This window comes from Lepus europaeus, chromosome 22 (assembly GCF_033115175.1).
Source record: "Lepus europaeus isolate LE1 chromosome 22, mLepTim1.pri, whole genome shotgun sequence".
NCBI lineage: Eukaryota > Metazoa > Chordata > Mammalia > Lagomorpha > Leporidae > Lepus > Lepus europaeus.
Genome location: NC_084848.1, coordinates 10,458,847 through 10,601,458, shown reverse-complemented (window position 1 = coordinate 10,601,458; position 142,612 = coordinate 10,458,847). Strand labels below are relative to the sequence as shown.

At 52.1% G+C, this 142,612-nt stretch overlaps 2 protein-coding genes across 3 annotated transcripts in view; both read right to left on the bottom strand.

Annotated features, from left to right (window-relative positions):
• TC2N (tandem C2 domains, nuclear) overlaps positions 1–13,362 on the bottom strand; it is a 24,093-nt gene extending 10,731 nt beyond the window's left edge. The window contains exons 1-8 of one of the 2 annotated variants that reach the window (XM_062181498.1): positions 13,296–13,362; positions 11,738–11,971; positions 8,640–8,804; positions 7,321–7,412; positions 6,107–6,182; positions 5,469–5,569; positions 4,961–5,077; positions 1,397–1,588 (exon numbers count right to left, since the gene is read on the bottom strand). In XM_062181498.1, coding sequence (XP_062037482.1) covers positions 1,397–1,588; positions 4,961–5,077; positions 5,469–5,569; positions 6,107–6,182; positions 7,321–7,412; positions 8,640–8,804; positions 11,738–11,971; positions 13,296–13,362 — 1,044 coding nt within the window. The remainder of the gene's footprint in view (positions 1–1,396; positions 1,589–4,960; positions 5,078–5,468; positions 5,570–6,106; positions 6,183–7,320; positions 7,413–8,639; positions 8,805–11,737; positions 11,972–13,295) is intronic. The other variant, XM_062181499.1, reaches the window with a different exon arrangement.
• Positions 13,363–55,132: 41,770 nt separating this feature from the next.
• Positions 55,133–135,429, bottom strand: FBLN5 (fibulin 5). The gene is made up of 11 exons (XM_062181563.1): positions 135,309–135,429; positions 132,020–132,074; positions 130,209–130,260; positions 127,365–127,619; positions 80,923–81,045; positions 77,306–77,422; positions 71,896–72,015; positions 67,678–67,800; positions 66,590–66,716; positions 63,068–63,263; positions 55,133–56,099 (listed from the first exon to the last, which is right to left on the bottom strand). Exons 1-11 carry the CDS (start codon positions 135,323–135,325, stop codon positions 55,938–55,940), a joined length of 1,347 nt encoding a protein of 448 aa, XP_062037547.1. The 5' UTR covers positions 135,326–135,429; the 3' UTR covers positions 55,133–55,937.
• Positions 135,430–142,612: the final 7,183 nt, after the last annotated feature.

Here is a 142,612-nt window from a genome sequence, read left to right as displayed (position 1 = left end):
CAATAGCTGACAGAAAGATTTACCTTACCACTTGCTCAACACTGAGTGATCTACTGCTCACACCAGGCTTGGGAACCTGCGTTCTTTCCATGCCTGTTGTGGAGATAAGAGACTGAAGCACCTGTCTAAGTTCACACAGTCTAGTAGTCAGGGAATTAGGATTTGGGCAAAAATATCCTAGTTCCAGAGTCAGCTGTCTTACCCTACCACATATTGACTCCCCAAGAAGATACTCTTTTTAAAAAAATCATTAGAAATATATTTGATAGACACATAAAAATTATACATTTATAGGATACTATGTGATGTTTCAATACATGCATACATTGTGTAATGTACAGAATGAATATATCTCCTAAAACATTTAACATTTCTCTAGCTGAAAACTTTCAAGATCATATCTTCTGGTTTTTGTTTAATCACATTTTAATTAATTAGATAGAGTTCCCTATCATCCACCTGTTCAATTCCCAATTGCTCTTCTGACCAGGGCTGGGTCACACAGGAGCCAGGACTCCCACATGGATGGCAGGAACCCAAGTACCTGAGCTATCATTCTGCCCCTCAGGGTCTGCCCTAGCAGCAGAAAGCTGGACTCAGAGCCAAAGGCAGGCAACAAACCAGGCATTCTGACATGAGACAGCAGCCTCCTAACCGGCAGTTTAGTCATTAAAACAGCTTTCCTCATCTATTGCTGAACAATCTCTGAGTTTGGAATTTATGATTCTTTCTTGTTTTTCCTAAGTTATCAGTTACCAAAAAATACTGAAAAAGAAAATAATTTAATAATGTAAAGATACTCATACTTCAGGATTACCAAAAACCAAAAAATGTGTTAGGAGAAGGTAACTCTGAGGTTATCTTCCAATGAAGAAACGAAGATTGTTCAATTATCTTTTAATCAATTATTTCTAAATTACCATTTTAAATGGAATTATTATTGACTTTTTAAAAAATATTTTCTTTAGTCATTTGAGAGGTAGTTACAGACAGTGAGAGGGAGGCAGAGAGAAAGGTCTTCCATTCGCTGGTTCACTCCACAAATGGCCACAACGGGCACTGGAGCTGAACTGACCCGAAGCCAGGAGCCAGAAGCTTCTTCCAGGTCTCCCAGCTGGGTGCAGGGGCCCAAGCACATGGACCATCTTCTACTGCTTTCCCAGGCCATAGTAGAGAGCTGGATCGGAAGAGGAGCAGCCAGGACTAGAACTGGCGCCACAGATGGAGGATTAACCTACTGCGCCACAGTGCCAGCCCCTACTACTGCCTTTTGAGAGTCTTCCTAAGTCTTTAAAACTCTGCAGTATTCAAGTTATCCTCCAACAAACAAAAACTCATCCATTAGATAATTCTACAAGTATTAAACACTTTTAACATTACATACTACATCACTTACAGAAACTTTTGAAGGTGGTATTATATCCAATGAGTAATCCATTTCCTGTGTATTAAGAGTTCTGAGTGACAGTGAGCATTCTCCAATGGTTTTCTTCCTAGGAGTCTGAGTCTGAATCTTAAATACAAGTCTTACAGTTTGGAGACTTTGGAGTTTAATAGCAAATACAAAAGTTTCCATAAATTCAATAGCCTTAAAAAAAAAAAAAGCCAAGAAAACAGAAAATATATAAAGAACGGACAGAAGGCTGATTTTAATTTTATTACAACATTTTAAAATGAAAATTAAAATGGCAATGACCATGACTTGTTTTTCCAGAGTTTATTCTGAATATCAGCTTTCTTAATTCCACAAATCACTCTTCTCATTAGGAACCCTGGTTGATATTAACAAGCTTATCAGACTAAAACATTTTCCCTTTTTGAAAATTAGATGTTTTTTCATCTGTGATTCTAGGGCATCTTTCATACTATTCATAATTCTTCAACAGTTAATGACAGTGGTTCAAGAATCAAGATTCTCAGTACCCAAAATCCAACTTGTTTAAGTGACGTGAATTATTTCCTAAAAGGGACTATTTTGTCTAACGTTCTTCCTCCACCCAAGACTTCATTTTGTCTTTTGATGATGTGTGTTCCATATTTTCCAGTCTGAAAATCAAATTTCCTGATAGAGGGCACAGGAAAGAGTTTTACTTACTTAGTATACCACAGGCTAATACCACCTTGACACTAGACTGTTCTTTGTTATTCACTCCCTTCTTTTTTTATTTTCTAAAGAATTATTTGAAAAAGTGACAGAGAAGGAAAGATCTTACATCCAGGAGTTCAGTCCCCAAATGGCCACAACGGCCAGAGCTATGTCAAGCCAGAGCAAGGAGCCAGGAACTCCATCCAGGCCTCCCATATAGGTGGTAGTGGCCCATGCACTTGGGCCATCTTTTGCTGCATTCCCAGGTACCTGAGCAGGGAGCTGGATCTGAAGTGGAGCACACAGGACTCAAACCAGCACCCATATGGGATGCCAGCATCCCAGGTGGAAGCTTGACCCATTACGCCACAACACTGGCCCCTCAATCCCTTCATCTTTCATGCATCCTTTTGCAAAGGAATTTTCCCTTCGAAAAGGTTAGATATCTGGACAACTAACAAATATTTTGAATACTGTGAACAAATTTTCATGTTATTGTAATTGCAAACGCTTATACAGTCAAAATTGTGTTTCTGAGAGTCTGCCAAACATTGAGGTTTTTCTTTTAGAGTTTCAAGCCATAGGATAAAATAAGTAATATATTACACATAAAATCTTTAATGATTTTCCATGTGTACTAGGGGCCAGCACTGTGGTGTAGTAGGCCAAGCCTCCACTTGCAGTGCTAGCATTCCATATGTAATTTTCCTAAGTTCAGTTTTATTTGAAAAATCAAAAAGTAAGGGTGGACATTGTGGTGAAGTGGGTTAAGCTGCTGCTTGGGACATCTGTATCCCATGTGGGGCTGCCTGGCTCAGAACCTGGCTACCCAGCACTTATGATCCAGCTTCCTACAAATGTGTCTGCAAGGTACCAGATGACAACCCAAGAACCTGGGTTCCTATCACCCATGCAGGAGACCCAGATTGAGTTCTGGTCTTGGCTTTGGCCTGGCCCAGACTCAAGCTGTTGGCAGGCATTTATGGAGTGAACCAGTAGAGGGAAGAATCTGTCTCTCCCTCTCTCTGTCACTCCGCTTTTCAAATACATATTAAAGTAAAATTGTTTAAATCAGAAAGCATTCATCTTCTAGTGTCAGGATTACAACTAGAGTGAAAACATATTTCCAAACACATGTATTTTCATAAAATGAGATCATGATACACACACATACCAATTTTTATTTCTGCCTTCTTCACTTATTAAGAAGCTTTTCCCATGTCCTTCTAAACTCTTCCTAAACATTATTTTTTCATAACTGCCTAGGATTTTATCATACAGTGTTATGGGTTGAACTGCAGTCCTCAAAAAAACATATTCCAAAGTACTAACCCATAGTACCTCAGAATGTGACCTCATATGGCAACAGGGCCATTACACATGTGACTAGTGAAGTTAGAAAACACAATGCTAGAATAGAGGGGACCCCACTTCAGTGTAACCTGTGTCCTTGTGGGAAGACACAGAGACATAGGAGAATGCCCTGAAGACAAAAACACAGACCAGAGTGATATGTGCCTACAAGCTGAGGATTATTCAAGGATTGCTGGCCTTCACGGAGGCTGGGACGGGGACACGGAACAGTCAGTCTCTCTGAGAAGTAACCAAGAGTTCTGACATCTTGATTTCAGACTTCCTTCAGATCTATGAAAAATAAATTTCTGTTGTTTTAAGCCCCCAACTTGTAGTACTTCATTATGGAAGCCCATAATACTTATGGGTACACCATCAGGTTTCTCATATTCTGTGAGACATTTAGATCACTTTCAACTTTTCTACTATAAACAAAACAGTCAAGGATACTTTTAACTATTTTTATTAATTTGAGAGAGAGAGAGGGAGGGAGAGAGACAGAGATAGAGATTTTCCATCCGTTGGTCCATTCCCCAAATGCCCACAACAGCCAGGGCTTTGTCAGGCTGAGCCAGGAACTCAACCTGGGTCTCCCATGCAAGTGAAAGGACCAAGTACTTCAGCCATCACCTGCTGTCTCCAAGGACGCACGATGGTAGTAAGCTGGAAACAGCAGCAGAGCTATGACTCAAGCTCAGGCTCTCTGACAGGGGATGCAGGCATTCCAACCAGTGTCTCAGTCACTGCACTAAATGCCCACCCTGTCAAGAATATGTACTTCATTTACTTGCATGTTTTGGCTTTTGTTTGTATTTTGATTATTTCCATTGGACAGATGAGTAGAATTACTCTTTAAAAAGTATAAATATTTTCAAGTTTTGCTGTCTATTGTCAAAGCAATTTCCAGAAAGTTGTATGTTCTAGAGTACTTGTAAAATTTTTTCCTAATTGTAATGAACAAAAAGAGAGAGAAAAGAGAAAGGGAAAGCAATACGTAATTTCAAGTTACATTTCAATGATTAATAGTGAGAGGAAACTTTTTCATGTTTATTAGTCATCTGAATTATCTTGAAATGATATGTTCCTTCAGAAGATACTCTCTCATTTCTGTAGGAAAACACTAACCTTTTAACCATATCAAAAGATAAAAATGAACAAATACTTAGTATGAAAACTAGAATCTATAAAACCAAACTCATTAGAACTATTTAAAATAAATTAATTGTAATTGTGAAACTATTTTTCAAAATCAAAGTGGGTTGTGGGCATGAGAAGTCAAAAATATAGAAATTTACTTTCCTTTCATATAAATAAGAAGTTTCTTAGGTATTATTAATGTATATACTTTAGTGTTTAAGATTTTTTTACACAAAAATATCACTCCTTCAAAACTGTCTTTAAGAAACAAGGATACAAACTTCATAATTTCCCCAAAATAAAACACTTTCTTATTCTACTTCTTTTCATGGATATGAGATGAGTGTGAGAAAAACAGAAATTTCAACAGAAACAGCCACTTACATGTGACCCTTGCTTGACTGAAGACTTGAAATGCACTGGTTTGGGTAATGTTAGTGTTCCTTTTACAGAAACAGTCGGGGCATCTCCACAACTAGAAGGCCAACTTAAATCTCTGCACTAAAAGAATCAAAAATATAGTTTGCATTTTACTAAGGACTGACAACACAAATGTTTGCTGGATTTCTTGAGTTAGCGGATTTAGATAAAAACTATAAAAATAAACTTTAGTATACTGAGATTTTCATGTTTAATCTACATTAAAATAAATTTGATACTTAATACTCTAGGCTAAGAGGACACATCAATTTCCTTCCTGATATTAAAAATACACACCCTTCCATTTATTGTCTGTTTTGTTAGATGCTTTATTGAATATTATTTTCTGCGAAATAACATAGAATCTTAAAGCCTAAAGATGGTATTGGCCCATTCCTAAGAGGGCAACAGTAGACATTTACAATATCTAAATATCCAATTATGTAATAAAAGTTGATATTAACCAATTTACCTGTAACACTGTGATCCATATCTGCTCCACTGAAGAATTATAAAACAATCTCACACTCAGTCTCCCCAGATCTCTTTCATCTCCTGACAGAGTAATTGTATCTGAATTGTAAAGGGACAAAGAGGTGAGAAATGTCCTGCAATGGTTTTAACTCAATGAAGCTTTGCTACAATCTAACAGTACAACTGAAAAATGCTACAATTATTTTTCAAAGTTCCTGATTTAATAAGACAAAGACTACAAAGTTTTAATTAAAGTACTAGGAGGAAGACATATTATAAAAACCATATGGTTTAAAATTTTAATCCAATTGCTATGTGAGGGATTTAGGATAAAACTAAGAAAAACCTTCCCAAAAAACATTCATATGGCCCCTTAGTACTGTAAACTTAACTAATATAGTTTAAAACAAATAAAAGTTACTTAACTGCTTCACTGTTTTAAAAATATGCATTTATGTCTCTCACTGAAAAAGAACTATCTGAACTAAGTATCCAGTGCTGACGACACTGCTCACATGGATATGAGAGCCTGGAGTTTTGATTTTTTTTTCTACTTTTATCATATATGCTTTCAAATTACTATCAACTAGAAATAATTCCCTTGAGAATATAAAAATAGGATATTTTATTCCTTACCTAGGCTTCTGTTACTGCCTTGAGAATTCTTCCTTGAAGAAGAACTACTGGGTACACTGGATAATGAATCATGTCTCTACAAATAAAATTCTTTAGTCAGAAGTTGCAAATCAAACTTAAAGGATTCTTACACTTAAGCCCCAGTACCCACCCTTGTAACACACTGCATGCTAACCATTTTGACAGCTAGTGGTAGGAATCACTCAAGGGGGAAAAAAAAGCTTTTTGTGTGTATTATCAGAAAAATCTTAAATATATTACTAGATAATATACCAGGAAATTTTTGTTATTTTTTGTTTGGTCTTGTAATAAGGAGAAAGAAATCACTGCTTTAAGTTTCATACTTAGAACTATTCATGAAAACCAGAAATATCTGGATGTGCCCTGTTTATTACTCAAACACCCATGAAGCAGCACGGTTTACCTGGAAATGTGGCAGAAAAACATAAACTCAGGCCTACCACAGGCAACTGGATCAGAAACTCTGGGGGTAAAGCCTACTACCTGTGTTTTAAAAAACTCTTTAAATAATCCTGATGTGCATTAAAGAGTTGTTATAAAGAATTAAGTCTGCAAAAATATCTCTGGATTACTAAGGATTATTTACAGTACATTTCCATTTTATAAAGCATTCGTATATACATTCACATGGAAAAAAACACACAAGTATAACAATCCACAAGTATTATAAAACATTTTCACAGTGCTTTCACTCTCACTATAGAAATACAAGTAATTTGCATCTTAATTTGCTTTCCTCTATGTACTCATTTTAAATAGTTTATTTGAGCTAAAAAATAAACATTTTTAAACAATCAAAAAATTCTCACTTCCATTTCAAAAATAGGACACTGTTTTAATATTAGTGAATAATTAAAGTCCTTCATCACCATGGAAACATTAATTTTAATAACTAGCTAATTACGTTCACTAAGGAAGTTAAATTAATACACACTTATAACTATACTATTTTCAATTCCAACTGCCTCAAGAGTCCTGAGTGCATACCAACAAAGAAATGTAAAAGTCATAAAAACCAAACATAGCTAGAGTTTCCTAAAATACTACTAAAAGAAAAGGATGCGTATTGCTTTCCAGATATTAGAAGAGATACTTCCATTAAAAAAATGCTCCTAATGTAATTCACACATTTCTGAATTTTTAATTTGAAAGTACATTATCACATATAATTAAATTTATAAAACAAAACTTACCTGAAGAAATCGTTGAGAAGAACTTGTAAGATCAAACATAGATCTGCTTAGCCCAGAGGGACTAGGAAGTTTGTTGGCCCTTAAATCACAAACTACAAAGGGAAATAAAAGTACTTATTTTATAGTTCAAGAAAACAAAAACAAAAAACCAACTGAATTCTATTTGATTCCCATGAACCAAACCTCTATAGAAATATATTATATGTTAGGGGCTGGCACTGTGGCATAGCAGATAAAGCACCGTCTGCAATGCTGGCATCCCATATGGCCGCCAGTTTGAGTCCTGGCTGCTCCACTTCTGATCCATCTCTCTGCTATGGCCTGAGAAAGCAGTAGAGGATGGCCCAAGTGCTTGGGCCCCTGTGCCCGGGTGGGAGACCCTGAAGAAGCTCTTGGCTCCTGGTTTCAGATAGGCCCAGCTCCTGCTGTTGAGCCCATCTGGGGAATAAACCAGTGGATAGAAGACCTCTCTCTCTCTCTGCCTCTGCCTCTCTGTAACTCTGACTTTCAAGTAAATAAATAAATCTTTAAAAACAAAAGCAGCTAATTTCAAAAGCTTATCTTCCATTTAAAAAAAAGAAGTATGGGCAAGCCTAAGTAAGAGAAAAGTCTTCTGATGAAATTTTTAAATGTTTTTCAATTACTATTGATTGAAATGATCAGCACAAATCAAACATCTTCATATTGACATCAAATACATGGGCACTTCAAAAAGTTCATGAAAACGTGCATTATGAAAAAAACAGCATAGATGTCAAATTTTTTACACCTATATAAATGTATCTTTTAATTTCATAAACACTTTTGGCATCAAAATAAACATATCTTTTAACTCCATTTTCCCACAAACTTTATGAAGTATTCTGACAAATGGTAGACTATCTACAGTATATGCAGTCTCAAATATGAAACAAAAGTATTCTATAATAAAATAATTTGTTTTCTTTGTTCATACTTCTAGTCGCCATGGGTTTCTAATTCATTTTCACTGAATTCAGCAGAAAACAAGCTTGCAAACATATCTGTTGTAGAAGTTACAAATAGATGATATATAAACAATGTGAAAACAAAATTCATTCAAAAATGAAAAAATGGAATTTGAAACTACCAGACACAACTCATTAATCTTTCAATTTTTATATTAAATATAATACAGAGAAGTCACAATGTTTTTCACAACATCTACAAAGCTTGCTTTGCTCTTATTTTAAATTGTTTTTAATAAGAATCATTTTTTCCAGGGTCTTAAATTTATCTGATATCGAAATTTTTTAAAGAAAAACACAAGAGGAAAAGCACATCCACGTAATTTTTCGCACCTGATCCATACATTCTCTTGGCTTCTGAGTGGGGAGGAAAGCGCCGACTCAGATCTGGTGACACGTGCTGATACATGTAGAATGGGTTGTATACATCATAAGTGCCATGCTGACACGAACTGGAAAGCTCTACCTTTCGGTCTCCAAAGGACGCCCTGGCAGATCCTGAAAGCAAGTATTTCTAAAGTTTCACACTGTCCTTTTCTTGGGATTATTAGCCAACAGCTGGCACACTCAAGGCAAAGGGAAAAATTTTTTGTCTTCAAGTAATATTAAATCACATATCTTTGATACCTAAAAAATAATCAGCACACATTTGTGGAATTCGGCTTGGTAATAAATCACTGAGCTGCGTATTTCTGTTTTGTGCATTTCTCTCTATGCTTATTATATCTTACAACTTAAAAAGAGCAAAACAATGAATCAAATTCCACTCAAGGTTAATAATCATATTGGGAAAATTATATACATATAAGATAGCATTTTTCAAAAGTATAAATTACTATCACCTTTTAATTATTTTTTTCCTACTTAAATCCACAATATAAAGTGACATTATCTGAATCATGCTAAGCAGTAAAAGTCAGTTTTACACTGAGTTCAGAAAATAAAAATAAGATAAAGGGTATGAGATAAATTTTATTCTTGCCTTGGTTCAAATAACTACACATATAATCTAAGTTCAGTACATAGGCAGAAGGGTGCCAAGAATAAATCGTCTTTGTGGTAATAAGATAGTACCAATTGCTAGTAAGAAATCTTTCATGAGTAGTAGCATCAGAGATAACTCATTACTTTTATAAGCTTTACTTAAAAAGAACATTCTTGTTTCATTTTTCTTTTATATAAATAAGCCATTTAGAGAATTCCCTTCCCCTCAGGCAGTATATGGTGATATCATTTTTCAAGTTCCGGAGCAATTTCTCTCAATAACTGAACCACAGTTAATGCAAAATTGCATGATTGCTTATGTTTCAAAAGCCAGACTCAAAATGCACACCCTCAGTGGAGCTGTAGGTAACTATGTGGTAAAGTACAATAAAAAGCTAATGGTAAAATGCGTCTGTTACCAAAGCACCAAAATGAAGCTGTAATCACACTCATCAGCAGGAAAAGCAGCAAAACAAATTCCAAATACTTGAAGCACAACTTCAGTCCTTATAAATAACGGTCAGTCCTATCTTCTCAAAATCTCCTCCCTCTCAGCCCCTCACTCACATATACATACAGGCACACAAAGAAATGCAGATTTGACTCTTCTGTTTATATTCAGAGTTCTTTCTTGGCTCTAAATGTTCTGACACATGAAACTCAGATGCTTTCACTACATCCTCAGTAAGCCTATGATGATGAAACACTATAGAACAATTAAAAAGCAATTATGGGGTGGGGTTTGGCAGATTGGTTAGGAGACCAATTGGGAAACCTGCACCCCATATCAAAGTGCTAGGTTTGAGTCCTGGTTCTGCTCCTGATTCCAACTTCCTGCTAATTGCTCACATGCATCCTGGGAAGCAGCAAATGATGGCTTAAGTAGTTGGGTTCCCGCTACCTACCTGGGAGACCCGGATTAGGTTCTTGGCTTTGGCCTGACCCAGCCCCAGCTGAAGGAGGCACTGAGGGAGTGAACTCAGGAGTGATGAAAATGCTTCTTATAGGAATGTAACTGAACCTAGAGTCTTGAACATTATATCTCCAGAACACAATCTAAAACTACTCCAAAAATAAAACAAAATAAAAAAGGGGGGGCTGGTGCTGTAGCTTAGCAGGTTAACACCCTGGCCTGAAGCACCGGCCTCCCATATGGGTGCCGGTTCTAGTCCCGGCTGCTCCTCTTCCGATGCAGCTCTCTGCTGTGGCCTGGGAAAGCAGTAGAAAATGGCCTAAGCCCTTGGGTCCCTGTACCCGCGTGGGAGACCCAGAAGAAGTTCCTGGCTCCTGGCTTTGGATCAGCGCAGCTCTGGCCATTGCGGCCATCTGGAGAGTGAACCATCGGATGGAAGACCTTTCTCTCTCTCTCTTTCTGCCTCTCCTCTCTCTGTGTAACTCTGACTTTGGAATAAATAAATCTTAAAAAAAAAAAAAAAAAACACAAACCAGGAAAATATGATCCATTATCAAGAAAAACAATTCACAGAATCTAGATGACCTAGATGATGAAATCAGAAAATACTTTAAAAAATTCAAAGATAGGGACCAGCACTGTGGCATAGCAAGTAAAGCAGCCACCTACAGTGCTGGAGTATCAGCTGCTCCACTTCCGATCCAGCGCTCTGCTATGGCCTGGGAAAGCAGAAGATGGCCCAAATCCTTGGGCCCCTGCACCCGTGTGGGAGACCCAGAAGAAGCTCCTGGTTTCAGATTGGTGCAGTTCCAGCCATTGTGGCCATCTGGGAAATGAACCAGCAGATGGAAAACCTCTCTTTCTCTCTGCTTCTGCCTCTCTGTGGCTCTGCCTTTCAAATAAATAAATAAATCTTTAAAAAAAAAGTTCAAAGATACAAAAGAAAATATGCTTTCAATAATAAATAAAAACAGGAAATTACATACTTTCAATAATCTAAAAAGAACTAAATGTAAATTCAAGAACTGAAAAATGTAATGTCTAAAATTAGTTTATTGGTCTCTACAACACTTGCCAAACTTCAGCCAATGAATCTACTACCTTATTCAAGTAGCTATCTGGATTGGGGAATATAGACTGGAAAAGACAGAAAGAAAGGGGGATTACTTGTTTTCTTATTTCTCATTGCACCAGATTTTAGAAAACAGCAGATAAGAAACTATATATTTTCTGTTTATGATCAAGTATAGAATAATTCCTTTATTATTTTCTTTCTAGATATGTGAAGGATACCCGAGATATCACATTATTCCTTTTAACAAGGTTAAATCTATACAGAAATGTGTTGCATCATGATCTGATTTCATAATGGGGCATTTCAAAAATACTGTACATTAAGTTCTCTATTGGAAAAAAATGAAACATAAAAAGCTAAGTACATAATTTTTATATAAATTCTGTATTAAAGATACAAAGGAGCAAAATAACGTGTAAATGCTTTATGTTGACTTGTAATTCTTGGAACTTTGTTTACCTTCAAGGCCTTCTAGATGTGAAAGAGTTCCTTGTGTCCTGGGTTGAATGTAAGATAACTTAAACTTAGGCACTACAAAGGGTACTTCTTTGCCATCAGACGGTAATTTGGAAAGCAAATAATCTTCAGTACAGCCAATCTGAGGCTTTACAGACACAGAAGTCAACGGAGGTGTACAGATGGTAGTTCTTTGACTGTCTGAAACTGCGGCTTTCAAGTCTCTTTCTCCAGAAACTGTAAATAAAAAAGAAACGAAGATGACACCACAAAGTATATATATAATAATCTAAGCCGAGAATTCTGTGGCACTTATTTAATCATTTTATAAGAAATTCCTGGAATATGAACTACTCTTTGGTTCTATCAAGCACTCCTAGAATCTACACTTTGTCCAGTTAATGTTTGAGCAATTAATATGTTACTGCCAAAGTACATTAACTTATCATAGTGATTAAAGTAGCTTTTAAGGAGTCTTGTTCCCACACAAGTTACAGACGGAAAATAAATTTATTTTGTAGTTAATTCCACATGCTGTCAAGTAAAATCTAGTTATTTAAAGATACTACCTATAAGGCAATTCTTGTTGTTAGTACTACTGGTTCACACTGAGTTTTAAACATAAAAAACAATTCTGTAAAGAAGATAAAATTCTCCAAGTCTACAAAAATCTCTACCAAATCACAAAATAAAATGCACACTGACCCTAGATATGCAATAGCAACTCACTCTGTCCTGGCTTCTATGACCCATTTTATCCATTCTCTGGAATTATATGTGATTTCTAAGTTGCATTACTTTTGATGGGGAGTTAAGGGACACCTGGAATTAATCTTTAAGTACATTTAGTATTATCTGTATTGAATGAAGTAACTACCAATGTGTAGGAATCTATGAAATGCTTTTATATAAAAAAGAAATTTTCATATTTATATATACTAGAAACTCTATAAGCTCTGCTCTACACTAAGAAATACAAAAAAGGGTCAGAGAAAAATCATTCCAGTCATAGCCTTAAAAGCTAAGGAAACCATGCATTAGACAGAGACATCTCAGGAGTTCTGGATAAATGTGGGTTTAATAAAGTTATGGGTCTCTTCTCCTTTGGTCATTCATTCATAAAAGACATTTTAAAATGTATTACACATAAATTGGAAATTCTTTATTTTAATCAAAACACTTGTCAGTTACATTCTCACCAAACACACTTCTCTTCTCTTCCTGCCTTTGCTGATACTACGCCATCCATAGGTAATACTCATGTCCAACTCTCACATTTTCTTGCTTTCTTCTTTCCATCCACCTTACTAAAACCTTGTCCAGACTCCCATAGCCATATTTTTATATTTTTATCATTATATCCCTGAGGCATATTTTTTATCATGTTATCCCTGAGTTGAATTCATCCCTCCCCCATCTCCAGGGTACATGGAGTTCTGGATACTTACCTAGTTTGCCTACATTTCCACCTTCCTTATAAAGTTAGAAAACATACCTAATTTATTTTTCTTTTGCAAAAAGATTCTAAATAAATGTTTTTTAAAATCAAAACAAAACTCACAGCTGTGCTTTTCTGGTTCACCATAGAAACATCCTCTACAACAACTCTTTATAAATTCTGTTGCCATTACATTCAATTTCCAATATCCAGCAGAAAGTAAAAACTTCCAGTTTTATTATTAACCTATTGACAGAACAGAAAACAAGTTAAACTAATCATGCTTAATGCCCTTAGCGAGATTCAATAAATAAATTATAGCACTGGGGCCAGAGTTGTGGTATAATGGGTTAAGCCATTGCTTGTGATGCCACAATCCCATACAGGCACTGATTCAAGTCCCAGATGTTCCACCCCCAATCCTGTTCCCTGCTAATGTACCTGGAAAAGCAATGAAAGATGGCCCAAATGCTTGGGCCCTTTCTGGAAGACCTGGATGAAGCTCCTGGCTCCTGGCTTCAGCCTTGCCCATCCCTGGCTGTTACGGCCATTTGGGGAGTGAACCAGTAGATGGAAGATCTCTCTGTTTCTCCTCCTAACTCTGCCTTATGAATAAATAAGTAAATCTTAAAAACAAGTCATAGTGTCCATCTTTCTAAGACATCATGAAGGCCCTAAGGCAAAAATATTTCTGGGGAAGATAGATCTTTGGTCCCATATATAATTTTCTATAACCTAGGATCACTATAAATTATTAAAATGATATTCTTAAAAATTATAAAACAACCTTAATGTGAAAATCTGAAAAAATAAAAAACCCATTATTAAATTTTTTCTTTCACCTGATAGGTCTAAAATCTATGTCTAAGCAAGATGGGAGAGAAAATACAGCACTCATAGAAAGTGTAAGAAAAATTTCACTTCAAGATCAATTATTTTGGTAATCCAAAGTTCTTATAACAGGAGGCAATAAATAACTGAATATTATTTTAATCCTTAGAATTATATTAGCAGAAAGATACATATTTAACCCTGTAACATACACACACAGAGAGAGACACTACAAATAAGATAAATACAAATAAAAGGAGTCTTATATTTACCAGGACCATAAAATTCTAAGAACTTCACATCCAGTTTCCCACCTTAACATCAATGCCTTCATTCCAAATGTACTCTTCATTTATGCTTAAACGCCATACATTTTTTGGGAAAATTTAAACATATGCAAAAGAAAGTAGGACAACAAAATCCAAATCTTTCAGATTAAATCATTATCAAGCTCACAGCGAGTTTGATTTCATCTCTACTTCCCCAATTACCCTGTTCTTTGGATTATTTTGAAATAAATTCCAATCACATAGTTTCATCCATAAATAGTTGAATAATAATCTCTAAAAGACATGGCAGAGAACACAGGAGTTGACTCTGAAAGGCTCTCAATGGCTGAAGATCACTTAGAGCATTATACATATCTGTACAAAGGAAAATATTTTGCCAGCTTCAAAGCATATAACAGCTCTATTTTTTTTTATATGTGAGTAACTGACATATTTTCAAAATATGTTGCTTTGGGGCACAGAGAAGAGCTTTATGAGAGATATTAGCGTGAGTGGTACTGAAGAAGAGTGGACAGGTTTTAAATGAGACACATGATGTACACAACCATCCAATTCACTACCTTCCTGAAGATATTGTCCGCCCATCTAAAGTTAGTGGTCTGGCCATTCATGGTCTAACTGGTTCACAAATGATTCACCAACATTCGATACACATCAAAAGTGGAAGGTCTGGTCATTTCCTATCATATGAAAAATAATTCAAGTTTTCCTTTGTACAGCACTTCTATTTTCCTCTAATTATGTGTTTAGGAATAGTGTTCATGGGATATCACTGCCATAATGCAGGTAACAGCTCCTGAGTAGTTCTTGTACCCTGCAAAGAAAGCTTTCTTTTTAGGTGTGACTCTATCAATCAAATCTGGTTTGGCAAGTCCACTCACGTCATGATCTGTGTTTAAGAAGCATGGGGCCGGTGCTGTGGCGCAGTGGGTTAACTGCCTGGCTTGAAGCGCCGGCATCCCATGTGGGCGCTGGTTCAAGTCTCAGCTGCTCCACTTCCAATCCAGCTCTCTTCTATGGCCTGGGAAAGCAGTGGAGGATGGCCCAAGTCCTTAGGCCCCTGTACCCTAGTGGGAGACCCGGAGGAAGCTCCTGGCTCCTGGCTTCAGATCGGCGCAGCTCTGGCCATTGTAGCCAACTGGAGAATGAACCATCAGATGGAAGACCTCTCTCTCTCCCTCTCCTCTGTGTAACTCTTTCAAATAAATAAATATTTTTTAAAAAGCATGCAAGTATATTTACTTATTTGTATCATTTAATAACCATAAATGTGTACATATCAATAATCAATTGGGCAACAGAATTCTAAGTCAGAAATTCTGATGGCAAAGATATTTTAAAACATTTTTAGAGGGGAATGAAAAATATTGATGCCTTGTCTAGCATTGTTCATAAAATACTCATATCTCCTTTCTGTAAACGATGTCAGCCTCAAATAATTTTAAGCTCTTGTGCTCAAACCAATCATTAATTGACAGTTGGACCAGCAGTTAATAAGTCTCTGGTACTGATAATATAGCTTGGAAGAAGATTCTGAAAGACTACTCTATAGTGAAACAAAGAAAAAACATAGTTCTATTTCTGAATGTATTGACTAGCTTCCTGATAACAACTTGAGGACATTCAGAGCTGTAAAGCTAAATGTCTAAAAGCAGTAAATAACTGCTATGTGTTATGCTGGTTTTGGAGAAATAGTTCTAACCATATATGATATGGGGTTGAATTCTGTCCTGAGTTAATACAAACTTGTACAAGATATACAGAACATGTTGGCATGCCCAAGACTGAATCACATCTCTTCTATATGTTCATTTATACACTGCTTTTTCTTAATATTTAGATTTCTTTGGTTACCATGTTTATGTATTTTGGATAAGAAAAATTTCTTAGATGTATGACTGGGTAGACCTTAAAACAACTAAGAGAAGCATAAAACGTGGTTAGCTATCTGTGTTCACTATTAAAATCTGAGTTAACCTTATGGTGCTGAACTGCTCTCTAAAGAAATGCTGTTAAGTAGCCCCACCTTACTTCTTAGAGCTTGCTTATTTTGCTTTTTCATATTTAATAAAAATTGTCTCAAGTGTTAAAAAATACAAAATATCTGTAAATACATTACAACATATCAAATATTTCTAAAAGGTATACATATGAACATAATCATAATAGTACTATCACATATAAAAACGTTACCAACTTTCCAGCTGGTGTTCAAATTTCCCCTATTGTCCTAACATTTTTTAATCATTGTTTCATTGAAATCAAGACCAAAATCTGGTTTTGTGGTTTTTGTTTTGTTTTTGCTGTTAAAAATAGTAACTCTTAGAAACCATAGCTCTGGGGCCAGCACTGTGGTGGAGCGGGTAAAGCTGCTGCCTGCAGTGCCAGCATCCCATGGGAGCACCAGTTCAAGACCCAGTTGCTCCACTTCTGATCCAGCTCTCTGCTATGGCCTGGGAAAGCAGTAGATGATGACCCAAGTGCTTGGGCCCTTGCACCTGTGTGGGAGACCCAGAATAAGCTCCTGGCTCCTGGCTCCTGATCAGCGCTGTTGCAGCCAACTGAGGAGTAAACCAGTGGATGGAAACCCCCGTCCCCGCCTCTGCCTCTCCTCTCTCTGTGTAACTCTGATGTTCAAGTAAATAAATAAATCTTTAAAAAGAAAATACAAATCAAAACCACAATGAGCTTTACAGAGACCAATCAAAAAGACTAGATGTTGGTGAGGATGCAGAGAGAGTGGAACCCTCACATGTTGCTGTTGGGAATGTGAAATGGTGCAGCTGCTTTGGAAGACACTAGCAGTTCCTCAAAAACTTCCCACAGTTACCTTATAACTCAGAAGCCAGTGCTAACTAAATATATCTGAGACTGGGAAACATACTTCCACACAAAAACTTGTACATAAATGTTCATAGCTATATTATTCATAATAGCAAAAATGAAAACAACCCAAATGTCCATCAAGTGATGATTGGAAAAATAAATATGGTATATATCCATACAGTGGGTTACTACTCAACCACAAAAAGGAATGAAGTACTGACATGGATAAATCTTGAAAGAATTATGCTAACAGGTACATATTGTGTGCTCCATTCATATACAATATCCAGAATGGGCAAAGTCACGCATAAACAGTAAGTAGATTGGGGATGTCAGGAGCTAAGCAGGGAGGGAGAAATGAGGGATGGGGCCAGAGGGTTGGGCCACTGCCTTCAACACTGGCATCCCACGTGGGCACTGGTTTGAGTTCTGGCTGTTCTACTTCTGATCCAGGTCCCTGCAGATGCACCTGGGAGGGCATCGGAGGATGGCCCAAGTACTTGGGCCCCTACACCCACATGGAGATCCAGATGGAGTTCCAGACTCCTGGCTTCAGCCTAGCCCAGTCCTGGCCTTCATGGCCATTTAAGGAGTGAGCTAGTGGATAGAAGATCTCTGTTAACTCCGCCTTTAAATCTTTAAAAAAGAGAGAGAGAGAAAGAGAGAGAGAAAGAGAGAGAGAGAGAGAGAGAGAGAGAGAGAGGGAGAGGGAGGGAGGGAGGGAGGGAGGGAGGGAAAGAGGAAAGGGAAGGGACTGCCAAGAGGTACCAAGTTTCTTTTGGAAGTGTGTGTATATGTGTGACAAGAATGTTCTTGAATTAGTGATGATGGTAGCACAACTTCATGAATATATTTGAAGAGCCACTGAATTAAATACATTAAAGAGGTATTATGGTATGTGAATTATATGTAAAAATTATATCTAAAAATTTATATGTAAAAATTATATCTAAAAAATTTGCTTTGCTCTTTCCTTTTTAAAAAATTTATTTTCATTCATTTGATAGGCAGAGCAAAAGAGAGGGAGACAGAGATCTTCCATCTGCTGATTCACTTCCCAAATGTCCTCAACAACTGGGGTTGAGGCAGGTGGAAGTCAGGAGCCAGGAATTCCGTTTGTGTCTCCCACGTGGTTGCCAGAATACAAGCACCTGAGACATCATTTGCTGCCTCTCTTGGTGTGCATTACCAGGAAGTTGAACCAGAAGTGGGGGCATGACTTCAACCCAGGCAATCAGAGTCCCAGGTGGCAGCTTCATCAGGTGCACCACAATGGCTGCCTCCCCACTATCCCTAGGTTGCTACAAATTCACCAAATATCTAGTCAATAATCCATCAAGTCTCCCTGTTTCATAAATACCCTTGAAGCAAATAAGACTTAAGAATTCTTTTCTCGTATTTTCAGCTTTCTCTTAGGTTTTGGCATGTTAATTCCTAACTTTTTAATTGTTTCTGAAATTCTTGGCTTTTTCAATGTAAGCTGTTTTCAGTGTAACTTATTATATTCCTCAAATGAAAATTCCGTATTTACTTTTTAAGTTAAAAAGAACTTTAGTGAGTTAGGACAAGAAACTAGTCAAGACAGATAGAGTTACATCAGAGTAGCTTCAGTATTATTTGCGACCTCAGGTAATTATAGCACATATCAAAGAATTGAATAACATACTCCAAGTAAAGGTTCTTTAAAAAACATATTTGTTTATTTAAGAGGCAGAGTTACAGAGCACGAAGAGACAGAGGGGTCCTCCACCTGCTGGTTCACTCCCAAAATGGCTGGGCTGATCTGGAGCCAGGAGCTTCTTCTGGGTCTCTCACCTGGGTACAAGGGCCCAAGCACTAGGGCCACCTTCCACTGCTTTCCCAGACCATTAGCAGGGAACTGGATCTGAAGTGGTGCAGCTGGGACTTGAACCAGCACTCATATGGAATGCCAGTGCCACAGGCAGAGGTTTAACCTACTATGCCAAAGCACCAGCCTCTCAAGGTTCTTTATACATTAGACTGTGATAATGATAAACAGGTTAAAAAAAAAAAATAACCCTGAAACGTATCCAGTTACATAGACACTTGATATATGATACTTACAGATTTATGGAATGGAAAACAGAATATTCAATAAATTTGCTGGGAAAATTTTATTACTCATGTGGAAAAAAGAAACAAAGCTAGATCCTAACATCACACCAAAAATTTTTACAAACACTTCTTCATGGATTAAAGATATAAATATGAAAGACACACTACTCACTGAGAAAAAGATATCTGCTACCTGCATAAGTGACAAGGGATTAATATCCATAATATATGAAGAACATCTAGAAATCAATGTTTGAAAGACAAAAATTATAGGAAAAAGAGATTTTTCACAGAAAAAGAACTATAAAAGATTCAACATCATCAGTTAAGGAAATATAAATTAAATCCTCAATGGGATAAAATTTCTCACCCACCAAATTGTCAAGATGAAACAATTCAAGCATTCATACATGTACAAATGTCCTGTTGTTGAAAAAAGGAACAAAATGAGCACCTGTACACTGCTTGTGAAGGTACAAGCCAGTATAATCGCTTCACAAAGCAATTCAGTATTATTTAAAAAAAAATTGATTAACGAAAGGCCTAGGAAATCCTAGCACACAGACACAAAGAGACATGGATTAGAATGATAAAAACCAAACAGCTTTTAATAGCAAAAAGCAAAAAAAAAATTTTTAAAAGACTGAAAATACCCTAAGTATCCATCAAAACAATAGACAAACAATAGGAAAGTCACAGAATGGAAAAACAAATTCTAACACATCAACATGGGGAAATATGGGGCTGGTGTTGTGGTGTAGCAGGTAGTGGGTGCCAGTTTGATTCCTGTCTGCTCCACTTGCGATTCAGTTCCCTGCTAGTGTGTCTAGGAAAGCAGAAGATGGCCTAAGTGCTTGGGTCCCTGCACCCACAGGGGAGACCTGGATGAAGCTCCTGGCTCCAAGCCTGGCCCAGTCCTGACTGTTACAGCTCTCTGGGGAGTGAACCAGTGGATAGAAAATGTCTCCCCCTGTCTCTTCCATCTCTCTCTGTAACTCTTTCAAATAGATATTTTTTTTTAAAGGAGAAATATCATAAATTAGTAATGTGCAAAAAAGTCACAGAAGTCATATACTTACATTTACACAGCATTCCAAAATAGATAAAACTAAACAATACATTGTTTAGGAGTGTTTATGTATGTGGTAATAAACAGAAAATCAAGAAAGTGGAAAGAGAAATATAGAATCAAGGAGAATATATACAGGGAAGCTTCAAAAATGTTATGTATTATTTCTCAAACATGAGCTGGGCACAGAGATTTTTTTTTTTTGTATTCTGTAAATCTGTAGATATATCAGAAGCACTGTCTTGCACATAAAAATTAAGGAAACACATGGTTGAGGTAGAAAAGATGAAAAACAAAGAAAACTACATGAAGAAAATTAAATTACCCATAATCTCATTACATTAACTATAGAATTTAAAGGGGTTAAATATACTTAAATGTTGAGTTTTCTCCCAATAAGTACATCCTTAAAATGTACAATTAAATGAGTCTGACATCCGCATGCACTGGTGAAAGCATCCATCACAACGAAGGACATGAACATGTCCGTCCGCCTCAAAATCTTCTCCTGCTCCTTTTAAATTCATTCCTCTCTAAATTTCCTCACTCCATCCCTAAGCAACCACTAATGAGGTTTTTGTCACATGTGTTTGCATTTTCTGTAATTCTATTGAGTATATATTTGGACATAGTTTATGCATGTTTCATCTTAATAGATATGGCCAAAAAGTTTTCCAAAATGCACCAATTTATACTCCACCAGCAAAGTATGAAAGTTCCAGTCTCTCCACATCTTCACTAACGCTTTAATCATTCTATTCATATTCCAAAGGCAAATACTCACTAAACTACTTGTCTTAACTGTAGAATAAAAAAAAAAAATAAACTTTCAATAAAGACTGAAGTAGAACTCAAATTTTAAACTAAGATCATTTTCCCTCGAATGTATAATAATGAAAGCAAAGGCCCTAACAGATGTATTCCTTGACACTGATTTAGTGAAAATGCCTGACTTATCTCTATGATTTTAAGAATCACTGAGCCATACATGAAAGAATCGCATGATTGAAAGCAAGTGCAGACTATGAAAGTACTGGAACACAGGTGAAACACAGCCCAGCAGTTTGTACTTGTGACGTGAACACTGATAACACCTGAACCCAACACACCAAACTACCACTAGAATAAGTATTTGCAGTTTGAATGGAGGGAGATGAAAGATTTTATTATCAACAGTTCACTATGTTCAACTTTCTCTCAGTTCCTGCTACTGAACTCTGAGAGAGGAGCATTTGTAGAGTCAAAATAATGTTTCTCAAAATAAGGATTCTACACACCTTCTCGCCGCTTCTTCCAGGCACACTTCAAATCCGGCTTTTGCCAGTTAAGTTTGCTGAGGTCATTAATCACCTCCTAACTATCCAAAGTCAATAGGCATTTCATCAGTTCCTAACTTCCTGATCCCACTGCCTCATTTGACTCCTAGACAGACTTTTCTCCTCATTAAAACTCCCCCACTCTCCTCCAGACCAGCGCTGTAGCACAGTGGGTTAAACCAGCTCTTGCGATGATGGCATCCCAGAGTGAGGTCCAGTCCTGGTTGTTCGGTTTCTGACCCAGCTCCTTTTTACTGCACCTAAGAAGGCAGACAATGGCCCAAGTATTTGGGCCCCTGCCACCCACGTAGGAGTCTCAGATGGAGTTCTTGCTCCTGGCTTCAGTCTGGCCCAGTCCTGACTTCTGCCGCCATTTGGAGAATGAACCAGCCGATGTAAATCAATTTCTCCCTCCCTCTGTCTGTCTGTCTCTCTCTCTCCCCCTCTGCCTTTCAAATAAATAAATCTTTAAAACAAAGCAAAACTAAAAAGCAAACTCTTTCCTCTCCTACTTTCTGTAAAGCCACCGTCCCCTAGTCTTCCTCTTTCTGGAACATTCCTCCTTGGTCTCTAGCGCTGTCTGTACCCCTCACTTAATACTGGCATTTCCATCCCAGTTCTTCTTCTGTACTTTTACACCCCAACAGGATTAACTATCACCAATCCACTGCTGCTTCCAAACTCTATAACTGAAATTAACTTCAGAAAAAACAGATACCAGTATTTTTAACTGCCAACTAGACAGCACTGCCAGATGTCCTACAAAATTTTCCAACTCATTTTCTCTCAACCTGAGTTAATCTCTCAGCTTATTAGTTTTATTCATAAATACACTACAACTATTCAGCTGAAGCCAATAAAATACAAGGCATACTCGAAAAATTTTTCTCGAAGAGCTAAATAGGATAAACTTTTACTAAGGTTCTTTCCCCACCATATGAAGTAACTCATATTAATTAGTAAAAAACAATAAAACACAGCACAGGTGATAAAAGGCAAACTGCCCAGGCTTCCAGCTCTCAAAGGCAAGCAAGATGAACACTTCCTCCTAGAAAACCTAAATTTTAACCACGAAGTAGTCTATCAACGTATTCAACGGGTAAACAGGATTTTGTTGTTGTTCTTATTAATTCACAATATTTTCCAGGCCTACTTTTTAGAAATCGGTATTAATTAGGAAAAGCACAACACTAGGACCTGCCTCTTGGAGTGAGAATCAGAACAGTGTTTTAACTACAAAAACAATCCTACTACCCACCATATTTTAACTATTCTAAAGGCATCACGAGGCCTTTGGCTTGGCACCCGCCCCATCTCTGTCCGGACGTCCTATCGGGGTGCCATGCGCCCCACAACTCACCCATGGTCTCCTCCTACGACGGAAACCACAGCTGAGGAAGAGCGGGGCCTGGAAGTCGGATCCACCTGGCTGAACAGACGGCAGTTTGCAAACACCTGAGCTAAGTGACATCTTGACACCCCTTCGCCAACCACAGCGTCTCAGAAATACCCCGGATGAACACCTCGCCGGGGAGCGGGATCCGCGTGCCTTCCCGGGACGGGAGCTCCCCGTGGGCCGCCGGCGGGAGCGCGGCCCCACCCGCGAGCCTGGGGCCGCCCCTCTCTCCCGTCGGGGGTCCCGCCCTCGCCCCCCCGCCCCTCCAGGCTGCCCTGGGAGCCGTCTCGGGTCCTAACCCTCCCTCAGGCCTCGGCCCGGCAGGTGTCTAAGGAGCCCCGGGGCGACATTAGAAGGAGCGAGTTACAGACGACGACGGACGCACACACACACGCGCGCGCGCGCGCGCGGGAAAGCGGGTGCGCCACAGCCACTCCGCGCGCCCGCCACAGCCCCCTCAGGACCCGGCCGACAGCCCGGGAGCGCTCCCGTCCCCGAGGGCTCCCCACGCGCGGCTCCCCCGGGCCCTCCCCTGCCCTCCCCCGCGCTGAGGCTGCGCCTGGCGGCCGCTCACCTGCCCCGGACAGCGGGCGCTCTGGCTCGGCCGCGGCGTCGACGCGCACTCCGGTCAGCTCGCGCGGCCGCCTCAGGTGGCTGCCGCCCCGCGCCCCTCGGGTCCCGGGGAGCCCCGCCCCGCCCGGCCTGGCCCCGCCCGGCCTGGCCCCGCCCAGCTCGGCAGGAGGTGCGCGCCGGGGGCGGGGCCGCCGCGTACCTGCGCGCTGCGCCTGCGCCCTGGGGAGAGGTGTCGCGGAGCGCGCCGCACCTGCGGCTAGGGACTCCGGAGGGAGAGCGCAGGTAGCAGGAGGCTGCTGGCCTGGTGAAGTTGCCTCAGCCGGGGACGGAGGTGTGGTCTTTCCCGCCAGAGACGGGCCTGGCCTTTTTTTCTTACAGGTGGAGAAGTGTGGCTACTTGACTTTTAGTATTTTTATAGAAAATCTGACTGTGAAGCTTGAGGGTCAGCCCGAGTCTCCTCACTTGGTTGCCTGACACCTGCTCCCACCACCTTGCTGTCAGTGAGTGCCTTGGAAGGACTATTCAAGGTGTCCGCCACCACACCTTGCGCCCCAGCCCCTTATCCCTGCCGCCAACCCTGGTAAGGGATTGGTGACACCCCCCCTTTTTTTTTAAATGGGTACTTCCGGTTCTGGAAATCTCAACACTGTGCTTGCAAAGCAGCTGGGTGAATTTCCAGATTATCTCTTGAACGACTCGTCTTTGGAGAGGCTGATAGACTGTCCATCGGAGTGAGGGTTAATGTTTTTCTTCCTGCAGAGCCATCTTTCCTAAAGTGAGTTCGAGCAACCCCCAGGCTCCGGGGATGCTGGAGTGAGGGTGGAGGTGCACCCCAAAGTCACATGAATCTGGGGACAGAGGCACAGTATAATTGCCTTCCCTAAGACCTACAGATCCAAGAACCATGCTTTACTGTGTTTAACCCTACGTTTCCCAAATTTATTTGATCCTGGAGCTCTCTTCTTGAGAAATGCCCGTCACAATCTTTGGATGTGAGTGTTTCAGCAAACACTTGAAATTCCCAGTGCGTTCACCTTCAATAATTTATCACCAATGTTTGCATAGTTCTGTGCTGTTTACACAAAGCTTTCTTATGAGTCATTTAATCCTGGCAACCCCGATGTAGCTGTTGTTTTCCTCACTTTAGAATTGAAAATTAAGGGTCAGACAACCACCAGTGGCTATACGTGAGCGTATATGTATTTATACACACACATACAGAGAGAGACATCTTAAAAAACTGTAATGACTTTTGTGTATACTATATATGTAGCACTATATATGTCTCTGTCTCTCTCATTTGCCTTTAAGTAGAGCACATTATTGGTTAGAAACTTCCAGATTCATGTGTCGGTTGAAGCCCCTGGAGGACGAGGACAAGACCATATCTCTACCTATGTTTTACCCCTCAGCAGCACCCAACATGGTGTAGGGCACAAAAGTGTCACTCAGATGTGCTCACTGAAGGATGAATGCCCAAATGCTCAGTGACTATGGACTGAACTTGGTTCCCTAAGTGAACAATTTTAACAACCTCTTAAGAGCAGGCAACAAGTGTTGTGGCATGGGGGGTTAAACCACCAGTTGGGATAACCACACTCCATACTGGAGTACCTGGGATAGAGTCCCACTTCCATACTGGAGTACCTGGGATAGAGTCCCACTTCCATACTGGAGTACCTGGGATAGAGTCCCACTTCTGGTCCAGCTTCCTGCTAATATACACCCTGGTAGGCACCAGACCACGGCCCAGGTCCTTGAGTCTACGTAAGAGACGCAGAGGGAATTCCTGGCTCCTGGCTCCTGCCTATGACCTGGCCCAGCTCCAGTCATTGTGGACATTTGGGGAGTGAACCAGCAGATCAAAGTTCTCCCTCTCGACCGGCGCCGCGGCTCACTAGGCTAATCCTCCACCTTGCGGCGCCGGCACACCGGGTTCTAGTCCCGGTCAGGGCACCGGATTCTATCCCGGTTGCCCCTCTTCCAGGCCAGCTCTCTGCTGTGGCCAGGGAGTGCAGTGGAGGATGGCCCAAGTCTTTGGGCCCTGCACACCATGGGAGACCAGGAGAAGCATCTGGCTCCTGGCATCGGATCGGCGTGGTGCGGCGGCCATTGGAGGGTGAACCAACGGCAAAGGAAGACCTTTCTCTCTGTCTCTCTCTCACTGTCCACTCTGCCTGTCAAAAAAAAAAAAAAGTTCTCCCTCTCTCCCTCTTTCCCTCCCCCACCTTCTCCCTCCAATACCCCCATTGCTCTGCCTTTCAAATAAATAATAAGCTTTTAAAAATACATTTAAAAAAGGAGAAATTCCAAGAACAGACACTCCTGGAATTGTTTCTCATTTTCTTCCACAGTCCGTCTGAAAAAGCTTTCTCAGAAGAATCCGCTCTGTTGACAGACACAGTACTTGCAAAATCATGGAATCACTTCCTTTGTTTTCCTTGAAACGGGCCTCCTTCCTGTTCGACTCTCAGAAGTAAGGCTACCATTGAGAAGAATGAAGGACATTTTATACCCTTCTTTGTGCTCTTGTGTTTCACCTCTTCCCATAAAAGGATCATTGTAGTAACATGAGTGAGCTTTTGTCTCTTTAATGTTAGCAATATTATTTGAGGCAGATCTGGAGGAAATATATTTTGGTGGATGTAGCACACTGCTTAGATTTTAATATATGGTGATTCTTTTCATTTGATAGAGACAACTCAGTAATCCTGATTCCTAATCTCCATGCATTCTTTCTTCATTTAATGAAATGCTTTGTGACTCAACCCAGGCCTACCCCTCCAGTATCAACCCCACTACCCACCACTGCACATTTTTGACCACCTAAACTAATTGCAGTTCCCTAAATTGTTAAATGTTTACCTGTTGTTCCCTTTACCTCTCTCCTGTGGGCATCCACTGGCAAACTTGTATTCATGCAGCTGATGGATCATCTTTCCTGGGAGATGAAACCCCCCAGTGCCCATCCCTGATTAAATCAGATAACCTTTCTTGGTGGTCTCACTCCAGTCCACCCCCACCCTTATCATAGCACCCACACAAAAGTTGTGGCTATTGGCTTCTTTTCCTTCTTCCTACTAAACTCATTCTATGTGAGTTACCACTGGCAGGCATTATGACTTGCACCTCTGTTTCCTGGGTTCATAGCATAGCAGCTGATACTTGTATTCAGATATTTGTTGAATGAATGAAAACCTATCTTCAAAAGAATATGCATTTTTAGAATGCCTGCAAAATCATTTCACAAATATAAGTAGTCAGATGAATACAAAGGGGGTGGCAGAGTTCTGCTATCCCCCAAATGTTTTCTCTCCTGCTCTCTGCCTTAGAAGAACATAATGCCAAAAGTCTAGACATAGCCATTCATCCATTCATCCATTCATTCGCTTGTTTACTTGTTGAACAAACATTTTTTTGTTTGTTTGTGAGTGTCCCCAACTTAACAGGTGCAGCCCTGGGCACTTGCTTCAGAAACTGACAACAGTGTCATGGATGCTCTCACTGAGAATCAATCCCTATTCTTGGGCGCACAACTCGAGTGACTTACCCATTTCTCTTGCATCTAGGTAAGGCCCTGTGACAAGTTCTGGACAATGGGATTTGAGCAGAAAAAGAAGATTTCTGGATCTGGGCAACCAAGAACAGGTGGACTTTCACTCTATTTTCTCATTCTTCCCATTCTTAGACATCCTTGGGAGATGATGAAACCATGCCAAAGCTGACTGTGCAGTGAAATAAGCCTGTGTCCTGGATTGACTTCATGGAACAAGGTTCTCCCTGCAGCCTACTATCCTTGGTTAGAATATGATGTGAATGGAAAATAAAATTTATTCTGCTAACCACTAATATTTGGGAATTTTTTTTCCCCAGCAGTTAGCTACTTACTTGGATGAGCACCATTGTGAATGATGATACATAGATAAACATACAGATAAACATAGAATGATGATACATAGATAAACATACAGAGAGTGTTGTTTCCTGCCATAGGCATTGTTTGAAAAACGTGGACCATGAAAAATGTCACACTGAGTACTAGGGTCATAAAAACTTTGTCCCAAGTGGATACAGAAAAATCTTCATGAATGCCCAGATCTTTGTTCTGCATCTGATCAGAGTGCTGACCTAAAGGCAAGTGTAGCATCACCCTCACATTATCATCATTAGCCTTTCTCAGTCTCAGTCTCTTTTAGGCATTTTGAAGGATCTCCCCGTAGGGGGTTAGGGAAGGTCAGTGTTACTCAAAACCGTGCAAACGTTGGGAAGTGATAAAGGCAGGGTGAGCAGGTGGGAACTGAAGGGTCTCGAAAAGCTTACTGTGGACGTGGTACACTAATCTACAGGAGGTACAGTTGAATATGCTGGGAACTGTGATGGGATGAGTTTCTTTCTTGGATACCTGGTACCCACTAAAATAAGGTGGCGATGGGGCAATAGCTGAGTGTAGATGCTTTACTAAGGGACCTGAACAATGAAGGCCTCTTTGCTCAGTGTCTTGCCACAAAGCCCTTCCCCCAAACATCCCCAACTCTCTCTTCCACATCCCACTTATCAATGAAATGTCATAGCACCAGAAGACTGAGCGTCTCACTAGGGGCTTATATGAAAAATACTCAGCACCTCTGGAGGGAGGCCATAACATCAGTGGGAGCAGAGGAAGGCTAAGAAGGAGAAACATGGAATGAGAAGATCCAGGAAAGGGGGGGAGGGGAGAGTTCTGACAGCCACATGATCAACTCACCCACGCGGAGCAGCTGGTCCAGAAAGCATTCGAGTACATGGAGGAGCTCATTAGAAATTGCCCCAGAATTCCAGAAGAGAGGTCTCCAGGCTCACTGAGTAGACCAGAGAAGCATCTGAATCCCCGATTCCTGTGAACCCCATATGGATTGGAAGAAATGACTCAAACCTAAAGTAAATGATTGCATTCTTCTGGACTCCATGCCAACTTGCTTAAGCTGGAACCGTGTTTCCCCAAATTTATTTCCCTAAATGGATCTAAGTTGGATTGGCCAAAAAGAGGAATTTGAGCAAGACTTGGAAGGTAAAAGAGAAACAGAGCTATTCTTCTCTGAAGATCGATATGAGTACATGCAGTGGCACATGGACAGAAAGATGTTGGCAGGCTCTGGCCCGTCCTTGCTCTTCTCACCTCCCACTTCTTCCCAGCTGCTGGCCCTGATGACCACCAGGGAGCCCTCCCCAGCCTCTAGAGATCGGTGGAGGAAGTACAGAAGTGACAGCTACGTAGGCGTGACAACCATCCATGGACTTTTGTACAGCTGCCCTCCTGGGTACTTCTCCAGAGTTCAGTGAGCCTGGATTCCTAGACTCACTACAAGGCCTGAGCCCACAAGTCTACCTAGACTGATCAGGAGGGCTGGTAAGTGACTTCTCCAGCCCTTCAACTTCACTTCCAAACCCTTATATCACTAGTTCTTCCCACAAAGTCTATGAGCTGTTACTCCTGTATCAGTAATGCTCCAATGGTTCTTCTTCCATGATTAAACCCATCTCATACACTATGGGTGTCCCTGGCTGCCCAACAGAAGGACTGCATGGATCCATTGTTACAGGCAGGGTACTGGGGTTATCCAGAGAAACTTTAAAGATTTGGGTAAAAAGTACACCACGGCAGATATCTCTCCCATGAGAGGGTACTTTGTTGCCCCCTGTCTTTATAGCCGAATTGACTTTCAGCTCTTTCCCCCTTTAAGCTACTGCCGATCTCTCTAGAAGCAGAAGGCTCTGTCAGGCTCACTGGAAGCAGACAATAGGGTGCCTGTCTATTAATACAGAAGGAGGAACAGAATTGTCACGGGGCCCAGACATTCGTATCTCATGGCCAGAACATGGCGCTCTGCAAAGCACAGCCATCTAGGAAGCTACGTGATAATGAGGGTTCCTGGGGAGGGACAGGGAACTAAATTTTAGGAGGGTTAGGAGGAGTATTGAGCATTTCCTGGCGTGAAGAGCCATTCTCAGTATCACGGAAGGAACTGGACTGTGAATGTCACACAGGCTGCGTGGTGCCACTCGGGGGACGCATGCATACCCCTTCCTCTCTGTAGAGAGGCCAGCGTTGGCCCCAGGACTTCCTCCTCCACCAGAACCATGCCTTTTTCTGTCACTTGAAGTTCCTGTCTCTGCAGGAGTGGGGTGTATTTCCCTGCCACTAGAATTTGGGCTTGGCCATGAGATTTGCGCTGGTCAATATAAAGAGGCCAAAGTAACAATGATTAAGTTCTGAGCCTCGGCCTTAAAAGACTTCATGTATTTCTTCTTGCTCTATTGTGCTTCTCCCAACACTAGAAGATTTACCTGGGCCAGACTGCTAGACCAAAGAGCGTGAGTGACTCAGAGAACAGAGCAATGCCAGATGGGCCCAGCCCAGATCAGTTAATCCCAGCAGACACATGAGAAATAACAGACGGTTGTATTTACACAGCCATGGCATCTGGGGACTGTTTGTTACACAGCAATAGTTACTGGACGTAGCCTGCAGTCATGGTCTTCTGGGATGGGGTGGTAGAAGTGCTGTAACCCCTCCGTGGCCCCAGCGTGCTAGACCAGAGTGCCCAGGATTCTGTCCCCATCCCCAAGTCACTAGGGGGTATTCATTGGGTCAAGGGTCAGCGAGAAGAGTCAGCTTCTTGCCCTCAGTAAAATTTCATGTAATAGTTTCTGTCTCTGGTTTAGATGTAAAATCTAAATATTTATCATAGCAGACGAAAGACTTATAAACTTCAGAAGTCTACTCTGGGATATGAATGTTTGTGAATGCCACTCAGAATCACTATGGGAAATACAATTTGAAGTCTATCCTTTGTAATTTTTTGCTTTCATTGGAGTTTTAGGAAAACTCATGTGCCCAGCAAAATCCCCAGGCAGATTGGGGTGCCAGAGCTTTCCTTAAATCTGTTCCAGATCCATAAGGAGAACTCATGAAGAAATGTGGCTGACAGATGAACCAAAGATCCAGAGACATGTTCTTAAGACACTTGCATCTTCAGTTTGTTAGTTTAAAGTGCACGTTCGTTCCTGTATGAATTAGAAGCGTGGGGGAGGTTGTCCTCAAAATGCTTAGAATCATGTTTTTTTCAGGCATCCCTTCATTCTCCACCACTCCCTGTCTTTTGTCTTTCATTAGCTTCCCCCACCCTTCCAGTTTATGAAGGGACAGATGATATTTTTTGAGAATACGTGGGAGGTCTGTAATCCATTTCCTACTCGATGTGGGCTACATTTACCAGAAGGGGAAAAAACAAAACAAAACAGTGCAATGCATTCGCAGCACAGCTGGGCAGCAGCTCTCGTATCACTCTGCGAGGTGACAGCGCTCAGGGGACAGGCCGGGGGCTTTGAGGGCCAGCAAAGCATCCCCTTCTGTTGCTATAAAACATCCCCTCAGGAAACAATTTGGCCTTTCCTGCAAAACATGAACTTGCTTGGCAGCTCGACCCAACTCATCACACACACACACACACACACACACACCCGTTCGTCTCAGCCTTAGAGCCTGATTAATAACAATGCGCATCCGAATGGAGTGAATCCAATGGCCCTAGGGAAGGGGGAGGGGCGCTGCGCACACGCCTTCATGCACACAGACTCCAGCTCAGAAAGCCATGCTTTTTTAAAAAAAAGATAAGATTTATTTATTTATTTATTTATTTGAAAGTCAGAGTTACATAGAGAGAGAAGGAGAGGCGCAGAGAGAGAGAGAGAAAGAGAGGTCTTCCATTGGCTGGTTCGCTCCCCAGTTGACCACAATGGCTGAAGCTGTGCCAATCTGAAGCCAGGAACCAGGAGCTTCTTCCAGGCCTCCCATGTGGGTGCAGGGGCCCAAGGACTTGGGCCACCTTACACTGCTTTCCCAGGCCATAGCAGAGAGCTGGATTGGAAGTGGAGCAGCTGGGACTTGAACTGGCACCCATGTGGGATGCCGGCACTGCAGGCAGTGGCTTTACCAGCTATGCCACAGCACCGGCCATGCTAATGGTTCTTCTACATGTATTTATTTTAGTGCTTGCAACAACCGTGAAAGAATTCATAGCTACTGTTTTATAGACTTTATAGAGTCTATACTTTTCCAAGACCACAAAGAAGTGATCAAGAAGCCAGGACTTGAACCAGCAGGTCTCAGAAAGGGCAGGACCTGAAGCAGCCCAGACACCCTCAGCTCTCACCTTGTGCTTCTCTTAAATTCTCATTCTCACTCCTTGTTGTTCACCTGCGCAGCCCAGCCAGCTTCTCAGTCTCCAATCCATCAGTGCTGCAGTCCACACCTGATTCCCCAACATCTCTGATGGTAGATCTGCTAGTCCTGTGAGCCCCCGCGTAAGAAGTAACTGCCTGTCCCTGAGCAGATTCCTGGCTGGTGCAGCTCGTAGTCCCTGGCCAGGTTGCTGGCGGGTCTCTGGGCAGCACTGGGCCAGAGGTGTGCTTGGCGCGGTCATTGAGGGATCGGCTGCTCTACCTTCTGGGTGACAAAGCACCTAAGACCCTGCGCATGCATAGCTCTTCCTCACGCTCCATTCCTTTACACGGCTGTACTTAAACAGACTTCCATTGCTCTCCAATCGATTTCTGTGCATTTTCTAGGCTCACAGAAAGCCACATTTATTGGCATTATATCTGCAATCCCTAGCCCCCGAGAACACAGCAGACACTTGAAACGAGTTTGTTAGACCTCATTCTAGGGCAGGAAAACGGAGGGTTTCTTTATTCCTTGTCCTCAGAAAGGTCATCAGAGGCCGGCGCCGTGGCTCACTAGGCCAATCCTCCACCTGCGGCGCTGACAGCCCAGGTTCTGTCCCGGTTGCCCCTCTTCCAGGCCAGCTCTCTGCTGTGGCCTGGGAAGGCAGTGGAGGATGGCCCAAGTGCTTGGGCCCTGCACCAGCATGGGAGACCAGGAGGAAGCACCTGGCCCCTGGCTTCGGATCAGTGAAGCGTGCCGGCCTTAGCAGCCATTTTAGGGGGTGAACCAATGGAAGGAAGACCTTTCTCTCTGTCTCTCTCTCACTGTCTAACTCTGCCTGTCAAAAAAAAAAAAAAAAAAGTCATCAGAACTAGGAAGAAAATACCAAATGCCTGAAGGTGAGTACTGGACCTCACTGGTGGAGAAGGAAGAAAATTGAGCCTGAACAAAAGAACTCTACAGTTCTTTCCAGCTCCCTTATCAAGGGGCATCGGGGCTGGCACTGTGGTGCAGAGGGTTAAGTCACCGCCTGTGATGCCTGCCCAGCCTTGGCTGTTGAGACCATTTGGGGAATGAGCCAGTGGATGGAAGATCTCTTTTTCCCTGTCTCTTCCTCTCTGTCACTCTGTATTTTAAATAAATAAAATATTTTAAGGGGGGGGGCATCAAGGCCAATAGCTCTCAAACCTGGAGGAGACCACCCATGTGTTATAGCAAGTAACTGCTCTAACTCCATCCATTTATCCTCCATTCAGAAAACTATACTAAAACTAGGCATAGAACTAACAGTTAAGATGCCTGGATTCTATGCCTGACTGGCTCCTGGCTCCAGCTTCCTGCCAATGCAGACCCTGGGAGGCAGCAGTGATGGCTCAAGTAACTGGAATCCTGACACCCATATGGGAGACCTGGATTGTGCTCTCAGATCCCAGCTCCTGCCCAAGCTCAGTCCTAGACTTTGTAGCATTTGGGAAGTGAACCAGTAGATAGGATCTCTCTCTCCCTCCCCCTCTCTCTCTCCATCTCTCTCTCTCTCTGTCTCTCTCTCTCTCAGTCCCTCTCTCCTTCTCTGTGACTCTACCTTTCAAATAAATTAATTTAAAAAATTGATGTGTCCATGGTAAATGGGGGCAACTTGGCAGATGGTCAGAATTGGATCAAGACTTGAGAGTGGCAACACCATGATAGCATTAATGGCTTTATAAGAAGAGCAGGAGAGACCCAAGCTGGCAGGCTTGCTCTGTCTCACATGTGATGACTTCTGGCACAGCAGGAACCCCTCATCAGACACCAAGCAGACACTGGTGCCATGGTTTTGGAATTTCCACCTCTGTTCTTCATAAAGTAGCCAGTCTTGGATATTCTGCTATAGTAACAGGAAACAGAATTCTAAGATGGAATCTATGTCCTCTGAAGTGTATCTAGGCGAACCATCGTGACTTGTCAACCAATAAGTACAGTGACATGATGCTGTGTTGACAGCCAAGGCTAGCTCACAAAAGGTGATCTCTTTGGTAGGCCGGCGCCATGGCTCAATAGGCTAATCCTCCGCCTTGTGGCGCCGGCACACCAGGTTCTAGTCCCGGTCGGGGCACCGATCCTGTCCCGGTTGCCCCTCTTCCAGGCCAGCTCTCTGCTGTGGCCTGGGAGTGCAGTGGAGGATGGCCCAAGTCCTTAGGACCTGCACCCCATGGGAGACCAGGATAAGCACCTGGCTCCTGCCTTTGGATCAGCGCGGTGCGCCAGCCGCAGCGCGCCTACCGCGGTGGCCATTGGAGGGTGAACCAACGGCAAAAGGAAGACCTTTCTCTCCGTCTCTCTCTCACTGTCCACTCTGCCTGTCAAAAATAAAATAAATAAAAAGGTGATCTCTTTGGATGCTTGCTCTTGCAATCCAGCCGCTGTCTCTGAGGAAGCCCAAGCAGGTTGTGGAGACTCACGTGAAGAGGCCCAGGTGGGAAGCAATGAGATCCACTACCCTCAAACCTGAGCCAGCACCTCGTGCCCAGGCATGTGACTGAACTGTCTTGGAAGGGCTTCGTCCAGGCCCTGGTTGAGCGTCCCCTGCGGCCCCCTTAGGAGCAGATACAAGCCTTCCCCACTATACCCTGCCCTTACTGTAGTTTCACAATCATAAGCCAAACTGGTTTTGGGAAGCTTTGTTCCATTACCATAGATAACTGATTGTGTCAACCAAAAGGAAGCCCAAAGTCAGATCTTGCTTCAGAGTCACTGGTTCCATGAGTCAACCATTTATCTTCCAATGTTTCCCTCTCCTTTCTCTGTTTTGCATAATCTAAGCGTTGTCTTAAATCACTTTCCTTTGACGCTGGAGAAAGGCTGCCTGGGACAATCCTCCTTCAAGTCAGGTGAGGGGACAGAATGGATTCTCCTGGATCATTTTTGAGAAATTTTTCCAGAAGCCAGCAAGCCTCTCCCTGTGTCTCTTGGGCCAGAACTGGGTCACAGGCTCACTCTTGAACCAACGCTGGTAACGAGTGTGAAGCATCCTTTTGTCTAATCAGGACATCCCTTAAAGAGAAATCAATGACCCCAACCACAGTGCTGGCACTTACAGGGTAGGATGGGTATCAGAGAGCCACTTCACCAACCTAAGACACTTTGTCAAGGGAAGACTCTCAGGTTGTGGGCAGCCTGGGCATTTGATAACAAGGAGAAAACGCCCAGGTTAGGACCATCTCAAGTGAGCCAGCAGAGGGTCTAGCTTTGTCTAGATTGTCTGCTTTCAAAATCTACTTTGAAAAATCTGACTCTGGGCCGGCGCCGTGGCTCAACAGGCTAATCTTCTGCCTTGAGGTGCTGGCACACCGGATTCTAGTCCCTGTTGGGGCGCTGGATTCTATCCCAGTTGCCCCTCTTCCAGGCCAGCTCTCTGCTATGGCCCGGGAGTGCAGTGGAGGATGGCCCAAGTGCTTGGGCCCTGCACCTGCATGGGAGACCGGGAGAAGCACCTGGCTCCTGGCTTCGGATCAGCGTGATGCGCCGACCGCAGCAGCCATTGGAGGGTGAACCAAAGGAAAAAGGAAGACCTTTCTCTCTGTCTCTCTCTCTCTCTCGCTATCCACTCTGCCTGTCAAAAAAAAAAAAAATTTAAAAAAAGAAAAGAAAAAAAAATCTGACTCTGGACCTTTCTTTTCTCCCATTTTCGGGCATCTCCCTTTTTATCACCTGTCTCACCTTCATCAACCATCTGCATATTTGTACCTGCTCTCTCGCAATGGTCAGTCTACTAGGGCAAAAATGCACTACTTAGTTTCTGGTAACTTGGGCAAGGGTTTCCTGTCTTTGCCATGAAATAACTAAGGCTTCATGATGGTCTTGGAACTAGGAAAAAATCAATAAGTCCTGTTTTCAGTAATAGGAGACAGGTTGGTGGCCATGTCTCTCTCTTTTTTTCTTTTTTTTGACAGGCAGAGGGGACAGTGAGAGAGAGAGACAGAGAGAAAGGTCTTCCTTTGCCATTGGTTCACCCTCTGATGGCTGCCGCGGCCGGCGTGCTGCAACTGGCGCACTGCGCTGATCTGAAGCCAGGAGCCAGGTGTTTCTCCTGGTCTCCCATGCGAGTGCAGGGCCCAAGGACCTGGGCCATCCTCCACTGCCTTCCCGGGCCACAGCAGAGAGCTGGACTGGAAGAGGAGAAACTGGGACAGAATCCGGCGCCCCGATTGGGACCAGAACCTGGGGTACCAGCGCCACAGGCGGAGGAATAGCCTATTGAGCAGCGGCGCCGACCGCCATGTCTCTTCTATAATAAAGGAGAACGAGTTTGCTGCACTAACCGAAATAAAGATAACTAATAGTGGGGCTGTCTCTGTGGCATAGTAGATTAAGTCTCCGCCTGTGGCACCAGCATCTCACATGGGCACTGGTTCCAGTACTGGCTGTACCACTTCTGATCCAGCTCCCTGCTGGTGGCCTGGGAGAGCAGTAGAAGATGACTTAAGTCCTTGGGCCCTGCATCCATGTAGAAGGGGAAGAAGCTCCTGGCTCCTGGCTTCAGATTGGCCCAGCTGCAGCCGCTGTGGCCATTTGGGGAGTAAACCAGTGGATGGAAGACCTGTTTGTCTGTCTCTCCCTGTCTGTCTGTAACTCTACCCTCTCAAATAAATAAACCTTAAAAAAAAAAAAAAAAAAGATAGGGGCCAGAGCTGAGGCATAGCAGGTAAAGCCACTGCCTGTAGTGCAGGCATCCCATATGGGTCCCGATTTGAGTCCCGGCTGTTCCACTTCTGATCCAGCTCTCTGCTATGGCCTGGGAAAGCAGTGGAAGATGGCCCAGGTCCTTGGGCCCCTGCATGGCAGACCCAGGAGATGCTCCAAGCTCCTGGCTTCGAATTGGCACAGCTCTGGCTGTTGAGGCATTCAGGGAGTGAACAAGCAGATGGAAGACCTCTCTCTCCCTGCCTCTGCCTCTCTGTAACTCTGCCTTTCAAATAAATAAATGAATCTTTTTTAAAAAAAAAAAAAAAAAGATAATTGGCAGGCGCCGCAGCTCACTTGGCTAATCCTCTGCCTGCGGCGCCGGCACCCCGGGTTCTAGTCCCGGTCGGGGCGCCGGATTCTGTCCCGGTTGCTCCCCTTCCTGTCCAGCTCTCTGCTGTGGCCCAGGAAGGCAGTGGAGGATGGACCAAGTGCTTGGGCCCTGCACCTGCATGGGAGACCAGGAGGAAGCACCTGGCTCCTGGCTTCTGATCGGTGCAGTGCGCCGGCTTTAGCAGCCATTTGGGGGGTGCCACAATGGAAGGAAGACCTTTCTCTCTCTAACTCTGTCAAAAAAAAAAAAAAGATAATTAATGGTAGAAGAGGTCTGAAACACATTAGATTTCTTGGTTACACTGAGGCCTGAGATAAGCTATATCCCTACTTCTCCCAAAGGACTAGGTCATAGCCCCACCAGTTACAGGCCCAATAATTTGTATTATTTGCCTGAGTTAATACACAGTTAATTTCTGTGGTTTAAACTCAAGAGTACCGAAAAAACTGTGTCCCAACAAGAATCTTTGGAATGAGGATTTTGGCATTTTCATTTGATTGTGATTTGCATACTTTTTATTTGCTTTAACTGCTTACCTCTTAGTATTTGTTTATGCGGCACCACTGAGGAAAATGAGATTTAGAGGCAAAAAGCCCAATTTACATTCTGGCTTCAAGTGTGTGTGTATATGAGAGGAAGAGAGAGAGGGAGGGAGAGAGGGAGAGAGAGGGAGGGAGAGGGAGGGAAGGAGAGAGGGGGGGGAGGGGGAGAGAGACAGTGCAAGAGGGTTTCTGAGGCTCGACCTCTTTCTCATGAAGTGGGGGTAATACTAATCACCCAGCAACCTCTAGAGGTCATTGTGATTGGAATAAACAAAATGGCAGGGCCACCTTCATCTTTGCATCTTAATAAGCCCTTCAGACCTGGGCAGTGATACTGAACAGATCTTTAATGAGCGAGTGAAAGGAAAATCCCCAGGAAAGCGTTGTGTATGCTTGAAGCACTGTCTGAAGCTCATCCATCAGAAAGATGCTTGCCAACAGCTGGGAGGACGTACAGAGACCTGCACTGGCGGGGTGGGCGGGTCTTGGCGAGTGGAGCATGCGTGTCATTAGCAGAGCGTTCCACACACAGCTGTGAAGCAAATGGCCCTGCGGTGCACGGCTGTCTTCCCTGTTTGGCCTAAGCTGTGTGACAAGGTGCCTCGCTCCAGAGCTCCAGAAGTGGTCCGTGCTCTACTGCTGCTGGGCACTGTAGCAATAGCACTAGGAAGGAGAAGACCGAGGTTTTTTAAAGACCAGCTAAGGCCCTTGCACTCATGATCAGCACGGATACTCAGCTAGACTTTGAAGCTCCACAATGGCCACCGCTCGCACAAAACTCTCAGGAAGCAAACTGCCCCACTGAGACTCCGTTGTCCCTTCCCAGGTCCCCGTGAACAATTATAGGAGGAAGGCATCAGGATCCAAAGAGGAAAGCAGCCTGGAGCCATTCAGGATGGCAGCAAGCAGACCTACACACTGTGCTGTAACACAGCAGGGCGTGGCCACTGATGCTGCCCGTGAGAATTCTGAGTCATTATCACGTAAAACTTGATACACTGGCGATTCTGACTGCTGAGACAGAAAGCAGTCAATACTTTGTTTTTAATATCCATCAAAATGACTAAAATTATTTTAAAGGTTTAGTGCTTTAAAAAGTACTTTCAGGATGATCTGAAACCTGTTTCTCAAAATGATTCGTTTCCCAATTATTCAAGCTTTACCCTTAGCTTTTGGAAATGACTTCTCTCCTGATGGCTCAGTCAGCTAATCACAGGTACTAGATGGCTACACGTAAGGATCACTTAGCTTTGCACAGTAGGTGAGCATGAACCACCTCCCAACAACAGGCGTAGTCCATTGAGGAAAAAAATGCTTTGGCCTCTTTAACCTTGAATTCAATTTATAAGGGAAATCCATCCTTGGCCAATTTCCTACAGCAAAGATTGTTGGAGAAATAGTGGATTATCATGGACTTGGGGTTTTTCCTCTTCCCCGACCAACAGATCACTTGCTCATTTGTTTTAAAACATATTATGTCCCGGGGCCCGCACTGTGGTGTAGCTGGTAAAGCCACCACTTGCAGTGCTGGCATCCCACATGGGCACTAGTTTGAGACCCAGCTGCTCCACTTCCAATCCAGCTCTCTGCTATGGCCTGGGAAAGCATTACAGGATGGCCCAAGTCCTTGGGCCCCTGCACCCGCCTCCTGGCTTTGGATCGGTGCAGCTCTGGCCGTTGCGGCCAACTGGGGAGTGAACAAGTGGATGGAAGCCCTCTTTCTCTGTCTGCCTCTCCTTCTCTCTCTGTGTAACTCTGAGTTTCACATAAAAATCTTAAAAAACATATTATGTCCCACTTTCTTCCATTACCAGATGTATATAGTGCGCATGTGTTAGCCTCTGCTTGGCCAGTGAGCTGCACAGAAGACACTGCCTGGCACAGCCAAGGAATGGTGTGAGGCCAGAGCAATAGAGCAAGATCGAGAGAGAGGAGGTTAGAAAGAGAAGGCAGAGGGGCCCAGGGTGGGGGTGGGGAGATGGAGACGGCAGAGGTCATCATGAAGACATGTGCCGTGCTCTGAATGTGGTGGGTTTGTAGTGGCACCGATGAACATCGACACTGATGACTTCAGCCTTGGGGCTGAGAGCAGACTCCTAGGAGCAAGAGCAGGGGTGGAAGTGGAGAGACTGTAACCAAGGCGCAAGAGAAGGGTGTCTGGGGTGGAGGGGGCTGGGAGGAGGAGACAGGTAAGAGGGTAAAGTGATATCCTGGGTGCAGAGCAGGCAGCGCGTGGTTAGTCCCCAGGAGCTGCTCATTCTGAACCCCAAGGATCACTGGTAGACGGCTGGTTCATTGAGTGGCATAAGAGACTGATCACCAAGTAGAAGGTCAATGTCAGGATGAGAAAACCTTTTTGAACATTTCTGTGTAACTCAACAGAATTAGGGTGGAATTGAGTCAAAACTAAAGAGTTCCTGTTTCCCCTCATTGAACTCTCTGCTTGGACTGCTTAAAAATATTACACACACACACACACACACACGGAATCTGTGATCACAAAGGTTATTGAAGTGTTGTGATTGCCCAGAATTCAGCCTGACCTTGCAGCACTCCTCGTTATTAAAAATCATTTCTATGGGCTTACATTTTTTGGTTTAACAAGCACAAGAGGCCATGAACTCTAATATCTCAAGCAAACGTGTTAAACATCTGGGATCTGGCATAAGTTTCTCCTGTGGGATACATTGTTTGTGCAAACTTTTATCAAATAAAAAAAAAAAAACAGTGAGGACTGAATTTCAAAATGTTCGTGTAACCTAGTAAGAATATTTCTCTAGAGCCAGAGTCAAAATACAGAATTCTTCAAACAGATTAACAACCTTATTTTAAAATTAGACTGGTAATCTGTTCTTAAAACACAGGGTGGTTTCATAATGGAATGAAGCTTAAGTGTCCAGAGCTCTACTTCTAGCAAGAAGATGTGTAGTCTAAATTAAATGGATTTTTCCAGGCTGCAGGCTGCAGGCCACAGTCACTCCAAGAGGGCCATGGAGTTTGCAGGCAGGACGTTGTGGTCTGAGGTTTAGGGCAAGCTCTGTCACTTACACGCAGATGATCTTGGGCAACTTACTTTACCTCTGCTCTTGATTTTCCTTATTTCCTATAAAAACTGGAAAGAAAAACACTGCCACACAGGTCTTAGAAGTGTACGCCATAAAAAATATAATAAATATGACAGGTATTTTTAAAAAGCTCTGCACATAGAGATACAGAGGGGAAGAGGAGGAGGAGGCGGAAGCAGAATACATGGGATCCTTTTTTTAAAAAAATTTACTTGAAAGGCAGAGAGAGAGAGAGAGAGAGAGAGAGAGGAGAGAATATCTTCCATCTGCTGGAACACTCCCCAAATGCCCACAACAGCTGGGGCTGGGCCAGGCCAAAGCCGGGAGCCCAGGCTGCATCTGGCTCTTCCACGTGAGTGGCGGGGACCCAGTATCTGGGCCATCATCTGCAGCTTCCAGGATGCATTAGCAGGAAGCTGGATCAGAAGCAGAAGAGGGACTGAAATCAGCACTCTGGTATGGGATGGGGCCCCCCTCCTCTGTACCGAAATGCCCGCCCTGAACAAAGCTTTTGAAGAAGAAAATCTGAGTGAGAGTGGAATTTAAATTTTTTTAAAGATTTATTTATTAATTTGAAAGGCTAAGTTACAGAGATGGAGAGAGAGGGAGAGGGAGAGACAGAGAGAGAAAGAGAAAGGTCTTCCATCCACTGGTTCACTCCCCAGTCAGCTACAACAGCCAGGGCTGGGCCAGGCCAAAGCCAGAAGCCAGGAGCTTCTTCCAGGTCTCCCATGTGGGTGCAGGGGCCCAAGGACTTGGGCCATCCTCTGCTGCTTTCCCAAGCACATTAGTAGGGAGCTAGACTGGAAGTGGAGCAGCTGGGACTTGAAGCAGTGCCCATATGGGATGCCGGCACTGCAGGTGGTAGCCTTAACCGCTACCTCAGTGCCCCTGTTCCACGGTGTGTTCTTCAGGGCGGGACAACCTCTGCTCTTCCTTTGGTGGCTCCGCAGGTGCCCAAGGCAGCATCCAGGCATAGGGAAAGTTCCCGTCAGTCTAGGCTGCCCTGCACACCAACAGGTTCCTCTCCACTTCCAAAGGGCATCTCCAGAGCCATCTAAGCCATCTAAGGGGGCTGGCCTGGCCTACCCCACTGCCTGCTGTGGGCTGGACATCAGCAAGCAGTAGAGGAGTAGAACCTCCCAGAAGAGGAGCAGAAAGAGCGTTTCAAATCCACAGCTCTTGCAATGGGAGCACCTGGAGGGATCCAACCTGCATGGTGGGCCTGGACTACAGGGGGGACCAGGGCTTCGCAGAGAGAATGAGATGAATTTGGGGTTTGAGGACACTGTAGAATAAGGGAGAAAGAAGCACATTGAGCAGGGAAGAGGAGAGGTGGGTAGCAGAGGAGGGAGAGTGGAACAGCAGGTTTGGAGAGCCGAACCGTGGGTTTCTCTCCGCCCAGCCTCCACTCTCCGGCCCCCAGGAAAGCCGAGGACAGCAACCCGGCAGCAGGACATCAGCAGGACCACGCTCCCTCTGAGGGCTCGGGGTGTGGGTCCTGCCTTGCCTCCGCCTGGCTTCAGGTGGCTCCCAGAAGTGCTTAGGGCCGCGTGCCTCGGACTCTGCCACCATCACCACACGGGCTCCTCTTTTGTGTGCCTCCGACTCTGCTGCCCTCATCACACGGCTTCTCCTCTCTGTGTGCCGTAGGGCTTCCTCTCCTCTGCTCATAAGGACACACATTGTAGGACTTAGGGCTTGCCCTATTCCAGTAAACCTTGCTGGACAGATAACGTGCAAAATCCCTATTTCCACAGAAGGTCCCATTCTGGTGTGAATTTAGGAAGACACTCTTCAATGTACTATGATATTACTTCATTTTGCTTTTGTATAATTCAAGCCAAAGGTAGAGTTTCATGTCCGGGAACATTGGCTAGGGACGGTTCTTGGGTGGTGCTCGTGGGGGTGGTGAGATGGCCCATGAACCAGACAAATTCAAGGGCAATCAGAGTTTGGAGTCAAAGGTGGCCATGAAAATCAAAGCCTACTGTGCTGTCGGTGGGAGAGTTTAGAAACATGGAAGGACTCTGGGCCGGCGCCGTGGCTTAACAGGCTAATCCTCTGCCTTGCGGCGCCGGCACACCGGGTTCTAGTCCCGGTTGGGGCGCCGGAGTCTATCCCGGTTGCCCCTCTTCCAGGCCAGCTCTCTGCTATGACCCAGGAAGGCAGTGGAGGATGGCCCAAGTGCTTGGGCCCTGCACCCGCATGGGAGACCAGGAGAAGCACCTGGCTCCTGGCTTCGGATCAGTGAGATGTGCCGGCCGCAGTGGCCATTGGAGGGTGAACCAACGGCAAAAAGTAAAACCTTTTTCTCTGTCTCTCTCTCTCACTATCCACTCTGCCTGTCAAAAAAAAAAAATTATTAAAAAAAAAAAAAAGAAAAGAAACATGGAAGGACTCTGGACATCCACAGGGCCTTGGTGGAGGAATCCAAGGCAATATTATCCAGGCCTCACAGGCCAGGAAACCACAGCTGAGTTCTGGATTGCAAAAAAAGATGGACAAGTGAGAGAGGGGACAACACAGAGGTGAAGGAGGAGCAGGGTCCCACGGCAGGGAGATGAGCGAGGAGGAATACTGAGGTTTTGATGGAAGGCCAAGGACACACAAAGCACCCACTGTGTGAGGTCAGGGATGAGGGTCTAGCACAGGGCCTGGCACGGGCAAGGGTACAAATTCATGGAAAATAGAATTCAAAGGTAAGTTCATTTTTGGTATGAAAATATTTTGAAATCCATGCATATAAGGGGGTCTACAAAAAGTTCATGGGAAAGGTATATTATAAAAATCTGTGCATTGGCCGGCGCCGTGGCACAGTAGGTTAATCCTTTGCCTGCGGTGCCAGCATCCCATATAGGCACTGGTTCTAGTCCCGGCTGCTTCACTTCCAATCCAGCTCTCTGCTATGGCCTGGGAAAGCAGTAGCAGATGGCCCAAGGCCTTGGGCCCCTGTACCCGCGTGGGAGACCCGGAAGAAGCTCCTGGCTCCTGGCTCTGGATTGGTGCAACTCCAGCCATCGTGGTCATTTGGGGAGTGAACCAGCAGAATGGAAGACTTCTCTCTCTCCCTCTGGCTTTACCTCTCTCTGTAACTCTGTCTTTCAAATAAATAAAAATCAATCTTTAAGAGAGAGAGAGAGAGAGGCTACTAGGTCACTCCACAAATGGCTGCAAAGCCAGGGCAAGGCCAGGAACCAAGAACTCCATCTGGTCTCCCATGTGGGTCGCAGGGGCCCAAACACTTGCTCCATCTCCTGCTGCTTTCCAAGGTGTGTTAGCAGGAGCTGGATTGGAAGCAGAGAAGCCGGGACTCCAACCGGCACTCCACCATAGGATGCTGGTGCTGTAAGTGTCCCCAATTTCAATTTCTTAGCACCAAAATAAACTTGTCTTTTAATTCTATTTTTCCACAATTCTTTAGAAGTAGCCTTAGCCAAAGGTGCTCATGACCAGTTTGAGGAAGAAACAGAGCAAGGGAGGGAGAGAGATAGGAAGGGAGGAACGGGAAGGAGAGGTGTGCAGTGTCACCAAGAGCCTCTCCCACTGTGGCCAGCGCTGTCCATCCTGGGGCTGCTGGCTCACGACGCTGGTCAACTTCAAAGCCCAGGGGCCCACAGGGGACCCTGCCTGCCCCACGGTTCTCTAGGCTGCAGAGGTGCATCCCCTTTCCTGCCCAAGCCCGCTGGCGTCATTTTGTCCTTGGCTGAAGAGGCACCTCTGTCCATCCTCCCGCTCGAGTCGCCACACACTCCAGCCTCTGTGTGGCTCCTGCTGCCCCTCCCAGGGCCAAAGTTTCCCCCCCTGAACACCTGTGAAAAGGCCCGGAAGTGGCCTGACCTAGGGAACATCCTTCCGGACAGAAAGGCGAGGAGATTCCTGGGGATTCCGCCAACAGCTCTCAGATCACTGAGACACAGCAGTCAACATAGTTTTGGACTGGAAAGATTGTGGTTTGGGTAGAAGCTTCTGCGGCTTTGGGAGAAGAAACCAGACCAAGGGACCTGCCTGCCAGCGCATTCCTGGAGCAGGCCCACCCCCTGCCCAACCTCAGGGTCCCCGTGGTGCACCAGCAGATGGCCCAAGGGGCAGAGTTTCTAGATCCTTTCCGTTGGTCATGATCTAAATCTTCCACTTTTTTTTTTTTTGGAAGCATTATCAATAAAATTTCATTTAAATTGTTTTAATAGCATATTGAAAGAGTAAAAATCATCCTGGTACCACTGTCCTGGCTTGCAGACAGTGGAGATAAAATAGGCCTGGTGTCAAATCTGGATGACATGAGACTAGAGGAGGAGGAGGCAAGTGCTGCGGGTAAACCGAGGGAAGTGGGGCCACTTTGGTCCCGGGTTCCAGGAACTGATCACAATGCAGCTCAGGTGGCAGCTTGGGTGTGGAGGAGCAGGGCTTAGGGGTGAAGAGGCGCTTAGGGGCCACTGCTGCTTGCTAGGATAATAGAAAAGAAACACCTAATGCCTCACACATGGCAACATCTTAACTCTCAGGACAGGGGCTGGTGCTGGGTGCAGCGGCTAAGCTGCCACCTGCAGTGCTGGCAGCCCACGTGAGAGCGGGATTAAGTCCTGGCTGCTCTGCTTCAGATCCAGCTCCCTACTAACACACCTGGGAAGGCAGCAGAAGATGGCCCAAGTAGTTGGGCCCCTGCCACCCATGTGGGAGACCTGGATGAAGTTCTTGGCTCCTGGCTTTGGCCTGGCCCAGACCTGGGTGTTGAGGGCCTTTGGGGAGTGAACCAGAGCTCAGCCTTTAGGCCCAGCCTGCCACCCATCTTCACACCTGCACCGGCACGTCCTACACTCACTCAGGTTCACCATGTTTTATCTGTCCAATTGCATAATTAAGATGCATGCCTTGCACTAAATGTAAGTTTTACCTTAGAGAAAAAATCAAAAAGAAACAAATTTAAAATGAAATTCCGGGGCTGGTGCTGTGGCATAGCAGGTTAAAGCTCCAGCCTGTAGCGCCAGCATCCCATATGGGTGCCGCTCCCAGCTGCTCCTCTTCCAATTCAGCTCTCTGCCATAGCCTGGGAAAGCAGTGAAAGATGGCCCAAGTCCTTGGGCCCCTGCACCCACGTGGGAGACCTGGAAGAGACTCCTGGCTCCTGGCTTCAGATCAGCTCAGCTCTGGCCATTGTGGTCATTTGGGGAATGTACCAGTGGAATGGAAGGCCTCTCTCTCTCTCTCTCTCTCTCTGGTTCTACCTCTCTCTGTAACTCTGTCTTTCAAGCAAATAAAATAATTCTTAAAGTGAAATTACTCTCATGGGGCCAGTATTGTGGCACAGCAGGTTAAGCTGCTGCATCCAACAGCAGCATCCCATGCTGGTTTGAGTCCCAGTTGCTCTGCTTATGATCCAGCTTCCTGCTAATGCGTCTGGGAAGACAGTGGGAGATGGCCCAAGTACTTGAGCCCCTGCCACCTATGTGGGAGACCTGGATGGAGTTCCAGGTTCCTGGCTTCGGCCTGGCCCAGCCTCAGCCATTGCAGCCATTTGGAGAGTGAACCAGCAGATGGAAGATCTCTCTCCCTCTGTCTTTCTCTCCCTCCCTCTCTGTAACTCTGCCTTTCAAATACATAAAATCAGTTATTTTTGGCCGGTGCCGCTGCTCAATAGGCTAATCCTCTGCCTTGCGGCACCGGTACCCTGGGTTCTAGTCCCGGTCGGGGCGCCGGATTCTGTCCTGGTTGCCCCTCTTCCAGGCCAGCTCTCTGCTGTGGCCCAGGAGTGCAGTGGAGGATGGTCCAAGTCCTTGGGCCCTGTACCCCATGGGAGACCAGGAGAAGCACCTGGCTCCTGGCTTTGGATCAGCGCGGTGCATCGGCCACAGCGCGCCAGCTGTGGCGGCCATTGGAGGGTGAAACAATGGCAAAGGAAGCCCTTTCTCTCTGCCTCTCTCTCTCTCACTGTCCACTTTGCCTGTCAAAAATAAATAAATAAAAAATTAAAATTAAAAAATCAGTTATTTTTAAAATAAAAAAGTTCTTTTTTTGGAAAATGAAATTCCTTTCCTCGCCACTAAAATGCCTCCTCCTCAAGTCTTTAGGGCCAGGTGGCCCTTGGCCCTACGTCTCCATGCCCCATAGACACACTGATTCTGTCTCCTGCACTTATCTTGCACATTTCCTCCTCTCTCTCATTTCTCTTGTCAACTCCCATCATCGCATTCATTCAAATGACTCCCTACGTGACAGGCTACTGCGGGCACTGCGCCGGCTGGCATCTCTGTGACGCTGAACCAACCTCGGCTGAACAGGGCAAGGCGGGAGTACGCGTCACAGACCTCAGGCGGTGACCCCAGCACAGAAGCACCGACCGGCAGTACACTCTAGACAGGAGCGGGGGCAGGTGGGCGGCCCAGCCATGGGGTGGGGTTGGGTCTGGAACGCTCCTGGAGGAGCTGAGCTCTCAGAGGAAGGCTGAACGTGAACAGGCGTTGGCAAAGAAACGCACTCCAGCCGACGAGAGGCACGTAGGCAAGAAGACTGGGAAGGAGTAGTGGAGCCACCATTTTGGTTTTGGGTGTTCGTCTGAGAATTTGTCATGAAAGAGGACAGAGGTGAGAGCCGGAGCTAGAGATGCAGGCAGGAGCCAGGTCACAGAAGGCATTGCCAGTCCTGTTCAGCAGTGTGGACCTTAGCCCGTGGGCAGAGGGCATGTCAGTAAAGAGTTCTATGGAAAGAACGAGTAGTGGTCTTCTTTAGATTCATTGGGTCATAGGGGGCTGAGCCTCCTCCTGACGCACCGGCATCCCCTATGGGTGCTGGTTCATGTCCCGGCTGCTCCTCTTCTGATCCAGCTCCCTGTTTATGGCCTGGGAAAGCAGCAGATGTCCAATGCTTAGGTCCCTGCACCCAGATGGGAGACCCAGAGGAAGCTCCTGGCTCCTGGCTTCGAACTGGCCCAGCCCCGGCTGTTGCAGCATTTGGGGAGTGAACCAGCGGGTGGAAGACCTCTCTGTCTGTTTCTCCATCTCTCTGTCTGTAACTCTACCTCTCAAATAAATATTTAAAAAAAAAAAACACCCACTTAGTATGTGGACAACACAATGTTTTTCCTGAGTTCCCTCCCACACTTCCACATACCGTTTCCAAAACGATCTTATTAAAAGCAAGACCATGTCCCTTCCCCCAGTTGAAAAGCAAAATAAAATGAAACTCCTGCCGTGACTCCCAGAGCAGACAGCAGCGATTCCCAAACCCTAAGGAAATCGTCCCTAGAGGTGTTAACAGCTGCTCTAGGGTGGCGAAGGGGCAAAACGGTTTGAGTAACCGCACACAAAATTAAACAGGTTGTCCACGCACTGTAGGACTTCTCAGAGCCTTTGCTGTCCGAAATCAATTGTGAGTGTTTACAAGGGACTTTAGCATTCAGGATCTCCCACCTTACTGAAACAGATCAACTCTTTGATCTTGGTGCACTGGTTAGCATCTTAGTGGGAAGTCTACTCTCAGTTAGATAAACATAGCCACAAGTACCCTGGCCTCAGCCTCCAATACTTCCTGCCACGGACACAGACACGTGCCCACGTCCCCTGTTCCAAACACACTGGGCTTTGTAGCTCCCTTTCCCTCCTTCCATGCCTGGGGAATTGCTGGGCTTCCTTTAAGTCCTAGCCATGTGCCCACCCTGGTGCCAATGAGTGGTGCATGCTGCCAAGGTCTGCGTATGGTTTGTCCCCTCCAAAACTCACCTTGAAGTTTGGTCCCCAATGCAACACGTTGTGGGGTGGTGAGACCTTCGAGAGGTGCTTGGATCGTGGGGACTGAGCCCTCAGGGAGGGGACTGATGTCACTCTCACAGGAGTGGGTTAGTTATTGCCAGAGTGGGCTGCACTAAGAGGCCACGCCTTGCGTTCTGTCCCTTCCTTGTGCACCTGCCTGTCCTTCGGCTTTTCCCCCAGGTTACCGCACAGTAAGGCTGGTGCCACGCCCTGGCTCTCCCTAGCCTCTTGAACCATGAACAAAACAAACTTCTCTCCTGTAAGCCACACAGTCCCAGCAGAAAACCAACTAACGCACTCGCAGATACAGGTTGATTAAAGGACAGGCTGATTACAGCTGTCCAGGACACGGCTCTATGGACTACTTGGAAATCGTTGGGACACGTAATCCTGCAATGTGCGGAGAGTGCTAGAGCACATTGCACCAAGAGAGGTCAGGGCTATTACTGGCAGGGACCGGAGCCTTTGGAGAGCGCCCTGTTCCGTATCTGAAGGGACTCCAGCTTTTCCCAGGCCCCTGCTCCAGATTACGTGATGACTGTAGGCACCATGTCAAGGCACTGGACACCGGGAGGGATGGGGGACCAAGGGAGTGCTGGAAAGATAAAGCAAAGCATTTCTGGGAACGAGTGGGGGCGGCCTGGCCCCAGGACAGGGGCGTGGGACTGAAGGCGGCCAACCCTGGAATGGAGGGAGGACGAGACCAGCAGGCACCCCGAGCGAATCCAAAGGAAGGAAGACCCATGGGGCACAGGTGGCTCCAAGTACGTTCTCTTGGGAGCAGGGACAACAGGAGGACAAGAAAAAGGAAGCCACGCCTTGCCGAGGAAGGCATCTTCCAGAGCTTGCTTCTGTGTGGCTGGGAGAGGAGAGAAGTTGGAGGGGAAAGAGATAGAAAGGTGGACAGCTACCTGCTCTGCCCCCACTGTGCACACTGGACAGGACCATCCCTGAGTGCCTCCCTCCAGCTTTGGGACGAAGACCAGGTGGGAGGTTGGTGGGGCAGTGCAGAGGAAGAAAGAAGAGGGGAAAGAGGAACGTGGGAAGTGGGCGGCCGAAGGGTGGAGCCGAGGACTCCTCTCCACGCTCTCGCTCAGGAGGGGAGCCCAGCCTCCGTGCTCAGCCTTGGAGGGAGGCAGGAAGGAGGAGGAGTCTGGCTCCAGCCTCCTCCTCTCAGCCTTCCACAGGTGGTCAAAGCACAAACAAGGGAGGAGAGTGGGGATGAAATGGGGGGAAATAACCAGAGCAGCCTCCAGGGATTTCGTGAGTGTGGAGAACAGGGAGGCTTTGGTTCAGAATTTGCTCGAAGGAGCTCAAGAGCCACGTGGGACACCTGGTGAACAACTGACTGCGTGGATGTCAGTGGCACCCTGTGAGTCTGTCACCTGGGACCTCCTGTCCTGTGCATTCTAGAGCGTTTGCACAGCGACAAAATCCCCTAACGATGCATTGCTTAGAATGTCATCAAAGGGACTCCCAAACGTTCATGGAAAATGCATATTATGAAAAGAGTCCATGGATTTGGAAATGTTTTGCACCAAAATAAACTTACCTTTTAATTTTTCCATGAACTTCTAGAAGCATCATGGTCCTTCCTACCTCTGTGGGTGCTCCCGTGAAGCCACCTGCTCCTTCCTGCTGTGCTCTACTGTCCCCCAAATCCTTTTTTAAAGATTTAGTTGAAAGGCAGAGTTACACACACACACACACACAGAGAGAGAGAGAGAGAGAGAGAGAGGTCTTCCATCTGCTGGTTCACTCCCCAATTGACTGCAATGACCGAAGCTGCACCCATCCGAAGCCAGGAGCCAGGAGCTTCATCTGGGTCTCCCATGTGGGTGCAGGGACCCAAGCACTTGGGCCATCTTCTGCTGCTTTCCCAGGCACATTAATTAGCAGGGAGCTGGATTGGAACTGGAGAAGCTGGGACTCAAACCAGTGTCCATATGGGATACTGGTGCCACAGGTGGCAGCTTTACCCTCCACACCCCCAAATTCTTGCATCGCAACTGGGAGCTCTTCACCAACTTGTGAATTTCTGGCTTTTGTGATGAAAGATGAAGCAGAGCAATTAAAAAAATGGTACCAAAAAAGCCTCAGGAAGAGAATATATTCCAAGTTCCGACAGGAAAACCAGCAGCAAGCCAAGGAGTCTTGATCACCCCAGTTGCTCATGAGCTCTGAGCTCGAAGGATCCTTCAGGAATGGCTTTCCTGAAAGTCTGAACCGCTTTGCAATAAACCAGCAGCCATGCTATTGGCTGGCAGGGCTGCCACTCAGAAAGACTGGCAGGAGACTGGGGCAGGAACCTCCGTGGAGGTCTTTAACATGTGGAGCTAGAACAACAGACTGCAGGATCACCGTGAAGAGCTAAGGAAGCAGCAAATACCATGGTTTGGTTCCACGTGAAAACCCAGACCTCGCGATGCCTGTTTTGAAGGGGTTCAGTCGTCACCCTGTGACGTAAGCCAGTTTGGCAAATTCACTCTGAATAGGAAGTTGGAAAATAAGAATTAGAAAAAGCCATTCTTTCCAAGCAAAAGCGACTTATATGTGGGATTGAGCCACCTAACGGCTCTCTGGCCTTAAAGCAACATAGCCTCTCAAATCCTTGCAAGGAGCTATCCTTATGACCTGCGTGTCTGCGTCTATGGAAAACTCACCCCACCTTCATTTTTGCATTATTGCTCAAGAATATTCCAGATTCCTGATAAATGTGCTGTTAGTCACAGGCTGTCCACTTGTAACTCTTCTGTGACGGGGCACCAATGATGTCAGTTTAATAGATCATTCCTGTGTTGACACCTACCTACTCCTTTTGATGGTTTATTTCTCTGATGGCTGCTGGCTAAAATTCAACATTAGAAATGATGAGCAAGTCAGAGATTTTAACTAAGGGTTGTCATCCCAAGAAAACCTCCCAAGGGACGAATCTTGCCCCGAGCACTCTCCCTTGTCTTGGAGTCTCTTGGTTAATTTTTTTAAAAACATTTTTTCAGTTGCCCTTGGGGATTCTAATGAAGATATCAGCCATCTGTTAAATAAAGGGACTAAGAAATCCAAGAACAAAAATATCAACCCAAAAAACAATCTGTGTATTTGTTTGTAGCAGCTGAGCACTGGCCAATTCCAATATAACATGAGCTTTGCTAAATGTTCACTTTCCTCCCCTAGAAAACAGTGCGTTTCAAAGAACACAGTAAAGTGCACCAAAAGGAAATTTCTTACCTAACATTTATTTTGTGCCTCCCTGAGTGTATTTAATAATTCTAAACAGAGGCATCTGTTCTGAATTTCAAACACATGTCTGTGGATGTTCACAGGAATTTGTTGTATAAAAGATACGTCTTCATAGTGATTGACAGCTAAATGAAATGATTGTGTGCACACTGCTAATAACCCTCCGACTGTATTCTGGCTTTGTCTCCTAGGCTGTGTGCACCCTGGGATCAATGCGTTGTTATCTGTGGATCATGGTGTTCTCTCTGCAACCAGCAACTGGCTCCCAGTGGGTCCTCCGGCAGAGCAGTCACGGCCGTAAGACACAAGCTTTCACCAACAGCACTTCACCTGGCATGAGGGTAAAGGAAAGTTGCTCCCTGGTCACCCTGCCCCCCTCCGGGCAACCATTCCTGGCGCAGCTCGAACAACGCGTGCCCATTACAGTTAACACCCAGCCGCCAAAACACACCGAAGCCACCGAAAACGACGCCATCAGCCCTACTTCAATAGTTTCACCATCTGGGCAAGTAACAGCCAATGGCCAAGGCTGTTACCTAAGAAAATGTCTGAGACCGAGAGGCAACAGGTAGGCAGACTTGGTGCCAATTAGAAAGTGTTAGGGTTGGCAAACGGGGAGCCTCCAAACTGGCGGTTTCACGGGAGAGCTGCCCGTCCTCCCCAAAGCACATTTCAAGGAATCACGAAACTCAGATTAGAACTAACTGAAGGGAAGCTTTCCTCCACATGGAACTCACAAATTTGGTGGCAACTCAAGGACGTTTGCGGGGTCCCGGCTCTCGCTCCGTCACAACCCTTCGTTCTCCGGGCCTGCATGGAGCTGCCCAGTGCAGAGCTCCTGTGGTGCGCTCCGGGCCAGGCTTGGGGAACCTCGACAAATCGGGGAACCAGGAGCAGCTGGCCCCATTAGAGTGCCCGTGGGAGCCCCGTGCAGGGACCCACCAAACAGGCCTGTCCCTGACCTTGGCTGGCCAGACAGTTCTCAGGGTCCCAGGTGCTGCGGCACCAGTTCCCGAACGTTAGCGGCTCGGCCGTACAGGACACACTTCTCCCCGGGCCGTTCTTCCGACTTTCAAGCCCTCTGTGTCTTTTAAGGTAAATTGATCCCACATGCTTCTGATTCACTTAACGCTGGACTCACCAGACCATGTTTTGAAAGAGCAAACCAAAGGCCAAGAAGCCCTCGGAGTCTGCTTTTACGAGTCTCTCCATGCCTTTTTTTCTTAGAAGCAGGAAGCCACATTCTGACATGAACTCATAAAACGCAAGCCCTGGGGACTCGGGTCAGGTTCCAAATGTGGCACCTCGGAAACCAGCGGGTCCTCGAACCACCGGGACGAGGCTTTACCAGCCGCGAAAGGAGAGCTGAGCCCTGTAGCTCAGAGCGGCTGGGTGCAGAGCTCATGGAAACCTCTGGCCCCTCTCTCGCTCTGCACCCCGTCCCCAGCACCCCAGCCTCCCCACACCGGGGAGCCCCACGGAGCTCACCTGCAGGAAATCACCCCTTTGCTTTGAAGCCGTCCAAGGTGCTGATGTCACAGTCAGCGTCAGCTGAGCCTAACCGAAGGCGCGCTGCGGGGCGTGCTCGGCGTGTTTGGGAAGAAAATAACCCAGCCAACGGCAAAGTTAGGACAATACATGGGAAATGGATATTATGACAAATCTATACATGGATTTCAATTTTTTTTTTTTTGGCAAGGTCAGCGTTGTGGCACAGCTGGTTAAGCCACCACTGTGATTCCCGCATCCCCTATCAAAGTGATGGTTTCGGCCCTGGCTGCTCCACTTCAGATCCAGTTGTCTGCTGATGCTCCTGGGAAGGCAGCTTAAGATGGCCTCCGCCACCCCCATGGGAAACCAGGCTGGACTTCCTGGCTCCCGGCTCTGGACCCAGACCTGGTCATTGCAGCCACCTGGAAAGGGGGCCAGCAGATGGGAGACCTCTCCCCCAACTATCCCCATTGCTCTGCCTTTCAAATAAATAAATAAAATTTCTTTTGTATCAAAATAACCTCATACTTTTCTGTTTTTCTGCACACTTTCTGAATTCCCCATATGTAGGGCCAACAGGCAGAACGGGAGCTTCCACAGATGGATTCTGTAGACGCCACCACGCTAGCAGGGAGGGCACGGTCTCCTTCTGAAACCTCCAGCTGGGACATAAAGCCTGCTGCCCCAGCCCATTCTCCAATCAGTGACTGGACAGGGGTTCTAGGACTTGGGGGAGATCCAGAGTCCCTGATCAGGCTCATGCTATGGTTTGATTATGGTTTTTTCCTTGAAACTCAGGCTGGAGTTTAATTCCCAGTATGGGAGCAGGCTTGTGGCACAACAGGCTATGCCAGGGCTTAGAATGCCCATGCGCCATATCAGACCCCCAGTTCAAGTGCCCGCTGCTCTGCTTCCAATTCAGCTTCCTGTTTATGCACTTAGGAGGCAGCAAATGATGGCCAGGTGCTTGAGTTTTTGTACCAACATGGGAGACCCGGCTGGAGGTTCTGGCTTCTGGCTACAGCCCGGCACAGCCCTGGGTATGGTAGACATTTGAACAAGTAGATGAATGATAACTTTCTTTCCTCTTTCAAATACATCTATCTTTAACAACAATAAAAATATCTCCATTGTGAGGTGGTAGGAGGGTGGAAGCTTGACCCAGGCATGGTATTTACAGGGGAGATTTTGGGGGGTTGATTAGGACTGGATAAGGTCCTTGGGGGGAGCTCCCATGACAGAATGCCAGCGTAGTCACAAGAAGAGGGACAGAGGCCAGAGCACAGACACACAGGAGCCCCCCATACCCTGCGAGGTGATGCCCTGTGCCGCCTCGGGACTCCGCCAGCAAGGCGGCCATTGCCAGATGTGGCCATGTGGGCCATGGCCCTCTGCCAACATAAAGCTCTTTTCTCTGCTCAGGAACTCCATTAGAAATATGAATGAATACGGTTCAAAACAATGCATTCTCAACTCTGGCAATTTATTAGATTTTTAAAACATATTTATTTATGGGGCCAGCATTGTGGTGTAGCAGGTTAAGCTGCCATCTGAAGTGTTGGCATCCCTATGGGTGCTGGTTTGAGGCCCGGCTGCTCCACTTCTGATCCAGCTCCCTGCTAATGCGCCTGTGGAAGCAGCAGAAGATGGTCCAAGTCCTTGGGCCCCTGTACACAAGTGGGAAACCTGGAAGAAACTCCTGGCTCCTGGCTTTGGCCTGGCCCAGCCCTGGTGGTTGCAGCCATTTGGGGAGTGAACCAGCAGATGGAAGATCTCTCCTCCCTCTCTCTCTCTGTGTCCCTCCCTCTCTCGCTGTAATGCTACCTTTAAATAAATAAATACATCTTTAAAAAAAATTGTATTTATTTGAAAGGTGGCATACTCAGGGAATACAGTTTCCCTTCAAAGCTTGACACGTTGGCCTTCCATGCAGCCACAGGTGCACAAATTTAAAGCAACGCAAACACACCTGTTCCGGAAGTGTGCCAGCAGAAAGCCCCCAGCAGAGGGACTGTTAGCTGTTTCCTAATGGACTGAAGGTGGCCTAGGCTGTTTCTCTTGCCTTCTCCACCACCCCTAGTCCTCGTCCACCGCCCTGTGTCAGTTTGCCCTGGTCACGGCTGGCAATGCAGCTCTCTGGAGAGCCCTCCACACCAATGCACATTAAGCAGGTTTAAACAGAACTGGAACCAGCCCCAAATACAGCGTCGTCTGGAGTGTCACAATGAACCAAACACAAGGTCTCTTCAAATATTTAATCGGTTTGGAAACCTCCGCCTTCCAACCCAGTTAGATAAAAACTCTAAAGAAAGCATGATTAGGGGGTCGCCAAGAAAACATGGGGCTAACATGAAGAGTAGACAGGGTGTGGGAAGACAACATAATATGTGTTGAAGCCTCCTGGAAGAATTCTACCGCTCACTTTTAAAAAAAAAGAATCATTTAAAACAAACAAAAAAGGATTAAACAGTTATACACATTTAAGGACAACTACAACTTCTTTTATGGTGGAAAATACCAGACATGGTTTGGAAATCGGGTCTTTAACCTCCTGCCGTGGTTTGTTTCCACAGCCTCCTCGGTACAGGCAAGAAGCAAACTAGCTACAGCCAGTGTGGCCCACAAGCTCCTGGGGGCACTTGCGAAGCAGCAACACAGCGAGGACAGCAAGAGGGCACGGAAGCAGGGGGAGCAAGCTGTTCACAGTCTTTGAACGCAGACTCAAACCCCAGCAGACTTAACCTATTTTCTTTGAAAAATATGGAAATGGACCGAAGGCCCCGAGAACCGCCGGTGATCTCACATCCGGGGCCAACAACAAGGCTTTGGGGTAACTGCGCCATAGGACCCGGGGCCCGGGGTGCCCTTCAGGGTGACAGGTCTGCGGCGGTGCAGGGGGGATCAGGACGCCAGGGCTGACTCCTCGGGGCCACGCTCAGCAGGAAGGGCGTCACGTCTGTCTCGCTCTCCTCCTCCCTCTCGCTTCCTCTCTCCTCCTGTCCTGTGGCGCTGGTGACAGGCAGTGTCAGCGGCTCCAGCCCGCGGCTCAGAACGGGTACTGCGACACGTATATCCGCAGGCGGATCACGGAGCTGCCTCTGAAGTTGATGACGGTGTTGACGGTGATCATCTCCAAGTCCAGTTGGATGTCCCGGGGCCCTTTGATGGGGCGCGTCATCACCAGGGTGGCACTGATGGGGCCCGTTTGCTGTGGACAGACCCAGAGGACGCTGGTTAGAGAAGGCCCGGCTGGTGGCACTGCGACCCCCACCAGGGCGTGCCCACGTGTCCCTGGTCAGGCGGACGGCCCCTCACTGCCTCGGCTGCACCACGCTCTTCCCCTGGCTCTGCCCGTCCTCTGCCTGGCTCTTTCCTGCCAACCCCTCAGGTGTCACCTGAAAACCCACTTCCTGTGAGGACCTTTCCGCTATCCCCAATCTAAATTTGGCCCCCTGTGGCCCTCTGCCTTGCATAGAATGGAAAGATCTTACGGCCATGTGTAATTGTCTATGCTACCTACTTGGTGCGTGTCCCCACCAGTGATGAGCTCTGTAAGGTCAAGGATCAAGGTCAGGCTCTTTACTGAACCCCCCTCCCCCAGATCCTAGCCAGGTGCCTGGAATGCAGCAGGTGTTCAGGAAACACAGTCAGGACCCCATATCCGTGAGTTCCACATCCACCAATCCAACCAATGACAGATGAAAAATATTCAGAAAACAATTGAACCCGTCCTTAAGGTGTACAGACCTCTGTTCTCAACCACTACGGCAGAACCACTGTTTACACGGCGCGCGCACTGCACGAGGTATGACGCGTCAGCTGAGGGGGTGCACGGGTTCCAGGCAAATACGACACTGTTTTACACAAGGGACTTGGGCGTCCAAAGGAGCTGGCATCTGCAGGGGTCCTCGAAGCCAGTCCTCTGCAGATACCAAGGAACAACTGCATATTCTGAATGAATCGTTCACAGAACACATTGTGTGACAAGGCTGCCACCTCACCTGGAAAATCAGGGTTTGGACTGGATCAGCAACTGCAAACAAGAGGCATCAAATGCACCTGTGGGGCTTTATAAAAGCTCACAACCCCAGGGTCCCATTCCAAGGTTCTCCTGTTCAGTAGCGGATCTGGAAAGAGGCTCCCACCCACCCAGCCTGAAGTCACCTCCGGCCTTCGCACTCTCTGCCCCATCACTGTGGATCTAACTGATTACATGAGCTTCTCTCCTCCAAGGACAATTTTTCTGAAACTTTCAAGGAGGTAGGGAGAGAGGACTGACACCTGCTGAGCACCCACAGGGGTGATGTGCCCTTAGAGCCACGACGTGCATCTACTTGCTGAATCCCCATAAAAGCCCTGACCGGCCTTGCTGCTCATGGTGTGGTCTGTGAACCAGCAGTACCGGCATCAGCAGGGAGCTTGTGAGAAGCGTAGGATCTCAGGTCCCTCTTGAGAGCTCCTAAGCTGGGATCTGTAGCATAACACAAGCCCCAAGGGATTCGTGTGCACATTAAGAATTGCGTCATGCTGGGGCCAACGTTGGAGTGTAGCGGGCCAAGTGGCTGTCTGTAGTGCCAGCATCCCATATGGGTGCAGATTCGAGTCCCTGCTGCTCCCCTTCTGCTCCAGCTCCCTGCTACTAGCCTGGGGAAAGCAGCAGAACATGGCCCAAGTGCTTAGGCCCCTGCCAGCACGTGGGAGACCTGGAAGAAACTCCTGGCTCCTGCCTGGCCCAGCCTTGGTTGTTGCAATCATCTGGGGAGTGAACCAGCAGATGGAAGATCTCTCTTTCTCTCTCTCTGCCTATAACTCTTCCAAATAAATAAATAAATCTTTCAAACAAAGAGAGAATTGTGAGTCCTGATGTAAAAGCACAGGACTCGAGCGAGGGAACCCAGCTGCTCCGTCCGAGGGCCCTCCTGGAGGTGTGTCTCATTACCCCCATTTGATAAACAAGCAAACCTGTTATATAAGGTCTAGAGAGGAAACACAATCGCTTGGGGTCACTCAGCTACTTAAGGGGCAGAGCCAAGGGCTTCCATTCGGGTGTTTCTGTCTGACCCCAAGCTCCAGGCCTTTGTCACTTCACAACCATCATCGGAAGAGTCTGGTGTGTATTCTGCTTCTTCTCCCGAGCCCTGAGCTCCATGCCAGATGCACAGGGCAGTGTGACAGACACTGGATGAAGGCCGCAGGGCACCTGCAGACAAACAGCAAGCTGCACGGCCCAGCCCTGGGCCCCCAAGCTGGAGGCAGCAGACCCTGCTCCATTAAGGAACTGAGTTGACTGAAGGCCACGCCAGGTGGTTTCCCTCTCTCCACAAGGGAGGGCCCCCATAAAGCTTTCCACATCCCTAAGACCTGCCACAGGGCCAAGGGCAGGGCTGGCAGACAGGTGCAGGCCAAGTGCGGCTCCTCCCCGTCCACTGGGCTATCAGCCGCCTGACGGCCGCCCAACTTCCTCTTGGCTTTGGCTCCCTGTGTTCCCGTCAGCTCTGGCGTAACTGGCACCTGCTCACGCAGAAGATGGCTCGGACTTCCTTGTCAGCCCTTGCACAACCTCAGAGCCCAGGGCCAGCACTCCCGAGGGTGCAGCCGCACAGGGAAATACCCATGACATTCACATATGCAAACCCCTCGCCAGCTTTCACTGCGTGCATGGACAAAGGCCAAGGGCTGGAGACCCGAAACTGCAGGCGGCCCTCCGAAAGATCTGCTCGGGGCCTAGGAGGGAGAATGAGGCAAGTGGCAATTTCCTGGTAAAGTGTGGAGGATTCCAAGACCCTCACTTATGGAAGGAACCTTAGAGGCCATCATTCAGTCTCTGCCTGGGTCAGAGCTACACCCACAAGCACTTGGGAGGGCTCAATGCCAACCAGGAGAGCAGAGGCCAGCCACTGCCCACTCCTCATCTGGCTTGCAGGGCACAGTCTGGGCACGGACCTCCTGAGAGCCCCTGGTCACTGCGGTCATGGGTGCGAAATGATGAGGATGGTGTGGGCTGTGATGATGGTGGTGGTGGTGGTGGTGGTGAAGGTGCTAGGCACTTGCTAAGGCCCCTTCATCCATCTCTTAATCCTCATAACCCGACATGGCAGGTAAGCTGAGAATTGAGTACAAGCTCCCAAAAGCAGTGCACGGTACAAAAGTTGTGCCTCTCACCAGCACGTTCTATGCCACGTCTCAAGGCTTCTCCACTTCCTTACTGTCCCGTGGCCCTTGCTTGGCTTGTGAGTCATCAGGTGGTGTTGAGTCTGCTACGCTGTTTGTCCCCTGCCCCCAAGACCAGCAGTCTTTTGTTGCTGAACGCTCAGCGTCCGACGTCAGCTGCAGGCCAGGCGCTGAACGGATGGGGGTGACGGAGGAAAGTACGGGGAGTGCCCAAAGCCCCGTGGAGGCGGCCGCAGTGGGAGTCAGCCGCCAGCAGCCCAGCCGATGAGCGTCCTCTCGGCCCAGCTCGCACACACGCACGCAGGTTTTCTCTGGCTCACCTTGTGGGGTGGCATTGTCTGGCACGTGGCAAGTAGCCAGGCCACTGCAAGTCAGCTTCCCTTGCCCTGCCACCTGCTCTGTGCGTGTCACAAGGGAAACACTTCAGCACAGTGGAACCCTTGACCCTGCTCCTTCTTCTGGCCCTGTGTCCCGAGCCACCTGATCAAAGCCACGTGCCCGTCCTCTGTCCACAGCCTGCTGTGGGGCAGACTGACGACAGGGCCTGTGAAGGGGCATGTGTGTGTGAACATGTGCAGGTGTAAAAGCATGCGTGCGTGCGTGTCGTCTTCCTGCAGGGTGAGAACAAGCTCTACCCAAGCACTTGTAATAAAGTCAAGGAATGTCACGGTGAGGCAGCTGCAGGGTTGCGCAGGTCATTCCCAGCCCAAACCCGCCCCTGATGCCCCAGCCCACTGGGCAGCTCTCCCAACTCCTCCAAGGTCTGAGAGCTCACGACCTCCCTCATAACCATAGCAGCAGCAACAGGGGCCAAGCCACATCTGTGCAACAGTAAGAACACTTCCCGACTACTTCCCACCCTTATTGGATGTAACACAGACCTCTCTCGTAATCTCTGCTTCTGCTGGGACCCCAAAGCTAGAAGCGTGGGCCAAAACATCCCCCATCCTCCAGAGCAGGGTGCGAGTGTACGTGCTGGTCCAGACGGCCTGGCACTTGCTACCGTGAGAGCGTGGCAGACTGCTTAGCCTCTGTGCCTCAGTGCTGGGAGGATAAAGCAGTCCTCTCTCAGAGGGTTGTTGTGAAGATCAAAGGCTTGGTCCACAGGAGACATTCGGCATTGCTGCTGCCGCTGTGTTGTGCATACGCACTAACACGATTGCAAGGTGGGACCCAAAGCCAGCCACTGCCTGCACTTCATCACACCTCCAGTCTACGCCATTACATCAAACGCACCTGCCAGCCCCCATCGCAAGCAGAAGGGGTTTCAAGAGAACTATCTGGAGCTACAGGTGCCCTGAAGTTGCAGGATACACACAGCGGTACTGGGCTCTCCTGGAGAAGTCTGCAGATGGCAGCCCAGCCTGGTGAGCAGAAGGGCTGCTGGTAGCTGGTGTTCGTGCCCTGTGTCCGGGCTGCCTGTGTGAGTGCCATGAGACCCACCACCACCACCCCCATGGAGACTCTGTGTGGGACGTGGTGCCAGCAAGGGGCCTGGGGTGCAGGAGGTCACCCGAGGCCCTGCTGCCCACACCAGCGATGTCAGGCTGAAGTCCTCCTGCAAATGTCCCAAACAGCATCCCGTGGAGGTGACAGCCTTTGGGTGTCTTCCCCCAAGGCAGCACCTACACCTGGTTCCAGTGCAGGGACTGGAGCCAGCACCATGGCTGGGGGCGGAAGAGGAAGGCGTGGAGAGGCCGAGCACACCCTTCCCCTCCCACCCCCACCCGGAGCCGGGGGTGTGGAGGACACTACCTGGACTGAGGGGCTGAGAGGTTGAAGTTCCCACTGACACCAGCATAGACCTTTCACCCAAGAACGAGGCAACACAGCAGCAAGAGAAAGTGCCCACGAGGGGCCACCGCCTGCCACTGCACCCTACATGGGCGCTGGTTCCGGTCCTGGCTGCTCCACTTCCAATTCAGCTCCCTGCTAATGCACCTGGGAAAGCAGCAGAAGATGGCCCAAGTGCTTGGGCCCCTGCACCCACGTGGGAGACCTGGAAGAAGCTCCTGGCTCCTGGCTTTGGATTGGCCCAGCTCCGGCCATTGCAGCCATCTAGGGAGTGAGCCAACGGATAGAAGATATCTCCCCCCCCCCCCCATCATCTTGCCTTTCAAATGAACAAATAAATCTTTAAAAAACAAAAAAGTGCCCAGGTGTCACGGGCCACTTGAGACTCTCACTCAGGCGTGCGCAGGTTGAGGCAGGTTCAAGGCAGCCTCAGCCCCGACTTGTCTGATAAAAAGCCCTTCTGTGAGGCACGGGCGCTAAGCGATGACCTCATCTCTAACCCCAAGTACACACTGTCATTGTCTCTTCTTGAGAAACGCGGAAGTGAAGGCTCCCAGGTGGAGGGCAGTGGGACCAAGGTCGCCTAGCTGGGCACCCCAGGGTGCAGGGGAAGCAGGGCCCGGCTGTGGAGCCCACGTCAGGCCTCCTGGGGAGGGGCTGCAGCTCTGGACTCACCTGCTCCTGGGGCCTCCTCTCACCTTGATCCCACATGTTCCTGTGTTCAGACCATCTCAGCCCCAGAGGCAAGCCCCGGGAAATTCTGCAGGGAGTGGGAGAGGGGGCCTAAAGAGCCCAGATACACGGTTCCTGACCCTTGGACCAGCCTCTGGGAAAAACGGGCCCGTGTTTCTGAGTAGAGCTCCCCACAGCGGCCCTGGAGGATCATGGGAGGTATCTGTAAGAAATGCAGATTCCTGGGTGCCACAGGCTGAATACCAGCCCCCAAAGATCCCCACGTCCCTAATCCTTGGAGCCTGTAAATACTTCCTTGTCTGGACAGGGGTAAGGATCTGGGCACATGTGGCTGGACCCTAGCCCTGACCACAAGTGTCAGTTAAGGGAGTGAGGGGAGACTTGCTGCTCACAGACATGGCAGTGTGAGCACGGCAGCAGGGGGGGGACATGGCCACGGTTGAGAAATGCTGGCACCACCAGCAAGGGAGAGGCAAGGGCAGGATCCTCCTCTCGAGCCTCCGCAGGGTATACAACCCCCTCAACACCCCGATCCCAGCCCAGGGAAGCCAACTTCCGACTCCCGGCTTCCAGAACCATCTGTCATCTTCAGCTGCAACTTGTCACAGCAGCCACAGGGAACTCCTCCACGTGGCCTTGCTGCCTTCTCCCATAGAGTCCCAGAAGAGGAAGCTCTGGAAGCTGCCGTGGCATTAAGTGGCCACGTTCCCGCTGAGAGGCGACAAACACTGCTCTTTGCCAGGGGTCTCTAAGGAGGCGTGGCCAGGGGTCTCTAAGGAGGCATGGCCACCCCCAGGGTGGCAGGAGCCCAAGCTGTGAACTGCAAACGGTGCAGTTACGCACCTGCAGCACACAAGAAAGCAAGCGTGCTGTGCCGTAGCAGGTGCGCTCCAAGGTGCTTCATGGAGAGGCGTGAGCCAGTGCAGTCTGATTATACTTCCTCCCGTGACACGCACGTTCTGTCTCAGAGCAGCCACACACTGAGCGCTGGCAATGTGGCTACCACCATGGGGGAACGGAATCTTCCACCTCGTTTAACTGCAGTTCAGAGAGCACAGGGGCGCACACCTTGGACAAAGCTGGCAGAAGCCAAGCTGTGTGAGCCAGGCCGTGACAGCCACTGCAATCGAAGCCGCATGAGGGTGGGGGTGGGGCATTCACTCCACACCTGTGTGCTCAGTTTCTACAAGTGCCTACGAGGAACTCAGTAAATATTTGTCAATTGGGTGGGCAGGCAAACGGAGGTATAGAGGCCTCTCCCACGGCGTCTTAGGAGGAAATGACCTAAGATCACAGCCTGCTTAACTTCTCATTTCACAGGTGAGGGTCTTGAGGGTCACACAGAAAGCGACAGCGGGCAGGACCTTGGACTCCTGACCCCCCTCCTCCACTCTTCTCTCCTCATGCCTGGCCCCTGCACCCGTACCCTCAGCTGCTCCTATGAGCTGCTTCCTAGGAGAGAGGACGCAAGGCCATTGTTAAAGACAGCGGGGCACACCGCTCAGCACCGCCTCTTACCCGCATATAGAATTCTCTGCCCTCGTTCCCAGACTTGATCTGGAAAATGTAGTAGGCCCCAGGGTAGCGCGTGGTGGCTTGCATCTGGAAGATGTCAGCGGGAACGGAGCGTCCTGACACCACGTCCATGTCGCGGAACAGGATGGTGAAGGGCTGGTCCCGGCAGCCGGGGTTCTCGGCAGGACACATGCAGCGGCTGGTGGGAAGGGAGACTGTGAGAACCTAGCAGATCCATCTTCCCTTAACACACCACACTGGGGGCCTGCCATTTCTGTCATCCACGTGATGTAACTGTAGACCATCTCTGCACACAGGCCAGCTCTGCTTCTTAGAGACTGGCTAGCCCACCAGATACCCCGGCTACTGGAGGTCAAGCCTTGGGTCTCTGGTTCTCAGAACACGGGAACAGTCTCCAATGCCCTTGACATCCGTCGTATTGTGGACACGCAGCCCTTCCCTCCGCAGCTGTAGATTCTCAAGGAGAAATTCTCAAAGTGGGAAATTACATTAGGTTGAGCGGCCTTGGGGATCCTTTTGTCACCTGTCATGCAGTCCCCCTGGAACAACACTATGGAACAGGAACTCAGAACTCCCCACGTGTAAGACATGGCATTGGACACCTTGCTAATTCCACGAGAAATAAGATCCTGATCTCTAATAGGAGAAATGAATCCTTCCCCACCTAACAGAAGAAATAAATCACACAGGTATCCAGTGCTGAGCGGTTAACCTGAAATACTACAAGTCTGGCTTTGACTTACTGCAGAATGCCTGTGATAGACGCGTCCTGCGTTATCCCTGCCTCCCTCTTGTCCACCTGTTCCCAGAGACCGCCCCCCCCAGAGGTCAGAGTTCACAATGTGAGAGGACTTCTGACACATGCCCTTGGTGGCCAGCGCCGGGGGTCAGCCTGGTGTCTGTCACTCTTCCCTAACTCCCTATCCATCTACGGAATATGTCGGTTCTACTTCCAAAGTAGATTCCAAATCCAACCACTTCACCCCACCCCGGTGTCACTGCCCGGTCACCCAGGCCGTCACCCCTCTCACTTGGACCTTGGTGACGGCCTCCTAACAGGGCAGGGTGCCCTTTTTCAAACAGAAATCATATTGCATCCCGCCTGCTCAGCACTCCGCAGGGTCTACCCACTGCAGCTTGACTACGAATGAAATACCCACCGTGGCCTCTAGGAACCCACAGCGTGTGGCCGGGGCCACTTTCTCCAACTTATTCTCAGGCCACTGTCCCCAGACTCACTGGACCGTAGCACCTTGGACTTCTTTCATTCCCTGAAGGCATCGAGGCCTCTCTTGCCGCAAAGCCTCTGCACATGCTGTTCCCTCTGCTGTTCCACTCTTGGTTCACACGGAGGTACCTCCCCAGCCCAGACTGAAGGTCATTTCCTCTGAGGGCTTTTGGACACTCCTGGCTAGAACAGGCCCAAGCTAGTCTTTCTTTTTACAAATTTCCATTCTTTGTGTGGATAGCACTGACCACAATCTATGATCATGTATCATTTATGTGACCATTTGCTTAATGTCATTCTCCTTCCATATTCACTAAGCCCCCTAAGGGCAAAAATCAGCGCAGTGTTGTGGCACAATGTGTTAAGCCGCTGCCTACGACACCAGCATTCCCTGTTGGAGTGCTGGTTCGAGTCCCAGCTGCTCCACTCCCAGTGCAGCTCCCTGCTAATGCACGTGGGAGGGAAACAGGAGATGGCCATGTGGGAGGCTTGGTTGGAGCTCCAGGCTCCTGGCTTCAGCCTGGCCCAGCCCTGGCCACTGCAGCCACTTAGTGAGTAAGCCAGTGATGGAAGATTGAGCTCTCTCTCTCTCTCTCTGTCTCCCCTTCACTCTGCCTTTCAAATAAATAAATATTTGCGGGGAAAAATCATAGCATCTATCACACAACAGGGACTCAAGTAATACTGAGCAACTGAATAGAGACAGAATGTCTAAGAGTTCATTTTTTTTAAAGGTTTCATCAAAATGGCCAAGTCAAAATGCCCCTGATGCCAGAACAGCCGCACTGAAATGTCACGTGTCGCATGGAAAATAACTGTTTCCCAACAGAAATTCAGAGGAGGAAGCGATGGCTCCCAGCTGGAGCGAGTCACACACTGTGGGGGAGGTGGCAGGGAAGCCATGATGTGCAGGGCGGGGCAGGTCTGGCTTCCTAGGGCAAGGCGCATGCGCACAAAGCAGGGCCGGGGTGCAGGGGTGGGGCTGTTCGGGCTGGCAGGCGCACAGCGCACCTGCACAGGAAAAGGAGCAGCAGTCACACTGGCCTGGGGCCTGGGGCCTGGGGCCTGGGGGGGGAGGACAGCGAGCATTCTCCCCGCCACAGCACAGCCTCCATCAGGAAACCAGCTCAGGCCTGCGAGGTGAACTGGGTCAGGCCCCTGGCCACAGACGGAAACCCACACAGTTTCCCTGGCCTGGAAGCAGCCAGAGCAGACCAGAGAGAATCAGGAATGGACGCTGGCGGGAGCAGCCTGCAGCTCTGCCCTGCCGCAGAGGGTCCTTAAAGCAGAAGTCAGAGCCCCGTTCCAAAGGCACGGGGTCGGGGCGGGGGCAGTGGCCGGCTGGTTTCTGATCAGAGTGGGCCCGGATAGGAAGCCATGCTGTCCTCCCCTGGAGGGGGCAGGATGGCCCATCTGCTTCAGCCCGAGGTCGCCCAGGGCTAGTGACTGCGGGGTGCTGGGGAGAGGGGGCAGAAGCTGGAAGCTGTGTGCATGTGTGCATGTGTGTGTGTGCACTGTGTATGTGTACATGTGTGTGTGTGTATGTGTACATTGTGTATAGGTATATATTGTGTGTGCCTTTGTGTATGTATGTGTGTACATTGTATATTCATGTGTACATTGTGTGTGCACGTGTGTATGTGCACATTTTATGTGCATGTGTGTGCATGTGGAGAGAGACGGAGGACAACGGGATGGTTCAACAGGGGCTGAAAGAAAAGGAAAAGAAACTTCTAGGACGCAAGGGACAGGAAATCAATGTCTGGTGCCGTCACCCACAAAGGCTGTCTTCACTTCAGTTTTCTCAGCTCTAACATTTGCCATCTGGTGATTTCATAAAAATCTTCCCCATGATGTCAGAAACTTGATCAGAGCGAGCTCAACACACTGAGGTATCGAGAAGTCTAGCAAACCCATTAGCCTTGATCCTCGGTAAGTGGTTCCGGGAGACCAGAGCCTGCATTTCGCCTTGGAGCTGGTCAGAGATGTAGAAGCAAGGGCCCTGCCCAACCCCCCGGCCCCTGAACCTGTACCCAGCAACATCCCCTAGGAGGCTTCTGTCCACTTGCACTGGGAGAAGGCTGTGAACCCTGCCTCTCCGCATGGCTGGTTCCTAGAGTATCTTCACACAGCTGCAGCACTGGTGGGGTGCAGCAGCTCGGACGCCAGGCCCCCTGGGTCCCTGGCAAGTGCATGCCCCTCCCCAGGCATGGCCAGCCCCCTGAAGCAGGCCCCTCTGCCGCATGTCCATTCCCCGGGGGGAAGCCAGGGCTTACTTGTCACTGATGCGCAGGTAAGGCTCATCACAGCGGATGGGGTCGATGCACTTGAACCCCCCCTGCAAGTTGTAGCAGGTCTGCTGCAGGGTGCACGTGTGGTTTCTGTGCTCACACTCATTGATGTCTGAAATGCAGGGTGGAGGAGAAACTGAAGCGAGACAGCACTTTCAACATGTCAGTCCCCGGGCTGGGGGGGGGGCTTACTCTGGAGCTGCACTGTCCAATATGGCAGCCACTGGCCACATGGGCTACCTACTGAGCACCCAAAATGTGGCAAGTCCAAACTGCGAGGTGCCGTAAGGAGATAACACAGACCAGATTTCTATGACTAAGAAAGCATGTAAATCATCTCAATCATTTTTATATTGAGAACATGTTGAAACAATAATAGCTTGGATCCTATTGCATGAAATAAAATATGGTATTATAAGTAACTTAACTTGCTTTTACTCCTTCATGCTGGCTACCAGAAAATGTGACCTTGCTGGTTCACACCGGCAGCGCCTGCGGTGCCTCTTCTGCCCAGCACTTCTATGGAGAACCCTTGCTTGGTACTGAGACCAGGCAGGCTCATGGAGGCTAAAAACAGGCCCAGTCGCCCCTGCACTGACTCCTCCAGCGAGCGCAGTATGAGGCTGGCAATCAGGATGAGCAGCCGATCCGGAGGGGACCGAGGTCTTGGCCCTTCAAGGACCCAGCAGTGAGGAGCAGGAGCCTCCCCAGCGTCTGTTCTCCCCAGCATTGGCAGAGGACAGCTGAGCAAGCTGCCCTCCAGGCACTTGAGAGAGCAGGGCCAGGTCCCACGGGTGGATCTGGAGCCACAGGGATTCACCTGCCAAGGCAGGAACCAGCCTGCACAAGTGGCCACCTGCACCTGCAGGGTTCATGACAGAAGTGGCCAAAGGACCAGGCACGGCAGGGGAGGCACCGGCCCAGGCATCCTGCTCAGAGCTGCCGCTCTGGGAGCCGCCAGCTCCCACTCCCATCTCATCCCTGCCACCAGATGCCGCAGGTGAAGACATGCGTGTGACCCTGGGTCAGGGCCACCTCCCCCTCCCCCAGGCCGAGCCCTGGGGCAGCCTCACCCTGGCAGCTGCGGTTGTCGTCCAGCAGGATGTAGCCTGGCGGGCAGGAGCAGAAGTACGTGCCGGGCTGGTTCACACACTCGTGCTGGCAGAGGAACTCAGAGAAGCTGCACTCGTCCATATCTGGGGGCGACAGGTGCACACGCGCTGTGTATGATCACAGGCGGCCCAGGCACGGCAGCTCAGCAGTCAGCTACTCAGCTCCATGCTCCAGAACAAACTACGGCTTTACTGTCAGCAAGTTGCTAATGTGCTATTTTTTTAAAGATTTATTTCTTAGTTGTTTGAAAGGCAGAGTTACAAGGAGAGAGGGAGAGACAAAGATCGTCCAGCCACTGGTTCATCCTCCAAATGACTGCCATGGCTGGGGCTGGACCAGGCTGAAGCCAGGAGCCTGGAGCTTCATCCGGGTTCCCCTCAAGGTTGGCAGGGGCCCACGCACTTGGGCCATCTTGTTATCTTCCCAGGCACATTAGCAGATAGCTGGGTCAGAAGTGGGAAGCCAGGAGATGAACCAGCGGCCATACGGGATGCCAGTGTTGTGGGTGGCAGCTTTACCTGCTGTACCACAGTGCCAGCCCCTCATTCATTCCCTGAACTCTTCTAGTGGGGGGGGGGTCACTCACCGCCTGCTGAGGCCACCCACTGACCCTGGCACAGCTCTAATCCACCTCCACAAAGCTCCCAGCAGCCTCTGCCGTGGGCACAGTCTCATCAACTCCTTGCAATGGAGTCCAGTGGCTCTGCGGGTGAGCCCACCTACACTTCAGACCTGCCAAGGACCTGACATCTGTTTGCCTGCTGGGGGGTTGGGGGTGTAGAACTGTTCCCCAAGAGCCAGAGACTTTAGCAAATTCCCCTTCCCAGTAAGTTGAGGAACAAGATTGTTCCTAGAATCCCGGATAAAAGGGACAAACCCGGAAGGCTGGGGGAAAGGGAAGTCAGTGCTATATAAAAATGCCACGGCATCAAAAAACCTTGAAAGACAAAGTCTGGAGTGTGTGGGTGCTATCTCCCTGGGACAGGGGAGGCAGTGCCCTCAGCCAGCCTGGACCGGCCCTCCAGCTGCAGAGGTGGGGATGGTCACGTGACTTTACAGCGCATCCCTGTGGGATGTGACAGTCGATGCAGAAGCAAGCGTCCCAGCAAAGCCGTCTCTGCCTCACACGCAGTTTGGCACCGGAGCCCTTGTTTGAGCCTCACTCGATAAGCACGCCAAAGAAAACATGTTTGCATTTGTTGTTTCCCAAAAAACTTGCTTTCACTTGTTCCCCCTGTGACATGTCCTCGGATTGCTCCCTCTGTGACACGTCCTTGGATCGCTCCCTCTCATCCCGGACCACGGGGCTCTAATCGCACGCCTAAGGCCTCGCAGCCGGGAAGGAAGGGTCTTTCCTGTTTCCTTCGGGGGTCTTCAGGTGGTGGGTTATGAGCCAGCTGCAACAAATTTCAAAGTGGAGGGGTGGCAGAAGCTCACCTCCTGCTTTCCCGGGAAGCTCCAAGAGGCCCAGGTCTCTGGCTCCGCCCATCACAGCAGAGCGCCCTGCTTTGGTTCTGTCTGTAGTCTTTGATCGTACCTCGGGTGGGCAGTGACACCTGCCAGCTCTGGAGGCTCCTTGTGGGCCAAGCACCAGGGCAAATGCTCTCCGTGCCTCAGCCCACTTAACCCCCAGCTCAGCGCTATGGGGAGGCACTGCCACTGCGTCCGGAAGGAAAATCGAGGCTTGCAGAGGTTAGGTCTCTACGCCAAGTCCACAGACATGCGGAAGTAGGGAATCTGGGATTTGAACCCAGCCAGCCTTCCTTGTGGTCCCACATGCAGGATGCTATGGCGCCTCCCTGAGTAACAGTGCTCAGGACTAATGGGTGGTGGACTGGGGGATTCTGGGACTGGAGGTAGGTGCCAGTGCCTCCCACAGGGCAGAGGAGCTGCCGCGGACCCCACCCAGTTCTCTGGCTGTGCAGTTCCCAGACTCTGTAAGGGCTGCGGCTCCACCCTGCTCCGAGAAGCAGCACAAGCCTGCTTTCTGGCAGGACGCACACACGAAGCCCTTTTCCTTCTTCCAGGTTTTCTAGGGTCAGCTCGGCCCAGCAAATCCAGGGGACAAGCAAGGGTCTGGTGCTGCACCCAGGGACACATGAGCTGTGGCTGCGGGGGATGGAGAAGGAAGGAGGAAAGTGCAGGAGACACACAGTGCCCACGCAAGTGAGGCTATACGGAGAGTCACGTCATGTCCGTCCCAAACCCCACAGGGTGCAAACTCCTGGAGAAACCCGAAGTCTCTCACACCTCCACTTAGGGAGGGCAGAGCGACCTGCAGTGCCACTTAGATACACCCGCCTGTTCCACCCTTGGTTGACCAGCTGGTGGATTTTTAGGAAGTGACTTGGCTGAAGACAGCAGTCAAGGGTAAAGCTAAAATCTGAACTCAGCCCCGCCTAGCTCCCACTGTGCCTCCCACACTGTCCCTGCAGACGGCCCACCACCTGCGGCTCTGCAGGGGGCCTGGGGGGAACTTGGATTCCCTAAGGGGTGCAGCAGGGGTGGAGGGTGCTGCAGTTTGGGAAGACAGCGGCTTTTCCTGCCTGGGGGTGTCTTGTTTCTGGGACTCACGTCTGCCCGCTCCAAGGCTCTCTAGCTGCCTGCACGTGGCCCGACTTGCTGGGCCCCAGGGAGAAGCGCTCATGGGTTTCGGGGAGCTTGGTCCCTGGGATGCTCCTAGGCGGCTCCTGCTACAGTGACACCCGGGATTAGGACAGCCACACCCTCGCACCCTAGGCATGGCCCCTACTCCAACAAGTCCAGTGGAGCAGCACCAGTTTAGATTTTCCTACTGCACAACTCGGATGATGATGCCCAAAGCAGATGCCTGGAGTTTTCTTTACTCGTACGTTGACAGAAAACAAGGAATGAAAGAGAAAAGGAAGCAGAAATGGGTGGGGTGAGGAGGGGAAGGAGTGGTACACAGCTCTGGGTAGGTGCTACCCACCGTCACAGCAGTGAAATGGATTCCTGGTCCCCAGGAGCGGACAATCTAGGAATAGCTTTCTAACTGCCTAGGAAAATAAAACCCAACTTTCTAGGGGGAAAAAGAAGGAGATTACTAAGAAAATTCTAATGGCGTCAACAAGCCAGCATGGGCACAGAGTCACAGTCCTTGGGCATACAAGGAATTTCTACGTTCTCACAACAAAGGATGATGTTTTCAATCACTGGACATCCAATTGTTCATTCACGTGTCAAGCCCTGCTCATTGCATGCCCACGGTCTGCCAGGCTTGGAGGCTCGGAGCTGTACGGGAATGTCCGTGATCCCACGCCTCCTGCGCCCCACCCACCGTGTCTCGAGATCTGCCATGATCCCCGCCCACCATGTCTGAGATCTACTATGATCCCCGCCCACCATGTCTGAGATCTACTATGATCCCCGCCCACCCTGTCTGGAGTCTGCCATGATCCCCGCCCACCCTGTCTGGAGTCTGCCGTGATCCCCGCCCACCCTGTCTGGAGTCTGCCGTGATCCCCGCCCACCCTGTCTGGAGTCTGCCGTGATCCCCGCCCACCCTGTCTGGAGTCTGCCGTGATCCCCGCCCACCCTGTCTGGAGTCTGCCGTGATCCCCGCCCACCCTGTCTGGAGTCTGCCGTGATCCCCGCCCACCCTGTCTGGAGTCTGCCGTGATCCCCCCCACCCTGTCTGGAGTCTGCCGTGATCCCCGCCCACCCTGTCTGGAGTCTGCCGTGATCCCCGCCCACCCTGTCTCGAGTCTGCCATGATCCCCGCCCACCCTGTCTGGAGTCTGCCATGATCCCCGCCCACCCTGTCTGGAGTCTGCCATGATCCCCGCCCACCCTGTCTGGAGTCTGCCGTGATCCCCGCCCACCCTGTCTGGAGTCTGCCATGATCCCCGCCCACCCTGTCTGGAGTCTGCTATGATCCTGCTCTGATCCTCTCTAGGACCTGAGTCAGCTGGGGACAGGTGACTCCTCAACCCCATGTCAGGTCCCTGATTTCTGAACCAAGGGGTCAGGTGACAAGAAGAGGAGGCTCCCTCCCCCACCTTTCAGGGACCGATTCATCTCCGTTCTGTGTGCCCTGGACCCTCTTGCACCAGGAAATGCCCCAAACTGGACGTGTGTCCGGGAAATGAGAGGAAACACCTGTGCAGGACGCCCTCGCCCTCCACCCCAGGCCCCTGGTCCAGGCGGGAGCTCATTACCACTGCAGTGAACACCATCATCCTCAAGTTCATAGCCGGGGTCACAGCGGCAGATGAAAGAGCCATAGGTGTTGACGCAGGTTTGCACGCAGGGGTTCTCCGTGGCACACTCGTTCACGTCTGCGGAAAGCAAAGCACGTCACTGGCCATCCTCACACGGAACGTCCGCTCCGACCAGGCACCACCCGGAGACCAGAGTCATGGATACCAGGCATCTCCACTCCAGGGTGCAGCGGGCCGTGGTCTCAGGCTCCAAATGCCTTCACGTCCGTGTCCCTCAGGGCTCAGGGCTCAGGCAGGGAGAAAACAGCAGGTGCAGGGACCGGCGCAGTGGCTCACTAGGTTAATCCTCCGCCTGCAGTGCCGGGACCCCGGGTTCTAGTCCCAGCTGCTCCTCTTCCAGTCCAGCTTTCTGCTGTGGCCTGGGAGGGCAGTGGAGGATGGCCCAAGTGCTTGGGCCCTGCACCCACATGGGAGACCAGGAGGAAGCACCTGGTTCCTGGCTTCGGATCGGCGCAGCTCCAGCTGTAGCGGCCATTTGGGGGGTGAACCAACGGAAGGAAGACCTTTCTCTCTGTCTCTCTCTCACTGTCTAACTCTGTCAAATAATAATAATAATTTTTAAAAAGAAAACAGCAGGTGCACTCGCCGTCTACAGGGTGTTCCCACTGTTTGTGTCACATGCAATTCAAACATGGGCTTCATTTGGCACACACAAAAAAAATGTGAGATCTGGGCAAACAAGGGGTCTTCAAAAAGCCTGTAAAAAATGAATATGGTGGGGGCCATCCTGTGTGTGGTGCAGCGGGTTAACGCCCTGGCCCAAAGCGCCGGCATCCCATATGGGTGCCAGTTTGAGACCTAGCTGCTCCTCTTCCAATCCAGCTCTCTGCTATGGCCTGGGAAAGTAGTAGAAGATGGTCCAACTCCTTGGGTCCCTGCACCTACATAGAAGACCCAGAAGAAGCTCCTGGCTCCGGATTGGCACAGCTCTGGTCATTGCAGCCAATTAGGGAGTGAACCATCGGATGGAGGACCTCTCTCTCTCTCTGCCTCTCCTCTCTCTGTGTAACTCTGACTTTCGAATAAATAAATAAATCAAAATGAATATGATAAAAAAAAAACTCTGCATGGACTTCAATTTTGGGGGGAGAACAGCAAAAAAAGCTTCTCTTTTACCACCATTTCCCATGTGTGTGCACATAGACCTGCAGGTCTGCTCTCAGAGGGCCACCCACGAGGTGATCGAGGCCACACCTGCGGTTACCCCTCACCTGCCAAGCTCCTCTCTCACCTTCAAACCTTGGACACCTCCCGTAAACAAATAATCACGGCAATTTTAATAACATTTGTGTTACTGCACCTAAATACCACCGCGGACTATGAAGGATCTCACACCCACGTAAGCCTTCCAATAGCCCTCTCCAGGACCACTGCCCATTTCACAGGTGCAGCAGGTCAGGAAGAGGACCACAGAGGGAACGAGGATTAATGGGATGAGTGTAGTGATGGCTTCGTGGGGTAAACATCTATCAAAATGAATGACACCGTGTCCTATAATAATACAACGTATTATATATCAACTACACATGGATAAAGCTGTTCAAACATTTCTGAAGATTGGCAGATACGCCCACATCCAGAAGCCAACAAGGGCCCGGTTAGAACTGGAACAGGAGCCGGGGGTCTTCCCACAATACCCGCGATTCATTCTGCACAGCTCACCCCGACAGGGGCCAAGGGGAGGAGAGGAGCCCCTTCTGCACTGGCACGGGCTGATCCAATGCAAGCACCTCTATGCCGTGCTCCAGCTGAGGGGCAGGCACTGGGCACAGCGGTGAGGATACAGCTTGGGACGCCCACCCTACATCAGGGTGCACCCTGGGAGGCAGCTGACGAGGGCTCAGGTACTTGGGTTCCTGCCACCCCCGTGGGAGGCCTGCATGGGGCTCCCGGCTCAGGTCTCTGGCCTGGCCCCGCCCTGGCGCTCGCAGGCACTTGAGGAGTGAACCAGCAGACCAGAGCTCCCAATCTCGCCTTCTGTTTCTCCGTTTTAAGCAAAATGAATGAATAAACAAGTAATGAAGTCTCAGCTGAGGGGCTCCATCCTCTTCAACCACACTGCAGAGAAGCATGTGGACGTTTGGGCGGCCAAAGCTTTGGTGCTGGGCGGCCTGATGGCTTTTCTCAAAGGGGAGGGCTGGTGCCCCGCCCACAGGCTCCTGTGCTCTCAGAGGAAAGCTCATCAAATACGGCACAGCCACAGGGGAGGGCCCAGAAGACGCCAGCCTCCCCTGGCAGGTGGCAGCGTCCCCACCAGGGGCAGGATGGGAAGGAAAATGTCCACAGTGCTAAATACTGAGTCAGGCCCGGACAGGACAGTGCCAACAAGGTGTAGGCTGGCGTTCCCCACTTCCGGCCAGATGCTGGCCACATGGATGTGACTGTGCTCAGTCCTGCCTCCCACACTGCTGGTGGAGTCCAGAGCACAGGACACAGGACCCAAAGGACCCTGCCCCCTGTGGCCGTAGGGCCCCTTCCTGCCAGCCCTGAGCGTGGGCACCCGCACACCCCAACCACGGCCCAGGACAGCGAGGCCTGGGCCTTTATTCTCAGCTCTGCCACTGCCTGGCTGTGTGACCTTGGCCAAGCCCAGTGACCTTCTGGAGCCTTGGTTCCCTCATCTGTGAAGCAGGGTCACAAACCTCCCGCCTGTGCACCCCACAAGGCTGCTGACGGGGCTCCGTGACAGTGAGAGACATGCCAATGCACGAGGCATTGGGATGGCAAAAGCTCCACGCAGGACTCAATACACTGTGGCCCACAGCCCGGCTAATGCAACCTCCAGGGGCCCAGTCCCCGTGTCCAGGCCCGGGTGCGCGCCCGCGGCCTGATCCTGCCGCCAGACTGGGCACCATCAGGTGTCCTGTCTGCTCTGTGCCTCAGACTCGTCCCTGGGGGCCAGAGTGGCATGCGTCTCCCTGGGCGCTGCTGCTCACAGCTGCTCCTCAGGCACTGGGTGCACCGTGCTGGCCTCCTGGTGGTGGCGGGGAATGTGGCTGCCAGCTCCACCCCCTGGCCTTGGCAATGGGAAGCCTGCATCTGCTCTAAGCCGCTTATCTCAGGAGCAAGGGAGCCAGGCGCCCGCTCTCCACGCCAGTGGGAAGGAAGGGCCGACTCTGACAGCTTCCTCCCCCAGCCCCCCAGGCCAGCCTCTACTCTCAGGAGAAAATGACCTCCCCTGGCAACTGGTATGAGGGAGAGACTTCTTGGAACAATCAGCAGACCCAGCTCTGGGAGGAGAGACTTAGCAAGAATCCAGGCTCAAACTCTGCACCGCTGATGCTTTCCTGTTTACCCAACGATTGAGATGCGATTAAGCTAATGGAGACAGAAAATCCTCCAAGGAGCTGGTCGGGGCCCGCCTGCCGGCTGCAGCCCAGTGGTGTGACGAGGAAGTGGGCCCTGCGCAACCTGTGGCTCCAGACAAAGCGCTCATTCTGAGTCTCCACCCTGGGCCTGGACCTTGTGGCTGCCAGAGCCTGGGGGCCTAGACCAGGGCCCCGGGGCAGGACTTGCGCTACTTCCTTGGGTCTGAAGTCCCCCATTCACTTCCTGAGCACAAGAAACCTTCAGATGAAAGCCATAGGCACAAAGGCTTGTTTTTCTTCCTTATCAATGTTTGAAAAGCAGAGACGGCCTTTGTTGCTTTGAGGCCTGCTGAGTGTGCTCTGTGGGCCGTGCTGAGTGTGCCCTGTGGGGTGTGCTGAGTGTGTCCTGTGGGTGTGCTGAGTGTGCCCTGTGGGTGTGCTGAGTGTGCCCTGTGGGTGAATGAGTGTGCTCTGTGGGCCTTGCTGAGTGTGCCCTGGGGCCGTGCTGAGTGTGCCCTGGGGGCGTGCTGAGTGTGCACTGTGGGTGGTGCTGAGTGTGCCCTGTGGGCCTGCTGAGTGTGTCCTGTGGGCGTGCTGAGTGTGCCCTGTGGGCCTGCTGAGTGTGTCCTGTGGGCGTGCTGAGTGTGCCCTGTGGGTGTGCTGAGTGTGCCCTGTGGGTGAATGAGTGTGCTCTGTGGGCCTTGCTGAGTGTGCCCTGTGGGTGTGCTGAGTGTGTCCTCTGGGCCTGCTGAGTGTGCCCTGGGCCTGCTGAGTGTGCCCTGTGGGTGTGCTGAGTGTGCCCTGGGGGTGTGCTGAGTGTGCCCTGGGGGGTGTGCTGAGTGTGCCCTGTGGGCCTGCTGAGTGTGCCCTGGGGGGCGTGCTGAGTGTGCCCTGGGGGTGTGCTGAGTGTGCCCTGTGGGCCTGCTGAGTGTGCCCTGGGGGGCGTGCTGAGTGTGCCCTGGGCCTGCTGAGTGTGCCCTGTTGGTGGTGCTGAGTGTGCCCTGGGGGTGTGCTGAGTGTGCCCTGGGGGGCGTGCTGAGTGTGCCCTGGGGGTGTGCTGAGTGTGCCCTGGGCCTGCTGAGTGTGCCCTGTGGGTGTGCTGAGTGTGCCCTGGGGGGTGTGCTGAGTGTGCCCTGGGCCTGCTGAGTGTGCCCTGGGGGGTGTGCTGAGTGTGCCCTGGGGGTGTGCTGAGTGTGCCCTGGGGGGCCTGCTGAGTGTGCCCTGTGGGTGTGCTGAGTGTGCCCTGGGGGTGTGCTGAGTGTGCCCTGGGGGGCGTGCTGAGTGTGCCCTGGGGGTGTGCTGAGTATGCCCTGGGCCTGCTGAGTGTGCCCTGTGGGTGTGCTGAGTGTGCCCTGGGCCTGCTGAGTGTGCACTGTGGGTCTGCTGAGTGTGCCCTGTGGGTGGTGCTGAGTGTGCCCTGGGGGGTGTGCTGAGTGTGCCCTGTGGGTGTGCTGAGTGTGCCCTGGGGGTGTGCTGAGTGTGTCCTGTGGGTGTGCTGAGTGTGCCCTGTGGGTGGTGCTGAGTGTGCCCTGTGGGTGTGCTGAGTGTGCCCTGGGCCTGCTGAGTGTGCCCTGGGGGCCTGCTGGGCAGTTGGTTCTTTGTTGGGCAGCAGCCTCTGGCCCAGGATGGAGGGCAGCTGCAGGGCGAGGCCTTAAATCGCCCACAAACCCCACAGAGGTTGCAGGTGTTCATTTCATGACTCACTGAGGGCCAGGGGCCCTGAGCGCCTCTCGCTGGGCCTCGGGCACTGAACTTAGGCAACGGGACCTGTGAGCAAGTTGCAGCCAGTCACCCCAGCAGCAGGCCCAGGAGGAGAACCACACCCAGGAAGCGGTGAGCCCCCCGGCCGGGCGGCTGTGGTTCTAACCTCAGCAGGACTCCCAGCACTGCCGAGTGGGTTCGCTGGAGCTCAGCGCAGCTCTCGGGCTCTGTGAGCAGTGCAGTGGGAGGGGGGCTGGACAGGGACAGGAATGCAGAGTAACAACCGGGCTTTGCCCTGGGCTTTGCATCTTGTCCAAGTTATCTCGCACGTCACCTACCTTGGCAAGACCTTCCATCTTCATTGAGGGTAAAACCAGGGTTGCATGTACAGGAATAGGATCCAGGAACATTCGCACAGAGCTGCTGGCAGTAACCATAGCGACATTCATCAATGTCTGGAAACAGAAACACAGGCAGGGTGAGACGGGTCTCCGTCTCTCTCGCCAATGCCACCGCCAGCGTGGCATGAATGCCCATCTCTTCCGGAGCAGGGGCAGACAAGGAAAGAGAGGAGGCAGCCAGTGCTAGAACCGTGCCTACTAAGTGCCAGGATGCTCTCCACTTTCCAAGCTCAGTCTCCCGACAAAGGCTCACCTCCCTGAACCACCTGGTCCCTGAAGACCTGAGCCCTTCTTGCAGGTCGATGGTCACGGGAGGAATTTCTGCTCTGAGTGGGATGTTGGGTAAAAGGCCCTCTCAGATTTTATCCACGTCTTATTATTCCAAGAGTCTCTATGACTTTTTCACTGCCCTGAGAAGGGACAGGTGAGCTCAACACGTAAGCAGCAGCCACAACATCGCTGCCGTAGGCTCCCGGCCACTGCAGAGGCACCACAGTCCCAAGACCCAAGTCCAGGAACTCAGGATGCTGTGGTTCACCCTGGCTCTCTCCTGCACCAGAACAGATGGAAAATGTCTTCAAGCCACGCTGCCTTCCAGGGAAGCAGCAGCCTTGTGGCTGAGTGGATCCTTCTAGCAGAGCTGCGCTACGGGACCCTGCTGACACCGGGCACCTGACACGGTCAGGAAAGCGCTTCTCAACCCCGGGAGCTGACAGCCTGGGGAACTCACTCCTCCAAGGCCGGGCGCCTGGAACGAACCACCAGCCTCCAGGGGGAGACAGAGTCCTCACCTGTACCAGCTCCCGCGGAGGCCCGTCGCCCTGCCTGTGGCTGCAGCTGGTCCTTAACTCATCCTTCCTCCCCCTACACCACCCGCATTCCCTCCCTGGACCCCAGTTCCACGGAACCAGGGCACAGCCATCCGGGGCTCTGGCCCCAACTCAGAACCTTGGTCTCTCTGCCAGAGAGGACCCCAGCTCCCCAGTCCCTGTCCCGTTGTTCAGCCTCCTCGGATCCTGTGCCCTGCCCCGAGGTTCTCTTTTATCTCTAAGGTCCACTTACTTCTTTTTCAATTATTTATTTATTTATTTATTTTTCATTTTATTTGAAAGTTGACAGAGAAGGCAGACAGGGAGAGGGAGAGGGGGAGGGGGAGGGGGAGGGAGAGGGAGAGGGAGAGGGAGAGGGAGAGTTGGAGAGTTGGAGAGGGAGAGAGAGAGAGAGAGGGAGAGGGAGAAGGAGAGGGAGAGGGGGAGGGGGAGGGGAGGGGGAGGGGGAGGGGGAGAATGAATCTTCCATCTGCTGGTTCATTCCCCAAATGCCTGCAACAGGCAGGGCTGCACCCAGCTGGAGCCAGGAGCCAGGGATCTCCATCTGGGTCGCCCACAGGGTGGCAGCGGCCCGAAGACTTGGGCCATCACCTACGTCTCCCAGGGCATTCGCAGGAAGCTGAACTGGAAGTGGAGGAGCGAGGACTCAAACCTGGCGTTCCAACGTGTGATGTAAGCCTATTGGTTAAAATCTTTAAAAACAAACAAAGCAGAAGAAGCTCCTGGCTCCTGGCTTCAGATCAGCTCAGCTCCAATCACTGCAGCCATTTGGGGAGTGAACCAGTGGAGGGAAGACCTTTCTCTCTGTCTCCCCCGTCTCTGTCTGTAACCCTACCTCTCAAATGATTAAATAAAATAAAATAAAAAGAAAGAAGGCAAGCCCACTGCCTGTACAGTTGCTCCTCTTCCCCAGGTGCAGTTGGTCATCTGTCCCTTGTTCTGCAAAAGCAATGCCCCCCTAGGTGCCTGGAGGGGGTAGTGGGTAGCACTTGTATTTTGGAAGAGAAAGACGCATTTGACCAGGGCACGCCATGTGTTCAGCCCTAAGGAAGAAAGGTCTCCACCCCTGATGGGAAGCGTGAGCTGACTGAGCTCCATGGTGCCAGGGGAGGTCTCCAAAACACCCCTCCCCAAGTGTCGTGCTCTGTGGAAGAGAAAATCCCTCCCAGGCAGAGGAAGGTCCTAGAGCCCAAGGGGGTTCCTGGCCTCAAAGTCTATCATGGGGGCCAGGTGTATCCTGGCTGCCTCTGCCTCCCTAGCGCCCCTTGTGGTGGAAATGAAGACTGGCCCGAGGACCAGGAGACTTGGAAGACTCAACCCACTCACTTCAACGTGGTCCAAACTGTCCCTCCTCTCTGAGCTGCAGTCTCCAACTCTGACATAAGATCTACATCCCTTCCAGCTCTGGCGTTCTACATATGCAGTTCCTACACAAACAGCCCCCTCCCAGGGATCTGTGTGTGTTCACATCAATAGTATCCCACTCCCCACGGGAACAGAGGTCGGTTTACATGCATTGTGACTGCCATGTCCTCAGACATCATGCAGCACTCTGCCGTGCGTGTCTGGAAAGCCGAGGAAGCCAAGCTGGGCTGGTCGGTCAGGCCTCCAGGGTGGACCCGATTTCTGCCTCCATCAAGCCAGCCTTGGAAAGAAGCAGTTTCTGTTCTGTTCTGTGTCCACGATGCTGCCTGGATCGGTTTCTTTGCTGCTCCGGCACCGGCTTTCAGGCCACAGAACAGCGTCTCAGACAACTCAAACCGGCAGGACTTTTCCAAGAAAACACAGCATAGAAATCACACCCTAGAAATAGAACTTGAAGTGACAGCTGGATATTCCTATGAATTCATTCCCTTGGCTGAGCCCAGAACCAGTGGAGAGGGAAGGAAGAAAGCTCTCCAGTAAAAATAAACAGAAAGATCAGAGAGCCGATGCCAACCGCAAGGACGCCATCCCCGGTGGGTGACGGCGGACCCCTCAGCAGTAAAAGGAGAGGTCACGGCGAGCAGAGGGGGCGTGGCAGGCAGAGGTCATGGCGAGCAGAGAGCGTGGCGGGCGGAGACGGAGATGAGGTGTTGGGAGGATGCGATGTCTGTCTGGACCTATTAGTCCACATTTGAGACTTGGAACGTTCTCTTCTAGGCAAAAGTGCTCATTTCTCTTTAGTACGATTTCTAACTAGGGCAGAGTAGCCTTCCCTCTATCACTTCCCAGCTTAGGAGAAACTTCCTGAGAGCAGGAGAAGCCCCAGATAAAATCCTGAAAGGCACAGCCAAGAGCCACAGTGCAGGGGCAGGCATTCGGCCCCACAGCCGAGATGCCGGTTACAATGCCCACATCCCACGTCCGGGTGCCTGAGTTCGACTCCTGGCTTTGGCTTCTGACTCCACTCTCCTGTGAAGTAATTGGGTCCCTGCCACCCATCTCAGAGACCAGAATTGAGCTGGCTTCTGGCTTTGGCCTGGCCAAATCCCAGCCACTGTGGGCATTGAGGGGGAGTGAAATGGTAGATGGGAGCTCTTTCTCCATCTCTCAAATAAATGAAGTTTAAAGAACTGTGAAGACGGCATGACAGTGGTAATATCCGTAAGCTCCACAAGCGTCTACCCCACCCCTCCCCACCAAAGGAAGGTTCCCTACGCTTACCACCAGCCACGCCCACATCTCACAACAGCCTGGAACCATTAACTCCCAAGAGTGCCACGCGCCCCGGACAGCTGGTACCTAAGCACTGGCCTTCCAGAAGCCAGTATCCGTCGGTGCAGGAGCAGGTGTACCCTCCTTCGGTGTTGATGCAGATCTGGGTAGGGTTGCACTGGTGGGAATCCGTTGCACACTCGTCCACGTCTGTAACACAAAAATATGCCAGAGAGAGCACCCATGTGTTCTGGAGCCCCGGGTCACCACCCGTGTGTTCTGCAGCCCCGGGTCACCACCCGTGTGTGCTGGAGCCCCGGGTCACCCATGTGTTCTGGAGCCCCGGGTCACCCGTGTGTTCTGGAGCCCCGGGTCACCCATGTGTTCTGGAGCCCCGGGTCACCCGTGTGTTCTGGAGCCCCGGGTCACCCGTGTGTGCTGGAGCCCCGGAGCCCGCAGGCGCCCCGTCGCTTGCTTGCGCTGGCTGGGAGGCAGCTGCTACATCACTGGGCTATTCCCAAGGACAGAGACGCACTCCTTGAACAGTAGCTTTGGGGACACTGACCTCCCATGAAGTGACAGAGCTGCTCAGCTCACCAGAGTCCGGAAGGGAAATGGCCAAGCAGGGAACACCCACCCTCCGGCCCCCCCGGCCACTCCATGCCATCACTCTCTGAAAGTACATGACTTTGACATGAACCATTACCTCTTTTAAAAAAAATTATTTGAAAGAGTTAGAGAGAGACAAAGAGAGAGGGGGGGGTCTTCTATCCGCTGGTTCACTCCCCAAATGGTCGCAATGGCTGAGGCTGGGCCAGGCCAAAACCAGGAGCCAGGAACTTCATTCAGGTCTGCCGTGTGAGAGGCAGAGGTTCAAGTACCTGTGCCACCATTTGCTGCCTTCCCAGGGGCATTTGCAGGGAGCTGGATGGGAAGTGGAGCAGCTGGGACTCAAGCCAGTGCTCATCTGGGACGCTGGCACTGCAGGCAGTGGCTTAACCTATTACAGCACAGCGCCGGGCTCCCCCATGGAGAATTTAACAGTAAAAAGGATGCTCCCTGCCAGTCAAAGCTGGCAGTCCAGTTGCTGAATTGTATTCATCCAGGAAAACCTGTTTGCCTGGTCCCTGCGCCCTCCCAAAGCTTCACGGAGCCCTTGAGTCCTCGCGTGCTCCTGGAGCTGCTCTGGAGTGAAGGTGTGTGTGCAGGCCGGTCCCGGCACCTCTCAGACAACTTCAGACATGGGGACCAAGCTGCATCCGTGCTCGTATCCTCACGTTTCCCAAGGCGCAGGCACCGTGCACACTCAGTGCTCACAGCTGTGCTACAGTGAAGTGGTCTCTTTCCCTTCTCTCCACACTGCACCTGGGGCAGAGCACCCCGGATCCTGACCCAGGGCCTCCCGCTGCCTCTGACCGAGAACTAAAGGGGGAAATTTGTCATGAAACACACGTGCATTAGTTCACTCTGCCCACGCTGGGTCTGCCAGCGCCTTTCCTCTTAGCTGGTCCTGCCCTCCCCTGCCTGCACCTGAGCCGACGCCGTCCTGTTCCCCGCCTCACCACGGCAGCAGGGTTCACTACGCCACACCTTCTCCCCACCTCCAGCGCAGGGCCCGCTTTGCTGTGGTAACCATACGAAAAGCAGCGGCTCGCCGTCTGGTGCACCTGACACCTCACTTCTCACCGCATCCGCTCTCACAGCCGCCCTGCGAGTTGGACTCAGGATCCCCACTTCCCAGATGGAAAACTGAGCTCCCAGAGCTCATAAGCCTCAAGCCAAGAGCTGAGCCCAGCTGCTTCTGAGTCCACTCTGTCCTGGAACGATAGTGGTCCTGGTGCCCGGGACCAGGCGGGCTCGGGAAGGGCTGGCAGGTCCGGCAGAGGGGAGAACAGGGGGCTCGCGCTTTCTCCTACCGCACCTGCCAGTCGCCTGCCTCTTGACACTGTGCATGCTGTTAGCAGCCTCTCAGATGACTTTGCAGGTGGGAAGTGGGCATGAGGGGTGTCTAGGGCCCCAGCACGTGACCTCCCTGAGGCTTTGCAAGCTGTGCCCTCAGGAAGCCAGCACCTCTGGTGACGTGAGACACCTGTCCAGGGACGTGATGTCACCACAGTCCACCACCCACCTGCGAGGACTCAACACTGAGGGCACTGATCCGTCCCTTCCCTACTCCGTCCCAAAGTGACATCACGTGCAGCCAGCCAGCACCGCTCTACACGAGAACTGGCTCCCAGGTCGCGCCCGCTCAGGCCACCCCGATGTGTCAACTTTGCACGCCCTCAGGGAGAGAGCCGGCCCTGGTCTTCATGGCCAGGACTCCTGCCGCTGCCCTTGGCCTGCCTCACCCCAGCTCTGCCCACGGAGCCAAGCCTCCCCCGGGAGTGGGTGAAGAATGCCTGGCCAGCAGCCGCTCCCGCTCAAATCCACATCGAAGCCCGCGGCGATAAATAACGCCACTATCGGCCAACACATGTTTACGTTCCCGGCGGGCAGTGACGGATGGCCATTGTGCCCTGGGAACAGCAATGCCTTGGGAATTTCTGTTCTTTATCTTGCCTTGAGGAGGATGTAGGGTGAGGGGGTCCCCCAGGGGGCAGCCGTGAGAGGGCCCGTGGCAGCAATTCCCCAAGGCTGTGTTTGTGTAATTCATGGATCACACGGCACGCCCAGCAGACAGCGAGCCCTGCACGGAGAAACCAAATACACACAAGGGACCAAGCTGGATGCGTGAGTCAAGTTCAAGTAAAATACAATTAAAAGATAAGCTGATTTTGTGTAAAAAATTTGAAACTCTTGTGTTTCTTTCTTTTTTCATAACATACATTGGTTTACTCCCCCTAAATGACTGCAACAGCCATGTTTGGGCCAAGCCAAAGCTAGGAGCCAGGAACTCCATCCTGGCCTCCCCAGTGGGTGTCAGGGCCTGAGCACTCGGGCCATCGGCTGCTGCCTTCCCAGGTGCATTAGCAGGGAGCTGGATTAGAAGCAGAACGGCTAGGACTCGAACCAAGAACTCTGATATGGGATGCTGGCAGGCAAGTGGCAGCCCAACCCTCTGTGCCACAACACCAGCCCCCAAAATAAACTCCTCTTCAATTTTAAAAAATGCTTTTTTATTGATTTTTATTTATTTGAAAGGCAGAGCAACAGAGAGAAAGACAGAAAGAGAGACAGAGAAATCTTCCATTCACTGGTTCACTCCCCAAACGCCCTCAACAGCCAGGGCTGGTCAGGCTGAAGCCAGGAGCCAGGAGCATCATCAGAGCATCCCACGTGGGCCGCAGGGACCTAAGTACTTGAGCCGCCATCTGTCGCCTTCCAGGGTGGGCATTAGCAAGAAAATGGATCAGAAGCAGATGTAGGACTCAAACCCAGGCAAATCCCTGATGTGAGACATGGGCATCCAAGCAGTAGCTTAAGCCCCTGTGCCACCATGACCACTCCTCTTGAAAATATTCTAAAATGTATTTATTACAGAGACAGAGAGAGGGACAGCTAGTGGAGGGAGGGAGCTCCCATCAGCAAGTTCACTCCCAAATGCCCGAAGCAGCCAGGCCTGAGCCAGGCCAGAGCCAGGAGCTGGGAACACAATTCAGTTCTCCCATGTGGGTGGCAGGGACCCTGTCACAGGAGCTGTCACTGCCGCCTCCTCAGGTCTGCATTAGCAGGAATTGGAGTCTAGAGCTGGAGGCAGTGTCAGTCAGCAACCACCACAGGGGGACCAGGGCCCCTTAAGGAACATTTTAACCACTGGGCCAAATGCCCACCCCTAAACGTACCTTGTATCTTTTATACACACACACACACACACACACGCAGACAAGCGTGTACAAAGTACCTGAGCCTAGAAACAAAACCTCTGAAGCTCATTTTTGTAAAAACTCCACCAGGAGCCAGCGCTATGGCACAGCAGGTAAAGCCACAGCCTATGACGCTAGCATCCCATATGGGTGCCAGTTCGAGAGCCGGCTGCTCCACTTCCAACGCAGCTCTCTGCAATGGCCCAGGGAAGCACCAGAAGATGGCCCAAGTGCTTGGGCCCCTGCACCCATGTGGGAGACCCCAAAGAAGCTCCTGGCTCCTGGCTTCTGCCTGGCCCAGCCCTGGCCATTGCAGCCCTTTGAAGAATGAATTAGCAGATGAAAGATATCGCGCTCTCTCTCTCTCTCTCTCTCTCTCTCTGTCTTCCTTTCTCTGTGTCTTTCAAATAAATAAGTCTTTAAAAATAACTCCACCACTTTGAACTGAAGAAGGAACTCAGTCATACCCTTTTCTACTGATAATCTATTTTAAAAATTAATTTTTTAGGGTTGGCGCTGCAGCTCACTAGGCTAATCCTCTGCCTGCGGCGCCGGCACCCTGGGTTCTAGTCCCGGTTAGGTGCTAGATTCTGTCCCGATTGCTCCTCTTCCAGGCCAGCTCTCTGCTGTGGCCCAGGAAGGCAGTAGAGAATGGCCCAGGTCCTTGGGCCCTGCACCCGTATGGGAGACCAGGAGGAAGCACCTGGCTCCTGGCTTCGGATGGCCACTTGGGGAGTGAACCAACGGAAGGAAGACCTTTCTCTCTGTCTCTCTCTCTCTCACTGTCTAACTCTGCCTGTCAAAAAAATTAATTTTTTAAAAGATTTATTTATTTATTTGAAAGTTAGAGTTTCACAGAGAGAGAAGGAGAGTCAGAGAGAGGTCTTCCGTGTGCTGATTCACTCCCAGTTGGCTGCCATGGCCGGAGCTCCGCCGATCCGAAGCCAGGAGACAGGAGCTTCCTGTGGGTCTCCCACATGGCTGCAGGGGCCCAAGCTCTTGGGCCATCCTCCACTGCTTTCCCAGGCCACAGCAGAAAGCTGGATCAGAAGTGGAGCAGCTGGGACTTAACCGGCGCCCACATGAGATGCTGCACTGCAGGCGGTGGCTTTACCCGCTATGCCACAGCGCCGGCCAAAAAATTAAACTTTAACTTTACGTCATTCAGTGGATCGTCAATGTGACATAATAGTTTGAGAGCTCATTAAGTGCCTGGAATTTCTTGTGCAGGGAAGTCTCACATCTGCCACAGCACCATATCCATGGCAACCATGCAGTCGTCATCCAATGAAGGAACTCATAAATGCCTTCAAACCCCAGGCTGGGTGTGCCCAGCCAAGTGGCTGCCAGGCCCCCGTGGGTGTGAAAACAACCACAGCCGCACACCTGAGGGGGCCACACCTGGAAACGCTCACCCTCCGCTTCCCCACGGGCCCACAGCTACTCGCTGGCCTTCAGTGCATCTGACACAAAGCACAGGAGGAAGGGCATCGAGCTGCTCCAAGGAGGCGCCTCCTTCTCATCACGGGAACCTGGGCAGGTCACCCACGTGTGCAAACCGAGCCTGTGTAACAGGAAGTGCCTCCTACGAGAAACAGCGGCGGGCTGCACCCAGTTCTTTCACTCATTCACCCTTGATGCTCCGTGACAGCGTGTGTGTGTGTGTGTGCGTGCGCACGCGCCCTCCCACACCTGCAGGCCATGGGCACAGCTGATGCCCAGCGCGGTCCCTCCCACCACAGAGCTCCCAGAGCAGCCTTCCCTGAGAGTGCCGACGCAGCCCCAGGGTCAGCCACCAGAGCCCTGGGAGGGTTCCGCCTCGCCACGCAAGCTTGTTTCTCTCTGTGGGGCAACGCCTGGCTGCTGTCTGGGCCACCAGCGCCCTAGCAACTGGAGGACAGCATTCACAGAACTTTCCAGAACCTGGAGAAGCCCAGCGTTGTGCCTGCCTGGGAAGGACTTCTCTGACCCCATGGTCAACTTTACCTGCGCTGCCCCTCCTCCCTTCAGACCACCCCAGAGTTGGCCGCTGCATCTCCAACAGCGTCGGGCTCAGCAGAGTCACTGACGCCTTCCCAGCAGGCCACAGGCAGAGGGGGCCCCGGGGCCTCAGGGCAGAGGACCACACCTGAGAGGCGCTCCTCTAGGATGTCGTCCTCACGGACAAGGAGCTACACGTGGGCAGGGGCGCTGAGACCATCCTGTGAGTCCAGGCAAGGCTGCACGGCGGCACCAGGGGGAGGAATGGGTGGTGACACCAAACCATGACTGTTCAACAGCCCCGGGGTGGACCAGATGGAGAGGATCTTCCACTAGGCTGACCCGGAGGCCGCGCAGGAGGCGGCCAGAGCTCACAAAGCTACTGCACGTTTGGGTCCGAGGAGCACGAGTCCACGGTAGAGACCCGTGGAGACCGGCAGTCCCTGCCTTTTGCCGGCTGGAGCTCTTGCAGGACCTCCTGAGGACCCTGCAGGTGGCCCGTGCCCCTCCCATGTCTCCCCCACCCCGCAAGTGAGGGGCCAGTGCCGTGGCGTAGCAGGTAAAGCCACTGCCTATGAGGCTGGCATCCCATATGGGCGCCAGTTCAAGTCCCGGCTGCGGCACTTCCAATCCAGCTCTCTGCTGTGGCCTGGGAAAGCAGGAGAGGATGGCCCAAGTGCTTGGGCCCCTGTACCCACGTGGGAGACCTGGAAGAAGCTCCTGCCTCCTAGCTTCTGCCTGGCCCAGCCCTGGCCATTGCAGCCATCTGGGGAGTGAACCAGCGGATGGAAGACTCTCTCTGTGTCTCTATCTATAACACTGCCTCTCAAATAAATAAAATCTTTAAAACAAAATCAAAAAATGAACAAAGCAAAAGAGAGTGCCAAGGGTTCCCCTGTGTTCACTTGGAGACTGCTGTCAGCACCAAACCTCATGAGCACAAAAGCCCGAAGGACTGAAAGTCCCCAAGAAGAGCTACGGGACAACAGAACAGGAACATGGGGGCAGAGTGGGCGCGGGCCCAGGTTCCTGCCCTCGTGCTGAACAACACTGAGCAAGTTCATGACAGAGCCGGTGACGCGGCCTGCCTGTGGGTGGCCAGGAGCGTTGGAAAATTAATTCCCACGGGGTCCCGTCAGCACTGCCTGGCACACAGTGGGTGCCCAGGAAGCTTAGTCCCCTTCCCCAGTGACAGCTGCTCCCTGCCCTAGAACAGCTGGGGACGACGGGAATCTTGGCTTCTGCCTCCGGGAAGCGCTAGTCTGGAATTCACCAAAGTCTCCAACAGGACAGCGCTGGGACGCGGTGGGCTACAGGGCGTTAGTTCTGGGGTTTAAGGACAGCCAAGGCCAGGGACTCCAGCTCCAGCCACAAGGTAGGAGGTTGAGCTGAGAGGTGGGAAAAGGTGGGGTCCATTTCCTCGTGGGGGATGTTTCCACTGGGCATCCAGGCGCCCATCTATGACTGCAGAGCCACAGGCACCTGCGAGTGTCATCCGGAATTCTACGGCCCCAGGTGGGCACCTGCACACCGTCTGGTTCCACCCTCTTCCTGCACCTCCTTTGCTCTGTGACCATGAACAGGCAAGGGCTGGACTCGGGAGCCTGCAGCCCCACCGCCGGCTGACCGTGTCTGTTCTTGTGGTGGGCACGGCCATCAGCCAAAGGGGAACATTCTCGCTGGGTGACACTGGGGAAAGCCGTCCAAAGCCCTTGGAAGACTACACCTTCCCAAGACCGCCACTCTTCCTTTTTTGGACACCACAAAAATCATTTCCTTGGTAGTAAATTTTTACCCAGTGAAATAACATGTTTTCCCAGCCTGGTTTTGTTCCTTCCTCACTCAAGCTAATGGGGCTTGATAAGAAAGGAGAAAATAACAATGGCACATTCCTAAGCCTCCACGTGGAGCCCGTTTCGGGCCGGCTGCTAGGCTGGGTCTGTGCCATTTTTCAGCCAGACAAGTCCAGCCCAGGCTGGAAGCTCCACGGGACCTTCTTCCCAAACACCTGCTTAATGAAAGACCTCAGCATTGGAGAACTCGCTGGTTGGATTCCTGGGACATCTGCACTCCATGTGTGTGATGGGCTTGTTCCATGGCAGTACTTTTCCCAATGCCTGACAGTAAGCGTGGAAGGCCGGGCTTGCTCATGTTGCGCCTCTAATTAGACAACAAATACGGGGCTCATCTTCCAAACAAACAAACAAAAAAATCCATCCCTCTTGGAGGAAATCAGCTGGAATTCAGGTCCAACCTTGCCACAGATTCTCTGTTTCTATTCGTAATGTGAGAGCTTGAGAGAGAGTTCTGGAAGGCCCCCATCTCACTTCCATCTTCTATTCAAACAAATGGTGCAATGGATGGGGAAAGATGTGTTTGGGTCTTATAACATCCTTTTCTTTTTTTTTTTTTTTTTAAAGATTTATTGATTGATTTGAAAGGCAGAGTTACAAAGAGGGAGATAGAGAGAGAGAGGGCTTCCATCTGCTGGTTCACTCCCTCAAAGGGCTACAATGGCTGGGGCCGAGCCAGGTGGAAACAAGCAGCCAGGAGTTCCGTCTGGGTCTGCCACAAGTACCTTGGGCCATCTTCTGCCACTTTCTCAGGCACACAAGCAGGAAACCAGATTAGAAGGCGCTTGGAGGAGTTGCTGGTGTCGCAAGCGGTAGCTTAACCCACTGCACCACAGCGCTGGCCCCTTGGGTGATTGCTCTCACGCACAGAGTGCTGGGTGAACATCAAAGTGGGCAGTGAGTTGGCCAAGTCCATTCAGCTTTGCCCAGCAGGCGAGTGGCCAGACACACCTCTTTTTTTTTTTTTTTTTTTTGACAGAGTTATAGACAGTGAGAGAGAGAAAGGTCTTCCTTCCGTTGGTTCACTCCCCAGATGGCCGCTGCGGCTGGTGCACCGCGCTGATCCAAAGCCAGGAGACAGGTGCTTCCTCCTGGTCTCCCAAGCAGGTACAGGCTTCCAAGCACTTGGGCCATCCTCCACTGCATTCCCGGGCCACAGCAGAGAGCTGGACTGGAAGAGGAGCAACCGGGACAGAATCCGGCGCCCACGTGGGGTGCTGGTGCCACAGGTGGAGGATTAACCAAGTGAGTCATGGTGCCAGCCCCCAGACACGCCTCTTTTTGAGCACTGAGCTTCAAGGTGCCCCGGGACTAAGGACACGGGACTGCTGTCAATCCAGGCATCTTCTTTAAGGACACAAGGTCTGGGCTGTCACCGTGACTGAAAAGCAAATGAACGTGGAGCTCAAACTCTCTCCCCACCCACTAAGCTTTCTGCCCTGTGTTCATCCACAGAGCAGATTTTATTTTTTAAGATTTATTTGAAAGGCAGAGCAACAGAGAGAGAGAGAAGAGACAGAAAAAGAGTTCTTCTGTCTGCTGGCTCACTCCCCAAATGGCCTCAACAGCTGGGTTTGGACAAGGCCAAAGCAGGACCCTGGAACTCCGTCCTGGTTTCCCCCAGAGGTGGCAGGAGCCCAAGTGCTTGGGCCATCATCTGCTGTCTTCCCAGACACATGAGCAGGGGACTGGACAGGAAACAGAGCAGCCAGGACTCATCCCGGCTGATACAGGACGCTGGCGTCACAAGTGGCGGCTTGACCCACCGCACCACGCGGCCGGCCCCGAGACTTTCAAATCTAGACACACAGGTTTTTTCCCTCAAACCTAACTATCCAAGAGAATTGCCTGCCTAAACCTGAATGGCTGGAGTGGAGCCTGGGAAAGCTGTGCTATTTTACACGTAGCATTTTAAAGCTGCCTACATGAACCCAGGGCTAAACCCTGTCTTGAAACCCACTGAGCCAGACCAACACGTCTCAACCTTCACCCACCAGCAGACTCGTCAAAGCGAGGCGGGAGACCCTGCATTTCTAACAAGCAGCAGATGACGCCGCACCGCCGGCTCCGGCACCGCACTGCAGCGGAGCGTATTTGACTGTGAACCCATGCGACCTGCTCAGAGCTGCAGAGCTGTTCAAACCAGACCGGGAGGGCGGCTAAGTGTTAAGAGTGGAGCAGTGATGCAAGCTGGCCTCTTCCCTCTCTAAGACAAAACCTGCTGGTCGCAACACACTGTGATTAAAGGCAGCACAGCCCAGCCAAAACAGAGCGCTTTCCTGGTGCGCAGGCACGGCCGATTCTCGGCTCCACCCTGCAGGGGCCGGGGGTCACCGAAGAAGCAGCGTCTGGAGCCAGGGCACAGGCGCCTCCCCAAGGCTCCCCCTCCCTGCAGCGCAGGGGTGGTGTTTCATTTCCTACAAGCTTACTCAATTCCCCGACGCTTCAAGTTCTTAGAAACACTTCCCCCAAAGTGATGACAAGAGGGACAAAGGGTTGTGATCAGGAGCAAGGACAAGCTCTTCCAGCCAGCACGAAGCACCCCCTTCCGGGCGAGTCCTCGTCCACATGGCAGCTTGAATCCCACGACCCCCCATCTCCTCGCGGGCTCCGCCTCCTCATTCCTTCTGAGCCTCACCCACGTCCTGGCCTCCATCTCTGCCATCTGCCCGGTCACAGCTGGGCCCTCCACCCCTCCCCCCGAGCCCCACTCAGCTCCCCACGCCCAGGGCACCTCCATTTTCCAGGAACCCTGGGCTAGGAGCCTCGGTCCTCCGTAAACCTGGCTCGCACTCCCTGCCCCCCCAGCACCGCCGAGGCCAGGCAAGTCTCCCGACGACCCGCCACACCCTCCTCTTCACGTCTCACCCAAGGGCTCCAGGGCCCTGCCCCCTAAAAGGCTGTGAAAGCTGTGACTCAGCTGCCAGCCTCCAGTCTCGCCTGCCGAGAGTACACTACACGCAGCCTTCCAGAACCTTCCAAGAGACCAGAACAGCTGGTGGCTCTACGTGCCCTCCTCAGAAAGCCGGCGGCACTCTGCACGTCAGCAGCATGGCGTGTCGTACCTTCTCTCTACGGACACACGGGCAATGCTCACTGAACCACACTCGGGTCATGTGCACTGAACCACACACTGGCAGTGTGCAGTGAACAACACGCTGGCCATGTACAATGAACAACACACTGGCCGTGTGCACTGAACCACATGCCGGCCATGTGCACTGACCCACCCACTGGCCGTGTGCACTGGACCACACACCAGCCGTGTGCAGTTCCCGCACATCTCCAGCTCCGCGACATGGGCTCTATTCACATTTGCATCCCGTGCAGTGCCTCGCACACTACAGAGCCTGAAGTAAATTCCACTGGAAACGGAGGAACTCCACCCACGTCTTTAGCACGTGCACAGCTGACCTGCAGGCTGGGGGACGCAGACATTCCTCGCGGTGGACTTGGCCTGGCGGAGTAATTACATTTCCTATTTCTTCCCCGGAGGGCTCAACATACCAGACGAGAAAGAAGTTTACTCTCAACAACCACAGGAGGCAGGGTCGTCGGAGAAGAGAGAACATACCCCTCTTCCCACTGCGAAACTCGGCATGAGCAAGACCTCCCGAGGGCACAACCGGGAAATCCAATCTATTTTCAGGCTGGGACAAAATCCCCAGCCTTGTATTGGCTGCATGAAGTCCCAGGTGTGCAAATCCAGCACCAGAGATGGGTAAGCCCATCGTGAGAAGCAGTGCGGCTGCTGGGTCACTGCCCGGGCATGGGGAGATCTCACAGGTGCACTCTTCCCACAGCGGGGGTCAGTGGTCCCCACGACCTCGTCTGATTCCATCACTAACTCACCGGGGTTGTCTGACCTCCTGCACTGTAGTAGCCTCCTCCCTCTGAATCGGAACCACCATCACCCCCCTCCTACAGCCAGCAGGGGCGCGGGCAGTCACTGCACATCTCACACCCCGAAGGGGAGGGCAGGTCGTGGTACCGAACGATGCCAGAGGGGAATGGTCCCCTCCTGTGCATCCTGCCTGAACCCACAGCCTCCCATGACAAGGGTGGAAAAGGCACAGGCGGCTCTTTCAACATCACAAGTGACCAGAGGCGGGCCAGCCAGTGTGGTAGACAGTTCCATCAGCCTGACACTGTCCACTATGCCGGGCTCCTCTCCAGCCCCCACCCCAGCAGGCCCAAGGCTCTCTGCTCTGACCTCCAGCAGGACCCCAGCGTGTCAGAGGGTCACTGTCAGCTGTGACTCCTGAGCGGGGAGAAGAGCAGGCGGGGATCCCAGGGGCGAGGGACCATGAAGAGGCTAGGGAGACGCTGCCTCCTGGCGGCAGGGTGGCCACACATCCTGACATTCCAGAAAGCAGCCCAGCGAGGGACCGGCCACACCCTGCTTCTCACCACCCCCTGGACTACCTCACTCGGGCTTAAAACAAATATTTGATCAGATTAAACGTGTTTCAGGATTGCGTGCTGACCCAGCTGGTGGAATGGGGCCGCCTTTCCCCCAGCCCCATGGTCATGGGCAGAGCAGAGGAGGCAGAGGGAGGTGACGGGGCTGTGTGTGGGGCCAGCCCCTGGCTGACCTGCTGGACCACTGCAGCCCTCGCTCCCGCCCCAGCAGGCGCCGGGCCTGTGTCCTGGTGCCAACCACACATCTGTTTGGGATTCATCTATGCCACACACAGTTACCACGGGCCAACATTGCTACACAAGGGTGCTTCAAGAAGTTCACGGAAAGATAAAATTAGGAAGTGCTTTTTTTTTTCTTTCGGTGCAAATCTTGCCATGGATTTGAAATCCATGTACAGATTTTTCATGACACTCACCTCCCATGAACTTTTCGAAGACTCCTCATAGCAGGAATTCAAAGATAAATGACACAGGGGCCATGTCTGTTCACAGCCTGGTAGACAGACGAGCAACCAAAATTCCTGGTTCAGGATGGCAGCGCCATGCTGGGGAGATGAGCAGGCACCACCAGGAGGACAGACTTCCTGCGCAGAGACGCTGGGGTGGATCGAGAGCAGGCGCAGATAATTTTTTTTCTGCCAAGGGCCATTTGGGTATTTATAACGTCATTTGCAGGCCACACCAAATTATCAACTTACTATAGCCTGCTACAGGGGGCTCGCGTTGTGGCACAGTGGGCTAAGCTGCCACCTGTAACGCTGACATCCTATATGGGTGCTGGTGGAGACCTGGCTGCTCCACTTCCAACCCAGCTCCCTGCGAATGCACCTGGGAAAGCAGTGGAGGACGGCCCACGTGCCAGGGCCCCTGCACCCACGTGGGAGACCCAGATGAAGCTCCTGGCTTTGACCTGGCCCAACCCTAGCCACTGTGGACATTTGGAGAATGAACCCGAAGATGGAAGATATCTATCTCTCTGTAACGGTGCTTCTCAAATAAATAAAATAAACCATTTAAAAAAAATCAGCCCACTGCAATTTATTGAATTTTGGGTCCCACCTGCAGCCTTGGCAGCTTCAGACCACAGGCTACAGCCTGCGGGCCAGATGTTCTCTCCTGGCCGGAGGGCCACGCGGGAGAAACGGCAGATTCTGGGGGCATTCTCCCAACAGCCTGCAGGTTTAGCTTCCCTGACAGTGAGCAAAGTAACGTACGCAACACCTGGGTCATTCAAAACAACAGCTGTGTGGTCCCCTTGACCTGCCTCTCCACCCCTGACTGGGATACAGGTGTGATGGTGGCAGCTGCAGCAGTCATTCCGGGTCCTGAGACGAAAGCCACACACTGAAGCACCCAACCAGCCCTGAACCATCTGCCTCTGGACTGGACTCTGAGTACACGTGGGAAATAAAGTCTGTCTTCTCTGAATCGGTTTCTGAAGGTCCTTTGCTATAGCAGCCGCCTGTGTCCTCCCGCTCAGATGACTGGAAATCAGGAAGACGAGAGGGCACAGCACCTGCAGGGCACAGAGCCGAGAGGCGTCGGCCTTGAGCGGGTGACACTGGGCAGGTGCCTGCCACGCTCCACAGCCCGGAGGAGGAGAAAGAAGTGGAAAGGGGAAATAAACGAAAAACGAAGAGACAGGTGAGGAGAGAAAAGAAGAGAGAGAGAGAAAGGCGCAAACCCAGCCCGGCCTTGCACGCGGGAGCTGGGTCTGGGTTTCAGGAACTGCTCCCCCCAGGGAGCCCCCCTCCCCGGCAGGCATCCCAGCCCTTCCCAGTTGGGTAAAACCTGGCATGAAGTCTGATGTGTTTATGAGCTTCAATCACACTCATCATTTGACTTTTAATTAAAAAAAAAAAAAAAGCCACAGGAAGACGGGCCCCTTCCCCAGTTTATTTATTCCTTGACATCCAAGCGTGTGGACAGGAGCCTGCCTGCGCCTGCGCCTGCGCCATGGACTCTAACTAAGAGCTTTCCCTGTACACGCTGGCAGCCAGAGTGCGGGACACTGTGATAAACACGGCCACAGTGACCGAGCCGGGCCCTGCGCCAGCAGCCACGTCTCTGCCCCCCTCTGCCACAGCTCCTGCCACCTCATCTCAACTCCACCCCGGCAGGCTCCGGCCTCCTCCTTTCTCTAAGGCCTCGCTCCTTAAGGTCACCGGTGACTTCCTCAGCGCCAAGCCCATGGGTCAGTCCTGGTCCCAGCCCTTCTCCCCTTCATTACACCGCGGCCAGCCCCGCCTCCCTCGGTCTGGGGACTTCTGGGAGGTTGTCCCAGTGGGCAGGGGCGATCAGGACACACCCAAGCCTTTTGTACTTGATCCCAGTGTGCTCGAATCCCCTACACTCCAGGTGACCTCTGAGACAAGTTGATCATCACTGAACTAACGAGGGAGGCTGATGGGAGAATTGTACAGCCAGGAGGAACTTAGAAATCAACTGGTCTAACATCCTTCCACCGCGGCTGTCCATCCAAACCACCCAGGAAGCTCTGAGGCTGGGGACGTCAGCTCTGCCGGGAGGGACCCACGAGCAGCCAACCGGAGGACCACGGATGTAGCCCAGTGGTCAGCATAATGCTCTCCCAGGAAGCTCGTTCAAGAAATGAGAAGAGCTCTTGGTGCAGGAGGCCTGGAGGGGTGGGGGTGGGGGGGTCCCAGGAACAGGTGGTGCCGGTACGGTGTCCACACCTGCAGGAACATGGCCGAGCCCACTCTCGGGCTGCGACCAACTGACGCCCTGGTGGGGACCACAGTAGACTTCTCCTGCTAGCCCGCTGCTCCAGGAGCGGTGCCTGGCACAGACTGCTTAAACCACTGCTCATCATCTCCAAACCCACCAAGAGGATGGCGGCTACCAAGGCACAACAGTGAAACAAACCAAGCGCTGCTGAGGGTGCACACGGCGATGGCTGCGCACTGTGGGTGGGACTGTGAAGTGGCACAGCCCCGCCCCCATGACTGAATCCGGCAAAACCACTTCTGGGCAGACGCACAGAAGAATGGGAAGCAAGGCCGCCGGGAGATTTGCACCCCCGTGTTCACAGCAGCGCTGGTCACGATCGCACAGAGGTAGAAGGAGCCCAAACGTCTACCAGCAAACGAATGGATGAGCGAACGTGTTCATGCACACGACAGAGCACCGCTCACCCTCGCAAAGGAAGGACACTGTGGGCCACAGTGGGCAGTGACCTGAAGGCCGTGCTGTCACCTGAAACACGCCAGGCCCAAGAAGACAAATGCTGGCCGGCGCCATGGCTTAACAAGCTAATCCTCCGCCTTGCGGCGCCGGCACCCCAGTTCTAGTCCCGGTTGGGGCTTCGGATTCTATCCCAGTTGCCCCTCTTCCAGGCCAGCTCTCTGCTATGGCCTGGGAAGGCAGTGGAGGATGGCCCAAGTCCTTGGGCCTTGCACCTGCATGGGAGACCAGGAGAAGCACCTGGCTCCTGGCTTCGGATCAGCGCGATGCGCCGGCAGCAGCGGCCATTGGAGGGTGAACCAGCGGCAAAAAGGAAGACCTTTCTCTCTGTCTCTCTCTCTCACTATCCACTCTGCCTGTCCAAAAAAAGAAGAAGAAGACAAACGCTGAGTGATTTCCCTGAAATGGGGCATCTAGAACAGCCAGCGTCTTAGACAGAAATCAGAATATGATTACAAGGGGCTGAAGGGAGCAGAGACTGGGAACGCAACACACGTGTACCCAACATCACTGAACTGTACACTTAAAGATAGTTAAGGGGCCGGCGCTGCGGCGTAGCGGGTAAAGCCACTGCCTGTGGTGCTGGCATCCCATATAGGTGCCAGTTCGAGTCCCGGCTGCTCCACTTCCAATCCAGCTCTCTATTGTGGCCTGGGAAAGCAGTAGAAGATGGCCTAAGTCCTTGGGCCCCTGCACCCACGTGGGAGGCCCAAAAGTAGCTCCTGGTTCCTCGCTTTGGATCGGTGCAGCTCTGGCTGTTGTGGCCATCTGGGGAGTGAACCAGTGGATGGAAGACCTCTCTCTCTGTCTCTCTGTCTCTACCTCTCTCTGTAACTCTGCCTTTCAAATAAGTAAATAAATCTTAAAAAAAAAAAAAAAGATAGTTAAGACAGGGGCTGGTGTTGTGGCTCAGTGTGCTAAGCCACTGCTTGAGATGCTGGCATCCCACAGTGGAGCACTGGTTCAAGTCCCGGCTGCTCCACTTTCTACGCAGCTCCCTGCTAATAGGCCTGGGAAGCAGCAGATGAGGGCTCCTATGTAGGAGTCCCTGCCTCCTATGTGGGAGTCCCTGGGTCCTGGCTTCGGCTTGGCTCAGCTCCAGACCCAGGGAACTGGACTGCCAGCAGAGCAGCCAGGACTCAAGCCGTGCTCCAGCGTGGGAGGCCTGCGTGGGGTGTCGATGTTCTCCTGGGGAAACAGGGGGACGAGGCACATTCCTCCAAGAGCTGTTTTGGAGGCTGGGGCTGGCGCTGTGGTGTGGCGTGCTCAGCGGCTGCCTGCAACGCTAGCCTCAATCTTCCAAACAACTCCCTGGTGGGAAAACCGAGACCCAGACATTTAGGTCTTGCCGCTCAGCTCACAGGGGGTCAACTTGGATTTGAATCGAGTCCTGGCGTCACGGGTAATATCCTCCCTCTCTATGTTTGATGAAGGGGAAGGCAGTAAAGCTCTCTCTGCAAACACAGTCAGCCCTCTACCTGTGTTCCCCAGGGCGGAGGCTCTCTGGGAAACCCTTGTCTGAATTCAAACCCACCTCTTGCCCGTGGGGCCACGCCCTGCCTTTGCTCAGTGCCTCGCCCCACACCTAGGGTCCACCTGGGTCGTGATCACTGGGTAGGACCTGGATGGGGTAGGCGGGTGGCTCAATGGTTTGCTCTGTCCCCACTGAGGACATCCCTAGTTCATCTCAGATGGGACTGGAGTCAGGCACTGAAGCTGACCCAGCGCTGGGAGGGGGCAGGCACTCCCTCCACCTGCGTGGCTGTCCTCCGCGGGAAGCAGGAGACGGAGACAAGGAAGGCCTAACTCCTTCCGCACCCCAGCAAGCTGCCCGACACACTTGGCTGCGTGCTGACCCAGTGGGTAGTGACAATCACACTCATGCCTGGGGCACTGCGGGGCCTGCCACGCGCCAGCCGCTGGGCTGCGTGCATTACATGCGTTGGCTCACTGCATCCCCCAGCCACTCCAGGAGGCTGTAGCATTATCCCCATTTTACAGGTAAGGACACCGAGGCCTGGGCAAATGAAGTAGCACGCCCAAGACGGCACAGGTCACTGGTGGAGCCAAGCTTGAACTCAGCTCTGCAGCCTCACTGACCCGTTCCACCCAGCGAAGCTTTGTGAGTCTACACTTGCTCTGGGGCGGGTTGGAAGGTACTGGCAGGCTGGCACAGGTTGTAATCGCAGGCCTTGGACAGATGAACTTGGAGGACCTTATGCTACGTGAAGTAGCCCAGTGATCAGTGACAAACCATGTGATTCCACGTATCCAAAGAATCTAAAGGTCAGGGGCCAGTGCTGGGGCGTAGTGGGTAAAGCCGCTGTGTGCAGTGCTGGCATCCCGTAAGGCTCCCGGTTCGAGTCCCGGCTGCTCCACTTCCCATTCGGTTCCCTGCTAATGCACCCGGGAAAGCAGCGGAAGATGGCCCAAGCACTTGGGCCTCTGTACCCACATGGGAGGCCTGGATGAAGCTCCTGGCTTCAGTCTGGCACAGCTCTGGCCATTGCAGCCATTTGGGGAGTAAACCAGTGGATGGAAGATCTCTCTCTCTCTGTATCTCTCTGTCTCTCTCTCTCTCTTCCTCCCTCCCCCCTTCCCTCTCTCTGCCTCTGCCTCTGCCTCTCTAACTCTGCCTTTCAAATAAATAAAATAAATCTCAAAAAAAAAAAAAAAAAGAATCTAAAGATTCATGGAAACAGACGGCACAATGGTGGTCGCCAAGGGTTGGGGCTCCAGGAAAGGGGGGGTCACTAAGTTCCAGATTTGCCAGACACAAGCGCTCTGGAGATGCAGTTCACAACAAGCACCACTCGACCTCTCACTGAAAGGCGGCCGAGCTGGTGAAGTTTCTGCTCTGTGTATTTTACATTTTACAGAACCAACATCAGCTTCTCCACGAATTCCATTCCAGAGTCCCCAGACTGCTCCCACACAAGCAGACCCGGGAGCTGCGACCTAGACACCGAGCCCAGGCAGAGCGCTTGCTGTGTGACCCCATCCCCTGAAGGAACTGAGGGCCGGTACCACCAGACAGGAGGAGAGAACTGGGACGAAGAGGGATGGGGAGGAAGTGGGGGGTGGACAAGCAGAACCAAGAGGTCTGGACTGCGTCGGCATCACGAGCGCCCCTCCCCAGGAACGGGGTCAAAGGGCAGCCGGGGGAGGTGAAGACAGGGTTCCCCTCCTGCTGCCCCATGCTTTAAACAAGTTTTTGTTGTCATTTTTCAGCCCCTAAAGCCCTTGGCTTCATCATTTGTAACAGGAACAGAGGACGGCACTCCGTTCACGACATCCCAGGTCCTTAACCGGCAACAGGCACAGGCCGTGGAGCCGGACGGCACAGCTCAGGTCCAGGAGGAGGAGTGGGGGGAGCTGAGGTGCCCACCTCCTGAGGCACAGGCGAGGAGTGGGAAGCCCGGAGCCCAGAACCTGCCCCCAGCTCCAGGGTGGCTTGGCGGGGCCTTTCTCCTCCAGACGGTGAGGCCCAGGTCTCCCGCGCCAGGAACGGCTGGTAGGGGGGATCCTCGGGGCCCCAGGCAGAGGTCTTCCCCCACTCCTCCCCTCCTGCCCACGCAGGGAGGGTGCAGGGGTGCAAGGTGCAGCGTGGCTGCCACCGGCCATGGCTGGGGGCGGCGCTGCACCTGCCGCCGCGACCTCGGCTGCCTGATGTCTCACCTGCCGCCACCACCAACAGCTTTCAGAGCACCAAGACGCCGCTCATCTGCCAGCGCGCCCCGCCAGGTGTCTGTCCCCACAGACGTCCACTGGAGCACAGAGCACACCGTCGGCATGACAAGCAGTGACAGCGCCCACATCGCGGCCTCCTCCTGCCCCGGGTGGCCCTGCACGAAGTGTGCCCACAGCTCCCCCGGCCTCTCAGGAGACTTGCGGAGTCCCAGGGGCTCACTCCTCCGCCTCCAGACGCCAAAGTGGCAGAGTGGGCTAAGCCTCGGCCTGTGGCCCGACATCCCATATGGGCGCCGGTTCAAGTCCTGGCTGCTCCACTTCCAATCCAGCTCTCTGCTGTGGCCTGGGAGGGCAGTGGGGGATGGCCCAAGTGCTTGGGCCCCCGCACCCACATGGGAGATCAGGAAGAAGCTCCTGGGAGACCTGGAAGAAGTTCCTGGCCCAGACTCATCTCTGGCCCCCATGGCGGCCATCTGGGGTGTGAACCAGTGGATGGAAGACCTTTCTCTCTGGCTCTCCTTCTCTCTGTCTCTGACTCTGCCTCTCAAATAAATAAAATCGCTTTTCTAAGAAGAAAAAGAGGAGAAACAAACGCAGGACTGCTCATTTGTTCACTCTTTCCTTCAGTCCTCCACTTGAACTGCAGGTCCTGGCCGAATGGGTTTGCACTTTTCAGGCTTTGTCTTCCAGTTCTCTACAACAGACTTCGGCCCGATGTCTTTATCGTCCTGTATTCCCTGAGGGTGGAGACGACTGGCACACAGGATAGAAGGCACCAGAACTCAGCGGGCTCCACACTAACGGGCTCTGCGTCAGTTACCCTCCTTTTTAAACGTCTGTAATTTTTATTTTCTTGTTTGGTGGGTGGAGAAGGGGGGTAATAGAGAGGGAGGGAGGGGAGAGATCTCTCCACTGGTTCACCTCCTAAACACCCACAACAGCCAGTGCCGTGCCACGCCAGAGCCAGGAGCCAGGAATGCAGCCGCTCTATCAAGGGCGGTAGGGACTCAGCTACGTAAACCATCACCTCTGCCTCCAGCAGCGCACACAAGCAGGCAGAGCCGGGGCTCAAACCCAGGCCCTCCAGTGGGGGATGTCCCAAGGGCCATCTTACCTGCACCAAACACCCACCCCAGTTTCCCTAATTTTTAAAAATATTTACTTATTTATTTGAAAGTGTGTGTGTGTGTGTGTGTGTGTGTGAGAGAGAGAGAGAGAGAGAGAGAGAGTCTTCCATCTGCTGGTTCAGTCCCCACTTGGCCGCAATGGCCAGAGCCACATCGATGTGAAGCCAGGAGCCAGGAAAGTCTTCTAGGTCTCCCACAAGCCCAAGGGCTTGGGCCATCTTACACTGCTTTCCCAGGACATAGCAGAGAGCTAGATTGGAAGTGGAGCAGCTGGGACTTGAACCGGTGCCCATCTCTCTCTCTCTCTCTCTCTCTCTCTATATATATATATATATATAGAGAGAGAGAGAGAGAGAGAGATCTCTTAAATATATATATATATATATACATATATATCTTAAATATATACATCTTAAATATATATATCTTAAATATATATATATATTTATTTAAGATTTACTTATTTCTTTGAAAGTCAGAGTCACAGAGAAAGAGGGAGAGACAAAGAGAGGGAGAGATCTTCCATCTACTGTTTCACTCCCCAGATGGCTGCAAAGGCTGGAGCTAGGCCAGGCCAAAGCCAGGAGCCAGGAGCTTCTTCCGGGTCACCCACATGGATGGCAGGGGCCCAAGCTCTTGGGCCATCCTCCACTGCTTTCCCAGGCCATTAGCAGGAAGCTGGATTGGAAGTAGAGCACCCACGACTCGAACCAGTGCCCATATGGGATGCCATTTACACCACAACACTAGGAGGTATCATGCCTGGGTTTGGGGGATTCAGTGAGATAGGAGATTCCACTGAAGGAAATGCTGCCTTCAAAATCCTTGTAACACCTGTCACCATTAGAGAAGAAATGGTTTTCTCCAGAGCACAGAGAAATCATTGGGAACGCCATTATCTAGACCTGCAGCGTTTGGGGCCTGGCCTAAGGGTCTCCCGTTCCCAGCTTCACCAGCAGCCGCTCACCTACCCACTCAGGCCACAGGAGCCAGGGGCTGGCAGGACACAGGCAGCTGGGGCTGCTTGGTCTCCGGGGCTCGTTTCCACGGACGTTTTGGAATCGATGTGGCTGGCAGGACTGGACAACTTGAGCAGGAGGAGAGAACGCCTGCAGTGCCTGCTCCCTAGACGCTCTCATCTGTCATTCATTATGCTGGCAACTATCGTCACATTCTTGGCACGGGGCGGGCACAGCAGATACCAGAATGAATGAATCATTTTCCAAACAAGCTTCACGGAATCAGTATCGCGCAGACCACAGTCCCTGATGACAGTGCGATTAAGTCAGAAGTCAGTAACAGATATAAACCGACTCTCAAACGTGCAGAAGAACTCACCACTCCATAAATCTGGGACTGCGTCAAGTCCGAGCCCCCCCCCCCCCCCATCCACTTTCCTCTTCCACAGTTGTAGTCACAGTCAGTGTGCTCTGAGAACATGACGAGTTCCGGAAGTAGACGATACCCAAGTTTACACTCTGTCCTGCCCCGGCTGGGACTCCCCTCTTTGTCCGGCACATCTTGCTGTACATGCCGTCCACTCGGCAGTTACTTGGTAGTTGTCCTGGTTACCACGTCAATGGCCATCGTTGGTATCACAGTGCTTGATACACGCAACCCTTTAAGTGTTGGGCGGACACTCGTGTCACCATGCCTACGTCATTCACCTCATCACACAGGCACTGGGTCATCCCAAGAAAAGGAGGAGTTCAGAGCAACTTTGGGACAGATCACATTCATACAGCTTTTATTACAGCATGTTTTCTATAATGTTCTACTTTATTACGAGTTACAGCTGTTAATCTCTTACTGTGTCTAATTAATAAATGGAACTTTGTCCCAGGCATGTATGTGTGGGGATCTACAACATATATATATATAAGGTTCAATGCAATCCAGTTTCAGAAATCTGCTGAGAGTCCTGAGACAGGTGCCCCCAGACAAGGAGGGACTGAGGTGACCACCATGGGAGCTGGATTATTAGAACTTAATGGCAATGAAAATGCTGCATAGCCACATTTTTTTTTTTTTTTGGACACACAGAGAAATTTACAGCCTTAAGTTCTGCTATTAGGAAAGAAAAGGCTTAAAATGAATAAACTGAGCATCTAGCTTAAGAAATTAGGGAAGGAAAAAAGTTCAAAACACTGGAAGGAAGAGCATCAAGATAGAAACAAATATTGGGGGCGGCGTCCAGAGCAAAGGCTAGGATGCTGCTGGGGTGACGGCTCCCACACCAGAGCTCCTGGTTAGGGCCCTGGCTCCTCCACTTTCCATCCATCTTCCTGCTGATGCGCGCCCTGGGAGCCAACAGGTGATGGCTCAAGTATTTGAATCCCTGCCACCCACATGGGAGGCCTGGCTGGAGTTCTCGGCTCCTGGCTTCAGCTTGGCACAGCCCCGGCCATTCACGGCATTTAGGGTGTGGGCCGACAGATGGAACATCGTTCTCTCTCTCTCTCTCTCTCTGCCTCTCTGCCTCTCAAATAAAGTGGAAAATAAACGTTAATGAAGGTAACAGCAAAAAGAGATCAATAAAAAATCTGGTTCTTAGAAAGTGAGAAAACTGATATGTTTCTAGAAGCACATCAATTTGTTTTTCTACAAAAAGTATATTAGGAATGAAAATAGTGACAGAACTACAGATTCAACAGAAATTAAAAAGATAACACAACGAATACTATGAAAATAAATTCTTAGAAAATCCCAACTTTACAGATAGACTTGGGAAGGAGTAGAATGTCCGAAGATTCCATAACCATGAACAAATTACATTAGTAGCTAAATATCCCCCACAGAAAATACCAGCTCTCAGTGATCTTACAGGCAAATTCTAATAGACTTTCAATAAACTGATCACTTTATCCCTCCAGAGACTAGACAGGAAAGAACATCTCAGTCCATCAAACCGATACACTGATACCAAACCAGCAAACAGAATGTGAACAGGCCACTTCAGTTTATAGACATTGATGGAAAACTCCTAAAACTTCATCAAATACTGCATTATATTTAAAGAAATCATGCTACATCAGAACCAAGTCGGTTAGGGTGGTTTAATAAGAAAACTTATCACTTTAATTCCCCATATAAATGGATTACAATAATCTCAGAAACTCTGCAAAAATTATTTGATAAAATTCAACAAAATTCAGCATCCATTAATTTTTTTTTATTTTTAATAATTAAAATTTTTTTTCTTTGAAAGGCGGAGAGACAGAGAGAGAGAGAGAGAAAGAGAGATCTTCAATCCACTATTTCATGTCCCAAACACCTGCAACACCCAGGACTGGGCCAAGCTGAAGCCAGGAGCCCAGAACGCAGTCTGAGTCTCCCCTCTGGGTGGCAGCGACCCAGTACCTGCTGCCCCCAGGACGCACATTGGCAGGCAGCTATGTCAAAGGAGGGACCAGGACTCCACGTCGGTGCTCGGACACAGGACATGGGTGTCCCAAGCAGCATCTTAATACTGCACCAAGCACTCACCCCATGAGTGGTTTTTGTTAAGAAGAAAAAGAAAAGAAAATTCAGCAAGACTCATTGTGAACTATGAAACATTAGACACGGTGCTGTTTTTATCAGGAAAAAGACAAGGATGCCTACTGTTATCCCAATATTCAACATGAGCCTTAAGGTCCCAGCCAGTGCAGTAAGACATGAAAAATAAATAAAAGGTGTATTAATTTAAGAAGAAGAAACAAAACTCACTATTCTCAGGTAGTAGGATTGCCAGAATAACCCAAAATATTCTATAAAGTAGTGGAAATAAGATAATTTCAAAAACCTCTGGATATAAGATCAATATTAAAAGTAAATTGTTTTCTGTTTACCCTAGCCCCCAAAAAATCCCATACCAAATTACTGAAATTACATCATTAATATAGCAATTAAAAAAATAAGCCTCCTAAGAATAAATCTAGAAAAGGTATAGGAGACTTGTTCAGAGAAAATGTTAACAGAAAGACAACACAGACGACTTTGAAAGGACAAGACCAAATAGCCCAGAATGCCCAGATCCAATAAAGCGAACGCGTCCGTTCTCTTCCGCCTTGGCTAAGGCTCAACGCAGCGACAGCCAGAATCTAGGCTGCACTTCTGCAGGTCCTCGGCCCCAAAACAGCCAGGACGCTTTTGAAGAAAAAAAAAAAAACAGAAAAAGCTGTCTTATCAGATAACAAGACTTACCATCCAGTTACAATAATTAATACCAAGTGGCACCAGTGCACCCACTGACAGTGAGAGAACAGAGCGAGCAGGAAGACAGAGCCGTGGACACTCGACAGGGGGCACTGCAGAGCCGGGGAAGGCCGGAGCAAGGCAAGGAAAGTGCCAGGCAACCGGTTATTGTCCCTCCTGCCGGCTGAAGCCACATCTGCACTTCCCGCTGGATACGCGAGAAACTCCAAACAGATTCGAGCCTTGCACGGAAAGGTGAAGCCTTCCAACTCTGAAAACCCAACAGAAGAGAAAGCTCCGACGGCCTTAGGGTCTGGGGTTTCCCACACAAGCCACCACAAGAACACTAACTGCAGAAGAGAAGATTAGTAAATACAACTGCACTAGAAGTAGGACTATCTGGCCGGTGCCGTGGCTCAACAGGCTAATCCTCCGCCTTGCGGTGCCGGCACCCCAGTTCTAGTCCCGGTTGGGGCGCCGGATTCTATCCCGGTTGCCCCTCTTCCAGGCCAGCTCTCTGCTGTGGCCTGGGAAGGCAGTGGAGGATGGCCCAAGTCTTTGGGCCCTACACCCGCATTGGAGACCAGGAGAAGCACCTGGCTCCTGGCTTCGGATCAGCACCATGCGCCAGCCGCAGCGGCCATTGGAGGGTGAACCAACGGCAAAAAGGAAGACTTTTCTCTCTGTCTCTCTCTCTCTCACTATCCACTCTGCCTGTCCAAAAAAAAAAAAAAAAAAAAGAAGTAGGACTATGTGTGCTCAAACACACCACAAGGATGCCGAAAAGCTAGGCCACCTATTGGGAGATGTCGGTGACCCATATAACTGGAGAGGGATTAGTATCTCAATACATAAAGCACTCATTTAAATTAAAAGTATAAAAAAAAGAAAGAAATCTCAGGAGAAAACAAGCAACAGGCAGACCAGACAATTTTACCAAAGAGGATGCACCAATTGCCTTAACTGTATGAATAGATGATCAACTTCAGTAGTAACCTGGCAGGTGTGATTAGGAGCCAGAGGGGAAAGAAACATTTTATAGCCACTCAGTTGGCAAAAACTAAGAAGTCCGTGGATACCAAGTGTCAGGGGCACTGTGGACCAAGACAGACCCTCCTGCACTGCCAGTCTGTGCGCAACTCCTTGGCACTGTTTTGGAAAACGGTAACACGCGACCAGACCGCACCTTACAGTCAGTCCAGCCGTGTGGCACCCAGAAGGTTCACGGCACCATTCTGTGCAATGGCAAGAAACCAAAACCATACACTGTGGTGTAATCGAGCCTCACCGTGGAAAAGTAAACAAAAGCAGAAAATGAACCACAGCGCCCACAACATCATGGGCAGGAGCCTCAGCAAGGCGATGCCGCCTGAAATGAGCGCGTCTCAGAAGACCCGGGAGGCGGCCGCGGGCCCGGTGGTGCAGAAGCAACGCGGTTCCCGGGCGGGCGCAGAGGCTGGGGGCTGGGTCCTCACCCAGCAGTATTCCCGAGCTCTGCCCGCCGTCTGCTTTACAGCTAACTGTGTACAAAGCAATCCCCGCAGAGAGCGGCTGTGAGCAGCTACGGCACAGTCTGGGAGGCAGTGAAATGGGGAGATGTTTAAAAAACGCTCGGGGGACAAATCTGAACTGTGGACGACTTGCGTGGGAACCACGGGGTCTCGGGCTTCACCACTCATCCTGTGAGCAGGCAAGGCTGGAACTGTCATCCCCACTCTCCAGAGAGCGGATTCAGGGAGTTCAGGACATGTCCAGGGTCACCCAGCTAGTGAGAGGCTCAGATCCCTGGCCCTGGCCCTGGCTGCTTCTCCCGTGAACACCTGCGAGGAAGACTCCGGATTACTTCTGAGCCATCTGTGCTGAGCTCCCGGGGGGGTTCCCGACCACTTTCATAACAGTCTTGTTCAACTGCTTAACTCTGCCGTCCGTCGCCATGGGGCAGTGGCGCATCCCTAGACCAGCAGCTCAGCCCAAGTTCTTAGAAGCTGCCATATACTTTTTATTTTTTATTTTTAAAGATTTATTTATTTATTTGAAAGTGAGAGTTGCAGGGAGGGGGGGGTCTTCCATCCAATGGTTCAGTCCCCAAATGGCCCCAACAGCCAGAGCTGAGCCAATCTGAAGCCAGGAGCTTCTTCTGGGTCTCCCACATAGGTGCAGGGGCCCAAGGACTTGGGCCATCTTCTACTGCTTTCCCAGGCCATAGCAGAGAGCTGGATGGGAAATGGAGCAGCCGGGTTTGAACCGGCGCCCATAGGAGATGCCAGCACTTCAGGCCAGGGCTTTAACCCACTGTGCTACAGCGCCAGCCCCTGCCATGTACTTTTTAAGTGACCAACAAGACCCATTTTTTCCCAAGGGCAAAATGCCTCCAGTTGAACTTGTCTGGGAAAACACACGGCTACAGGCAGCAACACATCACCTAATGTCATGTGCTTTGTATACATTCTCCCAAGCCTCGCCAAAAACAGCCGGCACAGGCATAATCCCCTTTCTCGTAGATAAGGAAGCCCGGGCTGTTCCCAAGACTTTCTTTACCAAGGGGCCAGCAGATAAAGAAAGGCCAAGAGTCCAAGCATGACCAGGGCACCGCCACAGTGACATAAAATGACAGCAGACGCAGGAAGTGCTCGGATGTGGGGTGACGATGACGACGACGACGATGGCTATATGTCTACCATTCTCTGCTTATTTTACTTTTTCCCAGCGCAGAACGAGAAAGACGGCAGCACAAAGACTCAGATAAGGCACCAGGCAAGTCGTCGTGACCCAGAGCACGGGAACATCCTGACAGATCCACATGGAGCAGTCTCGGAATCACGTCCTGAACCACTTTGAAGGAAGGGAAGAACTGCTTGTCCTTAAGGGGCAGGGGCCAGCACTGTGGCGGCACAGCGAGCCCCCTAGGGGAGCACCTGCTGGAGTCCTGGCTGCTCGGCTTCTGACCCAGTTCCCTGCCAACGTGCCTGGAGAGCAGCAGGTGATGGCTCAAGTGCTTGAGTTCCTGCTACCCATGTGGGGGACAAGGATGGAGCTCCTGGCTCCCGCCTGTCCCAAACCTAGCTGTTATGGCCATTTGGAGAGTGAACCAGTGGATGGAAGCTGTCTCTCTCTCTCTCTCTCTCTCTCCCTTCCAAATATATATATATATATATATATATATATATATATATATATATGCATTGATTTGAGGGGCCGTGTCTACCTGAGGACAGGTGAACAGCCTGGATGGCGACTACAGGTCCTCCCTTCTCTGCGGCCGCCATCCCCCAAAGTACATTCCACGGAACACAGTACCTGTCCTCACCGGCTCAGAACAAACTCTCGGTCCTCCTGCTTCTTCCGTTTCCACCTGGAAGCTGGGATCCCAAGGGGAGCTACATGCACCCACCATCCAAGCCTCCCTCCTCTGCTCACAGCACCCCAGTGTTCCTGAGGCACCACCTGCCCACACTCAGTGCACGAGCCCAGCCAGCTTTCCACCCACTGTGACCTAAGCTTGCAGACTCAGAGCCACCATGTTGCCAGCCACAGTGGGAGCTCCGGCCGCTCCCCAGAGTCCAGCTGGGTGCTTCAGCCCGAGCTCCAGGGATGGGGGTAGTGCCAGGCTGCCAAACGGAGAAGACATGAGCCCAGAGCTGGCAGGGGCCGTCCTGGAGAGCACCTGTCCTGAGAATGAAGACACCTCCATCCTGGAGACGCGAGGAGGTGGCTGAAAAGAGCAAGGCTTGGCCATCACCTGAGCCTTGGATCCAGCCGTGTCTGAAGCTGGCTCTATCTTAGGTTTTTCAGTTATGAAAAAAAAAAAATGTGTGTGTATTGGGTGGGTGGAATCTTTTGCTGCTTTGCTTAGGCACTTTGAGCTGGGTTTCTTAAAAAAAAAAAAAAAGATTTATTTATTTATTTGAAAGTCAGAGTTAGAAAGAGAGAGACAGAGAGAATCTTCCTTACGCTGGTTCACTCCCCAAATGGCTGCAATGGCTGGAGCTGGGCCGATCCAAAGTCAAGCCAAGAGCTTCTTCTGGGTTTCTCACGTGGGGGCATGTGCCCAAGGAATTTGGCCATCTTCCACTGCTTTCCCAGGAGCATTAGCAGGGAGCTGGATCAGAAGTGGAGCAGCTAGGACTTGAACTGGCGCCCATATGGGATGCCAGCACTGCAGGTGGAGGCTTAGCCTACTATGCCACAGCGCCGGGCCCCTGATTGGGGTGTCTGTCACTTGCTACCAAAACATGCCGGTGACTAGCAAACCATAAACCCTGCTGCAGCTTTTACAGGGCCGCAGAGTCATCATGTCGGCATTGCGCCATCTACAGCCAGAGCATCGCAAGTCCACAGTGCACGTGGTCCATTTTATAAGGAGACTATTGAGAAACTTGCCCTGTGTTGCTGGAAACTTCTACAGTACACCTCAGTCCACAGAGATCCTCGCTAACATACAGAACACGGACATAGACCATCACACACACGTGGAAGACACCAGGGAATGTGAAGAGAGGTCACTGGCCCAGGACTCGGGCAACCCACATTCCGCCAATCCCGAGAGCTAGGAGTGGTTATTGAGGCCCACCTACCACCCATGAGCCAGGTGGGAAGCCCAGGTCCGGGGCAAGGCACAGGTGGGAGGCGAGGGAGTTTGTAGCAGGGCGAATCCTCAAGGGATCTTCTCCTGACCCCTAGGGGAGCTGGCTCGCCTGACGGTGCAGCCCTTGTTCTCTGCACACCCTTCTGGAACAAAGCGCTTTTAAGTCATGAGCAGCTGCCCAGCACCAGCCTGCCTAAACTCAGCTGTCTCTGCAGAGCCAGCCTCCCAGGACCCGTGGGAAGGACCCCAGCTCTGCTCAAAGTGCCTTGCTCTCGGCAGCAGAACCAGACCTTCGGCCAAGAAACAAGGGGGCAGGAGGTCACCGGACTGGGGGCGGAGGGAGGAGTGGCCGCGGAGCAGGGCCAAGGGAAAGCCATTAAGAAATGATTGAAGAGTTTCTTCCAGACTGGCCAGAGAAGTCATTGTCTTTGAACTTGAACTCGGGGGGTTTAAGAATGCTGAGCACCCAGTCTGTAGATTCTTCTGTTGACCCGCTGTGGTCGGACAGGACGGAAGGACACGAAGGGCTTCCTTTTCTTGTAAATCCAGTAGCTGGACTTGGGGCCGAGCGCACAGACTCCCTGGGAAGGCTGCTGCTGCTCTCCTAACAGCTGCATCTTCCTGTTTACCCAGCACTTATTACCCAACCTTCTTGGACGGCTGACCCACCAACAAGCCAACAAACATCCACCCACCATGCAAGGGGACTCCAGGCAGTGCAGGGAGAAACGCAAATAAAGATAAGCTAACTTTGGTGCAAAAAAATCTTTTGAAATCCATGCATAGTTTTCTCATAATCTTCGTTTTCCATGACCTTTTTGGAGACCCCTCATGTATGCGAGACAGGAGGGGAAGGGATACAAGACAGACAAGAGATAACTGAGGCACGAGGCCCCCATCACCAGGGCACGCAGCCGCAGTCTGGAGTCTAGGGCAGATGGTGGCAAATCTCCCTGGGGAGCAAGCAGGAGAAAGGCCTTCTCGGGGGTCTCCAGCCCAGGAGCCCTTCCCTCCCCCTGGAACATAAAGGACTGTGCACTGGCTACAGGGTGAATTACCCCCCCTCCAAATTCACATGTTAACATTCCAACCCCTCCGAATGGAGCTCAGGGCTTCAAAGAGGTGATCAGGCTAAAATGGGGTCCTGGGGAGGTTGGGGGGCCGAAGCCCACTGGACTGGTGTCCTCACAAGAGGAGGAGAAGGGGACACAAGCACAGAGGGAAAGCCTTGAAGACACAGGGCACAGACGGCCAGCTGCGAGTCGAGGAGACGCGACCAGAATGGATCTTCCTGGCCGCCCTGCCAGCACCTCCATCTTGGACTTCTGGCCTCCAGGACTTCCTGTCGTTCAAGCCGCCAGGGCTGTGGTCTCTGGTATGGCAGCACTGGCAGAGGAACACGTTCTGTGAGCTCCCCCTGACCCCGAGCACCTCCCACTCCCAAGACTGCTTCCCAGCCTGCCAGCGGGGAGCAGACTGCCCCACCCTCCTCCCTCCCCTGTCTGGTCTCGGGGTCCTTGTGGACGAGACCCTACTGGCGTGCGTGTGGCGCTCCGGACTTGGCTCTGGAAGCCACAGACTCATCCTCACGGTCAGTGGGCTGCGCTGGAATGTGGTCCTGGCAAGCGCTCTCCTCTTGAGGGCCAGAGCCAAGCTACACCATCTCCTGTGGCCTTAATGACTTTCTATTCCATTAACTCATTTGTGGCTTGTCCGCCGGGCGTCCCGGGATCTCCTGCCCCAGTTCCTAGCAGCTCTGGAAGGAGGCAGTGCTAACAGCCAAATTTACAGCCTTTTACTCAGCTTGAATATGGAAAGAACAGAGCTTAATGACTTGCAAAGAGACTGAGGTTGGAGGAGAATTCTTGCGAAACCAGGATCTAGTTAAAGGAACTGAAGCTATGCCACGAGTCCACTTTAAAAAGATAGCTCTGGGGACAGGCGTCTGGTGCACCAGTTGAGACTCCACTTGGGCTGCCCGCATCCCAGATCAGAGTGCCCAGGTTCAAGCCCTGGCTCTGCTACCAATTCCAGCTCCCTGCTAACGCATTACCTGGGAGACAGCAGGTGATGGCTGAGGTCGCTGGGTCCCTACTGACCGTGTGGGACACTTGCACTGAATCCCAGGAGCCTGGCTTCAGTCTTGCCCAGCCCTAGTTAACTAGGTGCAGGCCTTTAGGGAATGAACCAGCAGATGGGAGACTCAATCTCTCACTCTCTTTCTCTCTCTCTCTCTCGCTCCACCCTCCCCCTCTTTCTGTCTGTCTCACTGTCTTCCAAATATATTAAATGAATAAGAACTTGAAAACAGTAGCTGTTTTGTGGCCTGACTCACCTGATTGTGACAGACTCAGAGCCTCCAGGACACTGATCTGATATCTGAGATCCTGCAGTGGTCACCAGTCCCTCACCATGTATGAGGACCTCAACTAACCCCACAGGGTACCTGAGCCACAGCGACAACTCTGGGGACCCACAGTCACCCCGGGTCTCATCTTCAGTCCCCACCTTTGTCAGGGAAGCTAACATTTTACAGGGAAACCCCAATTCTAGCGTGGCAGAACCCAACCAAGGGCTCTGAAAGTCCCACTTGGAGAAGGACGAGATGGGTTTTGTGCCGGACATAAATCTTCTATTTCCTCACCCAGGACATTCCCAGGGGATTTACCACTGTGGTCTGGGCTGGGACAATGCAGTCTGTGTCTCACACTGTGGTTCCGAGAAACAAGCCAAGGATCAAGGCTTCTCGCTCCGCCAAGCCAAGATCATAGGCCGCACTCTCCTCCTCCCCACCCCAGAGGCGGGGCTGGCAGGTGGGTGTGCCTCCAGGTCTATGCACCATCCGGGGGTGGGCAGACCCAGGGTTTGGGGGTAGGGGAGGTCTGCACCTGCCCAGATGTCCTGTGGGCTAGCTGCAGTTCAGCCCGCTGACAGCAGAGAATCCAATTCCTCAACTGGTGTTTTACGAAAATTGTCTAGGCAATCTACACTCAAAATTAATAACCCCTCTAAGAAAAGGCGCAGGTGAGAAGCAGATAAAGGGAAAGGTAATGGAGGGGTGGGCATCCGGCCGAGCAGCTAAGACGCCCACGTTCTACCAGGGCTCCTGACTCCAGCTGCCTGCTAACGCACACCCTCGGGGGCAGTGGTGATGCCTCCAGGACTTGGGTCCCTGCCTCCCACGTGGGAGGCCCGGGCTGAGTCCCTAGTTTCCAGCTCCAATCTGGCCCAGCCCCAGCTGGGAGGGAGCCAGCGGATGGGCGCGCTTGTTTCTCAAGTCATTTAAGAAAAGAAGAAGGCAGTAGAGAGACCAGACCAAGCAGCTCCCTGGCGTCCCTCCTTCTCGGGGGCAGGCTGATGGGCTGGCCCTCCTTGCCGATTCCAGAGGGCTCCACGTGCGTGGTCAACCAACCTCGGTGCAAGTTTTTAAACTGCACCTATACTGCATATGACGTAGACAGAGCAACAACTGCTTGCATTTCTATTGTATTAGGTCTTGTAGGTTACCCAGGGATGACTTAGGGCTACAGGAGGGTGTGCACGGGGCATAAGCAAATACTGTGCCACTTTATAGAAGGGACTTGGGCATCCAAGAATTCTGGTATTCAGGGGGGATCCTGGACCCAGTGCCCACCAGACACTGAGGGATGGACCTGTAGTACAGAGCCAGGGACCCGACTGGGCCTTCGGTGTGATCGGTGGCCAAATACTCATCAGGCAGCAATGGTAAACCAGGCTCTGGGCACAGTGGGAAACAAGACGAGTTTCTCACCATCCCACAGTTTACAGCTAAGAGAATGAAAGGATAACAAACCAGGCAAGACAGGAAGTTGTCAGCCAGGGCTTCTCAAGGCGTGGCACCCGCCCGGCAGCATCAGCCCCACCAGACCACCTGAATCAGAAATCCAGCAGGTCACGGTCAAAGCTCCGCAGACGGTTTCCCACGTGCTCTAGCTTGTGACAGATAACAACAGGGGCTGTGGTGTCCCTGGCTCAGGGCAGCCAGGGAAGGGTCCCCTAAGGAGGTGACCAGAAACTGAGCTGAAGCCTGAGAGAAGAGCACAAGCCAGCAAAGTGCAGCGGCGGGGAGGGCTGGCTCCACACACCAGAGACAGCGTGTGCAAGGGCCCTGGGGTGGGCAAGAGGAAGGGAAAGGAGGCCAGGGGGGGCTGTGAACCAGCAGGGCCCTCACGGGACGAGCAGGACCCGAACGTGGGCAAGTGGACAAGCCCTGGCATGCTGGACAGCCTTAGCCACAGACAGAGCCCTGGGACGCTGGGACAGCCCCGGAGCCCTGCTGAGAGCCACTGCTGTGCCCGCCTTCCCCACGGGGCTGCTCTGGGAGTCAGCGAGCCGGGGATATGAGAGCAGAATCTGGAAAGTAAGGCAGTGTTCAAGCAGCAAGCATCGCCACGGAGGGAGTCAGCTGAGGATGTAACCACAGAATCCAACCTCCCACAGTAAGAAACCAACAGACCACAGGCCCTGACACTGCTCCCTGGCCACTGCTCATTGCTCTGGAGCGAAACAAGATTAAAAATAATCCTGGGAAAAGATTCTGTTCCGTGGTCCGGGGCGGGGGTGGGGGAGGGGGAGTGTCTCTCCCCACAACGTCTGAGTGTGGGGCCCTGGCATCCTGCCTGCTGGTGAAGCTAATAGGGTTCTTGTGTTCCACTCCGGCTGCTTGCCGCCTCTCCCCAGGTGTTACCAAGGCAGCGCCAGGCGCCCGCATCATGCTTGGGCCTGTTCCGTCCCCTTTCCCAGGGGCACTCGGTGCCGGGTGTGTCTCTGTTTCACACTGAGAGGATGGCTGGGCCCAGGACCCGGGGACGTGACAGGGATACACGTACAAGGTAGCCCAGTGATCCCTCCACTCTACAGCATGGACGAATTGCAAGATCACCGTCTCCAGGGAAAGGAGACGGCCCCAGGAGTCACCCCTCACCTGGCTGTCCCAGCACCTTCACACCCTGAGTGGTCCAGGCCACAGGGAGCCTTGGAGCCCCTCTGGCACAGAGGAGGAAATGGAGCCCAGAAAGAGCAGCAACCAGAGCCCCCCTCCACCAGCCCTGCCAAGCTCACTGCTGTGCTGCGGTGAGGCCAGGGCCCCGGAATCCTCAAACACAGGCAGGCCTGCCACTGCCCCGTTCAACACCCACAGTCCCAGAACGAAGCCCCCGTGGACGCCTGGTGTTCAGGGCCCCTCAGCCCAGCTCAGCTCTTGGCCTCCTCACTCGGTCTGCGTGTGCCCTGCCTCCAACCTGCGTCCAAGCTGCAGTCACGCTGGGCGTCGTCTGCGGCCAGGAGACCAGGGGGCTCAGGCCCAGGGCTGGCTCCCCCCAGTACTCCCCAACGCACCAGGAACTTCATTTCTTTATGAAAGGCAGAGAGGGGGCCGATGCTGTGGCGTGGAGGGTAAAACCACCGCCTGCAGTGCTGGCATCCCATATGGGCATTGGCTCGGGACCTGGCTGCTCCACTTCCAATCCAGCTCTCTGCTATGGCCTGGGAAAGCAGTGGAAGATGACCCAAGTGCTTGGGTCCCTGCACCCATGTAGGAGACCTGGAAGAAGCTCCTGGCTCCTGGGTTCAGATGGGCACAGCTCCAGCCATTGCAGCCATCTGGGGAGTGAACCAGAGGATGGAAGACCTCTCTTCTCTCTCTCTCTTTCTCTCTTTCCTTCTCTCTGTAACTCTTACTTTCAAATAAATAAATAAATTTTTAAAAAAAGAAAGAAAGGCAGAGACACACAGAGAGAGCGAGCAAGTGAGCGCGCGCGCACGTGAGAGAGAATCTTCCATCCACAGGTTCACTCCTTAAATGCCCACAACAGCCGGGCTGGACCAGGCTGAAGCCAGGAGCCAGGAACTCCATGTGGGTCTCCCCTGTGGGCGGCAGGGCCCCAACTACTTGAGCCATCACCTGCAGCCTCCCAGGGTGCACACGAGCAGGAAGCAGAGCCGGGACCTGAACCCAGACACTCGGATATGGGATATGAGCTCCCGAAGCAGCACCATGGCTGCCCGGCCAACACCCACCCCACGCTAGGAACTTTCTCCCCTCCAGGCCTGTGCTCATGCTGCTCCGCACCCCGACGCCCTTCCTCCCCACCGAGACGAAATCCTCCTCAATCCTGCAGATTCCCCTCCGGGCCGGCCTGTCCGCTCCCACGCGGGCACCCGGAGCACCTGCTCTCGTCTGTCACTTCTCACCCTCTGGCATGTGGGAAAGCGCTGAGTGCTCACGTACGGGCACCCTGTCCCACCCCCACCCACACCCGCTCAGCTGGGAAGCTCAGGGGCTTGAGTTCTCCTCCCAGCCCTCGGCGGTGTCCACACAGAAGTGGCCAACGAGCATCTGCGTCATGAACAAGGCCAGAAGCTCTCTGTGGTCCCTGCAGCCAGGGCTGACCAGCGTCCTGGGGTCCCATTTCACTGCCATCCCCTTCCACTGGGCTGACACTCATGCGTTGGCCCCTGGGTTTCCTACCAACCTGCTCAACTCCTGCCAAGAGACTGGGACGCCCCCAGGATGGTGATGACGTCGATTGACCTCTGGATGCAAAGCACAGACCCCCAACACGAGCAGTTACTGAACAGACACACCCCATGAGCGATAGCAAATCGACCTATCTGGACAACTCACTGCACCCGGGAGACAATCAATTTCTCTTCCTCATTTGAGTCCGACACATGCCATCCTCCACGTTGTGGCTTTTCTGTTCCCTGAGCAAATATTTATCAGACACTAGGATCACAACAACACTGAGCAAGACAGCCAGTCTCTCCTCTCCCGCTGGGTGGAAAGATGTTAAATAAATAATCCCAAATGTCTGCTCATCACAGCGCCGGCGCGCATGCCAGAGGAGGGGCACAGGGCGCCGTGCTCACTGCTAAGTCTGCTCTGAGCTCAGTCGCTCTCCAAGCAATGGCGGCCCCTCGGGCTTCCTTGTGGATCCGGCCAAGGATGGCCAACCCCTCACTTGGCCAAGGCTGGGAACCTTCGCTGTCTTCTCTCTGACGGCGAACGAGGCACCGCGTTTGCACTGCTGTGTGTCTTTGCGTTTGTTTCACATAATCTCCCTTGAATCATTATCCCCCGCGCCCCCATGGGAACGGCGCAAGATGCCAATTTCATACTGATTCCGGATGCGCAGTCTGTTCTGTCTGACCTCACTGATCCCGGGGGGCCGCGTAAAGACCTGTGAAATATGTGCAGCTCGTAAATCAATTCTGGCTGGGCTCGAAGGAAAGTCAGACGGCACCCACAAGCCCCCCAGGATCACCGCCTCCCCGGCCCGGGAGGCTGTCCCCACCGCCCCGCCGGCCCAGCCCCGCCACGCTGCAGGGAAGCCGAGGTCAGGCCGCTGTCGGAGGCCCCGAGGGGAGGAATCCTGTGAATGTTCTCTCCCTGCCAGCCCCACGGAGATGGCACCGGGACCTTCCCCAGCACGCCCCGCTGAGTCCAGGACAGGCAGGAGCCCTGGGGTGGCTGCCGGGCTCCAGGGGTGACAGTGACATGTAATCCAGCTGAACAGCGCCCTCTGGAGTTGTGCGAGGAGCTGGGTGTGGCTGGTGGTGGACGCCTGAGAGCCGGTCTCTCTTCTAACAGGGAAGCAAAGTCCCTGCCTGGGGGTGAAGGGCACAGGCACCCAGGGTGCCCGCGGGGGGAGGGAGCGTGGCTCTCACTGTGAAGGTCACCCACGCTGGAGCGTCTCCCCTGGCATCTCCTCCACCACCCTTCAGCTCTGCTGGAGTCCACACAGCACTCACTGAGCACCAGCGGTGCCCAGCACCAGGCAGTGCGTGGCCAGACATGGCACCCCTCTCGGCAGCCAGCGCCAGGCGAGGCAGGAGCAGGGGGTGCGGTAAAGTGAGCATGAGAGAGAGAAAGGAGGCGTCCCCACTCGCCTGAGTTCAACAGCACCCACACCCTCCCTCCTTCCTGCCATCCACCCATCTGTTTGACTTTTTCTTTTAAGATTTATTTTTATTTATTTGAAAGGCAGCATCACAGAGAGGGAGGGGGACAGAGAGAGAGGGAACTTCCATCTGCTGGTTCACTCCCCAAATGGCCACAATCGTCAGGGCTGGGCCAGGCCAAAGCCAGGCACCAGGAGCTTCTTCTGGGTTTCCTATATGGGTGCAGGGGCCCAAAGTCTTAGGCATTCTTCCACTGCTATCCTAGGCACATCAGCAAGGAGCTGGATCAGAAGTGGAGCAGCTGGGACTCAAACCGGCACCCATATGGGATGCCAGCGTCACAGGCAGCAGCTTGACCTGTTACACCACAGTGCGGCCACAAACATCACTCACTGAGCGCTCACTCTGCCAGCTGCCATGGATAAGCAGTGGATGCTGGTGTGGTGCCTGTGCTCCAGGAACCCCCAAAGCACCCCACCCATCCCCCAACCCTGACACCCAGTCCCTCCGTTATGAAAGGTGACAGCCTGTGGACAGTGCACACACCCCGGCTGCCAGAAAGCTGTGACCTTCTTAGCTCCGAGCTCAAGGCCAGGGAGGGAGGCTGTGTGACTCGTGGGTCTCTCTGTGGGGGTTCTGCCTGCTGGGCTGGGGCACCCCGTGGCCAGTGCAGTGCACCAGTCCAGAGAGGCTGGCAGCCCTAGGGAGAGAGCAAGGACACCCCTGTTGCTGCTGAGCACTCCCAGAGCCTACGAGGGCCTAGAGGAAGGCTGGGCAGGGTCAGAGCAGAGTGGCGCCCACGAGAGATCACAAGGGGAAGGAGATCCCCCCCAACCCTCCCGAACAGCAGCCAGCACACGCCCACCATGCCTCTGGCCCGGCGACTGCGCAGAGCCTGCTACGACGGGGGCAAGCAGAGTTCTGCCCCCACACCAGAAAGAGCCTGCAGGTGCAGGAAGTGACGGCAGCGGCCACCTGGGAAGCACAGACGTGGCCATCAGACAGGCAGGCAAACCTCAAAACAAAGCCGTTTGGGTAGGTGTTTGGCCTGGCGTTAAGAGGCCCATCCCACCCGTATGAGAGACTTCTGGCTCCTGGCTCCAGCTTCTGACTCCGGCTCTCTGCTGATGCAAACCCTGGGATACAGGAGCGATGACTCAAGGGGTCTGGTCCCTGCCACGCCCAGCGCCCAGTCCAGGCCACTGTAGGCACTTGGGGGCGTGAACCAGCAGGTGGAACTCTCCTCTCTCTGTCTCTCTCTCTGCCTCTCAAATCCATAATTAAAAAGAAAACATAACACAGCCCCACAAGGTAAGTACTGCACCATGCACCTGGCCATGAGTCTAAGCCAGGCTCTGTGCCCCGCATCACACTCCTTCCCACTGCTCCCTGTGCGACAAACAGCTTGCTCCCCAAGTCCTTTGAAAAATGAAGAGCTCCTTTTCTTTTCCTAACAGCAGATGTTACAGCCTCGGCCTATCAGATGTGGTTTACGTTGCAACATCAGCTGTGGTCCCTAATGCACAGTTTCCATTGGTTGTAGCGTATCTGGGCATATAGTCTCCACCAAGCGAATGTCTTACATTAGTATGTCTTTTTAGTCGCTCCTTTTAATATATATATATACACACACACACACACACACACACATATATATATATATATATTTGAAAGGTACAGTGAGAGAGAGAGAGAGATCTCCATCTGCTGGTTCACTCCCCAGATGGCCACAACAACCATGTGTGGGTCAGGCTGAAGCCCAGAGCTCCACCTGGGCCTCCCACGGGTGGCAGGGGCCCAAGCCCTTGGGCCAGCATCTGCTGCTTTCCCCAGGAAACCGGATCATAAGAGGAGCAGCAGGCACTCTACCCAGCACTCCAGTATGGGATGCCGTGTCACAAGCTTCATTCTGTGCAACCACAAAAAACTCAAGGCCTTTTTACTTCTTTATTTCCTCTAATCCATTCCTGATAGCACAGAGGCTTCCAGAATCACTGTTTTGTGCATGGCGTGGGGCAGGAGTGGAGCAGCAGACGCCCTGTGGCCACCATCCACACACGGTAACAGCCATGAGGACACTTGCAGAAGCCACTGATTAGGGTACAGAAACCTATGTGAGTGACTCTGTTCCACCACCCACAATGGCATAATCAATGCAGGTCCAAAAGGATGCTTGAAAAAAATCTGGGGCTGGGGGCCGGTGCTGCAGCACAGCAGGTAGAGCCGCTGCAGTCCTGGTTCCAGTCCCTACTGCTCCACTTCTTACCAGCTCTCTGCTGTGGCCTCAGAAAGAAGCAGAAGATGGTCCAAGTCCTTGGGCCCCTGTACCCACGTGGGAGACCTGGAGGAAGCTCCTGGTTCCTGGCTTCAGATCAGCTCAGCTCCAGCCGCTGTGGCCATCTGGGGAGTGAACCAGCGGATGGAAGACCTCTCTCTCTCTCTCTCTCTCTCTCTCTCTCTCTCTCTCTCCTCTGCTTCTGCCTCTCTGTAACTTTGCCTTTCAAATAAAATAAATAAATCTTTAAAAAAAAAATCTGGGGCTAGATGTCGGTATCATGTTAAGATGTCACTTGGGATGCCCTCATCTCGTGGTAGCGGAGCCTGGGTTCAAGTCCCAGCTCCACCACCAAATCCAGCCACAGCACTCCTGGAAGGCAGCAGAAAATGGGCTGAGCACTTGGATCCCTGCCTCCCCCCGGGGAGACCCGGATCAAATTCCTGGCTCCTGGGTTCAGCCTGGCCCATCCTTGGCTACTGAGGGCATTTGAGAAGCAAACCAGCAGATGGAAGATCTCCCCCGCCCCGCCCCCCGTGCCTTTCAAATAAACAAGTTTTTAAGGAAAAAAGCATCTACAACCAGGCTTGACAACAAAAGAGAAGGCAGAACCACTACACTTCTTCTTCTTCTTCTTCTTCTTCTTTTTTTTTTTTTTTTAACAGGCAGAGTGGACAGTGTGAGAGAGAGACAGAGAGAAAAGTCTTCCTTTTTCCATTGGTTCACCCTCCAATGGCCGCTGCGGCCGACATGCTGTGGCCGGCGCACAGCGCTGATCCAAAGCCAGGAGCCAGGTGCTTCCTCCTGGTCTCCCATGCGGGTGCAGGGCCCAAGGACTTGGGCCATCTTCCACTGCACTCCCTGGCCACAGCAGAGAGCTGGACTGGAAGAGAAGCAACCCGGACAGAATCTGGCGCCCCGACCGGGACTAGAACCCAGGGTGCCGGCGCCGTAGGCGGAGGATTAGCCTAGCAAGCCGCGGCGCCAGCCACCACTACACTTCTAACAGATGCATCCCAACACACCCACCCACTGCTTCGGGCGGGCAGCCTGTGGCTACGTGGCAACTGCCATCTCCTGTCCCCCGCCCGCCATTCCCTGGAGTCCCCGTCACCAGCCCCTTTGCCAGGACCATCAGAGGCAGAACTGAACAGTCCCGCTGTTAAAAACCCACACTTCATCCATCCTCTTGCTCTTCCCACACAACGGGCCAACTCCAGAGTGAAATATAATGAGAAGAAACACGACCGTACCCAGCAGCGTAAGAGGAGAGCCAAGAACAATATGGAGGTCATTGAGAAAACCGCCTCACTAGGCCCTGGGGAGGCGACTCAAGGCAGGGCTGGCCCCACAGCGGAGGTCCCACCCGCACTGACCTCACCAAGCTCGGCTGCAGCTGCCGTGGGCGGAGCCGCCCCACAAATGGGGAACTGGCCCGGCGCCGGCCAAAACACTGGCGAGCATCGGAGAGCCACAGCCCCTGCTGCCCAGGTTAGAAAGAGTTACAGGAAATCCAGACCGTCTGGACACAAAAATGATGCTCCCTGAAGCTGGGAAGGGTGAGTGGGAAGGGCCTGCAGATTCACCTGAGCAGGGAGCCGAAGCCTGCCGTGTGGGTGCCGCGCACCTGTCCTGCAGTGAGGAAGCCCCAGGCCCCTCGCTTAGAAAAAGGCTTTGACTTGCATAAAATCATGCATAGGGTTACAGAGGAAGCCAACTACACTGAAAGATGTTTATCAAAACTTTCTTTTAAAAGGTGTGCCCAAGTCACACCCACGCAGACAGAGTCACACACGGGGAATCAGAAATGTCATGGAAAAGAATGAAAACACAAATTTACTTTGGTGCAAAAAAAAAAATTTGTATAGTCTTTTCACAATGTACATTCCCAAGACCTTTTTTTTGAAGACTTCTATGCTTCTTTATCAGTGTCATCAAATAACAAGATTGGGGCTGGCACTGTGGTGCAGCGGGTGAACCCGTGGCTTGCCATGAAAACCTCCCACATGGGCAGCCCCTATCAGAGAGCAGGTTCAAGTCCCAGCTACTCCCCTTCTGATACGGCTTCCTGCTAATGTGCCCACGAAGGCAGCAAAGAGGGCCCGTGTGCTTGAATCCCTACCACCCACATGGTAGACCTAGCTCCTGGCTCCCGGCTTCCACCTGGCCCACATCTGGCTGTTGTGGGCATCTGGGGAGTGAACAAGCAGATGGAAGATCTCTCTCTCTCTTTCTTTGCCTTTCAAATAAATAAACAAACATTTAAAAAAAAACAAAAAACAAAAAACAAAAAACAAGGGCCGGCACCACGGCTCACTAGGCTAATCCTCCGCCTTGCAGCGCCAGCACACCGGGTTCTAGTCCCGGTCAGGGCACCGATCCTGTCCCGGTTGCCCCTCTTCCAGGCCAGCTCTCTGCTGTGGCCAGGGAGTGCAGTGGAGGATGGCCCAAGTCCTTGGGCCCTGCACCCCATGGGAAACCAGGAGAAGCACCTGGCTCCTGCCATCGGATCAGCGCGGTGCGCCGGCCGCAGCACGCCAGCCGCGGGCGGCCATTGGAGGGTGAACCAACGGCAAAAGGAAGACCTTTCTCTCTGTCTCTCTCTCACTGTCCACTCTGCCTGTCAAAAAAAAAATAAAATAAAATAAAATAAAAAAATAAAAAACAAAAACAAAACCAAAAACAAACAAGATTAGGCAGCAGATCTAATATCTTCTACACCTTGACATAGTGATATGCATGAACAGCATTTCAAAATTTGTTGCAAACACATCAAAGTATTTCAAAATGACTGCCACTGCTGGGGAGTGAGCTGTAGCCAGTTGAGTCTCTGGTTGTCCCGGGAGCTGCTGACAGTCCTGTGGCTTGCTGCCTCCACACTGGGCAGTAATGATGAATTTCCAGTGCAAAAATCCATAAAAACAGATCCCTTGATTTCTATCCACGGCCCCCTAATGGAAGACCACCCCTTCGTCTTACAGATAATGACACTTAGACCAGGGAGGCCCAGGGACCCTCCGAGTGCCGCACAGCCAGGGAGCAGCAACCTGCAGAGTCCTCATCTCTTCTGCTCCCCTTCCCCAAGAAACTGTCAGACCATGTCCTTTGGGTTTTTGTTTGTTTCTAAACAAAAGTAATAAGTTCTTCTCACAAGTTCAAGCAGTCCAGGAATTACATAACCAAAACAAGGCTTCTGGCTTCCTTTAAACGCAGTTCTTTTTTTTTTTTTTTTTTTTTTTTTTTTACAGGCAGAGTGGATACTGAGAGAGAGAGACAGAGAGAAAGGTCTTCCTTTTTGCCATTGGTTCACCCTCCAATGGCCGCTGCGGCCAGCGCATCTCGCTGATCCAAAGCCAGGAGCCAGGTGCTTCTCCCGGTCTCCCATGCGGGTGCAGGGCCCAAGCACTTGGGCCATCCTCCACTGCCTTCCCGGGTCATAGCAGAGAGCTGGCCTGGAAGAGGGGCAACCGGGATAGAATCCAGCGCCCCAACCAGGACTAGAACCCCGTGTGCCGGCACCGCAAGGCGGAGGATTAGCCTGTTAAGCCACGGCGCGGGCCTAAACGCAGTTCTAAGAACAGCCCGATGGACGAGGCCTTGCTATTCCAAGTGTGGTCCCTGGGCTGGCACCTGCCTCACTCTGGACCCCCTGGGTTGGAGTCTTTCTCCTGGGGATTCCCACACTTGCTGGCACTCAGGGGTGCTGCTCCAGACAGCTTCCCAGGGGGCCTCTCTGTTGAGGTCTCCGGAAACACACGTTAACCACAACTTCCCCTGCTGAAGAGCAGTAAGGATTCAAGCGTCAGGGCCCGTATTGTGGCGCAGTGGGCTACCTGTGACACCAGCCTCCCATTTCATAGTGCTGGCTAGAGACCCGGCTGTTCCACTTCCGCCCCAGCTCCCTGCCCGCAGCCCCTGCCTCAATCCAGGTGCAGCCCCCGCCTCCCTCCTGGACCTGCTTGGTCCCAACACCCTGGAAAGCTCAAGAACCGCACGGCTTTGGCTTCACGGGTTCTGCTTCTGTTCTCAGCCTGAGAACTGGGCTTCAAGTTACAACCCCAGCCAGGGGCCCCCAGGAGAACTCGGACGGTCTGCAGGATTGAAGGCTGCCCACTCTTCTCTCATGGTCACACTCCTGGCCCTGTCTTCCCCACAAATGCTGCGCCGACCGGCTTCTCACGGCTCAGTTCCACAACTGAAATAAACCCAGGCCCCGCTGGCATCCAGAAGCAGATTCTGAGCAAAGTCTCCCCAGGCCTTAGCTGGGCAAAGCCTTCTGAGGCTGCCAGGTGAGTGTGTCCAGAGGTCATTTTAAAGGTTTTAAAGAATTAGGCCAGGGGCCGGCACTGTGGCATAGAAGGTTAAGCCTCCACCTGCAGCACCAGCATCCCATGTGGGCGCTGGTTCGAGACCTGGCTGCTCTACTTCCAATCCACCTCCCTGCTATGGCCTGGGAAGGCAGTAGAAGGTGGTCCAAGTACTTGGGCTCCTGCACCTGCAGCTCCAGCTGTACACCTGGGAGCCTGTGGACTCAGACCTCAGGCCAGAGCAGGCGAGAGGCGCAATGGTCAAGACGCCTCTTACGACACCTGCGTGCCACGTCGCAGTGCCTGCTTGGAGTTGTGGCTACTCCACTTCTGATCAGACCTCCTGCTAACGCATAGCCAAGAGGAAAGCCAGCGATGGTTCAACCTCTTAGGTTCGTGCCACCCACACACGAGACCGGGCTCTTGGCTTCATTCAGCCTGGCCCAGCTCTGGCTGTTGCAGGCATTTGGGGAGTGAACCAGTGGATGACAGATCTCTCTGTCTCTTTCTCTCTCTGGCTCTGGATTTCAAATAAATAAATACAGAGTGAGCAGGAGAAAGACCTTATTTTCACTCTTTCTTCAGAACTGCCCCTCTAAGAGCTCACAGACAAACCTTTCATTCACTGCGCTTCGATCTCCTCTCCCGACTGCTTCAAATCCCGGCTCGGCTCTTCACTCGCTGTGTGACCCTGCCCAGGCTTTTAGCTTCTCTGTGCTGCGCTGTCCTTGCAGGTGTAACAGGAACAACCCATAGTTCTCCTTCCTAGCGCTGCTGTGAGGGCTCAGTTTGCCAATTCCTGCCCAGACCCTGGCACACGAGCACCAGGTCAGCGTTCGATGAACCCTGCAGTCACCTTCTCCTGTTCCTGCCATGGCGGCCGTGCCCTCGCTGTACTGCGGAGGGGCGGAAGCGACGCCTCTGGAAACGTCCTCCTCTCCCGGGACTCTTCCCAGCGCTCCTGACTGCACAGGGCTCGCTGGGTGCTGCCTGTGCCGGATCAGAGCTGCATCCGGGACATCCTGGCCTCCTCCCGCCATGCAGGGCCCACCTGGGCTGCACCTCCCCAGCTCACTTCTGCCACCTTGGTGCCCTGCATCCCCACAGCCTGTTCCCAGGCCCCCTTGCTCCCATCCCAGTCCCGGGAAGGAAGAGCTTTGCCTGTCCACCCCTGCTCTTGCTCACTGCCCCGGAGGCCTGGTCTCACAATGCCCAGAGGGACAGCCCTGGGCCGGGCTCAAAGCCCTCTGCAAGTCAGGAAACCAGGGTGGGGCGAAGGGAAGTCAGAAAGAACCCGGGCTGCTGAATGAATAATGCCGGGCACTTTGGCCGGGGTGGGCCCGGTGCCAGTCCTCCCCAGGGTTCCTAGATTGTATTTTTCTTACAAAGGCACCATTATGAAGGCCCTGTATGTCCTATGTAGCAGGTTCAGAGCCCTACACGGCATGACGTCACAGGGACTGGGGATGAATAGGTTTCCCAGACGTGTCCTCGTTGTCAAGGGCACTAAGACCCTGGCAAGAGAGAGGGCAACACTGCAGAGCCTGGCAGCAGCTCCCAGCTGTTCTGCAAACAGGGGCCGGCAGGAGGGCCCGAGACAGCCAGAGCCGCCTGCACCGCCACCACCCGGGGCTCCCGTCCCAAACCTGGGTGCCTGCCGCCGCCGGGCTTATCCGGCCCCACGTGAAATCCCAGAGGGCAGCGCTGCCCCGCTCTGTGACGCCACGCTTTCCCTGGGGATCATTTCTAGCGGAAGGGAAAGGCCGTGGTGCACAGCTAGGAGCCTGGAGCCGGGAAGTCAGGGCGGCCAGACTCACACCCTGCCTCTGTGGGTACCCAGCCATGGGGTGCGCGTGCCCCCATCCAGGAGACGAAGACAGCTGCAGAGGCCCGAGGCCCTGTCACTGACCATGGTCTGTCACTCTGCTGCGGGTCCCAAGGGAGCACGGCACCCTCTGCCCACCGAGGCTGGGGGGCTCAGCTCACCCAGGTCCACACCTTCCCTTTGCATGCTCACCGACACTCACGGTGAACACCAACCAGCGTGTGCACTCGCCCTCCCCCCTCCACACACACCCACGCCCCTCGAGACCGCGAAGGTGGACGATGAGGGTCAGGGTTCTCCCCTGTAGCTCTGAAGGACGCCTGAGTGCGCACCGTTCACACACAGCGGAGTGCAAATGCATATTTACACAAACACACAGACACCTTAGAGAGGCGACCAGCACAGTCTCTCCAACTGCTGGTCACAGGAGAACCCGCCAGACCCCTGAAACCGACAAGTACCTCCCGACGCGGTAGCCTAGCCCAGCGGTCTCTCCAAGTTCAAGGTTATAGGAAGGAAAATATTAGAAATTCCATCCCGATTGGTTTCACCAAATTCTTTTAAGTTTTCACCCGTGCTTTGTACTCTGAGCTGTGTACCACAGGACACGCACATAACTTGCCAATGTGCACAGGACGGGGGACCCAAGCACAAAGACTGTGCAGATGGGGTACACGGCCCTCCTTTAGACCGCCTCCCAGAGCTGGAGACAGTCACAGACTTTAACCACAGCCAAAGAGACCAGTGTGGACCGCAGGAGAGCGTCCTCCAAGGCCACTCTGGTCAATGAGGTAAAACTTCCAGGTGTGGCCACACCCTTGCCACCTCCTCGGGGGCCCTGGCATCTGGCGCCATCCTCTTCCCAGAATCCCCTGCTCCGAGTACCCACAGGGAGGCCCCTTTTCATAAGAGCTTCGGTTCCCACCCAAGAAACCCAGGTTCTTTCCACAGTGGCCCCTTCTGCAGGTGCACACGTTCTATTCACAGATGACGGCTGCTGAAGACACAGCTCTGACCCCTTCTAGAACTTCTCTCTGGGATTCACATCCTAAGTCTGACCGGACGCATTTGTTGGTTCACTGAAAAAACACGAGCTTGGTCTTCAAACACACAGATGACAGACAAAAGGTAACATAGAGAACAGAATGGCTTTCGGGAGGCCTGTGACCAGAGCAGCAAACTAAATCCTGTGGCTGGGACGGGAGCGGAGACGCGGGCGCTCAGAGGGCCAGGAGCCTGTGGAAGGCCGGCCGAGGGCTCCCGGCTGCTCCGAAGGGTAGCAAACGGCACCTGAGGCTGGGTTCAGGCTGTGTCCTCACGGAGCAGCGAGGCAAGGTCGCAAGGGTGGTGGCTACTCACCCACACACTGGTTGCGTTCGTCCATCTGGTACCCAAAGCGGCAGATGAGAGGCCTGGAAATCGTGGGGTAGTTGGGAGCTGAGAGCGGTGGGGCGGCTGCTGGGTAGGGACCCGAGTAGGGCGTCGAGTAGGGGTTGGAGTAGGGCCCTCGATACACCGGGTTCGTCCGAGGGATGCACAGGTAGCCGCCGTTCTGGTTCACGCACATCATGTCTCCTCGGCAGGCCTCGGGGATGGTCCGGCACTCGTCCACGTCTGTGGGGACCACACACAGACAGCGTCAGCCGGCCCTGACCACGCTGTGCACAGCGCGCTGGAGACCTACAGCCCCGGGGACGACCCCAAAACACACTGCGCCGGCACCCGCTCCCAACACCCAGGGTGGCGCCCACCAAGTCTGAGTGACGGGCATCGTCCAGACCTCACTTGGTCAAATACCTCCATCATGGTTCTGCCCATGTCTGCACAGCCCTGTGCCACCTCGTGCTTCCTACTTTCCTTTACCCAGCGTGGGGAGCGGCCGGCCCATGGTCTGTATCAGGCCCACCAGATCACCCGGGCTGGCCCCACCAAGGCAGCCGCTGGCAGGACTCGAAATGCAATCAATCACCAGCAGGCTACTTCTTAAGCCGATGATTTTGTATGGCCCACGGGTGACGTCATAGAGTCCATATGGCCCTTGGCAGAAAAAAGCTTCCCCACCCCTGCTTTAAACAAACGCACATTTGAAACCCATGTAAATGTATTTTTTTTTATTTGACAGGTAGAGTTTACAGATAGTGAGAGAGACAGAGAGAAAAGTCTTCCTTCCTTTGGTTCACCCCCCAAATGGCCGCAATGGCCAGAGCTGCCCTGATCTGAAGCCAGGATCCAGGAGTCTCCTCCTGGTCTCCCATGTGGGCGCAGGGGCCCAAGGACCTGGGCCATCCTCCACTGCCATCCCAAGCCACAGCAGAGAGCCAGACTGGAAGAGGAGCAACTGGGACTAGAACCAGTGCCCATATGGGATGCCGGCGCCGCAGGGGGAGGATTAACCTAGTGTGCCACAGCCCCAGCCCCGTATTTTTCAATCTTATATGACCACAGCACAGGAAAAGCACCCTCAGCTAGCATAAACAACACAACTCAAAGAAAGGGTGTGTCTCTGGGAGTGGGAGTGGGAGCCCTGGTGTGCACAGACCACACTCCGACACAGAGATGTGCCCGGGAATGCTCCCGTTTCTATTCCGACGAAAGCCGGGCAGGGGAGAAAGAGTTCCTTGCATGAAGACATGGAGGCCCAGAGCTGGTTCCTGTTAAGCAAGCAAAGCCTTGCTTTCAAGGCAGCACCCACTGTGCCGGCAAACAGGAGCCGCCTGCAGCCAGCCTGGTGCAGAGCTTGGCGTGCCTGCAAAGCGAGGGCCGTGCGCTCCGGAAAATCAGCCTGACCAGGGCGTGAATGGCGCTCAGGGGCCTGAACGCTGACGGCAGCGAGCAGCAGAGCTGATTCCGCATCCTGGCCCCGTGACCTGCCTCAGAGGCTGCTCCGTGTGGACGGGAGGCTGGGGAAGAGACGCCCGAACCCCAACAGCCGCTCAGCCCACCGTCCAGCCTGAGACGCTCACGCCGAGCCCCACTGGCGAGGCTCAGGGGCGATAGCCTGGCCTTTACCTTGGAGCCCGGAATGACATTGGCCAGAAGGCCATGTCCCCATCTCTGTCCCACAGTACATGTTCAAATCCAAGTGCCTGACGGCAAGCCACAGCCAAGCCCAGAGCGCCCAGGGTGCGGGTTTTCTCCTTTCCCACCATCTCCCTCCCCTCTGGCTCTTAGGAGCAGGACAGCCTGACTCCAAGCTTCTGTCTGCTCCCTCCGTGGTGAACAGTTCTGTTCTTGAGCATCCTCCCTGCCCCTGACCTTGGCTCGTGCAGCCGGGGTCCCCGTTATCGGAGCCTACTCACGCTTCAACACCCCCGCACAGAAGGCATCGCCCCCTCCTCAGTGCAGAGTTGTGGTCATCGCTTCCATATGGCAACGCCTTTAGTGCATCATCACCATGTTCCTGGTCTACGTCTCTTCTCCCACTAGACGATGTACCAAGGGAACGCCCTGCCCCCAGCACGGGCACCCAAACACCCTCTCCCCAGGCCTCAGGACCTGTGAGTAGGTTAGGTGACAAGGCAAAGGGGAATTAAGGCAGTAGGCCAAATGCAGGTCCCCAGTCAGCTGCTCTTGAGCTGGGGCACTTACCCTGGACCAAATGGGGGGAGGGGAACCCCAAGTAATCACACGAGTCCTGAAAAGCAGCAGGACGGGCAGAGGATGGGTCAGGGAGATGCTGCAAGGGGGAAGGAGGGACTTGAAGTGTCCGGTACACTTGGCTCACTGGAGGTTCTTTCAGGATGGAGAAGGGGCCATCAGCCAAGAAATGGGGGAAGCTAGGAGGGGTCCTCAGCTGACAGCCTGCAGGGAAGCAGGGGGACTCTGTGCTGCAGCTGAATTTGGCCAGCGAGGAAGGGGAGCCTCCCAGAGAGACACAAAGCCCTGATGACACCTTGACCATGGCCTACGTGCGCCGGCCCACCATGGAACTGACACAGAGGTCTTAGATGTGTGTCGTGCAAGTGCCAAGTCTATGCTCGCTCATTCCAGCAGCCCCGGGAGATGAATCCAGACAGAAAGCTCCTTGGAGGCGGGACTCAGCAGGGGAGGGGGGAAGGGGCACCCCCAACTTCAGCCACCACAGTCTCCGGCTACGGCCATGGGCAGGGCAGTAAAGGCTGGACGATGCTGAGCAACAGTGGCCCCCACAGTGGGCCGTCCCCGAGTCTCCCAGGCGGGAGCGAGATCTGCGCGGGCTCATACCTAAACACTGGCCGGTCTGGCGATCCAGGTCAAAGCCGTTCGTGCACTGTTGCTGTGGGAGAGGAGACACCGGCAAGGTCATTTCATGCTTTCTTATGCCCTTTTCATGACAGCATTCGAGCTGCATTGCAGAACGTCTGGCAAGGGCGTTTCAAACGCAAGGCCTTGTGACCCCAGCACCTGCACTGCAGCTCCCCTTTGCTCTCACACCTCTTCCTTACATCATTCCGTCCTTAGCATACCTTCCGGAGTCTCCACATCACTGAGTCTTAGTCCCCACCCTGAACAGACACGTACGAAGCTCTTTCTAAAGGAAACGTTCACAGGGGCCTGCAGGGTGGCGCAGCAGGTGAGCCGCCACTTGCAGCGTCGGTGGGTAGCCCTATCAGAGCAGGGGCTTGAGTGCTGGCTGCTCCACTTCCGATCCAGCTCCACGGTAATGCGCCCGGGCAAGCAGCAGAAGACGGTCCACGTATGTGGAACCTTGCCACCCATGTGGGAAACCCACATGGAGGTTCCTGGATCCTGGCCGTGGCCTGGCCCCAGCCCTGGCTATTGCAGGCATTTGGGGAGGATGCCCCCCTCTCCCCCCTCCCCCCTCAACTTGCCTTTCGAATTTACTAAATCTTTAGAAAAAATTTTTTTTATTGCAAGAGGCAGAGAGATAAACAGCTCCCACTCATGGGTTCATTCTCCAAATGCCTGCCATGGGAGCCAAACACTCAAGCCAGGCCTCCCACCCACTTAGGCTACAGTCGCTGCCTCTCGGGGTCCATACTCGCAGGACGCTAGAGTCAGGAGCCAGGAATCAAACCCAGGCACAGCGAAGTGGGATGTGGGCGCCTGGACGGCCAGGCCAACACCTGCCCCTCATCATTAAACATTTCTTTAGGAAGAGCAATGCTGATCACCTCTGGGCACCCCTGGCCCATGCTCCAGGCTCACCCCTTCTGGGGAACAGCCAGGACTCCGGAGCACTGCTCACCCTCAGCTTCTCCGAGTTGCCCGCCCCCGATTCTGAGGTCTGCAAAGTAGACCTGGCCGGCATGTGCAGTCCATTTGCTAAGACAAAGACAACTGGAACCTTCCTCTCTTACAACCTGAGCAGGACGATTACTGAAAGATGCTTCCAGAGAGAGACGGCTCTCGGTCCAGAGGGCTGCCGGTTTGGCATGCAACTTGAGCTACAATTTTATGTACTTTAAAATGTATTTTAACATTGCAGACAAATCAGGAGGCAGCATCATCTTGTAAAATATTTATCTATTTAAGAGGCAGACAGAGCTCTTCCATCTACTGGTTCATTCCCCAAACGCCCACAACAGCCAGGGCCGAGCCAGGCTGCATCCGGGAGCCAGGAACTCCATCCAGGCCTCCCACGTGGGTGGCAGGAGGCACTGGAGCCATTGTTGCTGTCTCCCGGGTGAGCATCAGCAGGATGCTGGGACTGCAAGCAGAGCCGGGACTCACACCCACACTCTGGGGTGGGGGTGCAGGTGTTCCAACCAGCGTCTTAACAGCTGTGCCTAAAGCCTGCCGTGGCGGCACAACCTTGATTAAGACAGCCTTGGACTGGGAGTCAGGACACTGGGTTCTGGTCCCTGCCCCACCACAGGGAAGTCTGTCTCCTGGGCCAAGACTCAATTTCTCTGAGCCTCAGCTGTCATTTCCATATAACCAGGCGCTCAGATGAGGGAAGCTACAAAGCCCCCTGGCCTCCACCACCCTGGGGTTCTCAAATGCAAGGCTGGACTCCCACCCCCTGGCTTCGTAGCACACTCGCGGGCAATTCAAAAACACAGAAGGCTTACCTGCGCATTCCCAGGACGTGGCAGACAGAGGGCCAGAATGGTGACAGTGAGTATCCTGTGGAGGGCGAGAAACCCAGCGTGAGTCCCTTGGCGTATTCAGGGCTGGGGGAGCCTGGCGCTCAGGCTGCCCGTGCTGTCACAATGGCGATGTCACCACATAGCAGGGGACAAACACTCCCCGAGGAGCACAAGGCGGCTTCCGGACACCCTGACGCTCCCAAACAGCCCGGCGTGTTCTGCTTGCTGCATAGGTAGGGGTAATGAGTTGACCCACTATAAAGGGTTTTGCTGCTTCCAAAAAAAAAAAAAAAAAGTGCAAAAGCCACCACCATGGGATTCACAATGTGTTGCCCACTGCACTGGTCCTTGCTCCTCATGCAAGTGCATCTTGCACACCTTTGTTCACCAATGACTGCAGTGAACCTCAAACCACACCTCACCCCGTGGAAGGAGAGGAAAGTGAGGAAGGGAGGCACTTGGAGTTCCACCAAAGAAAGGTGCCACTCAGCCAGAGCTCGGACCCCTCGGGCCCCACTCAGGGCGCTCCTCGGTCAGTGGGTGGGCTCGGATGCCCAGGCCTCCAGTGTGGTCCCTCTGGGTGTGGCAAACAAGATGCTGTCACCAGCCAATGAAAGAGAGGATACAGGGACCCACGCAGACCAGAGAGGACAAAATCCAGCAGGAAGAGGGGCCTGGAAACCAGGGGCCGCTAGTGCTGCCTGTCACAGGCCACCAACCCGCTCTGAGCCTGCCCGTCCACCCTGTGCCACCCACGGGCTTTCATCCAATAAGACCGTGGTCACTGATGTGCTAGAAAAGTCAAAATCTGTACCACGCACAGGCATTAAGATGCTAGCCAAAGGTAACAAGTGTTGGGGACAGGGAGAGGAGCTGGAATTCTTGTGCAGTGCTGGTGGGCAGGCAGACTGGGCAGCTGCCCCGGAAAACAGTAGGGAGTCCCCCACATTAAACACAGAATCACCATGTGCCCCAGCAAGTCGACTTCTGGGTATGCACCCCGAAGATCTGAAGTAGAAACAGTGGTAACAGCCAGAAGGCAGGCACAGGCCCAGCACCCACCAACAGAGGCCAGGACAATGGGGTGCACACGGATGAGGAAGGGCACTGGGACACACACGGCCACTTTGAGGACATCGTGCCCAGTGAAACAGCGCAGTCACAAAACCACAAATACTGCCTGATGCCTGCTGAGGGACCTGCAGCCGGCAGAACCACAGGGCCAGAAAGGAGAGCAGTGGTTGCCGGGGGCCAGCGAGTGGGAAAGCAGGCAACGTTTGTGTTTAGGGAACAGTTCTAGTTTTACAAGATGAAAACACTTGTGGATGTTGGTTGCTACTAAGATGAAAAAAATTTACAAAGTCTATGCAAATGCAAAGCTTTGTTTAGCACTACTATTATTGGGTTCGACAGTAATTTATGCAAACATCTACTGTTTGCAGGCATGGGCGCTGCGCAGAAGAGCCGCAAGACCATGACCCAACCGCTGCCCTCCAGGGCTGGCTGCAGAGCCACGGGGCCACCATGCTGAGGGCACTGGCAGGAACACCCACTGGATGCCGGGAGAGCCAGGCTGGGGCCAGGCACAGCGCGGTCAGGGAAGACTTCCTGCTGCAGGTGATCTTGCAGGCTTTTCCAGTAGGGGAGTGGACCTGGGGTCCTGGCTGGCTTCCGTGGCCCGTGACTGCCACCATGCACAGCCGCTCTGCAACCCTCCTCCTTACAAGAAGAATGCCTGCTAGATGACACAGCTCGCTCACATGCATGACACACAGCCCCTGTGAGTCAGCGGCCCCCGAGGTACCAGGAGCACCCAGAGTCAGGCGACATCCAGAGCCCCGAAGTGGTGTTGGAGATGCAAGCCCACTCCTCCACCCAGTCCTCCGTCCAGGGGAAAAGACCCCACACGCCCCCAAGCTTGCATTTCAGCGAAGCGCCTGCCTGAGCCAGGTTCTAGAAGGCTGGAGACGGCTCTGACCTTATAAAGTGCAGAGCCAAATCCCAGGGCTTTTTGATATTTGCAGCGGCCAGATTTATATCTGGAAGGAATGAAAGAACAATAACAAATTTATTTTCCAGTCTGTATATTATGAATTTCAATGTTTTCCTGTTTCTTCACATCAAGTTTCCTTTCGGTTGGTTATAAAATCCTGTCTCGTTTATGTTGGAGACAGAACAGACTGACTGCACGCAGTGGACTTCGAGAGCGAGTGGAAAAGGCGTGCTAACCCCGTCTCTCCCCCGCTCCCCCGTCTCCCTCGGCTGGAAGCAGCCCCGGGCCGGGCCGGGTCCAGTTCTCAAGCCCGACCTCCTGGAAGAGCCACAGCTGGGTTCTGGGGGCCAAGTGAGTTCCAGGCGCACAGAGACGGTTTTCCAAAAAGAAATAACAGTCAACGCCACTGCTCTCACAGCCGCACCAAGAGCTGCACCTTGTCAGGAAAAAAAACTAGCAAACCCCACCAATGCACCAACCACAGAATACTGGGAGTGGGGGTGGGCAATGCTCACCAGCGGTCCTGAGACCACCCGTTTTGTGCGCCACCCTACAACACAGCGCAGCTAAAAGAGCAGCTAGGTGTCAGGACAGCCCGTCGGAAGCGTGCTGGTCCCGGGGCCAGGATGCCACTAGGATAGCTGGTGTCCAGCGCGCGCGAGCGCACAAACACAATGTGTTCAAAGCAGCTGCGATTTCAAGAGTCCACCCGACTCGCTGTGCAGCAGGCATCCAGACCTAGCCCGTCAAGGCGGAGGGACCACTCGCCCGCCTCGGCAGCCTCTGCCCGCAGCCCCCATGGCTGCACTGGCTCGGAACTGGGTCCCGTGCCTTTGTGAATCCCGCACGGCCACGGAGCAACCGCAGCCCCACCGCGGGGAGCGAGCCGCGGCCACAGCATCGCCAGGCAACTAGGCACTGGGCTCCCAACGCTTAAAAACGAACTTTTACAAAAATGCGTTTAAAAAAAAAAAAAAAAGGCACACCAAGTTCTCGCGCGTTCCTTCAAGCAGCAGCAAAGCCCCGCTCGCTGCAGCCCGGTCCCGGCCGCCGACTCCCGCGACTGTGCGAAAACACCCACTCCCCAAAGAAGGCTTCGAGACGGGAACCGCCGCGGCGCAGCTTTTTATAATTAACAGTATCATTGCATCACCGGCTCCTGCCTTTTCCAATATCCTGACACAGCCTGAATGGCAGCCACAGCTATTTTCCACCCATCAGGTTTTTAGCAAGGTTTCCAGAGCCCGGAGAAGGCCACGCGCGGCGCCCGGGGCTTACCTCCCGAATGCTGGCATGTCCGAGGCGCGCGCGGAGAGCCGAAGGGGCAGAATTCGGAGGGCTCCCCGGCGGGACCCTCGGCGGAGCGGCGGCGCGGCGGCCTGCGCGGGGCCCCTGGGGCCGGCCGGGCTTTTTATCCCAGACGGGCCGAGCGGGTGGCGGCGAGGACGGGGCGCGCGCCGGGGCTGCTCGGAGCCACTGAGAGCCCTGGCGGCAGGCACCTGGTTTCGCTTAGCCCTCTTCAGTAATTCAGCATTAAACCAATTGGAGCAGGAATGTTAAAAATGAACACTTCATTTTCTAAGTATGTTAAACAATGCAAATGGGGCCTCGGTCTGGACGCAGCTGGTTCGGATTACAGCGCTCACCCACTGGCGCGCCTCCCCACAACAATCTCGGGGCGCCCGCCAGGGCCAAGTGCTCGGCGCTGGGAGCCGAGCCCGGGCGGCCGCGCGGGGCCGCGGGGGGCGGGGCGGGGCCGTCACGCGCGCGCCGCGTGGCCCGGGGCGCGCGGGGAAGGGGCGGCCCTGCGCGCGCGCGCCGCTGCTGTCCCGCGGCGCGGAGGCGGCTCGGAGCGTGGCCTGCGGGAGGGGCACCGGCCCCCGGCGGCTTCAGGCGCGGACGCGCGCGCTTCGCACGTGCGGGAGCCCCACCTGGCAAAGAGGGGAGACTGGGGTCCCTGGCCGCAGGGCGCGGATGGCGCTCGGCAGGGCTGCACCCGCCTGGCGGGGTGCGGAGGCCCAGGGGAGCCAGCGCTGAGCCCCTGGCCGGCTCCAGGGAGCCAAAGCGGGGAGGCCGCGGGGACCGACCGCTCGCCCTTGTGTACTTTGGCGTTGGGACCCTGGATGGGTACACTTTCCTACCCAGAGTTAGAAACAAGCCTCGTAGAGCGATTGCAGGCGCAGGGAGAGTAAATGACCTTCTCCATTTACCTCGCTCCCTGATGGTGCGGCGAGGAAACCAAGCTGGAGAGAGAGAGAGAGAGAAAGACCTTCCCATGGCTGGTTCACTCCCCAGATGGCCACAATGGCCCAGGCTGGGCCAGACCCAAGCCAGAGCCTGGAGTTTCATCCTGGTCTCCCACCTTGGTGCCGGAACCCAAGCCCTTGGGCCGTGTTCTGCTGCTTTCCCAGGCGCATCAGCAGGGAGCTGGAGCGGAAGTGGAGCAGCCGGGACACGACCCGGGCCCCCATATGGGCTGCCGGCGAGGCAGGTGGCAGCTTTACCTGCTACACCACCACCCCGGCCCCCGAAGTGCTGGCCTTCAACAGAACACAGAGCATCCTGGAGGCAGAACTGTGCAGAGACCCATCTTGGAGAGAGATGGTTTCCATCTTCAGAGGCAGGGCTGGAAAGAGGCGGAACGGGAGGGGCGCCAGTGCCAGAACACTTGGGCCTGAATCTTACCAGCTGGGTGACTTGGGCGAGCTGCTTAATCTTTCAACGTGTCGGCTTTGTCATCTGCGAGACGCGGATAATCCTTACCTCCCAGGTGACTGTGGAGATTAAATAAAAGTTATGCTCACAACTGCACGAGTCCAAATTCCCATTCCCTACACAAGCTTCCCCCAGATATCCTTACTAAATAGTAATCCGCTTCCACAAGGAGACCACAGTCTCACAACTCAACACTGCTGATTATTAGACAATGCTGTCTTAAATTTCTTTATTTGAAAGGCCGAGACAGGGAGGGAGGGAGAGGCCTTTCATTCTCCGATTCACTCTCCAAATGCCCACAGTAGCCAAGGGAGGGCCTGGCTAAAGCCGGGAGACTGGGGATTGTTGTCTATGTGAATGGCAGGGACCCAAACACTTGCCTGCCAGGGTGTGCGTTAGCAGGAAGTGGAGACTTGAACCCAGGTACTGTGATATGGGAGGTGGGCATCCCAAGCAGTGTCTTAACCACTGTGCAACGTGCCCACCTCTAAAAATTTTATTTGAAATCATTTCCTATTTAGTTGGGAGACAGAGAGATTGAGACAAAGATGGAGAGCTTCTATCCCCTGGTTCACTCTCCCAGAGCCCACAATGGCTGGGACTGGGCTAGGACTGCAGCCACGAGCTGGGAATGCAACTCAGGTCTCCCACGTGGGTGGGAGGGACCCAACTGCCCGAGCCCTCGCTGCTGCCTCCCAGGGTCCGCATGAGCAGGAAGGTGGAGTCAGGAGCCCGAGCCAGGGATTGAACCCAGGCAGTCTGCTTTGGAACGTGAGCGTCTTACACGCCAGCCGAAGTGCCTGCTCCAGGCTGTCTTCATGACCCTCAGTCTGCACTGGACACAGAACTACCTTCCCTGGACCTTCCTCTCCCCCGCTGCGGCCTGTGGCTTCTACTGACAAGGTTCTAACTGAAGGAAGCCCGTTCTGCCCTTTGCCTGTGCTGTTCGCTCCTCTTCCCATGATCCATGGGCAGAAAGGATCGGTGGAAAGTTCCAGAAATAAACAACTGGTAAGTTTTCAAGTGTGCATCGTTCTGAGTCGTGTGCTGAGGCCTCACGCTTCCCCGGGCTGCAGGCTGTCCGGGATGTGACTCGACACTGCTCAGTTCCGTGCAGTGTATACACCGCCCGCCTTTGACGGACTTGGCAGCCGTCTTGGTCATCGTGGCCACTGCTGCAGTATCACAGGGCCTATGCCCAAGTGACCTTTATTTTACCTAGCAATGGCCCCCAAAGCACAAGAGTAGTGATTCTGGCAATTTGATTACAGTACAAAGTCATGAGTTAGAAACTATTCGTGGTGGTCGTTAATCTCTTACTGTGCCTGCTGTTCAAGGAAAACTCCCAAATCAGGAAGCATGGATAGGGAGCAATCCATGGAGGGCTCAGAACCACCTGCGGTTTCAGGCACCCTTTGGGGGGACCTTTTCCCCATGGACAAGGGAGTCCAGTGCGCTCTGTTCCCCGGGCGGAGCATCCTCTCGTCTTTCCACTGGGCCTCGTGTAGTGCGTGACCCCAAGGCAGCCAAGCCCTCTGCTCTGGTTCACGACGTGCGGGATGCAGGCTGCTCAACAGGGTCTCCTTCCATGCTGTTCTTGGACGGCTGATTCTTGTTTTTCTGTGAGTCCTTCGTGAACATCTGTCCGTGGTTCAAGACCTTCTTCAACATGAATCCACCCCCAGGTTCGACAGGGACAGATATCAGCCGAGCCCGGCTTCTGTGACCTGACCGGAGTTGATCAGTGAAGTCCCCATGGGGACAGCAGGGATGAAACACTCTCTCCTGGCTGGCACAAGTCCCTTGTTTCTCTGGAGGCCACCAGCTTCTCCCACAAGGTAGTCTGTCTCACTGTTAAGCAGCTCCAACAGTTAGAAAGAGCCATCTTAGCTGGCGCACGGGCACAGCAGGTTAAGCCGCTGCCTGCAGTGCCAGCATCCCACACCAGAGCCTGGTTTGAGTCCCAGCTGCTCTGCTTCTGATCCAGCTTCCTTCCAATGCCGCTGGGAAAGCAGCAGCAGGTGGACCAAGTACTTGGCCCCTTGCCACCTCTGTGGGAGACCCAGGTGGAGTTCTTGTCTCGTGACTTCCATGTGCTCCAGGGCTGGTTGTTGCAGCCGTTTGGGGAGTGAGACCTGTCTCTACCTCTCCCTTTCTCTCTGACATGGGGCCTTTTGAATAAATGAATTTTTTTTCCAAAAAGTGCTGTCTTGACACGAACCCAAAGCTGCTTCCCCACGAGTTACTGCCCCCGGACCCGGATCCTCCCCTTCGCAGCCATGGGCTCCTCCCTCTCCACATAACCCACTTCCTGTTGTGGAAAAACAGCGCCCCTTGCCCACACGACTCTGTGGGAGAGTTGGTCAAGTGTGCTGCTAACATCAGGGCCAGGCGCTCTGCAGCGTTTCCCGACCCGGCAAGCCTGGCATAGAAAGTGCGACCGCTTGGCAGAGCTGCCGAGTGACCCTTGCTGCTCCTGGGGCTCACGACGTCCTTCCCTTGTGCCCTGGCCTTTTCAGCTGCAAGACAGGGAACCCCAATATCTGCACCACCTCCCATCACCAATCAAGTACAACCACACGTGCCCAGCCGTTTTACCCAGTGCAGCGTGGGCGTGGGCGTGGGCGTGGGCGTGGGCGTGGGCAAGCATCCCCTATGCGAGGAGCTGCTTGGCTCCAGGAATTCCGGTTTGCCCTCTGTGCCCTGCTTGGGAAGACTTTTTTTTTTTTTTAATTTGACAGGCAGAGTTAGACAGTGAGAGAGAGACAGGGAGAAAGGTCTTCCTTCCGTTGGTTCACCCCCAAATGGCTGCCACAGCCAGTGCTGCGCCAATCCGAAGCCAGGAGCCAGGTGCTTCTCCTGGTCTCCACGCAGGTGCAGGGCCCAAGCACTTGGACCATCCTCTACTGCACTCCAGGGCCACAGCAGAGAGCTGGACTGGAAGAGGAGCAGCTGGGACTAGAACCCAGCGCCCATATGGGATGCCGGCGCCGCAGGCAGAGAGTGAGCCACGGCGCTGGCCCTGGGAAGACTTTTTTTAAGGTAGATATCAAACTGGGGGCAAACTTGCCAAGTTAAGCCTCTGATGACATACTTCCACCACTAATATTAATTTGGTTATCTTTTCACTTCCCCCAGATAAGCTCATCACAGGGCCTTTTTCTAGAAGAGAATGCAACACAGGGCCAGGGATGTTATAAAATGCCCTCGGTTGTGGGGACGCCGCATCTGCTGTCTTCTGTGACACCCACAGCGACCCTGGAAATGGGAGAGCAGGTGAGGAGCCTCCCCTGAGACCTGGGCCACCTGGAAACCAAGCAGCACAGCCCCAGCCTCCTGGACCCTGGCGCCCTCACGCCAGTTAACCCACTGACCGCATTCTCCGGCTGCTTCTCCCCCATCGCAGGGCTCCCTTGGAACGCTCCGGAGCTCCGCAGGCCCCTCCATCCCTGCCTCCTCTTTGTCTTCTCTTGGTTCTAGTGACGCCTCCCACTGATGGCAGCTTGGCCCCAAACCATCCGAAAGCTAACATAACAGCCAGGACCCGAGTTCAGGGCTGGGCCTGGCTCCGCTCCACAGGTCTTTCCTTCCTGGGGCCAGGGGGAGCTTCGATTGTGCCTGATGCCCAGAGGTTGCATCTCAGCCACCTCCCTCCGCCCAGCCCCGCCTCCACCCTCCACCCTCCACAGCCCACTGAGTGCTGCCCAAAGTGATGCTCCCGCGGTCTGCTGGTGTCTCCTCACAGCCAAATCCAGCGCTCTTTTCTCCATCGCTACCTGCTCCCGAGTCCCTCTGAAGCACCTGGTGGTGATCCACCTGCTCACTTGTGTCCCTGACTATATAATGATGACCACGGCCAGCGCCATGGCTCAGTAGTCTAATCCTCCACCTGCGGCACCGGCACCCGGGTTCTAGTCCTGGTTGGGGCGCCGGATTCTATCCCGGTTGCCCCTCTTCCAGGCCAGCTCTCTGCTGTGGCCTGGGAGTGCAGTGGAGAATGGCCCAGGTCCTTGGGCCCTGCACCCGCATGGGAGACCAGGAGAAGCACCTGGCTCCAGGCTTCGGATCAGTGCGGTGTGCCGGCCGCAGCGGCCATTGGGGAGTGAACCAATGGAAAAGGAAGACCTTTCTCTCTGTCTCACTGTCCACTCTGCCTGTCAAAAATAAATAAATAAATACTGCTGACCACATTTCTTCCGGCCCCTCCTCCTCTTCCTCCCAGCGAGCCAGAGTCCTCCAAAGTGAAACGCAGCCTCCCCACCGTCTCACGTCCTCCTGTCATCTGGGAATTGTCCCACTGTCACCGTCCTGCAAACCAGTCTCCCACCGCCCTTCATGTCCCTCTTGCTCTGCCTATGCACGTGCTCGACCCCTTGAGAGGTTTTCCCAAATCATTCCTGCTCCCAGCTTATCGGCGTGATAACCTCGCTCCCTGTGAGCTCACAGACAGATCCGAAGAATTCCTCCCCCCATGGCGAGCCATGTTTGCAGCGTAGGGTGGTTGTGGTTTGGGTGCTTTGTTTCAAAATCCGAAGAGCTCCGTGGTTACGTCTGATGATGAGATGAGACAAGGTCTCACCTTACTCTTTGTAGGGTGGCGGTCTGGGCCAGAGCGGGATCTCTGTCCTTGAAGGTATCTAAGGTGTGGACCCCCATGGTTCGAGGGGTTCCCCTCACCCCTTTGGATGTGCAGGAAGTAGGGAGGAAGAAGATGGTAGCCCTGCCTGCCCAGCAAGGGAGGCTGGAAGGCGTGGTCTATGTTCTGCAAAACCGAGTACCTGCTTAGCTCAAAATCTGGGCTTCACAGGGTGGGCATTTGGCTTAGTGGTTAAGACACCACTTGGTGGGGGGCTCTGTGGCTTACTTGGTTAATGGGCGCTGGGTTCTAGTCCCGGTTGCTCTTCTTCCAGTCCAGCTCTCTGCTGTGGCCCAGGAAGGCAGTGGAGGATGGCCCAGGTCCTTGGGCCCTGCACCTGCATGGGAGACCAGGAAGAAGCACCTGGCTCCTGGCTGGGTTCGAGCCCAGCTCTGCTCCTGACTCAGTGTCCTGCTAGTGGAGACCTGGGGTGGCAGCAGGGGGTGGCCACCGTGGAGGAGACCTGGGTGGAGTTCAGGGCTCCCAGCTTTGGCACCCCTGGCATGGCTGTTGTGCAGCTTGGGGAGTGACGTGGGTGAGAGAGCTCTGCCTGTCTCTGTCTTTCCAAAACAGCCTGTAGTTGTCCCACGTGAGATCAGAGACGTCAGAGGACAAGCGGCAGCCATCGCTGGACGCTCCAGGAGCCTCGCTGCCTGCTTTCTTTATCCACCTGCACGTTTACAGGGAAGACAAGAATCCTCTCCCATTCAGGTTGCAAGTCTCCCCCTCGGTCTCTCCTGCCTTCACACCTGCCTATGGCCCTTTGGGAAACAGGTACACGTTCCTACTGGTGTAGTTGGATGTCCTATCTCACCCTGAGTGGTTGCTGCCCTCAGTGCTGGGTTTGTGTTTTACACAGTGACCTTTAAAAGTAAATCCACAGGCCGGCGCCGTGGTTTAACAGGCTAATCCTCCACCTTGCGGCGCTGGCACACCGGGTTCTAGTCCCGGTTGGGGCGCCGGATTCTATCCCGGTTGCCCCTCTTTCAGGCCAGCTCTCTGCTATGGCCCGGGAAGGCAGTGGAGGATGGCCCAAGTGCTTGGGCCCTGCACCCCATGGGAGACCAGGAGAAGCACCTGGCTCCTGGCTTCGGATCAGCGAGATGAGCCGGCCGCAGCGGCCATTGGAGGGTGAACCAACGGCAAAAAGGAAGACCTTTCTCTCTGTCTCTCTCTCTCACTATCCACTCTGCCTGTCAAAAAAAAAAAATAAAAAATAAAAAATAAATAA

Excerpts from the sequence above, each read along its gene's own strand:
- FBLN5 (XM_062181563.1), bottom strand. Across the intron at positions 72,016-77,305 it reads AGATGGAAGGTCTTGCCAAG|ACGTGAACGAGTGTGCCACG; the intron begins GTAGGTGACGTG and ends TGCTTTCCGCAG. Across the intron at positions 63,264-66,589 it reads TACCTGCGCATCAGTGACAA|CCGCTGCATGTGTCCTGCCG; the intron begins GTAAGCCCTGGC and ends CCTTCCCACCAG.